At 35.2% G+C, this 113,260-nt stretch overlaps 7 protein-coding genes across 14 annotated transcripts in view; 5 read left to right on the plus strand and 2 right to left on the minus strand.

Annotated features, from left to right (window-relative positions):
- The window catches only part of LOC128173824 (trithorax group protein osa-like), an 11,707-nt gene extending 9,385 nt beyond the window's left edge, over positions 1–2,322 (minus strand). The window contains exons 1-2 of the mRNA XM_052839494.1: positions 2,291–2,322; positions 1,943–1,998 (exon numbers count right to left, since the gene is read on the minus strand). Coding sequence (XP_052695454.1) covers positions 1,943–1,998; positions 2,291–2,322 — 88 coding nt within the window. The remainder of the gene's footprint in view (positions 1–1,942; positions 1,999–2,290) is intronic.
- Positions 2,323–7,804: 5,482 nt separating this feature from the next.
- On the plus strand, positions 7,805–12,347 carry LOC128174900 (titin-like). Its single transcript, XM_052840325.1, has 4 exons — positions 7,805–8,995; positions 10,396–10,887; positions 11,314–11,368; positions 11,512–12,347. The coding sequence occupies exons 1-4, from the start codon at positions 7,805–7,807 to the stop codon at positions 12,345–12,347; spliced, it is 2,574 nt and encodes an 857-aa protein (XP_052696285.1).
- A 4,698-nt stretch (positions 12,348–17,045) lies between these two features.
- Positions 17,046–17,672, plus strand: LOC128174901 (uncharacterized protein F54H12.2-like). Its single transcript, XM_052840326.1, has one exon. It carries the CDS (start codon positions 17,046–17,048, stop codon positions 17,670–17,672), a length of 627 nt encoding a protein of 208 aa, XP_052696286.1.
- Positions 17,673–17,755: 83 nt separating this feature from the next.
- On the plus strand, positions 17,756–18,427 carry LOC128174902 (uncharacterized protein F54H12.2-like). Its single transcript, XM_052840327.1, has one exon. The coding sequence runs from the start codon at positions 17,756–17,758 to the stop codon at positions 18,425–18,427; it is 672 nt and encodes a 223-aa protein (XP_052696287.1).
- Positions 18,428–24,408: 5,981 nt separating this feature from the next.
- LOC128173738 (golgin subfamily A member 6-like protein 2) lies at positions 24,409–26,166 on the plus strand. Its single transcript, XM_052839395.1, has one exon. The coding sequence runs from the start codon at positions 24,448–24,450 to the stop codon at positions 26,164–26,166; it is 1,719 nt and encodes a 572-aa protein (XP_052695355.1). The 5' UTR covers positions 24,409–24,447.
- Positions 26,167–26,971: 805 nt separating this feature from the next.
- LOC128173232 (acanthoscurrin-2-like) lies at positions 26,972–29,364 on the minus strand. The gene is made up of 3 exons (XM_052838951.1): positions 29,218–29,364; positions 27,883–28,314; positions 26,972–27,073 (listed from the first exon to the last, which is right to left on the minus strand). Exon 2 carries the CDS (start codon positions 28,296–28,298, stop codon positions 27,894–27,896), a length of 405 nt encoding a protein of 134 aa, XP_052694911.1. The 5' UTR covers positions 28,299–28,314; positions 29,218–29,364; the 3' UTR covers positions 26,972–27,073; positions 27,883–27,893.
- Positions 29,365–39,410: 10,046 nt separating this feature from the next.
- Positions 39,411–112,702, plus strand: LOC128170591 (unconventional myosin-Va-like). Of its 8 annotated transcripts, XM_052836370.1 has the most exons (47): positions 39,411–39,732; positions 48,212–48,253; positions 50,474–50,584; positions 53,349–53,460; positions 53,999–54,200; positions 54,650–54,806; positions 55,124–55,254; positions 55,708–55,802; positions 56,547–56,654; positions 57,126–57,232; positions 57,658–57,789; positions 58,197–58,330; positions 59,315–59,396; positions 60,136–60,276; positions 61,199–61,408; positions 61,850–61,987; positions 62,683–62,712; positions 64,670–64,767; positions 65,091–65,177; positions 67,206–67,317; positions 67,842–67,874; positions 71,080–71,291; positions 72,205–72,319; positions 74,600–74,791; positions 74,955–75,044; positions 76,252–76,476; positions 76,960–77,053; positions 77,425–77,690; positions 78,003–78,086; positions 78,978–79,139; positions 85,132–85,308; positions 86,741–86,867; positions 88,687–88,722; positions 89,816–90,005; positions 100,297–100,417; positions 101,209–101,226; positions 103,886–103,963; positions 104,692–104,785; positions 105,285–105,437; positions 106,132–106,283; positions 106,862–106,951; positions 107,049–107,199; positions 107,615–107,748; positions 108,639–108,710; positions 108,831–108,916; positions 110,136–110,307; positions 110,680–112,702. In XM_052836370.1, the coding sequence occupies exons 1-47, from the start codon at positions 39,706–39,708 to the stop codon at positions 110,923–110,925; spliced, it is 5,826 nt and encodes a 1,941-aa protein (XP_052692330.1). In that variant the 5' UTR covers positions 39,411–39,705; the 3' UTR covers positions 110,926–112,702. The 8 variants fall into 8 exon arrangements, with proteins under 8 accessions (XP_052692330.1, XP_052692332.1, XP_052692337.1 ...); XM_052836372.1 differs by lacking the exon at positions 101,209–101,226; XM_052836377.1 differs by lacking the exon at positions 85,132–85,308.
- Positions 112,703–113,260: the final 558 nt, after the last annotated feature.

Raw genomic sequence — 113,260 nt, forward strand, 5'->3', positions numbered from 1 at the left:
AAGAAATATTTTTAGTTACTTGGTCCCTCTAATATGGTAAGCTCGATGTTTTCGATGGTTTTTATAATAAGGAAGCATTTTGTATGAATCTGAATATATTTCTCTATATGAAGATCGTTAAATTTTTGGGAAATAAACATATTACATCGTGTTAAACTGTTCAGACATACAAGGTTTGACAGCTGTTTAAAAAACGGTAAGTTTGGAGCGTGCGGGAGTTAAATACAACACAGAATTACATTTTGACTTCATGTTTAACAAGCTCATTAATATGTAAATGAGCGCGCACCTGTCAACGAATGTCTTTATATAACAGAGGTATTTCTGTGGTTTTTTGATTTTCACATAAATCTGTTTATAAAAAGGGCTACGATGTAAGATGCAGGATAATTTTGTGAGTCTCAAAGGTTTTCATATGTATTTATTTTGCAATTTTTATATCACTGGCAAGTAAAGGTGAAGCCCGACTTAATGTTACTGTATTGGGTAATTGACGACTCACCAATACTGAAATTTAGATTCTATTCTTCATTTCATGATTACTCTGTAATTATTTACTATATTATTTTTCTTTTCTACAGCCAAGCATCTTTATTTTCATTCAAAATATATTAAGTTCCAGACAAACTACAGCTAGTGGACTTCCTAACTTTTTTTTCAAATTTTCTTCTGCCTCTAATTTTGAAGAACATTATTATGATCCATATTTAATATATATCTTAAAATATCAACTGAGAGAGAGAGAGAGAGAGAGAGAGAGAGAGAGAGAGAGAGAGAGAGGTATAATTAGATGCAAAGGTTCTTGTTTTTAGTGCGAATTGCCTCTGCTGCTGTCATCGGGAGATGGATTAACATGAAGTAATGGAGAGAGTACACGCCCCGACGTGCTAGTTTTAATTAGTCTGCTCGTTTTAATTGGATTTTAATTTTAAATCTCCATTCCTGCTGGTAGGTTGGTAAAGGAGTTTTTGTTCTACTTGACCAATGCATGCAAAACAGACTCTGGATTTCAGTTCCTATAGTCTTAGGATGACGTCTGACCTTCAATAGAGTTATAGTCTTGCAAAAGAACATGCCGTTCGTTATACAGTACAAACTTAGATGTACTTGTAATATTTCATCTGCGTGTTAAGGAAACTTGCTCGATCTTAAACTTATATCGTTTTTAATAACCTAATATTTTCTTATAATTGGTATTTCGAAATTCCTTACAAATATGAACATTAATGGTATGTTAACTAGTGTTAGTGTTAACAAGTATCAAAAACAATAACACTTGTGAATTACCGATTGTTAAATAGTGTGTCATAAAAAAAAATACACTAGTCAATAACAAAATGTTAGCGTGTGTGCCATACAACATTTATCAATAACAAAGTTATTTTAAAAACCAGCAACTAGTTATTCTGAACGGTCATTCAACATAGTCCCTAATCATAGACTTTTCTCTCGGTATTTTTTTTTCACGTGAAAAAGCTATTAAGTATTCCAGATTATTTTAGGTGTCAAACATTCAAGGAAAACATGAATATAAACAAACACATTTTCTCTGAATTCAAAAGGAACTTGATAAATGTCCTGCTTACTAAAGTAAAAAATAAAGAAGTTCTTTAAAAAATTATATTTTTTACTTATACTTTAAATGTGTTAGAGTCATGGATCATTAAAAGTAGAGAGAGAGAGAGAGAGAGAGAGAGAGAGAGAGAGAGAGAGAGAGAGAGAGAGAGAGAGAGAGAGAGAGAGAGAGAGAGAGAGAGTTCATAGTAATTAGAGAGAAAGAGAGAGAAAACTAAAGAACATAGTTATAAGAGAGAGGAGAGTGTGTGTTCATAGAAATTAGAGAGAGAGAGAAAGAGAGAGAAAACAAAAGTTCATAGTAACATGTATGGTAGAGAGAAATAGAGAGAGCCACAGAGAGAGGAAGAGAACGAAAGAGACTTACCGTAGAAGAAGATTGTGATTATCGAACTTATCCTGTGATTGTCAGCCACATTCATCCTTTGTATAAATAAAATATCAATATAAAATATGTATAAATTTATCATTCATCTTTACAAACTGTTTTTTAACTTGATATAATGTAGATGCACTTTATATTTGTTAATTTGTTTAAACAGTATTTTCCGCAATTTAATTGTCCACAGCCTAATTTGGTTGAAATGATAGATGGTTCTATGGATGGATGGATAGATAGATAGATAGATAGATAGATAGATAGATAGATAGATAGATAGATAGATAGATAGATAGATAGATAGATAGATAGATAGATAGATAGATAGATAGATACCTTTTTCTTTGGACGCTGTACGATGAATGCATTACATTTAGTCACGCTGCAGTAAATTTATACCTCCTGCACGCTTCGCTGATTTTCATTAACAAAGACAATTTTAATTGCGGAGAAAAGAGTTCTGTATCACCGTAAAAGAAGCCTAATGAAAGAATGAAAGTTAACAAATGTCATCACTGATTTCACGGATTTTGAAGCAGGCCAATCCTGACAAGGGAATAACGTGTATTAATTAAGGAATAAGGAATCATTCTTTGAGTATTATGAGGTGATAATTTCGTCGGTCGGGGCATAATCAAATCTAGTAAATATGATCGATTTGATCACACCTCGACCCTTATTTCTTATCACTAATATTTATATAATTTTAAAGCATTGTACGAATAAAGATTTAAATAATTAAGCATATCCCGTTGGCGCCTCAATTTGGCGTCATTTGAAGTTATGGGTTATACAGTATAGTACAAAATCGTTATCACAGGCAAAGACACTGGGAAATGTAAATATTATACAATGTACACGCCAAAAATCGTGACGTTTTATTGTAAGTATGTGTTACAATAATTTAAATTGTTTGATATCCATGGTTATGTTTAAATTTTTCATATTTTGGATTATATTTCAAGAGTCATAATCTCAACTATTCTAAACGTAGTTTATACTCGTAAAAGAGAAATCAAAATTATGTACAAGGGATGTTTTACATTTATGCTATGATGTTCATCATTTTGTCCCATAGATTATGAAACATATTATAGATAACTTATTATATAAATGTTATAGAGATATCTTACATTTGTCATAATTATTTACTAGAGATGTTTTATTCCAATAATAGAGAATTGATAATCTTGAACTAGAGATGTTTTATACTAATAAAAGAGAATTAATAATCTTGTACTAGAGATGTTTTATACTAATAAAAGAGAATTAATAATCTTGTACTAGAGATGTTTTATACTAATAATAGAGAATTAATAATCTTGTACTAGAGATGTTTTATTCCAATAATAGAGAATTGATAATCTTGAACTAGAGATGTTTTATACTAATAAAAGAGAATTAATAATCTTGTACTAGAGATGTTTTATACTAATAATAGAGAATTCATAATCTTGAACTAGAGATGTTTTATACTAATAATAAAGAATTCATAATCTTGAACTAGAAATGTTTTATACTAATAAAAAAGAATTCATAATCTTGTACTAGAGATGTATTACACCAATAATAGAGAATTGATAATCTTGAACTAGAGATGTTTTATACTAATAAAAGAGAATTAATAATCTTGTACTAGAGATGTTTTATTCCAATAATAGAGAATTGATAATCTTGAACTAGAGATGTTTTATACTAATAAAAGAGAATTAATAATCTTGTACTAGAGATGTTTTATACTAATAATAGAGAATTCATAATCTTGAACTAGAGATGTTTTATACTAATAATAAAGAATTCATAATCTTGAACTAGAAATGTTTTATACTAATAAAAAAGAATTCATAATCTTGTACTAGAGATGTATTACACCAATAATAGAGAATTCATAATCTTGTACTAGAGATGTATGACACAAATAATAAAGAATTCATAATCTTGTACTAGAGAAGTTTTATACTTATAATAAAGAACTCATAATCTTGTACTAGAGATTTTTTACGTCAAAATTGTCCTTAAAGAGGTTCTCTCCGCTAGCTATTTAATGTAATATGTTTCGTAAAAATTTGCATCATTTATTAGTTCTATCTGTATATTCATGCCAAATAAACCATAATTAATAAAATTGTTGACAGAAAATTAGAGTTGTTTTAGAATATTGTTACTTAAGCCTCCTAATTTTCAGCCCAGAATAAACTTCCAGATAGTTTGGGTTTAACGATTTATTCATGTTGTTCTGAAAAAACATTTTGAAACAATATTTTGATATATCAGTCGATAATTTTTGGCATATTTAGCTTATATTTCATAGAAGTCAAGAAAAAAAACTCGATTTTTGCTTAAAATTAGCTTATTTCATGTCATATCTCAATTTATTAAGATGTGACCCCTACTTTTTTACTTTTATATGAAACATTAAATGTATATCTATTTGTATGCAAAGTCTAATATTACTTTTTTTTTTATTTGCGTTTTGATTTGATTGCTCTAAAATTTTGTAACAATCTTTACATTTGCTGTTGTATTCATTATGTACTGGCATCAGTTAAGAAGGTTTTTTAAACTCTGACTTGGATATTACTTTTATAGTCACTATATGTGTTCAACTTCATACTGTATTGAAATCATAACAAAGTAACAGTTTAAACTGTAAATATCTGTTTGATTTCTGCAGTTAAGCAATTTCTATGCCAAGCAATAATTTCAGGAAATTATCATTTTTGTTTGGGGCCTCATATTTTTTAAAAAATGGCATGTGACGTAGGTCACAAATAAGATAAATGAACATCTTAAATCCTCATCTTTATATTTAAGATGTTTTTGGAGTATTGACATTACTAGTATTTCATGTTCCAATCTCCTTACAATGTTTAACGTTTGCAATTGAGATGTAAAAATGTTGAATATGATATGCTTTACATTACAACTGAGTTAATGATACTCTTGTAACAAAAGTGTTTTCCATTTGTAAAAGAAATGTGAACTCTTGAACTAGAGATGTATTTCACCTACAACAGAGATCATAATAATGAACTTAAGATATTCACTGTTGTAACAAGAATGTGATAATCTTGAACTGGATATATATTTCACCTACAAAGTGATAATGATAACGAACTTAAGATAATTACTATTGTAATAAGAATGGGATAATCTTGAACTAGAAATATATTTCACCTGCAACAGAGATCATAATAATGAACTTCAGGTAATCACTATTGTAAAAAGAATGTGATAATCTTGAACTAGAGATATATTTCACCTACTACAGAGATCATGATAATGAACTTAAAATAATCACTGTTGTGACAAGAATGTGATGATCTTGAACTAGAGATATATTTCACCTGTAAGTGAAATGTTTTATCTTGAGCGCGAGTTAGGAGTACACATGTACTTAACATTAAAAGTAGTATAAGGCGAGCCTAGATAGCCTAGATAGGGGGGTCAACTGAGGTCAAATCCAAAATGGCGTCGAAAATTATTGAGGTCAAATCCAAAATGGCGTCGGAATAAAGGTAAACAAAGGCAGTATAGAGTGAAAACGAATTTATTGAATGAAAAACATGCAATTAGAACAAGACAATAATGATAAACGGTTAAAGTTAAAGTTATTAAACGTATTTACATTGAAGAAATAATCCTTTTCTTTCACGGATTTCGGTTTTTAATCGAGGTCGGGTTCCTCCACGAACATGTTTTGATTGTTGATTCTCTTCATTCGTCCCGGTATTTTTTGTTCGATTTTCATTTCCTCGTCCCAGTCTTCTTTTTTAGCTTTTTTGGTTGGTTTTTTTCTCTCTTTTTTGATTTTCTTGGGTGGTTCATTATCTTCAATATCGGAAGTTTGAATGACTTCTTCGATTTTTGGGCAGTCCTTGGTCCAATGGCCTGTTTCTCCGCAAGTATAGCAAGCGCTTCTTTTTTGTGCTGTTGTTTTCTTTTTCTGTTTTTCGTGTGGGCATTTATTAGCCCAGTGTCCTTCTTCCCCGCAATTGAAGCATTCGTTGGATTTAGTTGGTGCTGGTTTTACGTTTTCTTTTTCAGGACAGTTGGTAGAATAATGTCCTTGTTCTCCGCAAGTGAAGCAGGTAAATTTTGGTTTGATTTCTTCGGCGCTGTTAGTTTTTTTTTTTCTTTTGGTATTCTTCTTTGTGAGGGCATTTGGGTGAAAAGTGTCCTTCCTCTCCGCAGGTATAGCATTTATAAACGGTAGTCATTCCTGCTTTTTTTTGCTGTATTTCTTGAATTTTATGCGAGATGATATCGGTATGATTACTAATTTCACTGGTCATGACTTCGAGGATATCCAGAATTCCTTTTTGAAGTTTTTTCAAGATGACGTCGGTATGATTAGCAATTTCATTGCTCATGACTTGCATGGTATTCAGAATTCCTTCTTGAGTGGTAGTTATAATTCCGAAGTCTTCCTTGCTCATGTATGAGGGATCCTCTTGATCATATGCAGCCATTTCTAAGGCTACGGGATCCTGCGACTGGGTCAAGAGAGATGGATCATAGTTCATGATTTTTATAGAATGATTTTATTTAATAAAAAGGCCTGTCTTATATACCCTCGTTGTTTACGTGACTGAAGTTGTTATTGTTAAAATCTCTGTAGCTGTTTGACCTAAAAAACAAGTGAGTTTGACGTAAACACCTGCAGGTGTGTAGTGGCCTTGAGAAAAAGTTCGTAAACATGTTTGTCTGAGGGTATATAATAGAGGGTTTTTTATCATTTCAAAAGAGTATGATACTAGAGCAAATATGGATATTGCTTCATTTTCCTTTGAAGGGTATTTGTTGGTGACGAAATGGAACGCGTTGGCGACCGGGGAGAAACGACAGAGATTGAAACAGATCGTGGAGATGAGCAAACAAATCGACAACCTGAGATGGCTTCAGAAAGTACTGATAATGATTGCGGAAAACGCGAATCCCGGAAGATTGCCGACGATTTATTGGTTTGCGGAGGGAGCCAAACCAGGGTTGCTGCTGAAATTAACCGGGGTGACTCTAAAAGAATATCAGGAATGGAATTGTATGAAGAGAATGTTTACCCGAAAAGGACGAGAATGTTCTCACATAATTCGACAGATCGATCAAATGAAAATTGCGGCTTTAGAGTTTGCCTACATGAAACTAAAGAGAAATCTGGACATGCCTCAATGTTTGATTGTAGAGGACGACAGCGAGGACGCTCAGCCCATGGACGAAGAAGCCATTGTCCCGGACGTGGATGTGTTAAAACAAGAAACCCAAGAAACCCAATAAAAAAAGTAAGATTTGATCCTGAATTGAAAATTTACGAAGTTCCTAACGAGGATCGGACGAGCGAATGGATGACCGCTGCAGTAGACCGGATTCGATTTGAACGGCGTATTGAAGAGATGAGCCATCTCCTTGATCCGCTTTTAAGAAAACGCTATGAATTGTATACCTGGTTTTGGCGTACTCCTTACAACGGTTACGAACTTTTTAGTGTGCCTGGACATTTGATTAAAAAAATTGAAGTTGATTTAATATGTTTTGTGTTCTGAGTTAAAATGTGTTTTTTATTTGAGTTATTATGTTAATAAAAATTGATTTACCAAAAAAATTTTTTCTATGGTGTATCTTGAGTGCAAAAGAGTTAAAACCAATGATATGACGTCATAGCCACAGCGCGTGCTGAAACTGTCGATTTCAAGGTACTTGAACTATTGTGAACTCTGATTTCCTAGACAACTGTCATTTAGTTGGGTTGAAACTCCGCCCTTTTGTTAAGCTCCGCCTTCTTATCGTAAATAGTGGCGTTTTCTATCCCCGCACTTCACTAGTTACCTAGTATTTGCAGCTATCACTTAAAAGATGTCATCATTTGTTCCTGTTAGCGTCAGCTATCCCCCCTTGTTCAGTCGCCAAGTATTGGAACTTTGGGATTACGTATGGGATGCCCAGCAACAATCATATGAGAGAGTAAGTTTTCGCCCTCTCCATATGTTTGAGAGAGACGACAACCCCGTGGATAATGTTGAGGAGGGCGAGTTTTTACCCCCTAGACCAATCCTACTTCGAGAACTGCAACCCAGTGTTCAAAGAAGAATGGAGAGGCCCCCTACAAGACCGCCGCCGCCGCCGCCAGGAGTGCCCCCTACAAGACCGCCGCCGCCGCCGCCAGGAGTGCCCCCTACAAGACCGCCGCCGCCAGGAGTCAGCGTAACCAGTCCCAGACAAGTATCCAGCGGAACTAGTCCCAGACAAGTAGCCAGTCCCAGACAAGTATCCAGCGGAACTAGTCCCAGACAAGTAGCCAGTCCCAGACCAGGTCCCATTTTGAGTAGTCCTGTGAGTCCAACGGTAGCCGAGTCCCCGGCCAGTCCTGATAGTTCTGAACCTTACTCACCCACTGACACCCCCACCAAGAGGACTACACCATCTCCCCGTCCTCATTCACCTGATCGACTGGAGTGTGAGCGGTCATTTTTCGTGGCGAGACAAGACCACCAATTTGCCTTGCCCTCCAGCTGTCCGAATAATCAACCACCCAGACCACCGGTGCCAGCATTCTCAGCGAGCAATCCACCCCTTCAGCCAGCTCCGGAGCCCCACCGCGCTCGAGTCAGGAGCAGGAGGAGAGCGCCATCCCCACCCAGACCCGTGGGACGGGGAAGAGGAGCCCCCTATGCCAGACCCTCTATACCATCAGAGGACTCCGCTTTTGGGAGACCGTCTTTACCGTTTGGGCGAGCCAGAAGTCTCTTCTCAGACTTTATTCCCAATATCCAGTCTCCTCCCTCTCCGCCGCCCATGGTACAGACCTTTCCGGGACCTTCGAGGACCCCGTCACCGCCACTTCCTGGACCTTCAAGATCTCCATCCCCTGACCTTCTGATGGAACTTTACCAGCACAGCCGCCACCCAGAGGACCACAGAAGTCACTTAACGATAACGCCTAGCTGGAGCAGAAAAGCCCCCAAGGAAGATAGAGGAGAATGCATTATTTGTTACGGGGAGGACGAACATCTCCAGATACAGTGTCAGAATTGTCAGACAATGAAGGTGTGTTGTGTGTGTGTGGTTGGTGTATACCAATCTATCAACCCCTGCCCCGTTTGTCGATTCCGGGGGGAATATTAGAGGCAGTCCAGCAGCTCCATCACCAGTCCCAGGCAGCTTGAAGGCTATAACATCTAGCCTAAAAACCAAACGGCCCTTTTCAGGGCCACCCATATTTTTCGAAAAGATGCTATCTAGTACAATGCAGTAGAAATAAAATATGAAATAAAATATGAAACACCAGTCACATTTCCCTCATACCCAATCATGTATTCTTACGATTCACTCTCTCCTTTTCAATTGAAACACGAATTTACTATGGTGGTAGCGGGTCCTTCAAAATCGGGGAAAACAGAATTTGTAAAAAACTTAATATTAAATAAACATTGGATCTCCCCTCCCCCAGACAGAATAGTTTGGTGTTATCGAGAATGGCAACCGGCCTATGAAAGTTTAAAAGATCAAGTTAAGTTTATTCGCGATATACCAGAAAACGACGAGGAATTAGTGAGTGATTTTAGCCTACGCCACCTTTTAATTTTTGATGATATGATGGGAGGGAAAGCCATCGAATCTATTGTCGATTGGTTTACTCGCAAAGCTCATCACCGTAACACCAGTGTGATTTACATTACTCAAAATGTATTTGATCGAGCCGTTCAACACCGGACGATTAGTTTGAATACTCATTACATGGTGTTGTTTAAAAATCCCAGAGACAAATCTCAAATCACGGTTTTGAGTCGACAAATAGATATGCCTAATTTAATGTCAGCTTATTTAGATGCTACTCGCATCCCTCACGGATATCTGTTAGTAGATTTGAGTTCACAGACTCCCGATGAATTGAGATTGAGAAGTCAAATGTTTGAGAATTTAGTGGTGTACATGCCAAGAGAAATATAAATAAAAGGTGACGTACGATTTATATCATTTTGACTTGGAACACCATGGCAGGACAAAAGAAAATTTTGAGACTCCTGAAACTTTTGCAGGGAGAAAAAGATCCAGAAAAGAGACAAGAGATCATCGAGTTAAGTCGTAAGACTTTATTGAAATGGTTTTTGATTGGGGCTAAGAATTTGCTGAAAGGGACTATTCCTATCGATAAGCAAACTCAACGTTTTATCGATAAACATCGAGAAGATTTGAGCGTCATTGCTAATAAACATGTCAATGATGATAATAGATTAAAAGCGATTTTGAAACGAGGAGGTGCTGGATTTTTAGGTGGGGTGATCATTCGTCACTTGTTGAAATGGAATCTGGGTAAAGAGAGAATTGCTAAACCTAGAAAGAGTAAAGCAAAGAGTAAATCAAAGAAGAAAATAACTCAGAAATTAAATATAAAAGATTTTGTAAAAACTCCTCCTCTGAGAAAAGACTTACCTGATTGGATTCAGGAGCAAGTAGATTTACATCGACAAGGTCAAACAGATCAAGCCCCACCTCAACCCCCTAACATGGATAAGATAACTAGAACTCCTGGGGGTAAGATGCAATTGATGGTTAGATTGCCTTATCAGAACCCCACCCCTGGAAGCCCTGCAAGTCTTGTAACCCCTAGTGTATCTTATCAAGATGAAAATTTAGATGCTACTCTCCCCTACATGGACGATAAAGCCGTTCAGATAATGGATAGGGCTATGACAGGACCCATAGGAGCTGCTAGAACCAGTGACAATATATTGACGTCTACCCCCGTAAGATCTTCTCCGTCACCCTCAGTATTTGATCACATTCTTCCTTTCTCCCCTTTAACGGGACCTGTATCTCCTGAAGTGCCTGTTGCCTCTACCCCTAAGCGTAGACCCTCTCTGAAATTAAAGAAGAAAGCCAAAGATCCTTTTGCGGGGTTAAAAAAACCATGGGAGAAAGTTTATGATCCTGATCCGGTGAATAAAGGATTGAAAGGTTTAAAATATTTTTGCCCTCACGATGGTGTTGGATTCCGATTGAAAGAAAATTACGATCGTCATATGGCTACTGCTCATCTTCCTTCTATCAGTACCTTTTTGAATAGATAAAAAAAAAAATTCCCTATAAAAGACGTTTAAAAAAGAGATTTTTATCAGTTTTTCATCATGGCTTCAGATAATAAGAAGAAGACCAAGAAAGCAGTTAAAAAAGCAGTTAAAAATAATTCTTGTGAATGCCGGTTGAGACCTCACATGCCTATGTTTCAAGTCTTAGTGTCTCCTGAAACCTCAGAGAAATTAAGAAATGAAGTGTTAAAAAATTGCAGTGGTGATTGCATTCATAAAATTTGTGAGGTTGTTTATAACCTATTAAAAGGTAACATTCCTTTGTCCCCTTCTCAGAAGCAAGAACTCTCTACTAAGAAGCACATCTTGAGAAAACTAGTCAAACCTCAGAGTAATAAAAAAAGAAGACAATTGTTGGTGAAACAAAAAGGAGGGTCTCTTCTTAATTTAGTTTTAAGGAAAATTCTAGAATTTGTACCAAAATGAGTCGTAAAATGGTATTAATTCCCGAGAGTATGTTATTGGAATTAAAAGGTAAATTACCTAAATCTCCCGAATTTAATGCTGCTATTGGGTTAGGACAACAATTAGATCAGATTGAATCGAGAACAGATTTGACCCCTGAAGAAAAAGCAGCTCTGTATGGGCAACAATTATACCGGTATCGAAATTATTTAGCTCAAGCTCGTATTCAACAAAATCCTCTTGCTGCTGTCGCTGCTGCCGCTGCTGCTACCCCTTCCCCTACTGCTGCTGATGGTGCCCCTGCTGCTGATGGTGCTGCTGCCCCCGATGATGCTACTCCTGCTGTTGCTGTTCCTAAAACCAGGGAAATGGATTCGCAAGTAATCAGAAGTGTTTCTAGTAAAATGCAAAGAAAAGCAGGGCTTCTTTTAGATCACCTTAAAAAATCTAATGTCATACAATGGAACGACGATGGAGAAATTAGTTATCGAGGAGAACCCATCCCTGGTTCTAATATCGTAGATTTAGTTACCAATACAATGAAAACTAAATCTAGTGCTAGGTTACCTCCACTGCCAGGTTCTAATGAATTTGCTCAAGCTTTGAAAGAAACCAAAGTCCCTAGAGAATATGTGGTAAATCCTAACGTTATAAAAGCTATGGAAAGACCGGGAAAAATCAGTACCCCTATAACACCTAGAGCCCTTGCTCCCCTAAAAGAATATGATGATGAGGATGATGATACTGGATTTCACGATGCCTCTAGTATTACCCCTAGTAGTACTTTTATGACTCCTAAAAGAAAGAAAAAAGGTGACATCTTAGACTACGTTTTTTCTCCCTCTGAACCCTCTGGTATAGGAAGACAAAGAAAAGCTCTTAGATGGGACGTCTTAAGAAAATAAAAAAAGAAGAGAAAAAAGAAAAGAATATAGACTCTGTGTTAGAAAATATTTATTATGATCCTAAAACAGGGTATGGCGGAGTACAGTCATTATATCGCCAATTACGGAGCAAAGGCTATTCTATTTCTTTATCTGAAATTAGAAAATGGCTCAAAGAACAAGAAGCTTATACTCTGCATAAACCCATAAAAAGAAAATTTATTAGAGGACAAACGAGAGTGACCGGTATCGACGAACAATGGCAATTAGATTTAGCGGATGTCTCTCAATTAAAAAAAGACAATGACGGTTATACTTTTTTACTGTGTGCTATTGATGTGTTATCTAAATATGCCTGGGTAGTACCCATAAAACAGAAATCGGGAAAAGAAATGATTCGGGGATTAAAGGAAATTATTAAACAAGACGGCAGACAACCTCTTCGCATTCAATCAGATCAAGGACGGGAATTTACCAACAAGGAATTTATAAGTGCTTTTAAATCCATTCATTTTTTTACTACCCGAAATGCAGAAACTAAAGCCAGTATCGTAGAACGATTTCAACGTACTCTGAAAGGAAGAATGTGGCGGTATTTCACTCGTCAAAAAACTCGACGTTATGTGGATATTTTACCCGATTTAGTATATGCTTATAATCACAGTTACCATCGAAGTATCAAGAGAGCTCCTGCTGAGGTCAATTCCTCCAATGTGTTAGAAGTGTGGAAAACATTGTACGATAAGAAAATAAGTCTTAAAAAACCTAAGTTTAAAGACGGAGATCGAGTGAGAATCAGTAAAGCTAAACGTACCTTTGAAAAAGGTTATTTACCGAATTGGACTCGAGAGATATTTAAAGTATCTCGTTTAATCCAGGAATCTGTACCTTATAGATATAAGGTAAAAGATTTTAGCGGAGAAGAATTAGAAGGCACTTTTTACGAATCTGAATTACAGAAAGTGACTAAAAAAGACGAAGTCTATGAAGTGGATGAAATTTTAGGCTATAAAAAGGGACGGGTTGGAAAAAAATCCATTTCTCTTGTCAAAGTGAGTTGGAAGGGATATCCTTCCAGTTTTGATTCATGGATACCCCAATCGGATCTCATTCTTCCAAAATAGAACATTGGAAACTATGCTGTGGAAAAATACCTAGAGCTGAAATTATCTTTTTTGCTCAATTATTGATTTGTATTACTTTAATTATTGCCTCTATTGCAATGTTAGCCTTACACGATACGAATCGAGATTTCTGGATGGTTATTCTTAGCTCGGTCATGGGGTACATTATGCCCAGTCCCAGCCCTCCCAAGTCTAAACATGATCTACCATAACAATAACAACAAACAACACCTGACACCTGGGGGTCCCTTATTGACGTCATTTAACCTTGAAAAAACCTCCATATAAAGAACACTCTGAGCTGTTATCGGCATACTGACCAAAATGAGTCGAAGATATCAATATCGTTGGAAAATTGAATGTGCCTACCACGGAAGAACAGACAAGAAGCCTTCTCACAAGGGAGAATGGCTACCTTCCAAGACCGCCTGTTACAAAGATTTTTTAAAGGAGCGTGATTTAATGGGAGAGCATGATCAGGCTTATTTGTACAAGAGAGTCGTATTGCCTAAACACTTTCTGGTCTTTGGAAAAACCCAGTATAACCAGTACAAGTACAAAATAAAAGCAGCCTTTTACCGTCAGGACCCAATGTGGACCATGTACGAATCGAAATGGGGAAACCGACTGGGGAAAACTTTAATGGAATTGAAAAAATTTAGAAGAGCTGGATACTCTTATGTGGATTGTTGTGACCCTGTCGAGTACCTGTATATGAGAAAACCTTTTCCCCTTGAAAATCTTCCTCCCTTTGAACCCGCAGTCCAAAAAGAAGAAAAGAATTTTCCCGAGATTGATGAAAAAGCCGCCCAGAAAATGGAGAGGGTCATGGAAGAGAAAAATGAAGACATGGAGACGAAGTGAATGTTAAAAAAACTTTCTCATGTTTAAAAAAACTTTTTTTCTGAATTTGTGTTGTATGTTTGAATTAAAATTTGTTCATATATAAATAAACTTGTAATTTTATTTTTTTATTCATTTTGAATTGATCATGGATGCAGGAGAAGGTTTTTTCATGACTTTACCCAGTGATGGGTCCTATAAAACATTTCCAGAAAATACTCTGGCCCAATTTAAAACGTTATTACCTCAAACCGTAGATTTAACGGATGGTGAATGGGAAGTGGGTCTCACTGAAGTTCAATATCCCAGTAGTATTGAAAACATTTCAGAAAGCGAGGCCTATATAGATGTACTCTTTGAAAACAAATATGAAAACATGATAGATAATCCAGACCAAGGCAAAACTGAGCGATTTAGAGATGAACAATTAAAGGCTGTAAATCTGAAAAATATCTTACCTATGACCGCCTGGAAGGACTCTTTTTATAATAATAATTTTAAGAAAAGCGATGCTAATAAAAAAATCCCACCCGAGGATACGAAAATGACCATTCATAGAATTTTTTTTAAAAGTGGAGAGTATGCTAATGTTGACGAACTGATTAATGAAATCAATCTGGGTCTGCAACGAACGTTTAGAAGACTGTGGATACAGTGTGGTGGCGGTGTTCCACAACAAAGATTGACAAAAGATCAGCTATTAAATTTAAGTGCAGACGAGGCAAGAAAAGCATTAGCTAAACAAACAGAAAAAATAGAAGAGAGAATACTATCTAACAATAATCTGCAGTTGTTTCACGACAAGACTTTTGACCGATTAGAGTATCATATCAATGGAAGGAAATTACGTGAAGAATGCCTTTTTGCCATTCGTTTTCCTATCTCCTTAGCTTATAAATTTGGATTTGATGATGCTGCTCTTTTTCTTGAAAGTAACCATGACGTTGGCAAATTTATTGCTTTAGCTACAATGTACAATCATGCTGATGGAAAGAAAGATGCAGAGTTAGGGGCTGGTCATACCAAATGGATCAACGTGGCTTATCATCCTCGTTACAGCCTTGACTTATCAGTAAACCTGAAACAATTATTCATTTACTGCGACATCGTAGAACCCCAGATCGTAGGATCTAATCAATTAAAATTGCTGAGAGTGGTCCCCATCAACGCAAGTTACCCCCCAAGTTGGGATCAATACCAATTTACGTGGGAACCCAGAAGAGTAGAATATTTGAAATTGAGTAAGAAACATTTTGACATGATTGACATTCAGATCAGAACTCCTTTAGGAGCCGTATTTCCTTTTTTAAGTGGAAGAACGGTGATAAAACTTCATTTTAAAAAAGTCTTTTAAACATTGAGCTGTGGATTCTGATTGTTACTCTAACGATATCGACAATTTTGATATTTAGTTGGTGTATTGAATGTATCAGACGATATTGAGAGTATATAAATAGAGAGTTATTTATAATTTGACCTCATTATCAATCAACATGGCCTATAGACATAGACGAAGAAGAAGGGGTCAGAAAGGAGGATTTGTACAATTACTACCAGCTCTAATGAGTGCTCTTGCCCCCACGGTAGCAGGAATGGCACTTTCTAGAATTTCTTCTAGATTACTCCCTCAACGAGGGAGAGGAAGAAGAATAGTAGCAAGAAGATACAGATATAGAAACAGACCCTAATTCAAAAATGATATAAAAAGAGAAATCACTAAGTATATTTTTCAGTCTTGATGGATGTTTATAGCGGATTATTACACCAAAGAGGTCACGGAGGCTTAGGTACTCTCCTTAAATTAGGAGGGTCCGTAGCGGCCAGTGCCTTAGCACCTCTCGTCGGAGATTTTGTTGGGGGTTTGATAAGAAAGAAAAAAAACAAACAAACGGGACAAGGTTTTGTGACTGATGCCCTAAAACAAGGTTTTAACGTCAGTAAAAATGCTTTTTTACATGGGGCAGCCATTAGAGATGCCCTAACTCAAGGCCTGAACACCAGTAAAAATACCATTTTACATAATTTAAGAGTCAGGAGTAGTAATAGACTTAAAAATATTGCTGTTCCTTTAGCCGATAGTCTTCTAAGACAAAAGCTTCCCCTTATGGGATCTCCTATCATAGGTTCAGTGCTTAGTGGTAAAGTGATACCAATGATAAAAAATAAGCTAGCCTCAGCTATTGAACGAAAAGTTAATCTCTTAATGCCAAATCAATGGGGTAGTGGGACAAGAAGAAGAAGAAAAAGAAGAAAACAAAGAGGCGAAGGAGTAGTCAGTGACCTCGTCAAAGGAGGAATGAAACAACTCCCTAAATTAATTAAAAAGGGAACCCGATCGCTATTAAGAAGAGGAATTAAAAAAGGAATAAAAAAAGGAATTGAAAGAGGGGCTAAAAAAATCATTAAAGAAGGAACTAAACAAGCGATACAGACTGCTGCTAAAACAGGCATAGATGTCCTGAAAGGAAAAAATATAAAAGAAGCGGGTGTTGCCCGAGCCATAGAAGGCATTCAAAAAGCAGAAAAAATTTTAGAGAAAACAATTCTAGCGAAAGGAGGCCCTACTAAAAAAAGAAAAAGAACAATAAAAGTGGGAACAGGTAAAAAAGCAAGACTCATGGATATTTTTGACTGACCAATTCCCTATAAAAAGAGAGTCAGACCCCTCACCCTAGACAGTCGAGTACCTTAATTCAAAAGTCACACACACACACTTTTTTAAGCTTCAAAAATGATGCACAGAGAGTCATGCATGTGTGGGATGGACAATTTAGAATTGTTCCAGGTTCCCCCCACCAACATAGCCTTGGAAGAATCGAAATGGATGGAATATTATCCCATTTCCAGTACCCTCGATTCCGACACAGCTCCCACTGAATTCGATATTCAGGGGCAGGGAGACGAATACATAGATCTCTCACAGACTTATTTACAAATAGTTTGTAAATTCACGAAAGCCGATGGCACTAATTTAGAGGGATTAGCGGGAAAATCCACTCCCGTGAATAACATCATACATTCTTTGTTCTCAGAAATCGATCTCACTCTGAATGGTAAAATCGTTACCCCAGGAACAGATACCTATCCTTACAAAGCCTATTTAGAGAAATTACTTTCTTACAGACCCGAAACCTTAGACTCTCAAATGTTTGCTTGCAGTCTGTGGGAAAAAGACACGGCAGGACATATGGATGATTGTAATACAGCGACTGCAACTCTATGTAAATCAGAATATACTGTGGCTAGTGACAAAATCACCATAACTCCTGCAAATATGGCACTGTCCTACCCAGCAGGTTCTCAAAACGACGGGTTGAGAAAGCGCCACAATGTCGTCGACAACAGCAAAAAGATTACTTTAATCGATGTCTGTATCTAGATCTCTTTCAACAGGACAAATTCATTCCCAACGGAGTAGATATTCGTTTGAGATTTAACCGAACAAAGTCTGATTTTTACATGATGACTAATGCAGGGAGTACAGGAAAAATAAAACTTCTGAACGTGTTACTGTGGGTCAGAAAAGTCAGACCTACTGCAGCCGTGTTGAATACTGTCAACGAGAGGTTGAACGTAGAAACGGCCAAGTATCCCCTAAGACGGGTAGACGTTAAAACGTTCACCATTCCTACAGGAACCCAATCCAAAATCAGCGATCATCTGTTTCAAGGGCAAATGCCAAAACGAATCGTTTTGGGTCTGGTAGGTAATGACGCTTTCAATGGCACTACCAACAAAAACCCGTTCAATTTCAAAAACTGCAAAGTCAAAAGATTAGATGTCACCATCAACGGAGAAACCATCAGTACCCGACCCTTTGAGCCGGATTTCGAGAACGACTTGTATCTCAGATCTTACTTGAGCCTGTATCAAGGACTGGGAAAATTCGGTGCCGATTGGGCCCCAGGAATTAGTTTCGACGAGTATAAAGACGGCTACACCTTGTGGTGTATAGATTTCACCAAAGATCAGGAGGCACAGCTAGACAAGTTTCATCTGATTGAAACAGGAAATTTGAGAATCGAAATTCAATTTGCAGAAAACACGCAAGAAACTCTGAATTGTTTAGTCTACGCTGAATTTGATAACGTGCTAGAAATCAACAAACAAAGAGAAGTCAGCACTGATTATTAATGGATACCTATCAATTGAAAAAAGTCTTAAAGGCAGATTTAGGATCTTCTTTTGCAGGTGTCTATGCCCTAGATATCATTCCTAAACATTTAAATTTTAAAGAAAAAGCCATGGTCATAAACACAGATCCTCAAGATCAACCGGGAGCTCATTGGGTGTGTTTATATTTAGACGGAGATACGATCGAATATTTCGATTCTTATGGATTTCCCCCCTTGTATAAGGAAATTCAAGAATTTATTGAAAGAAACAGTCATCACATGATATATAATGGAAGGCGTTATCAAGATTTTACAAGTAAAGTGTGCGGGGAATATTGTGTCTATTTTTTACATCATCGTCATAGAAGAGGCCGTAAAGTATTAAAACAATTATTTCCTAAACACTGGACACCAAAACAAACAGATCGCTACGTGAGACAATGGTTCAATGAAAACTATAAAAAACCTAAAACGCACAAAGGTCAATGCTGTAAGAGTTACGATCAGACTTGGCAAGAGAGGGCACCTAGTTCAGCTCGTGAATGAAACACCTGGCTGTGACACGTCACGTAGTCCGGTACCGAGAAACAAACTACTTTCGTTATTGAGAGGATATAAAAAGACAGCTCAAATCATTATTCGTCACAATTTTCATGGGGAAGTGCCACAGTAAAGTAAAACGCAACAATAAAATGGAAGAGATAAGAGCTGTAATCGCGGTACCCTTAGCGGACGGCGGTGTTGGATACCTGATGCCAAAAGTCGAATGTTCTCCCTCAATATTTGAACCGATGGAAGTAGAGAAGATGGAACCAGAGAAACTTTATTTGATAAAAAAGGAGGAAGAAAAAGAGAAAGAAGGAGAGAAGGAAGAAGAAGAAGAAGAGAAGGAGGAAGAAAAGAAAGGAGAAGAAAGAGAGAAAGAAGAAGAGAGAGAGAAAGAAGAAGAAACAGATGAGGAGGAAATAGAAGAAGAAGGAAAAGAGGCGGAGACAGAAATTTTCCTGGTGGAGAAAATGGAGGAGGGAACTGATCAAACCCCCATAGAAGAGATCGCATCCGATTTCCAAGAAATATTAAATGATCTCAATACTGCTAATGCTACTGAAGAGGACGGTGACTGGGTCGAGATGCAAGCTATGGGAGAAGAAATCAACACGGACAAATTGGTAGAGAACATGAGTCAACAGGAGCTGGAGGAAATCGAGGGAGCCAAAGCAGACAAAATAAGCGGGGTTTACAAAATTTGTACGGATTACGGGAAAGCCAAAGAAGAATTGACGGGATTATGGCTGAATTGCGAAACATACAGCAAAATGGTCAACCGTTTGGGAGGAGAGAAAAGAAAAAGAGAAGAGGAAAAACAAGAAGAAGAAAGAAGTAGGAAAAAACTACGAAATGCTAAAAGACAATTACTCTACCAGTCTTACCTGAAAATGAAAATGCTTGGGAACAACGAGGAACTCCTGAAACTGCTCCAAGTCTGCAGAGTCATGGAAAGAATTAAAAATATGTGAAATCCGTGTGAAATCCGTGTGAAAAAAATCAATCTGTGTATATATGTGAAGTTTTTTTGGATTCTTTAATCATTAATGGTAAATATGTTTTTTTTCTCATTACTAAATGTCTTTCAAAAATCATGTAAATATGTTGTATGTTTGTTTGCTGAGTTTTCCAATTAAAAGTTTTTTTGCATTTGAAATCCATTGTTTATTATTTTATCATATATAAAGAGGACTCTGGTCCTAAGAAAAAAACAAGAGGTGATATTTTTTCATATATTTTATTCGAACAAACAAGTTTAATAACCAAAAGGAAGAGTCTTAAAATCATCAATGATCTGCCGTTTATCATATACAATTTGATATTTCTTAGTAAAATGTTTGGTCAATAATTCATGTCTCTTGGTTCTCTGGATTTTATGAGGATAAGTGACCGTCACTTCATCCAATTCTTTAAAAATCATTTTCTCTAAAGCCTTCATGGTTACGATTTGAGAAGCTCGATGATTCAAAGTAAGGCCTTTGACTTTTTGCACGCTTTTTCCAGTATCTGTTTCAAACGCATAATTCTTAGGGCCACCAGACATGAATTTGGTAATATGACCTCCCTCCAATTCGTCGGTCCATCCTCCTAAACTATTGACTATAGTAGGATTATACAAGCCTTCTACGTGTTGATAAATAATACTGTCGGTATCGAAATAAAGAACCCGATCTCCTAATTTTTCTAAGGTGTCGTATAAATGTAAACGAGCATGAGCAGTAGTAAAAGCAGCTAACACCACGTGTCCAAAGGGGCAGTCTTCGATGAAATCTTGTTTTTCCAGATAATTAATTAAAATCAAATCTCGTTCGGGTTGTTCTAAGTTGTTTAATAACTCAACTCCTTTGATTTCAAGAGTGCTGTCCTGTAACATTCTCGTCAATTGTTCTTCTTCTTTCAAATATTCAATTTTAGGTAATTGAAGGCGCTGAGCAAATTTTCCCCACAAGCAATTCAAAAATAACTTGGCAATAGTTCGTTTCACGGGATTTTTCTCGATTTCTATAGGGTTCAACATCAATTTCTCTCGATCAAATATGTCGCGGATGTAAGCTACCCGTTGTTCCTCGGTCTCGCAATCGGGGGGATATCCAGAGGCTTCCTGTTTGATTTTCAAAAACGTGTCAATGTAACTGCGAAAGAGATCCTGACTTTTTTCTGGAAAATGCCATACTTCGTAAATTTTCTTTAACTGGTATCCGCATTCTAAGGCTTTTTGAAGTTCGCTAGTCACCCAAGTTCCGGTGATACAGCGTTCAGAATCTGTATGCTGACAGCGATACTGAGGATCTTGACAAAGTTTTTGGGCACAAGTACGACATAAGGGAAACAATAATTTTCCTCCGGTACGATAGGGTAAAACGGGATGATAGAGACCCCGAGGGGGTAAAACCTGACATTGAATCAACCCGAAATAATTAGAAATCTCCTCAAAATTCTCCGTGATGATTTCTGGATGACCCATGGGAAAAGGTCTATGTTTCAAAACAAAAGGATATAAAGAACAAACGTCTACATATCTCATGTCTCCCTCGGTACAAAATAAACGCGTGGCATTGGTGCGCCCCCCATACAAAGCTTCCCTAGGATTCAAAGGATCTTGAAAATTTAAATTGCCCACAAACTCTTGCAATTCACAATTATTTTTCATTTCCAAATCAAAATCGTGTTCCCAAATAGAAACTACTTTATACCCCTGTTCTCTCAAATGATGTTCTCTAATTAAAGTCTGTTCGTACAACGTCCCGTAAGTACAATCGACTCGATGAGGATGATTTTCATTCTCTAAATCAGAATGACATTGAGGGCAACCGTGCCAGTAACATCCATGAAATTCGTACACAGTATTCGATTCTGGATCGTACCCGTCTACGGTATAGGGCCCTAAATTTATTTCTCCCCCATTTTTAGCATGATAAATCCTCCGCCCGTCTCGACTCATCCAAGCTAACCATCGACAAGCTTTCATTGAAAATTGTCGGGCTGGGTCGTATCCCAAATTCGGTATGATGGCAATACTGTCTTCCGGCATGAATCCTCTTCGATAGGCTAAATTAGCAGTACTGGCAAAAGTAATGGCTTCTTGAAAAGGATTGACTTGTACCAAACTCTGTATGGTCTTTCTAAATTGAGCGCAACATCGTTGTAAAATGTCTACGTCAGAGATACAGTAATCTACGAATTCTTTTTGAAAATCAAACAATTTGCCTTCTTGTTGCCGATACCAATCATAAAACGCTTTTCGTCCAGAACAAGTCATGTCGTCAGGATTGTAATAAGAAGCGGGGGGATAGGGACCCACATAATTCTGATTTTGCTCCGTATTAAAAAAATGGGGAAAATATCCTTTTTTCATTTCCTCAAATCCAAAAGCCGAAGGCATTTTTGATAAAGCAAAAGGCAAATAATTATAAGAATCTATAAATTTCAAACCAAGAACTTCCATCGATAAAATCTTAGTTCCGTTCATGATCACCGAGGGAGTTATGCATGCAGTATGCACCAAATAATTCAAAATAAATTGCCCATCGTATCCCTTGAAATTGTGAGCTATGACAATGGCCCCTTCGTGCAAAAGCTGAGATTGACTTTTTTGTGTAGCGTGAGGCTGGGCCTGAAAAAGCCATTCCATGAATTGTTTCAAAGTTTCAGAACCACGAAACAAATGGCGTCGAGGGCCTAAATGTTCACAGTGAGAACAGGGCTGATCTACCTTTAAATGATCACAATACTGACACACACGATGAGCTACACATAAATTAGGGACGTGAGTTCCATTTTCTTGAGTACATTCAAAATCAAAATAAATGTACATTTGAAGTTTTTTCCCTCTCTCTTTCAGAGTAGGTTTGACTTGAACAAAACATTGGTGATCTTTCTCGACCATTTCTCTACAAATCTTACACCATTTTCCGTCCCCACATTTGTGATAAGGGAGTAACTTTTTACTCATCCATTTTTGACAGTGAGAACATCGATCCATTAAACTGCATACACTAGTTTCAGAGTTTTTACTGTAAGACTCTAAATGTCTCTGATAACAAATCTTGCTTTTAAAATACCCCTTACAATCAGAACAAACAATGCTACTCCCATCGGAAATACATGGGGTGTCCCCCAAACAAAAAGAACAAAGGTAAGGACATTTAACTCTATGATCTTCAATGTGACTATAACCTACATCGCAATAATCGCAGTAATATTGCTTTTCGCTCAATCCAGGCATAGACAAAATAGTATCGTAGTGTTCATCATTCAACAAAACATTCAAACATTTTCCATTTCCTTTTCCTTTGTAAATAGCCTCTAATTTCAGTCGAGAAGAGACCGTTTTAAATTGAAATATTTTCAATCGATATTCAGGAAGCAATACTTCTTGTAACTTGTTCCATTCCAAGGGACCGCAGGGCAAATTAGCATCACAATGAGCTTTTTTCATCAACTCTAAAGCTTCTTTTTTCTGCTGGGGGGAAAGAATATCATTCCTTTTAATACGATCCCACTGTTTTTTCCAACGGGGCAATTCCAAGGGATCCGAGGGGCGCTGGCTGTGTAACCGAGCTACAACAATAGCTCGAGGGAGACAGAGATGATCACCTACATTTTTAATTTTCAATACAGATCTTTTTCCTTTTTTAAACTTCTCTTTATTAGCATGTAGATGTCTGACTTTTTGACCTCCGCTTCCCTGAGGATATTTGACGTGAAACAATTCAAATTCAGCAGATCCGTCCGTAATAGTAAAATCTTTTTTCGATTGCTGCACTGCCTGAACTTTATTCAAAATAGTAGCTTCGTTCAAATTCTTTGATTGAGTAAATTCATACCAAATCTCAGAATCTAAAGAGGGATGGCGCAAATTCAATCTCAAATAATCGTTAGGATTACATTGCATGCGCTCTTTCACTTCTTTCAACATGTCGCTCAATAAACGTTTCACAAAACCGCTATCTGATTTCTGAGGGAAAGGTCGAAAGCTGACCGTATATACATTTTGTTTCACTTTAAATTTGCGAGATTGTCGCCCCCTGTCTAATCTAACGTTGTAAAAGTCAGAAACCACTTTTTTCTTAACAGCTTTTCTGACCGCTTTTTTTTTTCTTTAAAAGTTTTAAATTTTCATCAATCAATCGCTTTCTCTTATATCTCAACAAACGAGATTTATTCAACAAAATGCTTTCGTCTACATTCATCTCTCTCGCTTTCAAGGGAAGGATCCAAAATGAAAAAAATATTTAATAATGCTATAGTTATATTCATCAAAACATGTTTACGAACTCATATCAAGGTCGCTAGACAGCTACGTCAGAGTATTATAATCTAGGTCACACAGCTGTCTAGGTCACACAGCTGTTGTTTATGTCGCAGCTACATTGACTCAAGTCACGTACACAGAGGGTATATAACACAGCGTTTCTCTTCAGTTCCTCACACCATTGAATGGACATCCTTCAGAACCTTATCGTGGAAAAAATCAGAGAGAAATTCAGCAACATGGCAGAGGAAAAGGAAATCAAAGAAGAGCCAAAAGAAGAAGAAATGACTGAGATTGAGCCAGCCAAGAAGTTTGGATTCTCATCCTCCGAGGAAACAGAAGAAAAACCAGCATTTCTTCTAAAGCCTCCCAGAAATGATGGCGGAGAAACTTACTTAGACATACTGAAAAGAGAAAAGCAGGAAGACAAGGAATTCTACAAAATGATCGTCATCCAGGAAAAAAGAAGACTGGCTAAGAACCCTCACTTAGTGACAGGAACCTTTGGACCCGGAACGGGCACAAAATCCCTCTACGACAAAATACAAGACCTGCTCAAGGATTACTATTACCCAGAAAACGAGTTCAACAGGCTGAAATTGGACGTCATTCTAGCAGAAAAAATGAAGGAAGAGGCTGAAGCAGAACTACAACAGAAAAGAGACGTGGAAACGGAACTGCAGATCACCAAAGAAGAACTACAAAAGGCCATCAAAGAAAATCAAAAAGCCACTAAGAAAATTCAGGATTTGAAAGAAGAAGTCGCAGAGCAAGAAAAAGAAATTGAAGAGCAAGAAAAAGAAAATGACGAACAGGATAAAGAAATAGACAAACTGGAAGAAGAAGTCGAAAACCTGCAAGAAAAAATCCACAAACTAGAAAAAGCTCCTCCCCTATTCTTCTCCGAGGAAGAGTACAAAAAACTAAAAACCTTCAATTGGATAATAGAAAACGAACTAGAGAGAGCAGAAATGAAAAATACTGCACTGGAAGAAAAACTGACCGAAAAAGAAAACGAACTGCAGGAATTGAAGGACAATCTCCAAGAAAACAGAGAAATAATGAAACGCATGGAATGCGAAATGAAAACTTGGATCGACTTCGATTACGTACAAAAATCCAAGGAATTGGAGAAAAAACTAGCTGAAAAAGAAAAAGAACTCCAACAAAAGGATGACATGATAACTCGCATGGAAGCCAATTTGTTCACTTATATGGACAGCAATGCTAAAAAATTCCAAGATAAAGAAACAGTCCTGGATAAAAAAATGACAGAAAAAGAAAAAGAGCTCCAAGAATACAAAGAACATGTCAAAGAAATGGAAAATATCAACCAGAAAATGAAAGATGAAGTACAAGCCACTCCCTTATACGATACCTCAGAAGCCGCAACTTTCATCCGAGAAATTCAACAGAAAGCTGATGAACAAATCCAAAAAGCTAAAGAAAAATTGGCCCTCATGGAAGCAGAAGTCGACGCACTCAAGATGGACAACAAAGAAAACGTCAAAATATTCGCAGAAATACTGGACCAAATCCTCCCCCACATCAAGGATATGACAGAAACTTTCAACGAAGCCGACGAATGGGTGAAAGCAGCAGCCACAGGAGAAGCAAGAGAAGCATGGAGCATCTATGTCGAACCCAAAATCGCCACGGAAGAAAAATTCAAAAGTCTCAAGGAACTCTTCACCGAACATTGCAAAAAATTCTGCTTCGTCAGAAACGGAAGAACCCACAATATCAGCGGGGAAATTCAGCTGAAAAAACCACTCAACATCAAAGAACTCAACAAACTCCTGGGACCAAACATCTATCTGAACGGAGGACCGAAGGAACAAGCCACTGAAAAATGGTCCATGGCCGCGAAGTTCAACGACAATGATTATTTCTCGATCTATTTCACGGATCAAACCCTCAAAGGCGTTGACAAAGTCGAGTGTGAAATCAGAAAATGAACGTTTCCGAGTGAAAAAATTTGTTCTTTATTAACATTTTTCTCCTTTAAACACTGTATATATGTTCATTTGTTCATTTATTTGCTTTGAATTCAATAAAATTTGACTTTGTTCTGTCTATACTGCCTTTGTTTACCTTTATTCAGACGCCAGTTTGGATTTGACCTCAATAATATTCGACGCCATTTTGGATTTGACCTCACTTGACCCCCTATCTAGGCGCCTTATACTACTATTAAATAACTCTTTGCTAAAGATGGAATGCACATGTATTAGATGTTAAAAGTCAGTGGTTTTGGGGGCTGATTTAGGGCCGAAATTCGGCCCCAGTCACAATTGGAAATTTCCTAATATTTCCCTAATTTCGGACCCAAAATTCCCAATGTGTTTGACAAAAAGTTTGTGCGAGTTGTCAAAATTACCAAAAAGACTGAACAGAAAAATGAATAATTTCAAGAACTTTAGAAAAAGGAGCATTGTGCTTTAATAAGTATTTAGATAAATGATAGAAACTATTAAATTTCATCAATAAAGACGAATTTTCCCAATTGTCCTGTTTTAATGCTATTTTTTCCAATTGAAAGGGTCTCAGCCCCCAGTCCTACATGTATTGGTGAAAACACCACAGAATGTTTTGTTCCTGAGCTCGTGCAAGATTGATAAAATACAATAGTAGTAGTGGTGCTAGGAGATAGGAAGTTATCTAATTAAATTTTTTAAGATATTAATTTATTTATCCATTAACACAGAAATATATTTAGCTACACACTAATACAGGAATTTATCGCATCATAAAAAAGACAAGTTCTTGTTTCTTAAAGAAATGCTTTATTTTCTAAGATATTCTACACATAACATAACACAAACAAATGTAAGTCGGTCGTCGTCAAGGGAGGTCACACAGTGTCTGAAAAATCAAAACGAGGCAAGATCATCAACACAATATATAAAGTAAGTAATAAGAGGGCAAGAATATCACCAGACCAAATTATCAATAAGTCTTAATTATCTATTATTATTATTAGTCTTAATTTCAAATTAAAACGATGAAAAATTGATATGTGCAAGTCATGAATTTAAAATTTTGTATTATATGGTGAGACATTGTAAAATTTGGCTTCATTTATTCACTCCCCACTGGTCACTACACTGCATGTGTGCACATACTACACGGGTGCACACACTGCATGTATGCAGGAACTATAAAGGTCACGTTCTGCACGTGTGCACATACTACACGAGTGCACACACTGCACATTTACAGGAACTACAAAGATCACGTTTTGCACGTGTGCACATACTTAACAAGTCCATAAACTACATGTATGCACGCACTTCAAATGTTATGTACCGCTTCAGGTTTCAAAACACATCCCAAAATAGAAAGTCTACGGGGATTTCGCATTGCATCAGCCATATATAAGCCCGGATGATAATAATGAAAAATTTGCGCGAGGTGTCACGAGTACTTCCGAATGGAGAAAATATGTAAACATTTCCCATTATAAATCTGCGTAAGAAAATTGTTTTCGTTCCTGTGAACTTTTATGAGTGAAAAAGGATAATTTGTCATTGAAGATATCTTGGATATTTTCCATTCGACTGATCTTTCACAGGTATGTGAATTTTTTTTATAACAAATCATTAAAAGCTGATGGAACCAAGCAATAACTTTGGACAGACCATAAGTGTTTAAAACGTGGACTGTTCGCTCACCTTAAAACGTCTTAGTAATAGTTCTTCTTGTATCTGTATCCACCGCCGCCCATTGAAGGGTAACCTCCATAACCTCCTCCCCCGTACATTCCGCCCCCGTACATTCCACCCCCGTACATTCCGCCGCCCCCGTACATTCCGCCGCCCCCATACATTCCGCCGCCGTACATTGAGGGGTACCCCCCGTACATTCCACCCCCGGACATTCCACCCCCGTACATTCCGCCCCCGTACATCCCTCCGCCGTAAGGCATGGGGTATCCTCCGCCTATTGCACCGTATCTGTATCCACCTATGGCACCCATAGGTCCTCGCATGTACCCAGCCTGGATTCCTCCGCCCATGTAACCTGGGTATGTGCAGGATACGCAAGCAAGCACCAAAGTGACGGCGAGTAGAGAAAGTAGGGTCCTCATTGCGTTTTCTTTTTGTCTGAAATGATATAACATGTTAATGGTTATTATTTATCCTGTCATTTTGAAACGTTTGCAATTAATGAACATCTAACGATGCGCAATTGCATAAAAGGTGTTTTCCCGACCTTCTGGAATGAATACAATCATTCAGAATTTTCACGAAAGAAAAGAAATCCATACATTTACAAATGTCAGTAGTATCTTAATCCTTAGAAGATTTTGATAATATCTAAATATTGTTAAAATTTTTGTAACACCCTTTCAATAAATTTAAAAAAAAACGTGGCTTTTGTGTCCGGCTCTTCTTTTACACAGCATGATAGATTTCCGTTTATAGTTTTGAACTCATTGATGATAATTTAAAATGACATGTAATTTGAATCAAATTATATGCAAGTATGGTATGACGGCTTCAGTACAAATATAATCTCATATTTAACAATTAAAATACTTGGTGAGAAATAACTTGCCTGAAATGGGGGGGGGGGGTTACTACCGCACTTGTTTAGTTGATTGTGCCAGCTAGGACCAGCATTGTAATATTCATAATACAGTTTGAATGAGTACACATACATTTTAGTGACTGCTAGATTATGTCGTTTTGGTACATTTCAATTTTTTCCAATGTTTTCTAAAAACAAAATCAAACAATATAGGGGTATACATGCATGCTCAAGAGAGAGAGAGAGAGAGAGAGAGAGAGAGAGAGAGAGAGAGAGAGAGAGAGAGAGGAGAGAGAGAGAGATTTACAAATAGTTTACTAAAATTAAACGCTGCTTTTACAAAGTTTGAGAAACGCATGTTTTTTTAAGATCGAAGAATTGTTGGCTTATGTTTTGGGGGAAAAAAGTCAGAACATTTTGATTATCGTACTAATTGATTGTTTTAATTAATTGACTGTTTAATTAATGAGACTTACCAGATCACCGCAGTCCAATCTTGCTGTGACGAAGACCGGACGCCGCTTACTTTATATATACTCTCCATGTTGCATGGGGGAATTTTTCCTAATTAATGCTGTGTTCTAATTAATCACCCGCGGCAATTAACACGAGAGTGTCCGCCGAATTGACCGGTAGAGCATGTAGTCCGCGAGGACCAGACTACACGAGGCCAGACTCAGGTAATTGTCTGTTTCCGGCTTCGTCCATCTCTCCATTGCTATCTCTAAATTATGTTTAGCACAAACTCCTTTCGTCTTTAAGGAATGAGTCTTTTCTGGTTTTCGAGCTGTCAAACGTAAAATTGATGAATTGTTCATTAAATCAAGATGAAAGGAAATTAAAATAGTATATTTTTCTTTCTTTTTTACTATAATGGAACTTGGCATAGAAATAGTAATCAATGTTAAGAATCTAACAAGGAGTATATTTTTGGCGAAATATTGGCGTAGGAGAGTATCCCATGTTTCGCTATCCAGAATTGCTGTAGATTAATGAGTCTGTTTTAGCATTTTTAAAACAATAACATTAATGCTGGATTTTTTTAAATTAATGTGAACTAATGTTATGATACTGATACTTGGGTTTCAGAAATTGGTTTTAAGATTTGCCTACCAAAGTACATTTTTATAAGCTTTTTAAAGCGTCCATTCTAAACATTGATTTGTGTGGAAAAAAATCACTAAAATCAGTTTTTCTCTCTTATTAAATTATCAAATGGTCAATATATTAGATTTTCTGTCAATTTATATCTTTGTATACAGTCTTTATAATACGTAAAAATAAGAAATATTTTAATATTTGAAGCATAAAAAATTATCTTAATATCTTCAAAATGTAAGAAAAATAGAGGAAATGCGGGCTGAGCAATATCAATTTTAGTTTCAATATTTATTCCTATTGAGTAGTATAAGCTAATAGATATTCTATCATTTCATCGAAGAATAGAAACCTCATATCTTAAACAGATGTCAACATAACTGAAAAGAACTACATTTAATTTTATCATCCCATAAGATGAGCAAAAAGATAGTGACCTTGATCTGACTTTTATTCGAAAACAATATGGTCGAATTTCTGGTAGAAACATTTGGTAATATCATCTGTTTAACTGTTTCACCCTTTTATTAATTTCTTATTATAAGAAGTGTGTTTAATTACACGTGACTTTATGCTTGAGGTTTGTCTATTTATCTTTAAATGCATGAATGCCATTTTTATAGCATACTTGATTTGACTTTCCTCTCTCTCTCTCTCTCTCTCTCTCTCTCTCTCTCTCTCTCTCTCTCTCTCTCTCTCTCTCTCATTTCAGCCGAGATAAGGTCTTGAATTCAAACTATCTTCCCTAAACTTTAAATATGCTACATTCATTCATCGCTTCACGTATAAACAGCGATCATGTGTGGATCACATTATATTGGTCTGGCCTTTCCTGTCTTTACGGAGATGAATTATCCGGAAAGTCTGTAAATAAAGCCAGGAACTCTCGGCTACATGTGTTGTTAACATGTAAAAAATAACCCTCGTGGTGGAATCTCCTAGACAACACGCCTTGAATAAATTGCTCATCAGAGTGCGGAAGTCTTTTAGAAATGGAGGTAGATTTGGTCTATATTTGTATGGTGACATAGAGTCACCTGGGGCATTTATGTTTCTTGGAAGTTTAAAGTATCTCTATGCAATGCACGAATAACGTATAAAACTGCAAAGTAGTCATTATTATCAAGTTATGTGAAAAAATGAAAATACAGGAAATGTCATACATTAATGAATAGAGGAAGGAAATTATTCTGCTGAAATCAATGTTCAATATTTGATCACATCTAATTTCGTAATAATCGACGAAACAGGACAGAAATAGTTTATTTATCGGGAAAGAAAGGAACTTTCAGGGACTGTAAATGTTCTTTTACAACTTTTATAAAATGTAGACCAAATGTATAAAATAGCTACATTTTCAACCCCCTTAGTTAAAGGCAATCCAAATCAGGCGTGAAGACATTTTACCGCAGGCAAATAATATGGCCTGTGTAACGGATAGAAAACCAGTGGTTCCGACGATGAAGTCTTCTGATCAGTATATTCATTTAATTAAGTGATAAAGCTCTAAGAAAAATTATTTAAAGCTAAAACATTATTTCGAGGTTTATTTCAGTGAAATTTTACAATAAACAGTGATATTTATATCCGAAATGACGTACTAAATTGTATTGCGCAAGGTCACAATACCCGCATAACACAACGTTGCATTATCGCTTAAATCAATCCGGGTCACATAAGGGATTGTCTTAAAAGCTTCATAATATAAATAAATTGTATGAGATAAAAAGAACATTTATAATTGTGTATTGTATGTTGCAATATGAAGGATATCTATATATAGTGTGTGATATCCGACTCGTTGAAATGGTTAGCCTCGCGTATACACACCATTTCAACTCGTTGGATAAAGCAAATATAAAATCACACAATATAGATATCCTCTATTATCTCATACGTGTGGTGTATATTACCCGTGTGATAAACCTTTGCTATATCACACGGGTGATGCTATATCAAATACTTCCGGTCGGAACTACTTTTGACACAGCCCCTCGCTTCAACGCTTCAGTGACCTATTTTCGAAGATTTGCTAGTACTTTCATCATAACTATATCTACTACAAAAATTGATTTAAAAAATTGATTTAGTCAAAGATTTACAAATTACAAATATGAAGGAAAGCACATAACTGCGTAGCATAGGCATCGGAACCGGGGGGCTATTGTGAGATGGGGGGGGGGGGGGTCAGCCCCCCCCCCCCCCCCCCCCACGTTTTTTGCAAAGTTATACGTAACCGTAACGACAAGGCCCTTTTTTCTTGTTTGTCAAGATTTTTGATAAGTTTAGGCCCCTTCCGACTTTCAATTTGCTTTGTGAATTTTATAAAACTGCAAATTACGTTAACTATCAAGGAGTTCATCCTGACGACGCGATGAAAACAGAACGCTCTGGTTGTGTTTATATACAAGAACTTACCGAAATAATGTTTCATAAGACTTTTATTCCACCACCAGTAAGCATCCTTATTCACTATTTTCATTTTCGAAACATAAGGTTAGTGTTTTTCATAAAACATCAACAACTGTTCTTCGTTCGAGTCAATTCAAACTAACGAGCATTCGCAACTTCGTGAATGTCAACAAACTTGATTATTCAAGTCTTCTGATCAGTATTTCCATTTAATCAAGTGAATAAGCTCTAAAAAAAATTATTCAATGCTAAAAAAATACTTTAAAGTTTATTTCAGTGAAACCTTACATTAAAACAGTTAGATTAATCTCAGAAATAACGTACTAAATTATATGGCGCAAGGTCACAATAACCGCATAACGCAACGTTGCATCATCGTTTTTTATCTTTGAAAAAAATCAATTCGGGTCTATAAGGGACTGTCTCAAAAGTTTCATAATATAAATCAAATTGTATGAGATAAATAGAACATCTATAATTGTGTGGTTTTATATTTGCTTTATCCAACTCGTTGAAATGGTTATATTCGCTCGGCAAGCCTCGCGAATATATACACCATTTCAACTCGTTGGATAAAGCAAATATAAAACCACAGAATATAGATATCCTCTATATATTAATTAAATGGTTGTATTCGCTTGGTAAGCCTCGCGTATATACATAATTTCAACTCGTTGGATAAAGCAAATATAAAATCACACAATATAGATATCCTCTATTATAATTTATTTTTTTCAATATTACACATTCTGCACAAACATGGTGTCTATCTATATCTCACAAAAGCCACAGAAGTGCTAGAGAGAAAGAACCATGTTTTATGGTAACAAGTAATGCTATACAGCATGAATATTTTCATCATCACTTAGTCCCAAATAAATAAAACATTAATATTTTAATTTTTTTTATGTACTATGTATGTATGAATATTGAAAATATATACATGTATCAGCATTATTAATCAAATCTCCCGGGATAATTTAAAATGATCCATACATTATGACACATTCAGAACAAAAAAAAAAACATTGTTGTCACTAGTATTTGGGAGTTGATTTTAATCAACTCTCTTATGCAGTTACTCTGGCAAACCGAAAGTGAAATAGTGTTTGGACCTGGGTTGATTTTATTCATTATCATTTATTTTTAAATCAACTTTTCTTGCGTGGCAATTAGTTTCTAGTCTGTATTTAAATTACGCACTTCACTTGTAATATGAAATTTTATTAGACTTTTCCGACAAGAATTTAGAGAAATCCCATATGAATCATGTTGTGTAATATTTCAAAATATATTTCAAACTATGTATTAGTAATCAAAACAATTCTAAAAATGGTATGGATCTAAGCACTATTGATATCGAACTCTAGTCTCGTTCAACCAGACGCTCAGCTGTCTCCGTTAATCTCCGACAAGCAACAGAGCCTCACTGTTTGTCGGAAATTTAAGGAGACAGCCGAGCGTTTGGTTGAACGAGACTATATTAAACTTTGGCGTAGAAATACATGAGACTACAAAAATATCTAAATTGTTCGTAGTATATAAAATCTGACTATTTTCTAAGTGTTTGTAGATACGTTTCCTTGAAAAACAATGCTTCAGCATACATTACATCGAATTTTTGTATTATTTTCAAGAACTAATAAGACTTGTCAGCGGTGATGATTTGTGCTTAGGTCCAAACACTGTTTCACTTTCGGTTTGCCAGAGTAACTGCATAGGAGAGTTGATTAAAATCAACTCCCAAAAATTCGATGTAATGTATGCTGAAGCATGGTTTTGCAAGGAAACGTATCTACAAACACTTAGAAAATAGTCAGATTTTATATACTACGAACAATTTAGATATTTTTGTAGTCTCATGTATTCCTACGCCAGAGCTAATATAGTCTCGTTCAACCAGACGCTCGGCTGCATGTTTCCTTAAATCTGCGACAAGCAGAGAGGGGGCTCTCTTGCTTGTCGGGTATTAACGGAGACAGTCGAGCGTCTGGTCTAACGAACGTAGAGTGCTTGGATTCATACAATTTTTAGAATTGTTTCGATTACTAATACATACTAGTATTTGAAATCTATCTTTAAATATTACACAACATGATTCATATGGGGTTTCTCGAAATTCTTGCCGGAAAAGTCTAAAAATTAATATTTTTTAAAAATGCGTAATTCAAATACAAACTAGAAACTAATTGCCATGCAAGATAAATTGATTTTAAAATAAATGATAATCGATAAAATCAACTCCCATCAGTACTTCAGTACTTTGATTATACTTAGTGTGGATAGGGAGTGAGCGCCTCAATGCACCGGATGTTGACGTCAGAGAGGTATTACAAGCCAGCAGAAAAAAGGTACGGATTGGCTAATTGCTGAAATAATGTACATTTTAAAGTAAAATTATGAATTTTTAAATTCAATGATGAAATGAAGAAAAATGCAGATACTATAAAGAGATGAGAGGGGATAATATAGGACAGGGGTGTCATTATAGAGACTTGGATTCATTTGCTGCGAATCGCTGTGAGTTGCAGTGGGACCCTGTACATTTTCTAGTAATTTTTTGTTAGTACTAGGGATGAACTTCAAATGTGACCAAGGATATGTCTGTTAGTAAAATAGCAACCCAGCCAAAGGTGTTTAGGGTAACATTGAGTTCTATGAATTGGTACTTTTAACAGTTATCATGATGGCCATTTTTAGACTATATATATTTATCTTCTCAAGAAGGAGAGCTTTATGTAAAGTGATGGTAAATTATTGTAGATTCCTTATTTTACGGGAGTACTTTATTCCGGGATTCAACGGTTTTCCATCAAATCGCGAGAACATAAAATTGCGAATGTTGAAATTTATCATAGTTCCATGTAGTTTACATGTGTTTGAAAATTAAAAGCGATATTTTAAAATTCACGAGACGGGCTTCTCGCGATTTTACGCGGATATTAATTCCTCGCGTTAAATTGGGAATTTACAGTATTCAAATTCATATCTAAATATCTGGATTTTTTCTTTAATAGTCCATGGATCTAAATATCTAATGCAGATCTGAAGGGCTGTTTGTTTACATTCCACACGAGTTATCTTTCTTGTGCTCGTGAAAAAAAGATCTATTGAATTCCCATTTTGATATATACATAGCTATTTTTAGACATCGAGTCATAACATTGTGGTGTAATTATTTGTTAGATAATGTTTATCTGTAGGAGATATCTGTATAGTAGATTTCTGTAGGAGATATCTGTAGATGACTAAGCGATATTTTTAAGAGATACCTGTACGAAATATCTGTAGAAGATGTCTGCAGGAGACTATGCGACATCTGTAGGAGATATCTGTATCTTGGAGATATCTGTAGGAGACATCTGAAGGAGATATCGATCTGTATGAGACTAAGCAATATTTAGAGGAGAATATGCGAAATATAGGACTCATGGGGATATTTCTTGTTTGTTGTTCATTGTCTTGCATTACTTTAGAACATAAATATAATTGTACATGCAACATACTTTAAAACGTCGTTAAAACAATAACAACAACGGTCCTTGCTAATTGAAGATGATACATGATTTTGTAGATACGTGAAAAACGCGTAAGTATAACGATTATTTCAAAAACCATCACGCTATATTTACGTTTGTTCATAAATATAAATGGCACAATACCGTAAATATATCTGTTAGGTTTATTTTTGTGCCTTTTTTTTTAAAATCCACTCAGTGTGGTGTGGTCTGAATAATGATTTCCTATCTTTAAAATAAGATTTTTTAACTATGCTGTAAATAAGTTAATGTCGATGTGTTGTTAAAAAAAAAGGGGGGGGGGTGGCAGAGACTTAAAATTAATAGCAAAATATTTCTATAAAACTTTACCAAATCATATAGCCTGTTTGAAGCATTGAGCTAATACGTATCGAGGGGAAAAACAGAAATAGTTAAACAAAGAACTCTATATGATATTAGTCAAATTTGGCCCCTATAATTCGCCATTTTTTAAGTGTTTCAGGAAAATTAATTTGTTGCATTAAAAAGTTGACATAAAATATATGTTTTTTCTCCTATTTGTTTATTTGATTTATAAGCAGTCACAGGCAGTATATGACGTCAGAATTGACGCTATTTTTCCAATTTAATCAAAATCTGTAAAAAAAAAAAAAAAAAAAAAAAAAAAATACATTTTTCTTTCCTTTTTTAGAATGGGAAATATAGAGCGACTCTTTGAACAAGAACGAATTTTTTGTCTCTTATAAGTACTGGAGAGATACATCTTTGGTGAAAATACTTTGTTCGTTCAAGCAGTCGCTCAATGTTTTATTAAAGAAAAACTGCTTGAAAACAAGTCATTTTTTGCTAAAAATGCAAAAATGACGGGAAAATGTAAATTTATGTCATATTTTTAAATTGTGGGCATTTAAATCAAAATGAAAAAAATTCGAATGTATATCTATACAGATAAAAACAAAGAATTACAGGGGGGGGGGGGCATTTTAGGCTCAAACCATATACATGTATAGTCTTATATTTGTGTGCATAAGTATAATAAGAGTTTATTTTAAAATAATGTAAAATATTAAAAAAAAAAAAAGTTATAAAAATTATACACGATGAAAATGACGCGTTATAATTTTTTACCCTTTTCAGACGATGTTATAACGTTACGTCATATATTTGTGACGTTATTTCTCTGTTTTGTCAAAAATGTCATAAGCACCCTTTTCTCATGGGCGCCTGTGTACATGCAGTGTGTTTTTGTTCGTTTGTTTGTTTGTTTTTGGGGGTGGGGGTTGGGGGGGGGGGGGGGGTGCTTGAATGATTTCATTCATGAAATTATAAATGATATATACTTTAACTGTTGTTTTTATATTCACAAAAGTTGTATAAATGTACATGTATTACTAAAAGTTTTAAAAAGCTTCTAAAAGACTTATAAAATATTTCACTATGATTTGATTAGTATCCCGAATTACTCCTCTCCGCAACCACCTGTGACAGGGATATATCGGTCATGTTATGGGAAACGCCATTTGGGGGCAATTGGGGCGGAGACTTATAGTATGAACATGATCCAACTTCATATTTGGATTAAAATTGACAATGTTTACGGATTGTTTTTAAACTGATGTTAAATTAGTAGCTTTATTAAATGAGTTAAATATAGGCAAATTACGAACATTTTGGCTATTTTAGACTGTGTTTTTCCAAGAGAGATAAACATAAAACCACTGCTCACCATTTGGAAATAAAAAAAACACTGCTTGATTAGGGAAAAAGGGGCCACATATTGTCCCTGAAAAGGTACTGCTAAATCCCTACATGAGATAACGAGAATTTTATATTTGAACTATATATGATATAAGTTAAATTTTGCCCCCATAATTCGCCATTTTTTAAAGTGGAACAATAAAATGTTATGTTAATTTTTTGAAGAGTGGATAAAAAATATATTTTTCACCTATTTATTTGATTTTTTTTGCACTCAGTTGCAGTATATGACGTCAGGAGTGACGCTATTTCTATAACTCATTAAAAATCAGTCAAAAATTGACATTTTTCTTATCTTTTAACGAATGTGAAATATAGAGCGCATGCTTGAACAAGGACAATTTTTTTGTCAGTTATCAGTCTTAGCTAGTTACTTCTCTGATTAAAATATTTTGTTTGTTCTGAAAGCATGCGCTCTATGTTTTCTGAAAGAAAAACAGCTTGAAAACAAGCTGTTTTATGCTAAAAATGCAAAAATGGCGGGAAAAGGTAGTTTTTTATGATATCATATTTCTAAACTGTGGGCACTTGAATCATAATAAACATGATGTAAAAACATCACATATATATCTGTACAAAGAAAACAAAGAATTACAGTAAAATGATGATGTTCATTTTAGGGGGCCATTTTAGGCCCATATCATATATATTCCTTAAATGTAAATAATTTTAACTGTAAACAACTTTTGAGATTCCGCAAATTTATTCCAATATATAAATGTGCGTGTCGTTTCTAGAAATACTTGATAGAAAATCAGAATTACTCAACTGCAATTACACATGTCGTAGTATAGCATTTCATTTGCACTTAAATTTAGGTAAGTATAAGATTATCAGATAACTAAAATATATCCGTATTAAACAAGAATTAGATAGATGCAAACATTTAAATATAACTCTTTCTCTCTTCTTAATTCATGCAAGTATTATGTACCATACTATTGAAGTTATCAATTGATATGGACATAGTTTACAGTATTTATAAAATATAAAAGGCTAGTACAAATGATAATATATAACATATCCTAAGTAAGGGTGGGACAAAGCGTACAGTAACTCCTTATACGTAGCTATATATATAGGTAGGCTACATACACCTGTTAATAAATAATATCATATTGTACTTACACAATAAATATTTTAAAAATCCAAAATGAAATGCATGCAATATCCACGTGCATGTTCTCATACAGTGTATACCATCTAAATAATCAGCTATATAAAGTGTACGTAAGGTTTGTATTATATAACCCTTTTTATGTTATTCTAGAGATCTGACAAACTGATCCACCAAACAGGTTTATATGTTCTTTGATACAATTTGAAATAACTATTTCTTCTAAATTCGTTCATGAATATTTCGTATATAAAGGTATAATCTAATTAATCTAACAATTAATCATGTTATATATACATGTACATATATAGACATAAAATTAAACTTTTATTCTAACTTACATTCAGATGATGTGTCCCGGTGGAGGGCAATTTTCAAATGGTTGTATTAAATAAAACAAATATCGAAATAATATTCATTTGAAAGCATCGATTGACTAATGGAATATTGTTTTTAAAAAATACTATAAAGAGAGCGACACATACATACATAGTCTAGTGGGTAGGTCACCCGATTCACACCCGACAGGTCCGCGGTTCGACACACCGTCACGGCACTGACTTTTATTTAAATATTTAATTGATACAAAAATATTTTTAAAACACATATGTAACATAATCACGATTAGATAATTTTGTTTCAATTTCAGGCCACATGCGATTGTGTCTGCAATAAAACTTACTCCAGAGTGTAATTTAATTGTTATGCTACGGGTGAGGATAAAATTTATTTCAGAAACAACAGACACCGGTCTTTAATTTGATCGGGCTCGGAGTTGAGGTCATGCGTCACACGACAACACGACGAAAATACCTGAGATCATTCCGATAGGTGACAGTCCGTCAGCGGAATGTTTGAAGTGCACCTGGAAAACCGTTAAGCGTGTAAGTGACAAGATCAGAGATAAAACTCGGAGTTCTAGGGTGGGCGGACAGAGAATACTAGCGGAGAGAAAACTTGAGGTCAGAGAAAAGAATTCAACGATGCAGAGGTCCGTCTTGTAGCCATGAGACTCGATCCCGGCATAAATTGTTGACAACACGAGTGGATGAAAAAAGTGAGGGGCGCCATTTAGCAGGATGACGTCTGCGGAACTTTATGTTCAGGTAAAGTTGACTCTTTCTTACAATCCCTGGACACATCATATGATAGGGGCCCCCTTATATGATGGTCAGAAATCGCTGGACTCCGAGGCCTCTGAGGGAATTTTTCTGGTCGTTTTTACGGTAATTGATTCTGTGTTGTGTCACCTGTGTCATGCATTACACACCTGAGGCAGGTGTTAACGGTTTAACGAGAGGCGGATCCGGAATTCTATGGCAGGCCAGGTGGACTCTAGCAGAGTAATTTAGAAACTCTGGGGCACTCTTTCCATGTTGTGGCCTGTATTTGGCCATGTTTGATGTTGGTGCATTCGTGTATATATACAAACACATTGTTTGTATGACTTGTTTGTGGACTTCTGTTGTGAACACTTAGAAGTTTGTGTGTAAGAATTTTCTGCTACATGTGTGACTGAGTGCCCTGTGTCCTGTGTTATAAGTACTGTAGCGGTATAAGAATCGTACACACTTAATTTTGGCTCTGTATGTATTAGCATTTATTGAGTGAATTTGAGTCCAAATGAGCGAGTCCTGAGTGCCCCTCTCCCACCAGGCCCGATCCCCCATTACCCTCAAAGCCTCATACCTCGGGCATAACTCGAGTAACGAGTTACTTGGAGTAACGAGTTACTTGTCTTTTCTTTATCAACATTCTCACCAAGGTTACAAATTACTGGCATCAGTAATTTCATTTTATGAATAAACAAATGTAACCCCTACCCCCTTTATGAAGCTTGTCTTTTCCACAAATTGATTGTACAAGCATTGTTGGACATCGCAAAGTAGACCTGAAGAAAAATTGACCGCGCTGTCTTTACAAGAAGTATTAAAAATTTTACACTGATGTCTCACTTCCTATACAATTTCAAATTCAATTTCTTTATTAACCAATTAAGGGCCCTCAAGGGGCAACATGAAGACTGTACATACAACATCCAATGTACATAAAACATTCAATAAACATATACAAGAGGGAAAGAGCTGGATGATTGAACAAAAGTCATTCATATGATTCTTAGCAAGATCAGCAATACCCCCCCCCCCCCCCCCCCCATAAATAAAGGTCACTGGTCCGATTGGATCTGATGAATTGATTTGCATTGAGTGAAGCTTACAGCTTTTACAAGGAGTTCAGTGTTTTTGATAAGCATTATGAATTAAACTGATCTGTTAACTCCATGAAATTTAAGACTGCTTGTTGTATGAATGCGTGTTATAATGATATGTTAAGGAAGGAAATTACTTTCACTATGGGATAAATTTATCCAGGGACTATTTTAGGCAACCAAAAGATGCGAAAAAGAAATAAGACATCTCCTCTAAAACATTTCCTTGTTTTATGGTATAAATATATTCATTGCTTTTTAATACCTTTTCACAAAAAAACCCCTGAATGAATCTCATTTGTGAAACTAGACCTTGTTTACTTATAAAAGGCAATGTCAGCAGAGTTATGCATCATTGTTTTGCTTAATAAACATGTAACTGGATAGATAAGTGGTATTTATTTGAATTATTTCACTTCCAGATAAAGCGAACAACAGAATCATTATCTTTTCTACGTGTATAAAAAACTGTGGAAGGGAGACAATGAGATTTTTATTTCACTTCCTGTAGATTACATTATGATATTTTCCATCACCCATCAGTACTACTTAATTCTGTGATCCCACTGTTCTGTATCAAATTGCGAGAATATAAAATCGCGAATGAGGAACTTTTATCATTACTTCTTATAGTTCTCAACTGCAAGAAAAATAACGGCGAGATTTTTAAATCCACAAAGGATGCTTCTCACGATTTTACATGGATATTAATTCCTTGCGTTGAATTAGGAATCTACAGTAAATTTAGGATGGTTGGGGAGGGGGAAGGGGAAGGGGGCGTGTTACTGAAAATGAAAACATCAGGAGGAGAGGGGAGGAGGGGGGGGTTCGTTGATGATTTCTTCTTGTCCTTTTGTCAGATTATACTTAATTTACATGTCCAGTAGCAATGAGAAGAGGGGGGGGGGGGGGTGGCTGGTAGGTTGGGGTGGTGGGGGTTAAATAAAGACGAGCCATAATAATATTCTCCTTAAGGTTGTATTTCTATTCTTTATAAAAATTTCTGGGTATGAACTGTCAGTTGTCAAAGATTTTTAAAATACCCCCCCCCCCAAAAAAAAAAGAAGGAAGAAAAAATTAGCAAGCTGTAAAAGTCTTGATTTCTTTGTTTTTATATGGACTGGGTTTTTTTTATATACATTTTTAAAAATCTTTTAAATGGAATCTACATGATTATCATGTATCTCAAAAACGTTTCAAGTCTCTGTTGTTTTATTATACTATTAAGATCAATGCAGCATTTGTATAACTACTTAGATATAGCGGACATTTTAATTTTGTGGAGTTTTAATGTACTGGGTTTTATAGAATTTGATAAATCTGAGGTTACAAGGATGTTACACCAGGACCTCGGTGTGGGCAGGGAATCAGCTGATAGCCGAAGCATTGCGCAATCACAGTGTCAAAAGTCTCGGGGTTATGTCACCAGGATTTTAACTTCAGTTAAATGTCTAGCGGACGGTCACACCTCGTTGGAGATAGATTCAGAGATGTTCACACCTGATTGGAGTCAGTGTTGTCGGTTTCTCTTTTTTTTTTTTTTACAATGTTAGATTTAAAACACAGAGTAAGACTTGTTGTTGATCAGACTCTAGGAGAACATTCTGTTTTCTTGCTCTGTGCATGTTTTTTTGTTGAAAACATTTCTGAGTTGAACAGGACAGCAATTTCCTTTTTACAGCAAATTTTTTATCTTCTTCTCGCCGTTACAAATAAACTTTAAAATATTTCCTGTGTATGAAAGTTAACAAACATTTGAGGATAAGTCGAATAGATAATTTACATTTGTCATGCTGTTAATGAATCAATATAAAAACTAGACATTTTGAATCAAATGATTATGAAATAGAACAATTTTAGCAAGAGCTTGGACTTTGGGTACTTGGGTCAAACAGCAATGTGACATAGGCCAGTCTATTTCATTGTAGGCCACTCAGCCATGGCTCTTTGAAATCAACAAGATTTGTCTGGTTTTTGAGCTAAGACTAACCAATCAGTGTTCATTACGCTTGAAATCAGCATCAATTTAAACTTGTTTGGACGCAAGAAATAGATAATTACGCCGTACCAAAAGTCCAAGGCCTTGTTAAAATGGTTCTCTCTGAAAATTTTCCCATTGCAACCCCTACACAAGATTATAAGCAAGGTTCAAATTAAAGAAAGTCGGAGTCTCACTTTATACATGAATATTTTACTCAGGCCTGTTGGTAACTGTTTGAAGAAATTTACCTTCTATTACCTGTCATGTAGAAACAAAGGTGAATGCTCTCTATTAATTACTCTCAGTCTTTTGATTTTACATGAGACAATGCAACATAAACCTATCATTGTGCAACAAAAAAACATATCACCCCTAATAAGTGACCCTGCCTATATGAGCGTCACCTCCAGCTTTTTTCAGTTATTCGAAAAAAAGGACCCCCCTTTAGTTGCCTTATAATAAAGTTTTTAGTCTTTCATTAAAGCAATATGAGCTGTATTTTCTAGAATTTTATTTTGCTGCAAAAACCTGCTAGTATGCTAAGTCAATATGTAACTTAAACATTTATGAAAAAATAAGATTTGAAAAATTCATTTTTTTAAAATGAAATTTATTAATATAAAAATTAATTTTTGTCAGAGGAAAGATTTAGCTTCTTAGGAATATATAGCAGTTCATTTTTTGTACAGGACGACAATAATTCAATTTTGCTTCAATTAAGGCTTCTTAATGGCTTTTCCCACAAAAATAAGGCTAACACAAATTAAAAATCCATGGTATTTTTTGTCATATTAGTAGAAAATAACATTTTCGTAAAAAAAAAATTCAGCTCATATTTTTTTAAGGATTGCTGGTCTTTTAAAAAGTCCCATCTCAAGTCCTGGTATATCTAACCATCGGATATCTTTATTATCCATAATGCAATTACAAATGATAGCGAAAATGAAATAATGAAAGTTGCAATTGGGTATTTTGTTTGAAGCGGTAGTGTCAAAAGATAATTTAAAACAGATATACTATGAATGACATTCTAAATAATGAATATTACCTGAAGGTGAAAGTTGTATACCAGTTCTCAAAAGAGTTATGAATCTTACACCAACTCACAAACAACTCATGACAACTCATAATATCTCACAATATCTCACAGAATCAAAATTTCACATCATCTTACAGCTTCTTAAAAGAATCTCACAACATTTCAAAACAATTCACAACAACCCACAATGTCTCAAAATAATTCACAACTCAAATTATCTCACTATGACACATAACATCTCAAAACATTTCAAAACAACTCACAACATCTCAAATGGTATGCAACATCTCACAAACATCTCTAAAATACTCAAAACATTTCACAGCATCTCGCATCATTACAACACTACAGCACTCCTGACCTGTTTGTTGATCCTTCCAATCCCCCTAGATTGGTACTGACTGTGTACTGAATGTATGGCCCGCTGTGACATCAGTCAGTAAGCTGGAGATGGGAGACTGTGTAGCTGACATTTGAGTCATTACTTAATTTGTCCATTTACCAGTGATGATTTAGCACAGTGTGTTGTGATGCTGCGTGGGGTTAGGCCAATACAACTGTTGTATATGTTGTTGATGACTGTAATTCCTTAGAGATGACTGTAACTCCTTAGAGATGACTGTAACTCCTTATAGATGACTGTAACTCCATAGAGATGACTGTAACTCCATAGAGATGACTGTAACTCCATAGAGATGACAGTAACTCCTTAGAGATGACTGTAACTCCTTAGAGATGACTGTAACTCCATAGAGATGACTGTAACTCCTCAGAGATGACTGTAACTCCTTATAGATGACTGTAACTCCATAGAGATGACTGTAACTCCAAAGAGATGACTGTAATTCCTTAGAGATGACTGTAACTCATTAGAAATGACTGTAACTATCTAAGTCTGGTTGCAGATATTTTTGTAGATATGACAAGTTGTTAATTTTGTCTCTGAAATTCTTAAAAAGAAATAAAGAAAAAGAATAACTTCTTGCACATGTAAATAAATCATCCCTGAGATAAGTTCTTAACTTAACATGTATCCCATCATCAGTGTGAAATAAATTCTTTATTGTGAGATAGAGTCTTATTGTGAGATAGAGTTCTCATAGTGAGATAGAGTCTTATTGTGAGATAGAGTCCTTATTGTGAGATAGAGTCTTATTGTGAGATGGAGTCCTTGTTGTGAGATAGAGTCCTTATTGTAAGATAGAGTCCTTATTTTGAAATAGAGTTCTTATTGTGAGAAAAATTCTTTATTTATTGTGAGAAAATCTGATTGTGAGATAGAGTCCTCATAGTGAGATAGAGTCTTATTGTGAGATAGAGTCTTTTTTGTGAGATAGAATCTTATTGTGAGATAGAGTCTTACTGTGAGATAGAACCTTTTGTGAGATAGAGTCTTATTGTCAGATAGAATCTTATTGTGAGATAGAGTCCTTATTGTGAGATAGAGTATTATTGTGAGACAGAGACTTATTGTGAGATAGAGTCCTCATTGTGAGATAGAGTCTTACTGTGAATAGAGTCTTATTGTGAGATAGAGTCCTTATTGTGAGATAAAGTCCTAATTGTGAGATAGAGTCCTTGTTGTGAGATAGAGTATTATTGTGAGATAGAGTCTTACTGTGAGGAGTCTTACTGTGAGATAGAGTCTTTCTTGTGAGATAGAGTCCTAATTGTGAGATAGAGTCTTACTGTGAGATAGAGTCTTTGTTGTGAGATAGAGTCCTTATTGTGAGATAGAGTCTTATTTTGAGATAGAGTCTTATTTTGAGATAGAGTCCTTATTGTGAGATAGGGTCTTTGTTGTGAAATAGAGTCCTTATTGTGAGATAGAGTCCTTGTTGTGAGATAGATTCTTATTGTGAGATAGTCCTCATTGTGAGATAGAGTCCTTGTTGTGAGATAGAGTATTACTGTGAGATACAGTCCTTATTGTGAGATAGAGCCTTATTTAAGAAATGAACTCAATGTCTACCCAAGTTATACTCGTATAACCTGGGTTGGGGCAATTTACGCTTTATAATCCGCATGTATCCAAGGGAGGCTACTATGACGTTCAAGTGATTCTTCTTTCGCGGATTATAAAAAAGCGTAAATTGCTCCAACCCAGGTTATACGAGTATAACTTGGGTAGATATTGAGTTCATTCCTTATAATTTAATTTTCTGGAATTTGCTGTACAAATTGAGTCCATTTTACTTTTAAAAATGATATAAATCTGTTCAAAATTCAAACGTAACGTCAAGTGAATTAGTACGTTGGTGCATTGTGACGTGTCTTGTGACGTGCAAACCAGGTTATACAAATTTAACTAAATTTTTCTATCCAATCAAATGCCGCGTTACAACCAGAATTAAATTATTGTGAGATAGAGTCCTTGGTGTGAGAAAGAGTCTTTTTGTGAGATAGAGTCCTTATTGTGAGATAGAGTCTTATTGTGAGAAAGAGTCCTTATTGTGAGATAGAGTCTTATTGTGAGATAGAGTCTTATTGTGAGATGGAGTCCTTGTTGTTGGATAGAGTCCTTGTTGTGAGATCAAGTCCTTATTTTGAGATAGAGTCTTATTGTTAGATAGAGTCTTATTGTGAGATAGAGTCTTATTGTGAGATAGAGTCTTGGTGTGAGATAGAGTCCTTATTGTGAGATAGAGTCTTATTGTGAGATAGAGTCTTATTGTGAGATAGAGTCTTATTGTGAGATGGAGTCCTTGTTGTTGGATAGAGTCCTTGTTGTGAGATCAAGTCCTTATTTTGAGATAGAGTCTTATTGTGAGATAGAGTCTTATTGTGAGATAGAGTCCTTGTTGTTGGATAGAGTCCTTGTTGTGAGATCAAGTCCTTATTGTGAGATAGAGTCTTATTGTGAGATCAAGTCCTTATTGTGAGATAAAGTCCTTATTGTGAGATCAAGTCCTTATTGTGAGATAGAGTCCTTGTTGTGAGATAGAGTCCTTGTTGTGAGATCAAGTCCTTATTGTGAGATAGAGCCCTAAAACTTTATGGGAAGTAAATGTTTGGGCAAGTTTAACCCCCCTCCCCTAATTCTCTATTCCCAATATGTTGAATGTAAAAGGCAAGATAAAGATTGTGGCGTGACCTGGAGTTGAATTCAGTACCCCTATTTGTCTTGTTAGGTCATTAACCGCTTGGTCAGGTGGTATACCGCTTGGTCAATTTGTACCAGATGCCCAAATGTGAGCCCTGACTGAACTACACTGTAATATTTTGTATCTCCAGTATCTCAGTAATGATTTAGTTTCTTTAGAAAAACAACCCACTCTCATCATCTTGATAACAACAATTTTAAGAGGAGTTGAATGGGTCACTGATGTTCCATAGAGTATACTGCTGTTATTTACAGAGAGAGCTACTGTTAGTAGATTCATTAGATTTGGTGGGGGTTCAATTTTCGTGGAATTCGTGGGTACCTCTCAGCCACGAATTAACATCCTCCACGAATTAATAAATTAGAATTAAAAGTCATATTTCCTTTTGTAGGTATTAGAAAATACACGAAATTAAGTCCCCATGAACCTATAAAATTTCAGCAATCCACGAATATTGGCCCCCACGAATTCTAATGATTCCACAGTATTTAGTACTTAATTATGGGACACCATTTTAAAACTAGGTTGATGAAGAACAAAAATTGAACCTACTCTGGCCTTTTTCTCTGTTGGTGTATGTATGAATCAATTGTTACACATTGCCAAGGGATAATTACATCAAACCATTTATTTGTGTAATCATCAAATCTGTACAACTTGAACCAGCATTCTGTCATTATGAATAAATATTCTGATAGTTAGCCTCAATACTACTGTAGGTCCCCAGTCACATGGAACAGGGATCTAGAGCCTTACTATGAAAAATCTCAGGATTAATCCAATGAGATGATAATCCAATCAAAGGATAATCCAGCGAGATAATCCACTTGGATGTTTATCCGTTCTGAAGTTAAAAAGTGTAGTTTTTTTTTAATGGAAAAGTAACTGCTTGCTGTGACTAACATATTTACAGGCGATTTCATTGTCCGACTTTTCTATATGTATTAGATACAATTTGTGTGTATAAGTTTTTCTGTGAATGGAAAAGTTACGATGCACAGTGTCTGACATTTACAGGCGATTTCATTTTGATACTTTTTTGTAGGTATTACCGGTAGATACGATTTGTGTGTATAAGTTTTTCTGTGAATGGAAAAGTTACGATTCGCAGTGTCTGACATTTACAGGCGATTTTATTTTGAGACTTTTCTGTAGGTATTAGATTATGATTTGCTGGTATTAATCAGTTTTTCTGTGAATGGAAAAGTTACGATTCGCGGTGTCTGACATTTACAGGCGATTTCATTTTCAGACTTTTCTAAAGGATTCGGAGATCAGCCAAGTTTACGTCAAGGTCTGTATGTGTAATGGTGTGGGTGTTTGGTGATGGTTATTGCCTAATTAACAGCTAATTAATGTCTAATTAGCATCAGTTCTACTGATTAACCCAATGCAGTGGACTCATCAGCATCACCAAATATATGTAGAAACCAAGTTTCTTAGATTTCAGATTCTGTTTAATATGCTGTGTGTAGTGATTGAGACTTAGTTAATGCTTAATTAACAGCTAATTTATAACTAATTAACATCTATTTTGAACTCTTCTTAACACAATACTGTGGAATCATGAATGAGGCGACCATGTTTTTAAGATTAAGAATTTCTTCATGTATTTTTGCGGACTTTCATTTGTGACAGCAATTGTATGAATGTTAAAGTCATTATTCTCAAGTTTTTGAGAATGTATTTATTTTGAGTGAATTGACAAGGGTATCCTAGATATCTACCACCACAGGCCACCGCAATTCCCATGATTCCACAGTGTGTTGTAGTTTAGAGCTGTGAACTCGCAGGATAATATAACTAGTGTTAAAACAATATTACTTAGCTTGGCTTCTTAGATTTTTTTAAGGTGGTTTGGGACACTTCCATGTTGTGATGTATTGTTTATCGAAATAAACAATGAAATGAAGTGTAATTATATAAGCATTTTCTTTCCCAGGGTTTTACAATTTCTACCTCTGCAAATATTTTTACAAGCTATTTTTTGGCTAAATATTGTTTGTAAAATTTGAAATTTTTTAAAAGTCTGTTAATTATAATGTACTTTAATCCACATTAATATCAGCAGATGTCCCATACCACCATAAAAAGTTATTATTAGTCTTTAATGGTTTGGTGCTTGATGTGTTATCTATAATTCAAAACAAAGAACTAGGTACAGTTTCAGTCATATTTTGCCCTGTTTTAGAGTGATTTTTTAAAATATCACAAAAAATGAAAATGCAACATTTATTTACACAGAAATACCCATAAACTAAGAATCTATAAATAGTTACCTGATTATATTTTTACAAGGGTAATTGGGACGTCAAAAGCAGTGCATTTTCCAGTAATTTTCATAAAACTGAGCAGAAGATACCAATTGTTGAGTGGTTATTTTTTTTAGGAAACTATGTCCGCAGCTGTCCATGTTTGAAGTCATAGTTATTTTTTAAAACAAGATAAAAGTGTATAACTTGGTACCTTATATACACATGTATTCAAAATGATATATTTGCATTTTCATGAGATTTAAACAGGTTTTGAATATTAGGGCAAATATTGGAATAAACTGTCCCTTCTTCTTTCACTAGTTACCAACTTTTACAGTGTTTTTGGAAAATGTCATCATAATTTTTAATGCATATATATAGATTGAGGCACTTTATTACATGTATTGAGACACTTTCGTACATGTATTGCGACACTTTCGTACATGTATTGAGGCACTTTATCATTTAATATTTATTCGTTTGATGAGATATTGGCGTTTCTGATTGGTCTAAAAATTTCTTTGATACCTGCATCAATAAAATTTTGCCGGATCTACTTTTCTTAACTGTTCTGATCTAACACTATTTATAGGATGGGAATTTCCTAAATAAACACTGTCAACAAAATGTAAAATTGTGTCTGCTTTATTGTCAGCAAACAAAATACAACTTTATAAACATAAAACACTTGAAAGTTTAACCTTAACAAATAAACAAAACACAGTATTTGATTCACGAAATAGAAAATTAAGCGTCTTCTCACGATTTCGTCTGTTTGAGATCAATCAACATTACTGCGATGCTGGCTGTTCCTTTTCCAGAATAATTATAACGAACATATAGGCCTATACACTTTCAAGGTAACACTGCTGTTCAAATTTTGTAACGATGATTTTTAAATTTACATACGTACATGATCGGTCATCAGAATAATCATCGTAAAGCAAAGTTGTGAGTATTGCATCGCGCATCAACTCCTTTGGCGCATTCCAAATCGCAGATATACCATTTAAGTACATCACTGACTATCTAGTTACCACAACGTTTACTACGCGCATTGATGAAGTTTTCCGGTCAATTTTTTCTTTGATACGTCGATCAATAGAAAAATTATTATCTTCATTTCTTAAATTACATGTATTGAGGCACTTTATTACATGTATTGAGGCACTTTATTACATGTATTGAGGCACTTTATTACATGTATTGAGGTTGTTAATTTACTCACTTAATTAAAGTTATTTATATTTTTTTGGCAGGGTGCCAGAATATGGGTACCTGATGAAGAGAAAGTATGGGTCGGAGCAGAGTTACTGGAGAACTACACAGGGCAGAAAACTATCAGGATACAGATAGAGGATAGTGCAGAGGTAAGAATGAGAGAGAGAGAGAGAGAGAGAGAGAGAGAGAGAGAGAGAGAGAGAGAGAGAGAGAGAAAAAAGAGAGAGAGAAAGAGAGAGGGTTCAGAGCAGAGCTACTGGAGAACTACACAGGGCAGAAAACCATCCGGATACACATAGAGGATAGTTCAGAGGTGAGAGAGAGAGAGAGAGAGAGAGAGAGAGAGAGAGAGAGAGAGAGAGAGAGACAGAGGAGCAGAGCTACTGGAGAACTACACAGGGCAGAAAACTATCCAGATACAGATAGAGGATTGTTCAGAGAGAGAGAGAGACAGAGACAGAGAGACAGAGAGAGAGAGACAGAGAGAGAGACAGAGAAAGGGTCGGAGCAGAGCTACTGGAGAACTACACAGGGCAGAAACTATCAGGATACAGATAGAGGATAGTGCAGAGGTAAGAATGAGAGAGAGAGAGAGAGAGAGAGAGAGAGAGAGAGAGAGAGAGAGAGAGAGAGAGAGAGAGAGAGAAAAAGAGAGAGAGAAAGAGAGAGGGTTCAGAGCAGAGCTACTGGAGAACTACACAGGGCAGAAAACCATCCGGATACACATAGAGGATAGTTCAGAGGTGAGAGAGAGAGAGAGAGAGAGAGAGAGAGAGAGAGAGAGAGAGAGAGAGAGAGAGAGGAGCAGAGCTACTGGAGAACTACACAGGGCAGAAAACTATCCAGATACAGATAGAGGATTGTTCAGAGAGAGAGAGAGAGACAGAGACAGAGAGACAGAGAGAGAGAGACAGAGAGAGAGACAGAGAGAGGGTCGGAGCAGAGCTAATGGAGAACTACACAGGGCAGAAAACCATCGGGATACAGATAGAGGATAGTTGAGAGAGAGAGAGAGAGAGAGAGAGAGAGAGAGAGAGAGAGAGAGAGAGCGCTACTGGAGAACTACACAGGGCAGAAAACTATCCGGATACAGATAAAGGATAGTTCAGAGGTGAGAGAGAGAGAGAGAGAGAGAGAGAGAGAGAGAGAGAGAGAGAGAGAGAGAGAGAGAGAGAGACCACACACAGACAAAGGAAACAGTGTAGATAGAGCAAGGGATAATGGAATAAAGACAATAATAAGCAAAGAGATATAAGAAAAAAAGATATAGGGACACCAAGGATAGAGAGACAATTGTTTCCCCTTGAATTCTTCTGCTGCTGTGTCCATGTTGTTAGTTCTGTTAAGTTATCATACACACACATTACAGAGGGATACACGGTGCCTGTATCAGCTGTAGATTTATCTGACCCCTGACATTGACAGGTAAACTGTTACCTGTAAGTACATCTATAGCTACCTGTACACCTGATATACCTGTCACACAGAACAAAGCATGACCGGCTGTTTGTCATGATTTGCAAACATCTTATTAGACTGTCTTGACAAGGGGAGATATGAATGGTTTAAACCACCAAATAATGAATGTCTTATTTTTGTATGAAAGGTATTGGATTTTGTGCATACTTGTTAAAATGTTATTGGAGTTCATATTTTCATTATCTAATTATTGGTTAACAAGAGGTTCTCTCTCTCTCTCTCTCTCTCTCTCTCTCTCTCTCTCTCTCTCTCTCTCTCTCTCTGTACTGCTGTCAGATGTGGTTATGGAGTGGTCATTATTGTGTGACATTAACGACTCGTTAACAATCATTGTTAATTACCTCCTTGTTGTAAGGGCTTCCTGAGCAGTGGTCAGCGACCACAATAAGATAATGATAGAAAGATATTTTGTTTGACAGATGTACATAGAATAATAATTGCAGGATAAAAACCCCCCAGCAAATTTCCTTACCTGTTCATGATAGAGAGATTACCTTACCTGTTAAGATAGAGAGATTTCTTTACCTGTTAATGATAGAGATTTCCTTACCTGTTCATGAAAGAGAGATTTCCTTATCTGTTCACACAATATTCATAAACTAAGATAAAAATGAATTTTCTACATTTATTGAAAAGTAGGATGAGAAAAAAATGAACAATGGTACCGACTGTAAATATCATAGAATGCTATAACAATCGATTGATTTTCGATTATAATCGATGATTGGAACATCACTATCATCAGCCAACCCTTCTTAACAAGTGCCTTAAATTGTATACAATCACTGCATTACATAAATAGAGTTTTAAAATAAGAAAAAGTCTCAGAAGGCCACATAAAATTGATATTTAGATTCTCATCCTGATTTGCAAAAAATATAGGGTGGGTGGGCAGATTTTATTTATTATTTTTAATTTTAAAGCCACTATTTTCACTGTTCATATTCTAGAAATAAAAACAGCTGTATTCTTTTAAACTGTTAATGCTAATATGAGTAAACAAACACACTAGTAGTATTTTAATTTCATTTTACTTGGACTTAACAGTTAATGCATGAAGACATTTGTATCGTTATGATAACAAACATGACTGGAATAAAACGGTAATCCACATTTTTGCAGGCAGCCATTAAAATGTTTTGATTTTTTTGTAAACCAAGCCCGATTTCTTTTTTTCCCAAAAAAAAATTTCCACACAATTTTTTTTTTCAAAATAAGATAAAATGCATTGGGATGGGCCTTTTTCAGAGGGGTGGGCGGGGATGAAAACTAAAAATTAATATGTGTCCTAATGTTATCCAAAAAGGGAAATGAGAATAAAAATTGATTTCAAAATTGGAGGCTAAATACTTTTCTGTACCAAAAACATATATTGAGCTAAGGTGGATAAATACCTAGTAGATCTATTAATGTGTTACTTTTCAATTTTAACAGGAGAGAGATTATGCAATTAAAGATAAAAAACGTCTTCCACACTTAAGGAATCCTGAGATTTTGATTGGAGAAAATGATTTGACATCGCTAAGCTACCTAAATGAACCAGAAGGTATGTAACAAAAAGATTTATAAACTGTTTTTAATTGACTATTGGATATTTTTTTGCCTTGATTAAATTGGCTTTAACAGAACATTGTTTAATAAATGTACCCAGTATATGTTCTGATCAATTTTGACAATTTTGGTTTCTCAAAAGCTTTGAAGTGAACCAGTATTTCAAATTTTGTGTAAGAAATTTTATGGTATTGCTAAAAACCTCTGAATAGCAGTAGAAACTGATTTAATTGAAACAAGCTGGGTTGGAATTTTGGTGTGTGATGCCATGATGTATCGTGGCAGCCTTAAAGAGGCATGAAGACACTTTGGTGATACACCTACAATGATGAATGTTACTGCTGTATGATCTACCAGGATTTTCAATACTTTGATTCTCTCTTTTATTTTCCATTGCTTTAAATCCTATCAGTACTTTGATTTTTGATATCTTTTAGTCCTGTATGATCTACCAGGATTTTCAATACTTTGATTCTCTTTTATTTTCCATTGCTTTGAATCCTATCAGTACTTTGATTTTTGATATCTTTTAGTGCTGTATAACCTACAAGTCCGGTTTCTGGAGAGGAACTGTATCTACACGTACTGTGGGATTGTTCTGGTGGCCATTAATCCGTACCAACAGCTGCCCATCTACGGCAATGAACTCATACAGATGTACAGCGGACAGGACATGGGGACCATGGACCCACATATCTTCGCCGTGGCAGAGGAGGCGTTCAAACTCATGTCCAGGTGTGTATTCCATACCGCTAGGCATACAAACTCCTCTCTAATGGTGTAATCATACAAGCTCCGGTATAAAAGTGCGGCACAAGATGCGACACTATTTTCAATCCACTTGCATAGGTAAGTCGATTGGAGTCAAATGTTGAGGTGGTCATACAATACAATTTTACAATCAATTTTCAATTTATAAAACCTATTCATTATTTTTGTTTTACGGGAAAAGTCATTGTGGTGTTACAATTCCTGCCAGAGAGTTGATTAAAAATCAGACAAACTTCAGATTTTTAATCAACTTCAGACTTTGCTTTGGACTTTTGACTTAAGTGGTCACACGGTACAATTTTAGTTGAAAGCGAATCGGATGAGAAAATCTGAGTAAGCACAGAAATCTACACTAGAACTCAGGGACAGTTTTACAAATGGCTTAAACATTTTTTTCTGGTTATCTTCTTCAGGTTTGACAAGAACCAGTCCATCATTGTGTCTGGTGAGTCAGGGGCGGGGAAGACTGTCTCAGCCAAGTACGCCATGAGATATTTTGCAATGGTGGGCGGATCTCAGGCCGAGACGCAGGTGGAGCAGAAAGTTCTGGCATCGAACCCGATTATGGAGGTGAGTGCGAGCCTTTATCTCAACTCTGTTTCAACTCAACCCCATCATTTAGGTGAGTGCGAGCCCAGTATCTCAACTCTATCTGAACTTAACCCAACATTGAGGTGAGTACGAGCCCTTTATCCCAATTCTATCTCAACTCAACCCCATCATGGAGGTGAGTAGCACCCATTCTGTTTATTTTAACATGATGACATTATCAATGTTGGCTGTATGTCATGATGAACTTCAACCTTCGTAGCCATTGGTAATGTAATGATGAACTTTGACCTTTGTAGACCATTGGTAATGTAATGATGAACTTTGACCTTTTGTAGGCCATTGGTAATGCCAAAACTACCAGAAATGACAACAGCAGTCGCTTTGGGAAGTACATTGAAATTTCCTTCAGTAAAAACAATGCGATTATCGGGGCTCATATGAGGACCTACCTGCTGGAAAAATCCAGGTAAAAAGTCATCAATCTTTAGGAAAAGCAGGTAGAAAAAGAAGATTTCAGGATTAGAGTTTGACTAGAGTTACAGACCTCAACTTGATGAAAATAATCCAGATAAATGTTTGGGATCTTAAGCACATGGAAGGGTAGCTAAAGTGAAAAAAAATAATTCCAGTATTCATGGGTCAAGATCAATTATGAAATTTCAAAAGATTCTAGGCAAAGGAATAAAACTTAAATCACACAAGATCAATCATGAACACAGGGGTGATGTGTAAGGGACTAGAGTTCTTAAAATTTATAAACAAGGGAGGTGTCATTGAAGAACATGACAAGGAATTTCACTACTTACTGTACTTGCGATACTTTGATTTTACAGAGTATTCTTCACAGTGGACATGTTCAGTACTTTGATTTTACAGGATGGTGTTCACAGTAAACATGTTCAGTACTTTGATTTTACAGGGTGGTGTTCCAAGCTGCAGAGGAGAGGAACTACCACATTTTCTATCAGCTGTGTGCCTCTAGGGACCGCCCTGAGTTCAAGAAGTTCTGTCTCAGTAAGTATAATGCAGTAAAACTACCTCCTGTCATTGAAGAGCTCTTGTTTCTGTACAGTTCCTGAAACATTCTACTTTCCCATTTTTCCATGCATTCAACGCGCACTCACAGTGCGGACACCGTGCGTTTACATGTGCTCTCCATTCAGACTCACCATTCACAAAGCGCTCAATGTGCGCTCATGGTGTGTTCACAAAGCATTCGCCTTCCACTCACCCTTCGTTCAGTGTTCATTTGTCGTTCAGTCGCATAATATAATATTTAGGCTGATAACAATACATACATGTAGTTTACTGTTATTTTTTCCTGATTACCGACGAAACATAATGTAAGGATAACTCTTGAGGCACTCGGAATAAATCGTTCATCTTGCATTCACATATTGTTCATTATGTGTTCACTGTTCACTTCCGTTTGCGCTTCGTTTGCGCTCTGTGCTCAGTCACATTCACTGGTCATAAGTACTCACCAAATTCCATTGAGTGTGCGCTCACTGTTCGCTCAGAGTGTGCTCTGAGTGCACTCACCGTTCAAGTGGGAACGTAAAAAGTTTTAAGTACAAGACACTAAATCAAACTCCCTTAAGAGCTCCTTCTTCAATAAGTAAAGAACTCTTCACCTCACTCCTTAAATTGATGAGTTCTTGTTTTGATGAGGACATGAAACTTAGTCTAATCTTAAAACAGCCATTCCGCCCTGCTAACAGGAGTCAGTACTCTCATTACTTTGATGATTATTTCCAGTGTCACCAGACGATTTCTACTACACGAGTCACGGCATGGCACCGGAGATCGACGGTGTGGACGATGCGGAGGACATGTTGTCAGCAAGAGATGCACTCACCATGCTAGGTAAGGGTACCAGTCCTGAAAAAGTTCAGGGTACCAGTCCAGAAAAAGGACAGGGTACCAGTCTAGAAAAATGACCAGGGTACCAGTTCAGAAAAAGGACAGGGTACCAGTCCAGAAAAGGACTAGGGTACCAGTCCAGAAAAGGACCAGCGTCCAGACTGCCTCTGCTACAATTGAAGTCTACTCTCACTTTTTGATTTATATTTATTGTATTTACTGTAAATATATTATATATTATATTTAGCATGGATGATAATAGATGGAAACTGATATTTCAATAAGTTTTCTTAACATTTCTCAATTGGCCTAGTATATATATAAATGTATAGATGACATTTAGTAATTTACTTGATTTAGGGAAAATCAGAAAGTTAAATATGATAGATAGAATACATTATACATAGCCAAATGTTACATGGTTACAGTATGCTGCATACTTATCAATCATTATTTTTTCTCTATGGAATTCAGGGATCACAGAAAAAGACCAGATGATGATCTTCCAGATTCAGTCGGCCGTCCTCCATTTTGGGAACGTGAAGATCCGGGAGGCGGATGGCGAATCGTCCGAAATTAAGGTCAGTCAATCTTAATATTGTCCGAAATTAAGGTCAATAAATGTTAATATTGTCTGAAATTAAGGTGAGTCAATCTTAGTATTGTCCAAAAACAGGGCAGTCAATATAAAAAGTAAACAAAATCAAGGTCATTCAATGTTAATGGAAATTCTTGAAAATTTTCTTACACTCTACCAATCATGAGCAGACATTTTGTACTTTCATCATCATAATTTGTTGATAATCCAAATACTTGCTGACTAAGTTCTTGCATCTATCTGTAATAGCAAAACTTTGAACAAAATTTGATTGTGACAAAGTTTTCATAAGTAAGACCATTCACAAAGATATCTCAATACTTTTAAACAGTACTGTATTTTGCCAATTCTGTGATATAATACATTTTCTCTATTGGATTATATATTTATTCTGTTTTTTGTCTACAGAAGGATGATAAACACTTAAGCATTATGTGTAAGCTGCTGGGAATAGAAGAATCTCAAATGAGGATGTGGTTATGTCACAAAAAGATTGTCACTGTAGGAGAAGTGCTTACAAAACCTCTCACCTTAACTCAGGTAAATCTCATTCTATCTCAGGTACATCTCACTGTATCTGAGGTAAATCAGAATATATCACAGGTAAATCTCACTGTATCTCAGGCAAAAAATCTTGATCTCAGGTAAATATCATTGTTACTCAGGTAAATCTGAATGTATCTCAGGTAAATCTCAGTCAATCTGAGGTAAACCTCGATGTATCTCAGGTAAATCTCAATATATATGAGGTAAATTTCAGTGCATTTCAGATAAATCTTATTGTTTCTGAGGTACATTTTTGTGGGTATATAGCCTAACATATCTAGTTAAATGAAGCTTTTATTTTTTTTAAAATTAAATTTCTGCATTGAAGTTTGTATCAAAGCTTTGTTTGCTATCGGCAGAATTTTCTTGTTATCAAATACTGATTTTTTTTTCTTGTTTAGGCTTCGTTTGCTCAGGACGCTTTAGCCAAACACATCTACGCACAGACCTTTAACTGGATCGTGGAGAAAATCAACCGAGCTCTACACAGCAATACCAAGTCCACAAAGTTTATAGGTGTCCTTGATATCTACGGGTGAGTGCTAAAGTTACCCCTGTACAAGTCCTGGATATCTACGGGTGAGTGCTAAAGTTACATTCATACAAGTTCTGGATATCTACGGGTGAGTGCTAAAGTTACCCCTGTACAAGTCCACCAAGTTTATTGGTGTCCTTGATATCTACGGGTGAGTGCTAAAGTTACCCCTGAACAAATCCTGGATATCTATGGATGAGTGCTAAAGTTACCTTTATAAAAGATATCTACAGTTGAGTGCTAAAGTTACCCCTGTACAAGTCCACAAAGTTTATCGGTGTTTTGGATATCTACAGGTGAGTGCTAAAGTTACCCCTATACAAGTCCACCAAGTTTATCGGTGTTTTGGATATCTACGGGTGAGTGCTAAAGTTACCCCTGTACAAGTCCACCAAGTTTATCGGTGTTTTGGATATCTACGGGTGAATGCTAAAGTTACCTTTATACAAGATATCTAAGGGTGAGTTCTTCCGTAACCTTACAAGATATCTATGGGTAAGTGCTAATGTTACCTTTGTACACATCAGGATATCTTCAGGTGAGTGCTGAAGTTACCTTTGTACAGGATATCTACGGGTGATTGCTAAAGTTAGCTCTATATTGGAGTGTACCCAATCATTGGAAACCTCCATTTTATTAGTGTGGGTCAACTTAGTCAAAACCTCACCCAGTGTGGGTCAACTTAGTCAAAACCTCACCCAGTGTGGGTCAACTTAGTCAAAACCTCACCCAGTGTGGGTCAACTCAGTCAAAATCTCGATCAGTCCTGGATTGAAGCCACAGAACTCTGCAATGTTTGTGATTTAGACTTATCCTTGTTCAAACCTACAACTAGTTTTAATGAACTTTAGTTTCACCAGTACTGTATCATATGTCAGTCTTAAATATCATAGTGTGCACTTACTGTAGTTTTATCATTGTTTTATATAATGGTCTATACTAACTATACATTTGTAAATATAATTTTTATATATTTTTTTCCAGGTTTGAAACTTTTGAAGTGAACAGCTTTGAACAGTTCTGTATTAACTATGCAAACGAGAAGCTGCAGCAGATTTTCAATATGGTAGGTATATATAAGTCTGTTAATGTAGATAAAGCACAAACAATATGGTAAGTATATATAAGTCTATTGATGTAGAGAAAACACAAACAAGTGTGTATTAAGGTGGTACACACAGGAAGAGATGGGTTTCACATCTTTTAAGGAGGCTGGATGGTCCTCAAATTATAGATCTACCTTAATTTTAGAATAATTTGTTGTTTATTTCTTCAAAGCAAATACGACATATACAGATATTCAATGTAAACTTATTTTTTGATATAGGCAAGCGTCTTATTGCTACTCATCTCAATCAATTTGAAGCTTGTTTTATCTTGTGTAATGTTCCAGTGTAATGTGTGAACTATTTAAGGAATAAGGAATCATTCTTTGAGTATTATGAGGTGATAATTTCGGTCATGGCGTGATCGAATCCAATAAAGCCCAAAGGCCTTTATAATAAATTTGATCACGCCCCGACCGAAATAATCACCTCATAATATTTAAAGAATGATTCCTTATTACTTATATAACTTTAAGCCATCGTATGATTAAATATTGAAATATAAATAAGCAAACCCAACTTGTGCCTCAGTCATTTGAAGTTATGGGTTACATAGTAGAAATTTGATACTTAGACGTGTTATCACAGGCAACGACACTTCAAAATATAAATATTAATACTTCCAATGAGAGTTTGTATTTTATGTGACTATTATATTTTGTGTTCTATTTAGGCACCATTTCTGTTGTCTATTTTTAGCACGTATTTAAGTTGGAGCAAGAAGAATACGTCCGTGAGGCCATTGAGTGGTCGTTTATTGATTTCTATGACAACCAGCCGTGTATCGACTTGATCGAGAGTAAGCTTGGAATTCTGGATCTGCTAGACGAAGAATGCAAGGTAATTAAATAACTGTTGCAATTAATTATAATTAATAACAGCTGGTTAATTATTGTGGAATCATTAAAGTTCATGGTGGCTCAGTAGCCCTCCCCCACGAATTTACATCTTTGATGAAAACAAATTTTGAAAGAGTTAGTTATTTTACTGAAACTGAAAACTGATACATCCATGAAATTACATCCCCACAAATTAGCAGAAAACCCACAATCCACAAATTTGAAAAATTGGCCCCCATGAATATACATTACATCCCCTCAGTAGCTACCAGCAAATGGTTAATATTGAATGATACAGTATTAATACAGTATTGATACAGTGATATAATGATGATACATTAATGATATAATGATGATACATGGAAGATACAATGATGATATAATGATGATACATTGATGGTACATTGATGATATTATTGATGATACATGGATGATACAATGTTGATACATTGATAATACATGTACAATGGTTGGATCATGTTACAATGGTAGGAGTACAAGTAGATTAATTACAGTTCATTAATTCACCTACAGCAAGAATTAACTTTTTTTAACCATTTATTTGATATGGTCTTCTTGATACATCCAGGGACTTAATCTAAAAATCAGACTTGAAACATTGTTTTGATTGGTCCACTATTTGACTATTATGACGGAAGTTGAAACTTGACATAAAAGGGAAAAAAACATGGACCTGTCTCAGACTTTAGTTTTGTTAAGAAATCAACTCAATGTCTACCCAAGTTATATGAGTATAACCTGGGTTGGTGAATTTATGCTTTATAATCCGCAAAGCATTGTGACGTGTCTTGTGACGTGCCAACCAAGTTATACAAATTTAACAAAGTTTTTTCTATCCAATCAAATGCTGCGTTACAACCAGAATAAGATAAGTCTAAGATATTTGTTTAAATCTGTGACAGATGCCGAAGGGCTCGGACGAGAACTGGTGCCAGAAGCTGTACGACAAACACCTGGGTAAGGCCAAGCACTTTGAGAAGCCGCGAATGTCAAGGTCAGCCTTCATCATCAACCACTTCGCTGACCGCGTGGAGTACCAGGCCGACGGCTTCCTAGAGAAGAACCGCGACACTGTGCTGGAGGACCACATCAACATCCTCCGGGCCAGTGAGGTGAGTTGTCTGAATGTTAATAGATATCAGATATCAGAAACTAATAGCAGTGGTGGAGGATGACATTAGCATCCTCCGGGCCAGTTAGGTGAGTTGTCTGACTGATTAAAAATGTCAGATATCAGAAAATAATAACAGTGCTGAAGGACCATATCAACATATATTGAGTCAGGAAGAATAAGATAGAAGCCCCTGCAGAAAATGTGATGTCACAGAAAATGTGATGTCATTGAAAATAGGATTTGACAGAAAATGTGATGTCACGGAAAATGGGATATCACAAAAAATACTTCTGAATGGTAACACTCATTTATGTTGTTTTACAAATATCCAGATGTCAGAGGTGGGCTTAAATAATGATTAATTATCCATACTACTGAAAAATGATTCATTAATTTAAAAGTTGCTATAGTAACAGTAAACTGGTTCCTGTGTTTGTAGTTTGAACTGGTGGCAGAACTGTTCGAGGAGAAGGTTGATCCTAACGAGAAGAAATCTCGAGCCGGATCGGCCACGACTCATCCAATGAGACAGGCTCCGAAAGGAGGGCGCTCAAACAAGAAGACGGTCGGATCACAGGTTAGTACGCTCACACACAACATTAAATTATGCGAGGTTATAAACTGATGCGCAGATGTGGTATAAACAGCATGAATTTTTGTATGGAGTACATACAGACTTGTATGATAATACCAAGCATAGAGATCACCAATATTTTTCTGACTTTACACTGCTTAAAGACCCTCTCACACTGCACACACAAAATTCTCTTTTCTTGATTATTTCGTGCAATAAGAGAGTTCTGTCCTTTGATGAATAAACTGGAATCTACATACTAAAATGACATTATTATAATTATTTTTAGCATTCAAAACATTGTATCAAGTTGTTGAAATTTTGTTGTTTTTAGTTTACATTTTTTTCAAATATTATTCCTTAATTCTTTTGACAACTAACTTGCATGTTGTCATATTGTCTGAACCAATTAAAAGTCAAGTGGATATACGGGCACATTTGCTGCAATTCTTAATGCATTTCAAAACTAAAGCAGAAAATTTCTGAATAAACTAAAAAATTAAAAACATAAACCTTTTTTCTTTTTTTTTAATCCATTCAATGCTTTGTCTTCATTAGTTAAACCATTGTTGAGTGATAAAAAGCTAGCATTTATTAGCTAGTAAATTGAATTGAGCCAATAAATCAACTGCTATTGATTAAGCCATTTTTTAATTGCTGTTAATTAAGCCATTCTATTAATTGCTGTTAATTTTTAGCAAGTACAAAAGGCTACAGTTGGAGATCAGGTATTGTAGTAGTGTGGACACCAAAACTAAACTGGTTCTGGGGCTAACTTTTTGTTAAATGGGTCACAGTCAATGTCTTAAGATATCCTATGAATTTAGGTCAAGGTTACAAAACATGGCTGATTTTTTAATCACGGTTTGTTCTGAAAGCTATGTTTTAGTTACTAAGAATGAACATTTACATGACTGCCTAGTGGTTACAATGGTTGTGGTTGCTGGTTTGATTACAGGTAATGTTCAGCCCTTTCCCACTTATATAATGGTCAAGTACACATATTACTACTAAAGCCTCCGCCATGTTTTGTTGCCGGACCCAAATACGAGATGTTTCAAGACAGTGACTTGTGTCTACATTCATCCTGCAACATCCCCTTGTTTTGTTTTATTGTTAGTAAGGTTCCGACTCCTCAAACAATTTGTACGGTACCAACCAATGTTAAAGAAAAGGAAGGTTAAACGTACACAGGTCCTGTGTTACAGTTAGATTTTACTTTAAAAGAACTGTATGGAACAATTTCATGATAATTACTGATTAGAATACTGTTACTGTAAATGTATGTAAGTCTTTGGTGTTCATTCTGCAATTATTCTACTATCTAAATGTTAATACATGTATTAAAGATATGGGTTTTGTAACAATTTTCTTCTTCTAAAACTCTCTCTTGGCAATTAAATATTAAGAAAATTTAAAGGTGTTGAATTAATCATTTGGCAAACACTTCCATATTTTCAAAGACAGATCAAGTTTAAAACATGGGGGAGAACGTTGCTGGATGACTGTTGTTATTTATATAGTGTTGATACTAACTGATGCCTAAGTTTACTCAGCAAATGTTTTAGCCGACCTTCATCCTATCTTTTTGACTTTGACATTCTATTGAAGGTCGTTTTATATCAACTGTGTGACCCATTGCTATTTGATGATAAAGGTCAGACAAGTTCTCTTTGATCAAAGTTTTTATTTTCATCTTTGCTTTATGTAAAATTTAGGTTCTGATGATTGGCTTCTTTTGTCAATGACCAGAGTTGAACGAATGAATATTAAAAATAAACACTGTGAATAAATTACTTTTGATTAATTCTAGTGACAAGGAATATGAACTTTGAACAATCAAGTCATTTTTTTCTGAAAAACTAACTTATGATTATTTTGGATTGTCAATCTTATCATTTTCTGTTTCTTTACTAACTTGCTTTTGCTACTGAAATACATTAACCAATCATGTTTGTTGTACTAACTGTTGCTAGGTTACAGGAATTTATTAACCAATCATATTTATTATATGGGTAGTGGCTAGGTTTCAATACTCTTATAATAACCACATATATATGGCAAAGTTACAAGGATATAAATCATTAATTTACATTTAATTTAGTTCAGATCAAAATCTTTGTAATAAATTAGGAGTGGTGATAATAATTGGCACAAAATGTAGCCAAAAGAGCTTTCAACAGATGTATGGTAAAATTCTGATTTTAAACTAATGCATGCCATAGAAGTATTGGTTTATTGTTCAACATTCATAATATAATTGTCCTCCCTAGTTTTTAGTTTCTTTTTTGAAAAAAGGGCAATTTTCTTTTATTTCTAATCTTAGCATATTGACATGGGTTGAAGGTTGTATATATGTTAACACACAAAAAATATTCTACAGAAAAATGACAGGACCATTTGATATCAACTCTCTCTCTCTCTCTCTCTTTCTGTCTGTTTCTCTCCCCTGTGTGTGTCTCTGTGTGCTTCTCTCTCTTTTTCTCTCTCTCTTTCTGTCTGTCTCTCTCTCTTTCTGTGTGTGTGTGTGTCTCTCTCTCTCTGTGTGTGTGTGTCTCTCTCTCTCTCTCTCTCTCTCTCTCTCTCTCTCTCTCTCTCTCTCTCTCTCTCTCTCTCTCTCTCTCTATTAGATGGTACACTTGTTACACGTGTTAATGTTTTACTGACTAAACATGTTGATTTCAGTTCCGTGAGTCCCTAAAAAAGCTGATGGAGACCCTCAATGCAACTACGCCTCACTACATCCGCTGTATCAAACCCAACGACATAAAGGAGGCGTTTATGTAAGTAATGTTATAACATCTCACTACATCTGTTGTAACAGACAGGTGTTTATGTTAGTAATATTATAACACCTGTAAAACCTTACAGTAGGCCTTCTTACTATAAACATGAACACAAATGTACTTGACAACAAACGCCATTGTTGTGTTATTGTGAATGATGTGAAATTCAAATTGGGTGTGTGTTATATACAGCAATGTTTTGATATACTGATGTTTACAGATTGGTGTGTGTTATATACAGCAATGTTTAGATATACTGATGTTTACAGATTGGTGTGTGTTATATACAGCAATGTTTAGATATACACTGATGTTTACAGATTTGATCCAAAGCGAGCTGTTGAACAACTTCGGGCCTGTGGTGTCCTGGAGACAATACGAATCAGCGCCGCAGGATATCCCTCTAGGTAACGTACAGATATCTGTCTAGGTAATGTACAGGTATCCCTTTATGTAATGTACAGATATCCCTCTAGGTAACATACAGATATCCCTCTAGGTAACATACAGATATCCCTCTAGGTAACATACAGATATCCCTCTTAGTAATGTACAGTATCCCTCTACATGATATACAGATATCTCTAAATGGTAATGAACAAATATCCCTCTAGGTACTGTACAGATATCCCTCTAGGTAACATACAGATATCCCTCTAGGTAACATACAGATATCCCTCTAGGTAACATACAGATATTCCTCTTAGTAATGTACAGTATCCCTCTACATGATATACAGATATCTCTAAATGGTAATGAAAAGATATCCCTCTAGGTACTGTACAGATATTCCTCTTGGTAATGTGCAGATATCTCTCTAGGTAACATACCAATATCCCTCTTAGTACTGTACAGATATCCCTCTAGGTAACATACAGATATCCCTTTATGTAATGTACATATATCCCTCTAGGTAACATACAGATATCCCTCTAGGTAACATACAGATATCCCTCTAGGTAACATACAGATATCCCTCTTAGTAATGTACAGTATCCCTCTACATGATATACAGATATCTCTAAATGGTAATGAACAGATATCTCTCTAGGTACTGTACAGATATTCCTCTTGGTAATGTGCAGATATCTCTCTAGGTAACATACCAATATCCCTCTTAGTACTGTACAGATATCCCTCTAGGTAACATACAGATATCCCTTTATGTAATGTACATATATCCCTCTAGGTAACATACATTTATCCCTCTAGGTAACATACATTTATCCCTCTAGGTAACGTACAGATATCCCTCTAAGTAATGTACAGTATCCCTTTACATGATATACAGATATCTCTAAATGTAATGAACAGATATCCCTCTAGGTAATGTGCAGACATCCTTCTAAGTACTGTACAAATATTCCTCTAGGTAATGTGCAGATATCTCTCTAGGTAACATGCAGATATCCCTCTTAGTAATGTACAGTATCCCTCTACATGATATACAGATATCTCTAAATGGTAATGAAAAGATATCCCTCTAGGTACTGTACAGATATTCCTCTTGGTTCTGTACATATATCCCTCTATGTAATGTACAGATATCTCTCTAGGTAATGTACAGATATTCCTCTTGATAATGTGCAGATATCCATGTATGTATTGTACAGATATCTCTCTATGTAATGTACAGATATCCCTCTAGGCACTGTACAGATATCCCTCTATGTAATGTACAGATATCTCTCTAGGTAATGTACAGATATTCCTCTAGGTAACATACAAATATCCCTGTAGATAAAATACAAATGTCCCTCTAAGTAATGTACAGTATCCCTCTACATGATATACAGATATCTCTAAATGGTAATGAACAAATATCCGTCTATGTAATGTACAGATATTCCTCTTGGTAATGAACAGATATCCCTCTAGGTAATGTGCAGATATCCCTCTAGGTAATGTACAGATATCCCTCTAGGTAATGTGCAGATATCCCTCTAGGTAACGTACAGATATCCCTCTAGGTAACATACAGATATCCATGTATGTAATGTACAGATATCCCTCTTGGTAATGAACAGATATATCTCTAGGTAATGTACAGATATCCCTCTAGGTAACGTGCAGATATCCCTCTTGGTATTGAACAGATATATCTCTAGGTAATGTACAGATATCCGTCTAGGTAACATTATAGTCCTTGTATATTCATACGATATGTTTCATTAAATTTAAGTTTATTCTTTTTAGCTGTAATGGGAATTAAAAACAGTGTATCTGATATTTTGGATCACTCTGTAATTTTAAAACTGAATGAAGATCGCTTCCTGTAATGACTTGATATCTGAACGAATACGTAATGACTTGATATCTGAACGAATACGTAATGACTTGATATCTGAACGAATACGTAATGACTTGATATCTGAACGAATACGTAATGACTCGATATCTGAACGAATACGTAATGACTTGATATATGTTTGTAGGTGGACCTATCCCGAGTTCTTCCAGAGATATCGGGTTCTAGCCCGCTCCAAAGATATCAACAGAAGTGACCACAAAAAGACATGTGAAAATGTTCTCACTAAAGTCATACAGGTAAGGAATCTCAGTTCATATTATTGGTGGATCCAATGTTTTCTTGGATTGATATATATGGGCGTAGAGGGGGATCTAAGAATTCTTGATGGATCAATAAACTTTAGTGTGACTTTATAAATGAAAAAAATAATGCTGATTAGGTTAATAAGAAATTTATTGCTCATTATTTATGGCCATCTACGTGTTTAATTCTGGATCTTCATTAATTTGATAGAATTAATTTGATAGAATTTCCTTGATAGTTACATATTTTGTAATAATTATTAAGAGACAAAAAGACAGTTTACAATTTATTTCAACAAGGTCAAAAAATTTATTTTGAAATCTTTTGAGTGGATTTTAAGAGAGTATTTGACATATTTCAAAACTTATATTATTTGTTTTTTTAGTTAACTTTTATATAACGTACAACATTGTGAAGGCTAGGATTTACTTAGACCTGTGAATTTGATAGATTTAGTTAATGATTGGAGTACATTAAATGAGAGTATGTTTACCTTGATTTGTGTTATCATGTTCAGGGCTCAGTGAAGAAAACTCCTCGGGGGCTGGAGGTATTGACAAGTTGTCATGACAACAGGTCCAAACAGTCATGGCTTTCAGGCTTCTCATTGCAAGATCACATGACCTTTACTTTTTTTAATTTTCAAAAAATAAGATCTCATTTGCAGGGTTCAACACTAACTTTTTAATGCATTAGTCCAGCCGGACTAGTGCCTGTTTATTTTAACTAGTCCACAGGATCTTTACTTTAATTTTTTAATTTTCAAAAAATAAGATCTCATTTGTTAGTTGTTTTATCTAATTATAAAAAATATAAAATACAAGATTGAATTTTCATTGTAAAGAAAGAAGTCTTTCTGTTGAATTGGGTTAGTCAATTAGAAATGAAAAATAAAGTATAAAGTTGACTGCGTTTCCACTTCTTTAGATTTTTAGATGGAATAACAGACAAAGATTAATGTGAAATCTTTCTCATTATTTCTTTTAAGGGGGTGGGGGTGTTGTTAAATTTTCAAAAAAAATAAGATTAATGGGCATGCTATTTTGTGGAATAATTTTTATGTGAATAAAGAATATTTTTAAAAAAAAGGATCGAGCTCCATGATTGGGTGAAGAATAAAATTAGATTCATAGATAAGGGATATCTGCAAAAATGTGGCCACCATAAATATTTTTAATGAATCCCTATTTGTAATCCAGGCTAATCTGAGCTTATTTTGTTGGACAGAGAGCCCGGACCCTGACTGTTTGGATCTAACCTTGTTTAAATGTATCCCTAGTCTTGTTACAATACAATAACATGGTTCTTAATTTATATTAACTTTGTATGAATATTCATTAGCCAGTATTATGCATATTTATTAGTGTGAATTATAATATAATATAATTATAATAAATATATGAATATTTATTATTAATCTTATCGAATATTTATAATTTATCTTATTAGATATTTATTATTTAGCTCATTGAATATTGGTTTGGGCTGTGAATTTTAATCAGTTGATTACAGTTTTTCTTTATATTTATGATTCAAATTATTTATGGTAATTCAATTATTATAAACTAAAGCAAGATAGAAAAATATATTGAATTTTTAATAGAAAGAAAGAAAAAAAATAAATAATGCTCTTTCCCCCTGCAGGAAAAAACCCTGAATTAGATTGGATAGGTGTGTTTGAATTAGCATCTGATTAGAATAATGAACTTTACCTCCATTAATGAAGTCCAGACATCATATTTGTTAATTAATATCAATTTATAGCTGATATACAATTGACAGTTGATTTACTAAATAACTGACAGCTCAGTTTATTCAATTTGACAGTTGATTTCCCAAATTAAATGACAGTTGAATAACAGTTGAATAACTGTTGAATAACAGTTGAATAGCTTTGAGTTACTGTCATCCTATAACACACATTAGATCTATGTCTCTTTTCTGGATGAAATTCTCTATAATTAAAAGCATTTCATTATATCACACCATTATAATGAGGGTTAAGATCAAAAGTTCTATGTCTGACAAAATTAACTCATTATTTACTCAGCTATAGTAAAACATTTACTTTGTTTATTCATAGAAGTTGGATACAAAACAGGCACCATTGTACATGCTTTGGGGGGGGGGGGGGGGGGGGGGGGGGAGGTTACATAACTTGTACGGTAGGAATCCATCTTACTTTTAAAACCCTATTCCCAACTTTAAGAATTTGTTTTAATTATCTTTTTTGTTACTGACATTAATTAATCTTTTGATCTCATCCCTGATATCTCCTATACTCAAACAATATATCTCTCTCTTTCTCCATGTTCTACAATTTTACACTAACTTGTTTATATTCCCTTGTTACTATTAATAGATTGAATTTTTTCTGTTGCTATGAATACAGTGAAGGGGTTCTCCTTTGTTATTCTATGGACCCTTGATCCTTTGTTTATAACTTAACTTTACTTTTCTCTTTGTTTATGATTTTATAGCTGATATAAATTCAGCAATTATTTTTTTTTTAATTATAGCTTAATGTAATTAAGGAGGCTCGGTGGTCACTAATGATTTATAGTATCTAACTAAGATGTGAAAGAATGCATTTTTTTTTTACTTATAAACTTATATTAACTGAAGAAAAAATTCATAAATTTTGAGTTTTAAATTTTAATATTTTCTTATATTTTTATAAAGAGCTCTTCTTCAAAAGGAGATCAATACAGTCTAAAATGGCCACAACCATTGAGCCCTCCTAAGATTGAATGATAATGTGTATTTCAGTTTTTTTCTCACAGTGGAGAAAACATGTTTAAGGAATGCAACACCTGATTTTTGACGTCTATGTTTTTGATGCATTGTGGTTTTTCTATAGAATCTGAATGTTTATGAAATGATGTTAATCTCATTTAATATATGAGTTTATCTCAGTCTCTGAGTCTATCTCAGAATCTGAGTCTATCTGAGTCTCTGAGTCTATCTCAGTCTCTGAGTCTATCTCAGTCTCTGAGTCTCTCAGTCTCTGAGTCTATCTCAGTCTCTAAGTCTATCTCAGTCTCTGATCCTATCTCAGTCTCTGAGTCTATCTCAGTCTTTGAGTCTATCTCTGAATCTGAGTCTATCTCAGAATCTGAGTCTATCTCAGAATCTGAGTTAACATTAAGTTCTCTGAGGCGAGCCTTTTGAGTCTCTGCATGGTTCTGTTGTGTTTTGAGAGCATGAGAATGCTGAACGACCAAATGTACATGTCTGTATCACTGCCTGCTCTGTTTGACTGAAGGTTAAAACATGTATGAAGTACTATTCACTTTTATTTTATAAATTACTATTATTCAGTAATTTATTCTAAAATTAACAGGTTTTCAATATTATATTATCTGTAATTATTAACAATTTAATATCTAAAGCATTCACATAGGAAACATACTGCTTAATTATTCTTTGCCAAATTTTGTTTGATATTTTTAGATGGTAAGGAAATAAGGTTGGGGGGGGGGGGAGGGTGATCAAAGATGGCTGCCGGCTTGGGTCTTTGATTTTAGAGACAAATGTGAAATTGTTGCATTTTTTTAAAAATTCTTATGCATTCAGAAATAATTGGTGTTTAGTAATTAATTACAAAAAAGCCTGTACCAAATGGTGAATCTCAAGAAATTGTTAAATTGGTAAATTGTGAAACAATGCATCATAAAATGTTTTGTTTTTCCTTCACTTTCCTTTTCATAATAATATTTTTCATTTTACTTTCATTTTCTACTTTCACTTCTCAGGATCCAGACAAGTATAGGTTTGGTAAAACAAAGATTTTTTTCCGCGCCGGACAAGTGGCGTATCTGGAGAAGTTACGCTCCGATAAACTGAAGGCCTGCGGAATCATGATCCAGAAACATGTCAAAGGCTGGCTGGCGCGGCGACGATATCAACGAATCACAAAGTCTGTTACATTGCTTCAGAAATATGGGCGTGGCCTGCTGGCTAGAAGGTAGGCCAATCAAAATTATCCTTTTTTTCCTGTCAATTTTTAAGAAATTGCTTTGAAAATCATGTATTTTAAGGTATATTGACACTCTGATAAGGGAAGTAACTGTTAATAGATATATAAAAATACTTTTAAGTTTTGTACTATAAGAATTCTTTTTTATGAGAGTATTTAATTCTGCTATTCTTCTGTTTTGTATCAAATTGTGAATATAAAATTGCTAATGCCAAACTTTTCTTGTTTTAAGTTTACAACAGTCAGAAAAATGATAGTGAGATTTTAATATCAATGAGAAGTGCTTCTCCCAACTTAAAGTGGTTACTAGTTTCTCCCGCTTAATTAGAAATGTACAGTATATCCTTAAGATGAATTGTTGTATAGTCATTCAAGTTATTTCTGACAAATAGATTCCGTAACTGTATGCATTTCAATCATGTTTCCTTTAGGGAGGTGTAAAACTAAGCTTATTTTTATTTAGGACAATAATCCCAAAGCAAGATAATGTTAACAATGATTATAAACAAATCAATTTAAATGTTTAATGCATGTGAACATCTCTCTTACAAAGTTACTGTAAGAGCTTTATAGCCAAAGTAAAAATTAAAAACTGCATGATTTCATTATTTAGAGGGCAATTTTTGACCGCTCACGATTCATGGCTGGTTTAATAGAAATCAGCAGCAGTGTCAACTCCTATGATCTTAAAAACTTGCCCACAATGTCTTCGCCGTTTCTTGTCCGCTTTTTAAGATGATAAGACAGGAAAATGAAAACAGCAATACCATGTGCTTGCCATCCTTGTTTTGAGCATGTGACATACTATTTCTCTAGTGTTGACAGAAGTGTAAGCTGTACAAGGTATAGCTTTCCAAAAATGTAAGGCTCTGTATTCACAGAATTCTGATTCCATTCACAGACATGCCAAGTTTCTGCGTGAGACTTTTGCTGCAACTCGTATACAGAAACAATGGAAGGGCTACAGAGCCCGGAGGGAGTACGTCAAAGTCCGAAAAGCAACCGTTGTCATACAGGTAAATAGTCCGTAGTCATACAGGTAAATAGTCAGGAGTCATATAGGTAAATAGTCAGGAGTCATACAGGTAAATAGTCAGTAGTCATACAGGTAAATAGTCAGTAGTCAGAAAGGTAAATGGTCAGGAGTCATATTATACAATTTTTTGGGAGTTGATTTTAATCAACTCTCCTATGCAGTTACTCTGACAAACCGATAGTGAAACAGTGTTTGGACCAAAGCACAAATCATCGCCGCTGACAAGAATTAGTTCATGAGAATAATTGATAAATTCGAAATAATGTATGCTAAGGCATTGTTTTTCAAGGAAACATATTTATAAATACCTTGAAAATAGTCAGATTTTAAATGGTACCAACAATTTAGATATTTTTTGTAGTTGTATGTATTCTTACGCCAGAGTTCAATATAGTCTTGTTCAACTCGACGCTCGGCTGTCTCCGTAAATCTCCGACAAGCAGAGAGTCTCTCTCGCTTGTCGGGGATGAACGGCGACAGCCGAGCGTTTTGTTGAACGAGACGAGAGTTCAATATTGCTTGGATCCATAAATTTTCCAGGAATATTTCTATCACTGATACATAGTTTGAATGAATTTATTCTATCTGTAGATATTACTTGAATCATATGGGTTTTTAATCAACATTCTTGTGTCAGGCACGTAGTATCAAGGGGGGGGGGGGGGCTTACCCCGCCCCCCCCCCCCCACTTTTTCTCGCAGCAACTAACCTTTTAAAATTGACATATAAAAAACTGAATTACCTTTGAGTTGCCCCCCCCCCCCCCCCCCCCCCCCCCCCCCGCCCCCCATGGATTAGGATTTAGAAGATTTTGGGAAATTCCAAATTATTTTTTTTGGCTTGTCAAGATCTTTTGGATGAGTCTGCCCCCCCCCCCCCCCCCCCCACACTTTCAAAAACGATGCTACGTGCCTGTGTGTCGAAAAAAGTCCGAAAATTCATATTATAAAAATGTGCGTAATTCAAATACAGATTAAAAACATGCAAAATAACATATCATTGATTTTGCAATCAATAAACATCGATAAAATCAACTCCCGTCAGTTCTTCGGTACTTTGATTAATGCTTTAGCAGTCAATAGACCAGAATATTTTTCCCGAGGTGCAGGGAACAGCTCAGTATGATCTATTGCCCGAGGCCAACAGCTGAGGGCAACAGATCATACTGAGCTGTTCCCTGCACCAAGGGAAAAAATTCTGGTCTATTGACTGTTCAAGCGTTAAATAATTGTTTTATTACCTAATTCCTTTTTTAGTTTTCGGGGTTTACAATTTGCATATTGCATAGGTTTTCTTGCCATTATGCAATATACTAAGATTTTTTTCATCTTTTACATGCACAAAAACTTGTTGCATGCATAACAACATCTCAATTTAATATTAGTTTACACAAAGAAGGGGGAGTCTTCAACCTATTAGATTTTAAATACATGTAGTCTTTTACCTTATATGAGGCTTTAAAACTGTTGATTATTTGATACTCCATTTTGATAACATTGAATTTGGTTTCACCAAGTTCTAAAAACAGCGTGTATGTAAAGGAATATACATTCCCTGAGAACTATCGAAAGGATGTAACATTAACATACCCGGGTTGCCGGTCCAATGGATTGCAGTCTATTGACAGGCGGTCTAATAGATCGCAGTCTATTGACTGGCAGTTCAAAATAGACGCAAATATTTAATTTGTAATAAAACAACAAAATCCCTTTGATTGGGTAGTAAAGGTAAATAGTCTGTAGTCAGACAGGTAAATAGTAAGGAGTCATATAGGTAAATAGTCAAGAGTCATACAGGTAAATAGTCTGTAGTCATATAGGTAAATGGTCAGTAGTCATACAGGTAAATAGTCTGTAGTCATATAGGTAAATGGTCAGTAGTCATACAGGTAAATAGTCTGTAGTCATACAGGTAAATGGTCAGTAGTCATACAGGTAAATAGTCTGTAGTCATAAAGGTTAATAGTCAGAAGTCAGACAAGAAAATAGTTGGTAGTCAGACAGGACAATAGTCGACAGGACCAGGAGGGAGTATGTCAAAGTCAGAAGGGCAATCATTGTCATACAGGTAATATTTTACCTGTATAATGTGGAATTGTCTGTCTTGGAGTCGGCAATAAGAGTGTTTAGCTGTACCTATTGGTTACTGTCTGGCATGTTTTATCTATTAAGGCGTTCCCTCTTCTTACAGTCTGCCTACTTTGGACGTGTTTTATTTTTATGATATTCAATCTGAATGATTTGTTCTCTCCGTCTTACAGTCGGCCATCAGAGGATACTTTGGACGGATGCTGTTTAAGCAGGAGCTCCACGAGCACCGTGCAATTACTATACAGAAGATGGTGCGCTCTTACCTGGCCAGGCGGCGCTACAAGAGGGTGATGCGGGGCATTGTGTTACTGCAGAGTCACTACCGGCGACGGAGGGCCAAGAAACAACTCAAAGTTCTCAAGGTCTGCCATATGTTTGTCTGTATCTACATTGCTGGGCTGTCATATATATTAGATATTTTCTGTATCCTGATAAAGCTTGCAAGCTTATTAATCCTTGATTAAACTGATTGGAATTTTTTCATTCCTTGTCAGACATTCAGTACTTTCATTCCTTTGATTTCAGATTGAAGCCAAATCAGTGGAGCATATCAAAAATGTCAACAAAGGCCTGGAGAACAAGATCATCCAGCTACAGCAAAGACTCGACGCCAAGGTCAGGGTCGTCTAGTCTTAAGATCTCCTTGTAATAGATCTGCTCAAAGAGGTGGATCCAATTATTCAATTAATTGGGTTTTTCCAATCGATCTTCATGTTAGGGTAGATCCAATAAATCTGCTATTAAATGGGTGGATCCAAAGCATCAGGTATAGGGGTGTTTCCAATCAATCTCATTGTAGGAGTGGATCTTATTTAGGGGTACAGGGGTACATCAATTCCTATTCTTATTCTTTATATGGGTTTTTTTTTATTCTGTCTTTCATTAGTCCCATAATCTAAACAGAAATTGCATAGATAATAGGGAACGAAAGTCAGATTGACAACAGCCAATCAAAAAACAGGAACAAAATACCAATCTGTAAAACCTTTTCTTCTTGGTTTTAGAGATGAATTCAGTAGCTACTAATTTATACCAGATTATAAACTATGTTAGGTCATTTTATGGTTTATACCAAGCGAAGCAGTTTATTAAAAAGTGTAAACTGTCCTAACCCAGTTGATATGAGTATCGGTATATACATGTATTGGGTATATTTTGATGTTATTTTTACTGTGACAGACAGCATTTTTTATGTGATATAAAATAAAATTTTCAGCCAATTAAATGGCATGTTACAACATAAATTAAACTATCCCTCTTCTCAATTTTTGATATATCAACACTGTTTAATTTTTATAGTGTGCACAGAAGTTTAAACCTATTGTTTCCTCAATAAAGTTACAAAAAAGTTTTCACCAGTTGATATTAGCTGTTTTAATTAAGGAATGAATTCAATATTTATTTGTTTTATACGAAATAAAATGGTTTGGGGCAGTTTACTCTTTATAAACCGCAAAGCGGTTTATAAAAAAGTGTAAACTGTTTCAAACCATTTCATATCGTATAAAACTAATAAATATTGATTTCATTGCTTATAATTCAATTTTTTTACTCTTCGTTGTAGAACAAAAAAGGTCATTTGACCTTTAAAATGACGTAAAATTGTACAAAATTCAAACGTAACATCAGGTGTATTGATACGTTTTTGTCATTAGTCTTTCTTTGACGTAGGCAACATTCTTTATAAGATATAAAATAATTTTTTAGCCAATCAGAAAGCACGTTACAACCAGAATTAAATTATTTTATTTTGACAATGTTTAATATTCTATATATGGTCAGGACTTATTTTGACATTGTTTTTTATTCTTTGTGTGCTCAGAACAAGGAGGGCATGAGTATAAAGGAACAAGAGGTGTACATCAAACAGCTGAAGGGAGAGCTGGAGAAACTTAGGTCCTCAAATGAGGAGGGCAAACGGTCCTCAAACAAGGTCAGCGAACTAATGCAGCAAATCAAGGACCTCCAGGAGGAGCTTAGCAGAGAGAGGGAGGAGAAACAGGTCCTCATCACCAAGAGCGAAGAGATGGTGAAGGAACATACTCAGGTTAGAGAGAGAGAGAGAGAGAGAGAGAGAGAGAGAGAGAGAGAGAGAGAGAGAGAGAGAGAGAGGTCCTCATCACCAAGAGTGAGGAGATGGTGAAGGAACATACTCACATGAGAGAGAGAGAGAGAGAGAGAGAGAGAGAGAGAGGAGAGAGAGAGAGAGATGCAGATCCTCATCATTGAGAGCAAGGAGATAGGGAAGCAGCATACTCAGGTGAGTGGGATATATATATATATATATATAGAGAGAGAGAGAGAGAGAGAGAGAGAGAGAGAGAGAGAGAGAGAAGAGAGAATGAAAGAGAAAGTCTGAAAATGAAAAAAAAAGAAAGGGAGATGGAAAGACATGAAGAAGAAAATGAGATGTGAAAGAACATTCTATAGCAAGTCACAGAGATTGACACAGAAAAATTTAAACACTGAAGATTTTGAAAAGGGGAGAACACACCCTATCTATAATAACCTAATTTTTTATATTATATAGATGTTGAGTAAGCTGGCTGAAGAAAAATGTCAATTAAAGGAGCAGTTAGAAGAAGCAAGCTTAAAGCTGCAACAGCAAGAGACAAAGACCGATGGTGAGATAGGTGTATCTTTGATTCATATTGTAAATAAAACTGAGCAAATCAGTGTGGGTCGATGTTTTAGTTTTACCTGTAGATGATACAGGTAATACATGTTGATCAAACATTTTCACCTGTAGATTTGACAGGTTATACAGGTAGATCAGAAGTTTTACCTGTAGGTATACTTTTTTGGTTGTATAGGTCGATCAAAGAATTTAACATGGAAATACTTTTTACTGTTTCAACTTTCATTTAACATCAACAGATTTTTAAAAAAAAAGGGTTTTGTGTGGGAAAAAATGCCTATTCTTCTTTCTGCTCTGGTTATTTTTTCTACTTTCTGTTTTTACTTTCATATTTTATCTTTTTTTTTATATCATCAGATGAGATGAAGAAGAAGTTGGAGGAAACGAACGCGCTGCTCGCGGCCGAGTTTGACTCAGAGCGAAGTCATCATCAGCGCTTGGTCAAGGAGCATGCTCGCCTTCAGCAGCGTCTCGAGAATCTCCAGTCTGAGATGGCCGTGATGAACTCTCCCGGGGGTCACAAGAGAACGCCCTCGGACATAAGTGCAATCAGTCTCGAGTCATATACGAGCTCAGTGTCTCCCGACGAAGTCAAGTACGACGATGAGGGACCCGAGGAAAAGGTCGGTACTTAGGGTGTACATCTTGAGCTCTGTAAATTACTGTGAAATCTTTATAAATCATGGTGGCTCAATTGTTGTAGTATTCACGGGTAAAACCAATGCATCCACAAAATTACATGTCAGTGAATAAGCAAAAAACTACGAAAATTGGCCCCCTTCAATTTAATTGATTCCACAGTGACTGGAAGACTTACAACAGAACATTCTAAGTGAATAAAATGAAGAAAACTTATATGAAGAACCCGAGGAATACTATGACAGTCAGATTTAACTTTAAAATGTTTTTAATTTTAGTATTTGTTGTTTTATCAGGACCAGGGATACGGGACAAAGAAGAAAAAGAAAGCTCCCGCGCCCCCCGCTCCCACGGCAAACGCCATGGAGAAAGAAATGAAGGTCAGGAAAGTGAAAAGTCTAAAAAGTTGATCAAAAATTTAACCCTTAGTCTCTCAAGGCATTGATTACAAAGAACATAGCTTGCTTTATTTTGTGTAACTATATTAAATGGCTAGCATACCTATTTTTTTTTACTGTTGCACTGATATAGTAAAATGAATTAAATGTAAATGGTATATGTGATGAAAAATTGAAAATATATAGTTTTAGGTTGTTTTGAAATGTTTTTATCTGCAAAAATGAGAATTTTGACTTTATTGAAATGGTGTCACTGATGGTCGTCAGTATGCATTGGGTGAATTTGAAATGTGACCAAAATGTAACCATTCTGCATACAAATAAAAAAAAGATTTGAAAGTAATGAGCGTAATTGTAAATTTTGTAATGACAAGTTGACTACGGTAACTAGCCGTGAACCTGCAAGCTACCTTAAATCTTTGACATTTGTTTATTCTTACTTGCTCATATTTTCCCTGTTGTAATAAACTCCCAACAGAAACTTATTGAAATAAACACCTACCAGTATTATTATATATTCTTATATGAAAGTATATAAGGAAGCTAATTTCAGTATATATACAGGTAATTATATGATCTGGGTTTTTTTTAATAAAAAAATGTTAGCATTCATTTTCTGTTAATTCAGAACATTTTTTTTCTTCACAAGCATTTTGCTAATCTGAAAAAAGAAAATATGTACACTCTTAAGCTTCTGTATAATTTGTGAAGGATTTTTAAAATGATGAGGAAAGTTTCAAAAGTTTGTGTACATCAAGAAGTAAGTGAAATCTATTACCTGAAAGTTAGCAGAAAAATACTAAGGTGGAGGATCTAAGATGTGTCAGTGAAATTTTGCAATGTTTGAGTGGCGGATCCTTCTTCTGTCTGTAGAATGTTGACATAGGACTGGTGCTAAAACTACAGAACAAGGTGAAGGAGCTAGAACGACAGCGCACGGAACTCGAGGAGAAGCTGGAACGGTATGAGGAGGAGACACCGCAGGGCACCACGGACACCGCGGTGATATCAGACTCCGCATTCAATGCTCTGAAGGTAAGGGTAGCAATTCGGTGGAGGAATTCCAGCATTTTGTTACAGGTGTATGTGTAAAAAGTGTGGGGTGGATCCAGCATTTTGTTACAGGTGTATGTGTAAAAGGTGTGGGGTGGATCCAGCATTTTGTTACAGGTGTATGTGTAAAAGGTGTGGGGGGGGGGGGGGGGAGGGGGATCAAGCATTTTGTTACAGTTGTATGAGTAAAAAATAAGGGTCCAAAAAGAGTAGTAGTCTTCTTCAATATGGATCCAAGATTTATTATAGGTTTATATTCATGAGTGAAGGATGTCTCCAGAAGAGAGGCAATCCTGGGGAGGGGATTCAACATTTTGTACCAGGTGTATGTATTATAGTGAGGGGTGGATCCAGCATTTTGTTACAGGTTTATGTGAAAAGTGAGGGATGGATCCCACATATTATCTCTTTTCCACCTGCCTTTTAATATAAATCTTGCTGGTAAAGAGATTTATAAACTGGATGAAATAGCATCACTGAGTAATGGAAAAGTAGCTGTCGGTTGTATCTTCTGAGATAAATGGCCGCTCCCCCCCCCTTCCCCTCCTCCTCTCCACCCTTGAGAGCTGTTCCTCCCCCTGTGTTCCTTTGTTGATGTAGCATGTGTGTCACTACTACCCCTATCTGTGTGTCTACAGGCATGTACTGCAAGACATCCAAGTGTACAACCAGTTTGTCAAAATCAGTTTACGAGAACCAGTTTATCTCAACCAGTTTACAAGAACCAGTTTATCTGAATCAATTTATCTGAATCAATCCAAGTTGTTTTTGGTTTGATCTAAAAACAGTGTTTCATTTTTTGTTTTTGTTTAGTAGACAAATTTCATTTCAATTTTTTTCTAATTATTTTGTGTTTTTTAATCTGTAAAATGCTGTGTATAGATTGAACGCCTTCCAAACTACTTTATATTGATTGGTTGAAATGATGTAGTTGTGCTTTACTGTGATTGGTTGATATTGTGTAGTTGTGCTTTATTGTGATAGGTTGGGAGTAGCTGCAGGTCTGTAGCTCCCGGTCTGAAAAAATTCGGATGGACGACCTGGGAGCTACAGTGCCTCCCATAATAAAAATCTGCAATTTACGGCGCACAAAAAAGTGCGCTAGCTTTGGACTGATTAACCTTATATCCAAACACATTCTGTACAAATATTTGATTCCAAAAAATTCCTCGGACATTTTACTACAGATATCGTCACTTCACTTGCATCTGATATTCTTTTAAACACTATCACCAGTCCCGTAAAGTGAAGTGGAGCAGTTTGTTTACACGTGAAAATGGCGACTCTCGATCTCGACGTAAATTAATATTATACTTCGTTTTCCGAGGTCGGTTAGTATGTTTAATAGAAAGTCTGAGGCAAGTAAAGTAATGATGTCAGTAGTAAATTTCCTGAAAAAATGAATGGTACTAACTGTTTTCACAGAATTTGTGTGCAAATAAGGTTAATTAGTCCAAATATAGCGCACTTTTTTGTGCGCCGTAAATTGCAGATTTTTACTATGGGAGGCACTGTAGCTCCCAGGTCGTCCATCCGAATTTTTTCAGACCGGGAGCTACAGACCTGCAGCTAGGTTGGGAGGTAACTAGCTCGAGGGAAATCATTTAGTTAGATAACAGAAAAAATATGTAGATGCTGCTCAAATTTGAGCAAAAAAAATTATGATTTATTGCTTTGCTTTTCAAAGTTGAAATTGATGTTAGATAGAATTAACAAAACATATATGTTTGATAGGTGAGACTTATGAAAGATGGTCAAAATTAAGGGAGTGACCTCTTTATTAAAGATAACTCTGTTTTGTAGTCCCTGGTCTATTTTTGTGTTACCATCTGTGCGTAACTTGTACTTGATAATACTCCAAATAATATATTGCTTTCAAACAAAAAAACCCCACAAAGCTAACAAACTGAATAAAAGGAACAATAACCAACATATAAGGGAGATAACTTCTGTATCCAAGAAAGACAACTCTGTTCTGATCTTTATTGACCCTGTTGTATATTTTTCCTTCTTTGTACAGTGGGGAGCTGATGTTAAGGCAGTACACAGGCTGAGTTATTTCTGTTCTCTACATAGACTTGTACATCTCTGTGTTCAGTATATCAATGAATGGAGTCTATAGCCATGTTAAATATTACACTGCATTGTGGTTCATTACTCTATAACAAACATTGTGATACCAGCTGATACTTTTATTGGTATATCAGAAGGCTGTGTAAGAATGCTGGGTGGTTAACATATCACAAAATCATCAGATCAACTGGGCAGTTTCAAAAATTATTGTAAAGAATAGATCAAAAATTATTGTGAAGAATAAGTCAAAAATTATTGTGAAGAGTAGATCAAAAATTATTGTGAAGACTAAGTCAAAAATTATTGTAAAGAATAGATCAAAAATTATTGTGAAGAATAAGTCAAAAATTATTGTAAAGAATAGATCAAAAATTATTGTGAAGAATAAGTCAAAAATTATTGTGAAGAATAAGTCAAAAATTATTGTGAAGAATAGATCAAAAATTATTGTGAAGAATAGATCAAAAATTATTGTGAAGAATAGATCAAAAATTATTGTGAAGAATAGATCAAAAATTATTGTGAAAAATAAGTCAAAAATTATTGTGAAGAATAAGTCAAAAATTATTGTGAAGAATAAGTCAAAAATTATTGTGAAGAATAGATCAAAAATTATTGTGAAGAGTAGATCAAAAATTATTGTGAAGAATAAGTCAAAAATTATTGTAAAGAATAGATCAAAAATTATTGTGAAGAATAAGTCAAAAATTATTGTAAAGAATAGATCAAAAATTATTGTGAAGAATAAGTCAAAAATTATTGTGAAGAATAAGTCAAAAATTATTGTGAAGAATAGATCAAAAATTATTGTGAAGAATAAGTCAAAAATTATTGTGAAGAAAAGTCAAAAATTATTGTGAAGAATAGATCAAAAATTATTGTGAAGAATAGATCAAAAATTATTGTGAAGAATAGATCAAAAATTATTGTGAAGAATATATCAAAAATTATTGTGAAGAATATATCAAAAATTATTGTGAAAAATAGATCAAAAATTATTGTGAAAAATAAGTCAAAAATTATTGTGAAGAATATATCAAAAATTATTGTGAAGAATAGATCAAAAATTATTGTGAAGAATAGATCAAAAATTATTGTGAAGAATAAGTCAAAAATTATTGTGAAGAGTAGATCAAAAATTATTGTGAAGAATAAGTCAAAAATTATTGTAAAGAATAGATCAAAAATTATTGTGAAGAATAAGTCAAAAATTATTGTAAAGAATAGATCAAAAATTATTGTGAAGAATAAGTCAAAAATTATTGTGAAGAATAGATCAAAAATTATTGTGAAGAATAGATCAAAAATTATTGTGAAGAATAGATCAAAAATTATTGTGAAGAATATATCAAAAATTATTGTGAAAAATAGATCAAAAATTATTGTGAAAAATAAGTCAAAAATTATTGTGAAGAATAAGTCAAAAATTATTGTGAAGAATAGATCAAAAATTATTGTGAAGAATAGATCAAAAATTATTGTGAAAAATAAGTCAAAAATTATTGTGAAGAATAGATCAAAAATTATTGTGAAGAATAAGTCAAAAATTATTGTGAAGAATAGATCAAAAATTATTGTGAAGAAAAGTCAAAAATTATTGTGAAGAATAGATCAAAAATTATTGTGAAGAAAAGTCAAAAATTATTGTGAAGAATAGATCAAAAATTATTGTGAAGAAAAGTCAAAAATTATTGTGAAGAATAGATCAAAAATTATTGTGAAGAAAACTGTCAGCCAACTTTTATTTTAAAAAATAAACAGCTAGGAAAACAGTTTACTAGGATATGAACTTGGTTGGTCACATGATAAAATCATGTGAAGCCCAAAGGGCTTCTCAGAAGAATTGATCACGTACCAACCAAGTTATTATCCCTGTAAACTTTTTAACATTGCTTATATATTCATGTTTGAGAAAGGCAAATAGTTCAGAATCATCAATACAATGGAGTTTTTATGATAACAGTAATGCATCTGTCAAGCGTTATGCAAGTGCAGTAATCATTGTTATGTCATAAAAAAGTTCATTCAAAATTGACCGTTTTTGTTATTCTATAAGTTCATATAAGGAAGCATAATTATTTACAAATTTAAATATTCACAAACTACTAGAGATATACAGATATACTGGTTGGTCACAACTAATTTTCTCATCTTTATCTATGTTTATTAAACCTATAGTACAAGGACTCATTCGCGACGAGAATTATTTGCGATGACAAGGCGCTCGAGAGCTTTGCAAAGATTTCTCCGATACAAATAAAGTTGGTTTACAGTAAGTGAAGTTATGTATTCCCATATGTTTGCCTGACTGGAGAATATTTCTGTGTTTTTGTACAGAGCTCTTCAATGAAAGGAGGTTGAAATAGCCTAAAATTGCTCATGACCATCCAGCTGTCTTAACAGACCAAAGTTTTATTTTTTCATTATCTTGACAAACACAAGATTCAAAAGATATATTAGATTTACTTTTTATTGCCGATTTATATTTCTAAATGGAAATGATTGTTTTGTTTTATCAGTACTATTTTTTTAAAACTTTTAAAAGGTGAATAAAATTTACCAACAGTTTTTTAAAACTTTTTATTTTGATATATTAAGCATTTCTGTCTCAATCTTTCTTTCTCTCTTTCGTGTTTTTAAGAGTTTTAATCTTAATTAAAACTGTACATTGCATTAATCTGCATGCTGATGTTCAGCATTGGTTACAGAGTTGTTGGGTGTATGACAGAGAGTTGTGGAGTAGTGGGGCAGAGTTATTCAAGAGAATTTATAGCAATATGATAAAGATGGTGGCGGTCTGTAGAGCTTAACAGAGACCAATGATACACAGGGAATGATGGATGATTAATAGGGAATGATGGGAATTAACAGGGAATGATGGGTGATTAATGAGGAATGATGGGAATTACCAGGGAATGATGGGTGATTAATGGGGAATGATGGGAATTAACAGGGAATGATGGGAGACTAAATGGTTATGATGAAAATTTAACAGTTAATTAAGGAAAGAGGTAGGGAGTCTTGGGTATTACAGTGTTTCTAGCTTTTACAGTATTACTAACTTTTATGATGCAACTTCCTGTGAAGATACTGGAGCTTTTCAGGGTCACATAAAAAACAATTTTGCCCTTGATGTTTTGTGCATAGAATCAAAATTATTAGGATAAAAGTTACGTTAGGTGATTTTTCACAGTTGTGTAGTTCATCAAATTAGTTATCGAGTATGTTAAACACAAAAGCAAGACTGGTTCATGAAGTTTCAAGAGCAATTTTGAAAAAAAATACTAATTGCTAGCAGAAGGAAAAGGATTACATTAATGTTTAAAGTTCAATTTGGAGCATTATGTCGTTGTGCTAGCCGAGTGATTTCCCTTTGATAGAGTTGCCTCCCTTTTAGACAGGTTATATAGAAAGTGAGTAGACACCGTTCACGTGTTTCGTTGTATGTTGTATAATTCTGTGTTGTATAATTCTGTGTTGTATTTTGCTTTCATTGTTTCACTTTTATTTTTCCTGAGGGGGATCTAGAAACTACATTAATTCTATTTATCAATCATTGCATTGAGTTGGCCAACCATTTCGATAATTTTTTCCTTCATTAGTTTTTCAACAAAAAGTTTTAAGTTTTACAAAATTCCATAACAGTAGACCATACAAATACCATTCATTTCAACCCTTTTTGGAGAAGTGAGCTGATTTATTTATTGTTGATTTATCAACATGGATGCAAACAATCAACGACCAAAAAAAGTAAGATCCACCAAAATTTTGATAAGCATTTGACTGCATGAGAACCTAGATCCTCCTCTCATATTATCATTTGACCTTCACATTTGATTTGACTTCCTCTCAGTTATTTTAAGCACCTTGTCTCCTTCTTTTTCCCTCCTGTCCTCCCCAGCAACAACTTGTAAATGCCGACGATGTCCAGCTTGTGATCAAACTCCAGAAACGAGTCGCGGAACTCGAGATGACCAAGTCCAAACTCGCCGATGAACTCGACGAGAGAGAAGATGAGGATGAGGATAAGTCGGGATTTAAAATCACGACTCCTGAGTTTGCATACAATAACTTAAAGGTAATGCTCAGGGTTCACTGAATACCGTATTTTCCCGACGACTCGTCGATGCGGAAGACTCGTCGAATTGCTCATTTTTAGCCAAAATTTTAACAAAATCCTACGATACGTCGATCTCAGACCATACGTCGATCTTATCACTTCAAAATGGCCTATAAAACTGCAGTAACATTATCAGTGTATGATGCCACGATGTCACCGATATTGCTACCAATTATTATTAATGATTAACATTTAAACAATTAAGCTTTATACTTATGCATCAAATTTTCAAATACCGGCAACTTTTACAAAGTCGCTTGCATTTTAAACAATTCCCGATATCGCGTGTTATGCAAAACTAAACTTACTTTGTCAGAAATATTTTATTCCCAAGCATTAAAATAAGTATCCACTCTGACTATCGCCAGTGTATTCGCCATTATGTAACCAGCCACCTGTTGACTCGGCGCGTGGTCAATGTTTGTTTAACAATTTCCGGTGTCATAGGCATGCACCTGTCTCGTGTCGGACTTCAAAGGGGGATCTCAAGTGCAGAAAGCTTAGCAATTACTATGATTTGATGAAACTTGTTTACTTTGTATCCAGTAATGCAGTTACACGCTATTGTTTTACATAGACACTGTTAGAAATAGATCGATCATTTGTACGACTTGATAATGACGATACCGGACCTACTGCAATATTTTCTTCCATTCAAACTTGGTTTCAATTTTACTGCGCAATGTTATCTTCCTACTAGTGATACATAGAACCATGTGACGATGTGTTTTAAAAACGGAACGGTAAAACTTTTAATTGATTAAAGACAATGTAACATTTTTTAATAACTGTTGTTATTATTATGTATTTAAGTGTTGACAGATGAGTGAAAATGATAATTATTAAAGATGAACAGTGAATTCAACAACGTAATTTTCAATCACACAGCCAACTCAAGATGATTAAAACCAAGATTTTTAATGCTATTTTTAAAAAATTTCTGACGTCGAGCCTACGACAAGTCGAACAAGACGATAAGTCGGGTGCTCTGCTTCAGAGGAAAAAAATACCGACTAATCGTCGGAATAATACGGTACTCGAGTTTGTGTACAATAACTCAAAGGTAATACAAAGGCTCTATGTATACTGGAGATTGAGTACAATTACTTAGAGGTAATTTTAAGGGAATATTTTACACTCGAGTTTGCAAACGATGACTTATAAAGGTGATTCATAAGATTTGTAGTACATCTGAGTTTGCATACAAGAATTCAATAACAAGACAATCAGAATGGGCCAGGGGGTGGGACTCTTTAGGAGACAGAATTGACCATGGGGTGGGATTCTTTAGGGTACAGAATGGGCATGGAATAACAATTGCTCAATGGCATAATCTTTATTTTAGATGCAGGGTCTATTAATATCAGTACTTTGATTTTTTGTTCATTAGATGCAGGAACTACAAAATGAAAATGACAAGCTGAAGAGAGAAGTCAACAAGTTGATGAAGTCAATCTCCGAAAACGTCAGCTTCGAGAGAGGCGGCACTAATTCCCCGGCCGGCAAAGAGTTCATGGGTAAGACGATTTCTAGGGTTACAGGGGTCAAGGCCAGGTGAAGGTCATTGGTTTTGTGGGAGAAGGGGTTATAAGTGTAGTGATTGGTGTTGTGCTTCTCTTATACTAACTTAAGCCACGTACTTTATAAACTTGTTTGTTTGCTTTGTTTGCCCTTTTCCGACTTGAAGTTTTAATTGTTAATTTTAAGGTGGTATGGGACATCTGTCGATATTAATATGGATTAAAGTACTATATAATTGAAAAATTTTCACTGGTTTAGAATTTTCAAATTTTACAATATTTAACCAAAAAATAGCTTTTATAAATATTTGAAAAATTGTAAAACCTCCAGCGGGATTCGAACTCATGACTTACAGGTTCGTTGTAAACCCTCTAACCCACTGCGCTACGGAGTTAGGTGACCATTTTTGGAAAGAAACTACTTATATAATTACACTTTGTTTTATTGTTTATTTCGATAAACAATACGTCACAACATGGAAGTGTCCCATACCACCCTAATGGATTTATTCGTGCTTTCCGAAGTCAGTGTTATAGTTGTGGTCTGTGGGTTGGGCATTTTTTTTAATTCTAATTCAAAGTCTCTTAAATATCAAACATCCATTTTAATGTGGTAGAAAGCAGATTTACTAACAACTGGATTCTTCATTTCAAACAGGGTTAGGGTTAGGGGCAGATTTGCAGAGAGCATTATGGTAGTCCATCCATAACTATCATATTTCATATCTAATAAATTGCAAGTTTGATCACTAAAATCTTAGTGTGATTTTAAGAAGTTTATTGAATAATAAAGTTTCACCTTTAAGATCTTTAAAAAAAAATAATTTTAATAAATTTATCATAGGTTGAAGTTTACATTGAAGTCTATGAGAAAAATGCATTTTTAAATATATTTCTTTAGTACAAGTAATTTTCTCATTCACATTCACATTCCTCTTGGTAAAAAGTTGCAAAAGCTTTCTCCGTATTTGAATATGCTAAAATGATTCATAATTTAACATACATATTTTGAGAAAATGATTTTTTCAATTTTCTTAAAGGGCAGGCAACTCTTTTAAAAAGTTTTAAGTGCACAATGTTCATTTAATTGACTACATATATACACCAAAGTTTGGTCTATGTCAGCCTCCTAATAGATTTATAGCATGTATTTGATATAGTATAGATCAATCAAACTTGTTAAATTCACCTTAGTTATGGATGGACTACCTTAATATGAAATTCTTCTGGTGTATTTTTTCTTCAGTCATTTGGAATAAAGCACACAAACATTTTTCTTAAAGATGGCTTAAGTGTGTTACTTCTTAGAATTAACTGTGCATTAATGTGCTTTTTTCTCTCAGATAATTTCTTCTTTTGCTTTGCAAAACTCATTGTATTCAATTTTACACCACACAATAGCTGTAAAAAATGTTTAGTATTAGTATTAACCATTTTACTACCAAAAAAGTTGAAATAACAAATGAATGTAAAGAATTATAAGATTTGTGTCAAAAACTTAAAAAATTAAAATTTTATATTAAGAATTTCTTCCTTTTGGGAAAGTAGAATATTTTGAATTTTTTATGCATCAAATCTTTGAAAGAAAAGTCTCATAGAAATTCTTTGTAGTGTTAAATAGTTTTCTGTTTTCTTTTTCTATATATTCCTTCTGTCTGCATGCTTCTCTTCACTGTGATTGGCTGAAATGTTGTCATGTGACTTCTGCTTGCGGTGTGATTCGTCCTTTGAAAAAAAAAATCACATGAATAACTTTGATTGGCTGCTACTAACATCTGCTGTGTTTTCTCTGTTTTGATTGGCTGATTTTGAAAAGATGCAAAAGTAGAGGACCAAATGAAAGCTTTCAGAGGTATAAGTATCAGGAAATATTGACATTTATTGTGTTATTTACTTATCTATTGCCTGAATATATGTTAACAGATATGTGAATCACAAGATATCATATTATTCCACTAGCTTTATGTGCAATTATAAGCTCCTATGATGAGCCTGCTTCTAAAAGTACTCATCAGATTCCAGAAATAGTTAAATGAGACAGACACTAGAAGCATGTTTAAACTTAATTTCCGTAGCATACTATAGGTATAAACACTGCTGTCTATGATTTTCAGGGGAGAAAATATACAAGCATCACTTTACTGTCATTATTCATACATATGATTTAATTAACAAAATGTAATATGCAATGCCATTTTTGATGTATCATGTAGTTTTACCTAACATTATATGTAACAAATCTGTGAACTAATCTGTGTACTTATATCTACTGAAAAAAGCAATTCTAATGGTGCCTGTATTTAACTCCTTGGTTGGAACTGAGAGGGGGCATGTATAATGTATACCTTTGTTTAGCCAATTGCTAAGTATAGTTAACACAAAGAAGTATATATGGGGTGTAATAAAACCTTATAAACTGATATAAACCCTATGTAATCAAAATTACTGTGTACAATTGGTTTTTCGATATATACCTAGAGAAAATAACATTATTTATCGGAAGCAAAAAGATTTTAATGTTCACAAGATGTCATTAATGTTCACAAGATGTCATTAATGTTTACCAGATGTCATTAATGTTCACCAGATGTCATTAATGTTCACAAGATGTCATTAATGTTCACAAGATGTCATTAATGTTTACCAGATGTCATTAATGTTCACAAGATGTCATTAATGTTTACCAGATGTCATTAATGTTTACCAGATGTCATTAATGTTCACAAGATGTCATTAAAAATGACATGATTGTTATGTAACAAAAGTAACAATTATAATGTAATGTAATACACATGAATAATATGTAATAATTATATAAAATTGCATTCACATTCAATTATGACAAAAAGTAGCAAATAAGGAATGCAATGAATTTAAGCTTTTTTTAATGTGATGCCTATAAAAGAAACAAAATTGTAGTGACAATTTAAATTTTGTTTTTTCAGAACAATTCACAGCGATGTCGGATGAATTAGAGCGACGCCGCGAGGAATGCTTACAGCTGAGAGCAATGCTTGCTGAGAAGAGCATCACAACGCACGCCATAGCGAAGGAGTCGTACGGCGGAATGGATGACATAGTGAACGAAGACAACGAACTCGCACTAGCCTACAGGACTCAGAAAGAACTCAACAGGTAAATAATGAAGAACTCAACAGGTATCTCAAAGAACTCACCAGGTATCTCAGAAAGATGTTTACAGATAACATAGAATAACTGAACAGGTAACACAGAAAGAACTTAACATTTAGACATGGAGTATACTTACTTAAAAGTTTTTAGAAAGAATAGGTTTGTAGTCAAACTGAATACAATGGACAATGAGCTCGCACAGAGAGAGAGAGAGAGAGAGAGAGAGAGAGAGAGAGAGAGAGGAAGAGAGGAAGAGAGAGAAAAGAGAAAGAAAGGATGAACAAAAAAGAGAAATTAAAGTGATTATAAAGAAGAGACCACTGAAAAAAAGAAAAGATGACCATAACATACATGTAGGGAGTAAATAATATAATGATGAGAGAGAGAGAGAGAGAGTTGAATCACACTCGTGGATTCAATGTGATTCCTTGAACCAGAACAATTCAGTGAAGAAGAGAGATCCAAATGGAATTCAAATATTGGGACTGTCTTTCTATATAGACAGTGTCTGGGACTAACTTTCTATAGGCACAGTGGCCGGGACCCCTGGTTTTCTTTGACTATTCAAGATATCAGTGTTCAACATGCTGAAGTTATACTGAAATAACTGCTTTGGATAAAAGAATACTCGGATATCCTGTGATGGTTGTGTGTCTGATCCAATTTGAAACATATATGAAGCAGATTGATCTCACTGTGACCTAACCTTGACCTCACACTGATGTTGTGGAGAAGGAGGTTCCTGACCAGCAGTGTTTAAGGTCAGTACCCGCTATATAGTAGTGTTTTACTCACAATTTTATTGCTTATCATATATATTACCTCCACATTGTAACCCCCCCCCCATTTTGTGTGTATACAATGTACATGTAATTAGAACTGTGGGTGTGTGCACTATCATATACACATTATTGATACAGAGATTGTCATAATATTATCACCACCCTGTAGCTATAAGATGTAACAATAATGAGAGTTAACCCCCAACCAACCCCTCTGTATAAATAGATCTATGTGTGATCACACAGTATGGACAGATATCATGTACCCACCTCTAATACAGAAATCTTCATTAATTTTCACCTGTAAAAGTAATAATTAGAGGTTTTGAGACCACCCCTGTCTGTAGATAAACCTTAGTTGGTGGAGAGACTTTATAAAACTGGGTACACAGGTAAAAATCTCACCTGTATCAAATCATCAGGTGTAACACTGGACAAACATTCAGCTCCTTTGTGTACCTGTGCTGTGTACCTTTAATGTTACATACCTGTATTATATAGCTCTGTTAATTACCTGTGTATAAGCGCCATAGCTTTAGGTATTTGCTGTAGGTAAAAACTTCAAAGGTTTTTTGCAATCTTCCAGTCATTTTCCACATGATGTTGATATAACTGTTAGTGGTTGATATCTGTAGCTATTCATAGATTACATGATCTTAATTTTAGCTTCAATATTTATTAGGGAGATTCCCCTCTTGATGTTGATATAACTGTTAGTGGTTGATATCTGTGGCTTGTTATTCAGGAGACTGTTCTTAGCTTTATGATCATGTGGTCATCAATCATCAAGTCATTAACATCCCGGCCTCCCCCTCTCCATCACCCCCTTCCCGCTCCCTCTCCCCCACCCCTTCTCCCCCATAAAAATAAGGTAATATTTTAAAATTCTGTAAGTATGACTGATTAATAAAGAAATAGGACAAAAATGGTCATGATAATTAATACCTTCTCAAATTGGTGTACAAACTATTATACCAAAACAGACTGTGTGAGAGATAAAGATGAGGATTGTACATGATTGACTCAGAGTTAAACAGGAAACACCCAGTACATGTTCAGTCCACTAAAGCTTATATATAAGGCTAAACATTGGACAGAGTCATGGTGGCTGACTCTTAAGCCATGGGCATTTAAAGCAATTAGTGAATTAATGAACAGTGAATTACAACTAATTATAATGACATTAACAAATAGCGATAATGAGGTTTAATTGCTATAGTGTAATGTATCTACAGGTGGAATTTCACACCTGATGACAGGTGTTATTGAGCAAAGTTACCTTGTTTTGTGTAAACAATAAAACACAAGATCCTTCCACAATGTTTACATAATGTTTACATGAGCCAGCGTTTCCTATTGTTTAACTGATCTGTGTAGACTATTCTGCTACATTTCTATTATCGATGTTAACAAAACATCGCTCACAGCTTTCAAGCAGGTTCGTGTGCCAAACGATGTGGATGGATACCTGTAAACTGTGCACACCTGTAATTAGTACCACTCAGTGACCTACATTGGATTATAACACCCATCAGGATACCTGGATTTTTACCTGTGTGCAGATTTTTATTTGGATGCCTCCATTTTTTTGGTGGTACCTTAGTTAACACTAATATTTTACCACTCGGTGACCTATATTGGATTGTTGTCTGGATTTTTATTGTGATGCCACCAATTTATTTGTGGTACCTTCAGAGACTTATATTTTGCCATAAAACAGTGAGTTGTCTCCCTTCTTGTCATTGTCGACCTGAAGTGTAGTTTAGTCAGCTGATGGTCAACATGTTATCGAATGTTATTAAAATTTAATGAGATTTTTGGGCATAAAATATCATTTATTAGTACAGAAAATCCTGAAATGTAGTTTAGGCAGATAATGGTCCAGCCATGCACTGGTACCCATGTGATCTGGCTCTAAGTTTTATGAGATTTTTGGCCATAAAATATCAATTAGTAAAAAAAAAAATCCTTATATTTTAATATGCAAAAAAAAATAAGGTCTACTAATCTATTTTTTTACCAAGCTCTTCTATATGAGGGAGATTGGTTTAGTTTAAAAATGGCCCCTGACCATCCAGCCACCTTAATTGTCTACCTGTGATGTTCACCTGTGATTCACCTGTCTCCCCTTGGAGCTGTAGGATTTCGTTTTGTGTGTGTTGACATGATGTTAACTCTTTTTAAGACTTCCTGAGTCACTCTCCTCTCATTCGTTCATTAACAATGAATTAAATCTGCTTAATTAAGACAAAGTAGATTTGTTTATTGCTATAAGACCCTCCGTGTGTCGCCTGGTATACACATGTAGAGGGCCTTGTTTTGTCTGGGTCAGTCTTTTCAATCAATATTTTCAAGGAATCCAACTTGTTTATTGGAAACACAGTCATTTGTTACATGAGCGCTATGAATAAACAATTTATTCAATTCAGAGTCAAATTATTACCAACAGATGTTGTATCGGTTTATCAAGGGGAGGATACATATAGAGGCTTTGTCTGTTTTCCATTCCATATTGAATAAAAATATAGTTATATTAAATGTATTACATGTATATATAGGATTTTAGCAAGAGTTGTTTTGTACAGTACAAATATTATGATATTAAAACTTGCCCAGGATATATAAAATAAAATTGAATATATTGTAATGCATAGATGTGTATTATATTATAAATTTCAATAACATTTAATTTTGATGAAATTTATAGATGACCCCATGCTCAGATTATGAAGTAATGGAAATGCTATTTGGATATGTATGCATATTATGTAGTAATATATTATTAATAGTAAATACAAATGCATACAATAAATAAATGTACTTTATGACAATTTGAGAGCTACATGAGTTCTGTAAGTCCATCAAGTTCCATACAATGCTTTGTTTCTATTATAATTGTTCTATCTGACCAAATACAAGATAAAAGAGAGGGTGGGAAGGGGGGGGGGTCAGGTGATTGGAGTGAATTGAACAGGTTATGGATTGGATTATTACAATCTGTATATTATTGTAAACAGTGAAGTCGTCAGAGAGTTAAGGGGGGGGGGCTACGTATTCTCCATATTTATATATTATTGTAAACAGTGAAGTCAACAGAGAGTTAAGGGGGAGGCTATTCTCCATAATTATAATTGGATTATTACGATCCGTATATTATTGTAAACAGCTAATCTCAGGCAGAAGCTGACAGAGAATTAAGCCATTGGGGAAGCTATTCTCCGCTATACAACAACAAAAATGAACAGATTTCAAAGACTCCATTGTCAACGTATGAAAAAAAGTATTTAAATGTGTCAAAAGTTTTGCAGTAGTGATTTAAAGATCTACAGTGATAAACTATGAGGCCAGAAAACTATCTCCATTTAAAGCTCAATTTGCGGGTGATATTATATAATCGGACATAGAGAGTTTCATTCCCTGATGTACAGATATCTCTAGATGTGTATTAGAACAGACAAAAGCCCCCAAGTCACCGAGGATGTGACAAAAGAAAGCCAGTTTTGAATCGGTCCCCATGGAATTCAATCAGGCATATTACCTGTGCACAGGTACAAAAGAATTGAGGAGAAAACGAGGAATTTTAAGTTTAAGAAATGAACATCGAGTGACTTTGTAAAACTGGACTTTGGGGTTAATGTGGTATAGACCGGAAACAGGGTTTTTAAATTGTGACTGTGTCAGTGTGAAGTACACAGTGCAGTGTCTCAATTTGCAATTGAGATGTAAATAATACAGTGTCTGTGATATTGTGATCTCTAACATAGTACATTCAGTGACTATGTGAATATGTGGAACTATGAATAGTGTGTACAATAAATGTAATGTACAATACAGGGTTTAAGAGGAAGTGACATGGAGACATGGGATATACAGAGGTATAGATATATATTATATTCTGTACAATGGGGACTGCTCGAGATCTGGTGTGAGATTGTGTCTGGTCGGTACTATATGGCCGCCCCGGGACTGTTAGGTACTGTGTATACCCGGTCGGTACTATATGTGTAAGGTTTAGGGAAATGTAGGGGTTAAGGGTCAAGAGAAATACAGGCAATGTCATCATTACTAGAAACTGTCCATAGGTATGTGGTGGACAGTTGGGTGGGTGGGGGGTGGGGGGGGGTGATGCCAAGGGGTTATGGAGGGGGGGAAGGGGGAGAGGCAAAGATAAGAGAAAACTCACGTGAGAAAGTTTGCGCCTGTTTTCTGCTTGTATACTGATGTTAAGTCAATGTGACATCATCGTAAGTCACATTGGAATTAAGGAGGAAGGAAGCTTTAGGCGTTTAAATGACTTTTAAAAATATTGGAAAATAATATGATCTTAGAACTTTGCTTATACATCATGCAGCTAATTTTGCTTCTTTTGGAAGAAGGATATCTATTTATGGTTACTTTACTATATGGATTTGATAACTGTGAAATTTTATGTTGAGGGATCCTACTCCCCCCTCCCCCACCCCACCCACAGGGATCCTACTCGCCCACCCCACCCCCAGCCCACTCCCCCACCCCCCCCCCCCCACCCCCCAGCCCACCCACAATTTCCACCAGACCTTCTAGATGTAAGCATGAATATATGCTATTATTTCAGTAGATAATTACCAAACTTTACTTTACAATTTTTTTTTTTCATCCAATGCAAGTTTGATATCCATTGCTTAAATTCTTATAATCTTTGATGACATGACATGAGGTGTCATGGGAAATCACTCTGCTGTCCACTGCATTCCTTAAATTTTGGCAGTTACTGTTGTAGAATTGTCAATGTCAAGATGTGTCTGTACCTCCAATCTACCAATCAATGATGTTTGTCTGTTCATCCATCTGTCTATCATTTCCATCTCTATTTATCTACCTGTGATCTATACAGTAAAACATGCTTATAACGAAGTCCCAGGGACAGGCAATTTTACTTTGTTATAAGCATAGTTTGTTATATCCCTCAAGTTTACAACATGAAATTGAGTCTTGGGGATTGAAATTCACTTCGCTGTAAGCGTCAATTCATTATAAGTGTGTTCGCTATAACCGTGTTTTACTGTATTTGTCTGTCCATCCATTGTTCTATTTATGGGGGACAAAATGATCATAACTATGAATAATGACATTTTTAATTGATAATTGAAATCTAAATTGATTCACTTTTATATATTATAATTACGTTCAGTGTACATTTCATCTTATGTTTGCGTTGGAAATCTGTAACGTTCAATTTCCTATGAATACACTTTGCTAGTTTATGCGCCATGAGCACAAATATGTACGTCACCACGTGTTTTGAGTATATTTATTTTTGTAAGATTAAATGTAACATAGTACCTTAGATAACCAATTTGATAATTATGTACTTTTGAAAATAATCGTTAAATTATATCTACTATTTAATAAAAAAGATTTTTCTCTACAAAATTTCTGGCACTATATTTTTAGTTGTGGAAGCGAATTAAATATTAAGACGTTAATATGGCTGTTCCATGTTTGTTTCATTTCCCTGACTGAGAGCGTATATAATGGTTTTGTACCAACGATATACATATATTTCATACAAAAATAGACATCAATATGAATTTATTAGATATAAGCATTGATTTCATCTTCATGACTTCAGGGTATGTTTAATGATGTATTTTAAAATACTAAACTTACGTTGAAAACTAAAAAACTGGATTGTTCATCGGAGGATTTAAGTTGAAATTAGCATGATTAGATAGAACTTAACAAAATAAAGTCAATTAAAAATCAAACCTTGGAACTTTGATTTAATGCATTTTTTTTTTTTAGATATATCTTTACTTCACCTGTAGTTAAAAACATATTCACTATAGCTGTAAATTCAGAAATTCATTTTGTCAGAATTTGTAACTGATATACAATAATAATAAAAAACCATATACTTAAACCACAGTCACAAAACAATTTACCTATTAAATGGTTGAACAAATACAAAATACCTGTTGCATGAGAACAAAAAAATTCTTTGGAATCCTCATTCTGATTAATATTTCAATTAATATAAGTTAAACATTTCTACAACAATATTATTGATTTTTATATTGATGTCTGTGTTCATACTAAACCAGATTAAGTAAATCAGCTGCATTTCTTATTTATAATACTGACTTTTTGTTGTATTTTATAGATCATTTCTGGTGTTAAAAACATATTCATTATAGCCGTAAATTCATAAATTCATTATCATGTCAGAATTTGTGACTGATCTGCAATAAAAAAAAACATATACTTAAACCACAGTCACAAAACAATTTACCTATTAAATGGTTGAACAAATAGTATTACCTGTTGCATGAGAAAAAAAATAATTTTGGAATATTTACAAAACTGACTTTGTGTCGTTGTATTTTACAGATTATTTGCGCTGGATCAATCTTTGGTGATTCATGAATATGGAGAGGAGTTATTCCCCTTGCTGTTCAGAGAGTACCATTATTGAAGCATATCCAGAATTTTCTCTCTTTCCAAAACATTTTGAACTTATGTCTAAAATTGATAAAGAAATGGGAGCCAAAGGGACCAAAGAGGGAAGCGGTGGTAGATTGCCAGAGGGAGAGACCCGGGGTCAATCTGTGGTAGGCGGTGGGGAAGCAGTGGAGTCCAATAGAGAAGGTGGGGGACAGGCAGGCGGAGATGTGGATATTTTTGTCCTGAATATCGGGGAAGAAAAAGGAAGCAGTTTCACAGAGAGAGAAAGGACAGAAGGAGGGGAATATTTAGTTCAGTTTCCGTCGGACAATGATCAGAGATTTCAGTCGGACAATGATCAGAGAGTTCACTCGGACAGTGATCAGAGATTTCAGTCGGACAGCGATCAGAGATTTCAGTCAGACAATGATCAGAGATTTCAGTTGGACAATGATCAGAGAGTTCAGTCGGGCAATGATCAGAGAGTTCAGTCGGGCAATGATCAGAGAGTTCAGTCGGACAATGATCAGAGAGTTCAGTCGGACAATGATCAGAGAGTTCAGTCGGACAATGATCAGAGAGTTCAGTCGGACAGCGATCAAAGCTTCCATTTTGGGAACAAGTTAAAAGCTGACAATAAAAGAGATAGACTCAAGATCAGTGTCCAGAGGGAAATGGTTGATCAAGAATCTCGGGGGACAGATGTCCATAGAAGTATATGTCAGGAGGAATGTAGCGAGTCTCTCACCTCCAGTGATGTTGGTTGTTTGGAAAAAGACTCCAGTGATTTAAGGGAATGCCAAATGTCTGCCGTAAATAGTAGAAATGAGTCTTATTCAAGCTCAATACCAGATTGTTCAGGTTCAAAATCATTCGGTTCATGTTCAAAACCAAACGATGTGTTCAAAAATAATAATAATCACACAGACAGTCTTTGTTCTTGTAAAATTTGTACAGAAAAAGTAGATAGAGATGTAATTTCAAATATAGACACTGGTTCAGAACCAAATGTTATAGTAGATGTCGGAGGTTCAGACCACAAATGTTCAGCATGTGAACAACAAAACTCTACAGAAAAGGAGAAAAACGGTGAACCAATGAAGTGTTCACATGATGAACCTCTAACTAGTTCAGACATTTGTTCACAGTGTGGGAACAGAGCAACAGTTTTGATGTTTGATGAAGTTTTCTGTGAGAAATGTCACAAAGAATTAGAACTGAACATGTCTGAGGCCTGTTCACTGGACTCGAGTTGTTCAAACCCACATACTGGTTCATGTTCAAATGAAACAGGTTCTGGTATGATACAAGGCTCTGGAATGGGTCACCTAACAGTGAATAACTCTTATGTAACACACAGTAATGGCTCTGTAGACTATATCCAACATCCTGGTTCTTGTGATTACCAAGGTTTGAAAAATAGTGATGAACTTTGCATTGGTCATGGATCAGAATCCCATGGATTTATTTACAATGACAAAGAGACCCCTACAGCTATGGGATCTATTCCAAATGATATCGACCACCAAATGGAATTCATGGATGTTGACCCTTTTGTGGATGAGAATGTTCCCGGATGTGAAGATTTTGTGGATGTGTTTGCGGATGAAACGGAGAAGTTGGATAAAACTGTGGAGGCCAACACAATTATCCAAGCATCGGACGATGTGCAGTGGGAGGGAAACTTTATGTGTACCTGTGAGGAGTGTCTGAAGGGTCTGCGGATCGAGCGGATTGTCACCGCGGATAAATCCACCATGTGTCCAGATGATCCACCTTATGTGTTGATGTGTGAGATTTGTGAGGAGTAAGTGAAGACTCTTTACCAGGTGGATGAATCCACAAGGCTTTTCTATAGATAACTAAAAGAGAGAGAGAGAGAGAGAGAGAGAGAGAGAGAGAGAGAGAGAGAGAGAGAGAGGAGAGAGAGAGAGAGAGGGAGAGAGAGAGAGAGAGAGAGAGAGAGAGAGATGTATGTACCTAGTACAGGACAGAAAGAAATTATGAGAAAGAATTAAAAGTAGGTCGTTAGGATGATGAGAAAGTAGGTGTGATTAAATGTAAGAATAAGTGAATGGTTGAAAGGAGAAAGAATTAAAAGAGGTCGTTAGGATGATGAGAAAGTAGGTGTGATTAAATGTAAGAATAAGTGAATGGTTGAAAGGAGAAAGAATTAAAAGAGGTCGTTAGGATGATGAGAAAGTAGGTGTGATTAAATGTAAGAATAAGTGAATGGTTGAAAGGAGAAAGAATTAAAAGAGGTCGTTAGGATGATGAGAAAGTAGGTGTGATCAAATGTAAGAATAAGTGAATGGTTGAAAGGAGAAAGAATTAAAAGAGGTCGTTAGGATGATGAGAAAGTAGGTGTGATTAAATGTAAGAATAAGTGAATGGTTGAAAGGAGAAAGAATTAAAAGAGGTCGTTAGGATGATGAGAAAGTAGGTGTGATTAAATGTAAGAATAAGTGAATGGTTGAAAGGAGAAAGAATTAAAATAGGTCGTTAGGATGATGAGAAAGTAGGTGTGATTAAATGTAAGAATAAGTGAATGGTTGAAAGGTAAGAAAGAACAAAAGCAATAAATATCTAGAAAAAAACCCTAAAGAATGATGTATCAGGTAGCCAGAAGATTACAGAGTAAGTACATCAGGCAGAACAAAACTGATATACTGTAAATACCTAACATTTCGTGAGTACTTAATTCCGCGATCCCGCTGGTTTGTATAAATTCGTGAGAATATAAAATCGTGAGTGTGGATTTTTTCTCCTTTTTTCTTATATTTTTCAACTCTCAGAAAATAATGACGAGATTTTAAAATCCGCAATAGATGCTTCTTGCGATTTAACGCGGATATTAATTCCTCATGTTTAATTAGGAATTCACAGTACATGTCGACCAACAAATTGGTCAAAGAATGACGCTTTCTTTTAGAACAGTATTGACAGTCATGGTTTGTTTTAAGGGCAATATTAAAAGACTAATAATTATATTTCAAATGTAAAATTGTTGTTTTAATGGACGATGTTGGCAGGTACTTTTGGTTTGCTATTAGGGTAATATTTACAGACTTCTGAATTGTTTTTTGTAGATTACTTGAAAACCAGCTCCAAAAGACGGAGAAGGATGCCAAAAAGAAAGAGGACAAACTGAAGAGGGAGATCCGAGACCTGAAACATGAGAACGAGGCCGCCCAAAAAGTTATCAACCAGGTAAGATGATACGCGATACACTGAATGGTAAATGATATGCGATACATGGTACATTGAATGGTAAGATGATATGCGATACATGGTACATTGAATGGTAAGATGATACACGATACACTGAATGGTAAGATGATATGCGATACATGGTACATTGAATGGTAAGATGATATGCGATACATGGTACATTGAATGGTAAGATGATATGCGATACATGGTACATTGAATGGTAAGATGATATGCGATACATGGTACATTGAATGGTAAGATGATATGCAATACACAGTAAAGTAAATGTTAAGTTTAAACATGATACACAATACACTGAATTTCTATCAGAACTATGCACAGAGATAGGAGGTCTTTGTTTTATGTTATTCGCCAGTGAAGAAAGCAATCAACCATGTTAGATGAAACATGATACACACTTTACTGAATAGCCCAAACTTCACTCCAACCACTTACGATATAAATGTTTGTATATTATATGGTAGACTCACAGGCTTTTAGTGTTGTCTCTTAATTCATCTGTTAAAATATGAACAAATAAGATATTACTATGATGAGGGGGAAAAAAACCCACAGGATGGAGACACATAACTCTGATAATATTACCACTGGGTTTGGATGATGAGAATCCTATGTTTCTCTTTACAGAATAATTTTAAGTTAATTTGATTTCTCCAAGGGAGTCCTATGTTTCTGTTTGTAGAATAGTTTTAAGTTATTTTGATTAATTAGACTCTCTCTGTCACCGGTTTGTTTGGTTCACTTTCTTCTTTTTTTTCATTTGACAGTACAACAGCATCACCAGAGTATGTACAGCAGTAGTGTTACTATTTATAGCACAGAGTTTCTCTTTATAGCGCAGTGTTACTATTTATAGCACAGAGTTACTATTTATAGCTCAGTGTTACTATTTATAACACTAGTTACTATTTATAGCTCAGTGTTACTATATATAGCACTGTTTTTTACTGACTGCATTGTGTTTTGTATGCCTACTGACTTTGAGGGAAGGGTAGCCATTAATGAGTCTCTAATCATAGAAACAGTCCTCTTTATATTGAAGAACATTTTGAAGAATATTTTTTAAATTTAAAGTTTCAATTATTTTCTTTGAATTAAAGAAAAGTCTATTTTTGTTTTATTGAAAGTTTCAAATATTATCTCAGACAGAGATAAAATATTCATTTAAACATTCTTAAGAGCAAGATTTAGTAACAGACATTGAATAATCATAAATAGCTTTATTTGATATTTTTGATATAATTTTAAGTGACAAAAAAACCCAGCTGACTTTCTTTCAATGGAATTCTGAACATTTTAAAGTCTGTAAATGTGAATGGTTCAAATGATTAGGTTTGCCACATTTTTTTTATCTCCTTTTGTTTTCATTTTATAAGCTGAATGGTTAAAAGCTAACCAGAAGTAAATTAATCAAATCGTTAAAAAGTATGAACTTAAAAAAATGATTCATTCTGTCAGTATGGTATGAAATGGGTATACATGCTCAAACCAGGGCTGCCATGTTGTTTAAAGACTATGATCTTAAACTTCAAACTCTAAAATATCAGGGTTAAGGTTAGGGTTATATCTTGACCTTTACTGTGCAAATATCTCAACATTGACCCATTGAAATGTGCCCTTTGATTTGATATATATGTTTTTGTTCAGCATGTATCATATACAAATGCATATATATTTTTGCTGCATACTTACATAATCATAACTTACAATATGTCACTAAATGTATATAATCAAGACTACAAAATGTTATTAGCTGAAGGAAATTCACAGTAATTGCAGGCTCACTGTGTAGAATTGGAAGGGGTCTCCGCTAGTTGCATATGTCGTAAACATGAGAGAGAGAGAGAAAGAGAGAGACAGACAGACAGACAGACAGACATATTGAAAGAAATGAGAAACAGAAAAGGGACGTATAAAGTCATGGATTAAGAGAGTAAAAAGATAAAATCAGAGGCAGAAAAGGAGGATGCAGGAGAGACAAACACAGAAAAGTGGATAAAAAAGAGAGAGAGACAAATAATGACAAGTGAATCAATGAAATACAAGTTTAAGGCAAAGAAAAATACCATACAAAAGTGGTAATACAAAAAAATTGATATACAGAAAGTTTGATAAAGGGAAGGGGTAACAGATAACAAAAGGACAGACAGATGAACATGGACAAGGATTGAGAGAGGGGATTGGGGAATTGGAGACTATATAACACATTTTGGATAGAGAAAAAGAGAGAGAGAGAGAGAGAGAGAGAGAGAGAGAGAGAGAGAGAGAGAGAGAGAGAGGAGGGGAGAGGGTTATGGAAGATTACGACAGATTAACTAACTTTAAGAGTGTTACCAGAGATATTAACTTCTGCTTGTCTTGTAGAGTACTTTGTTAAGCTTCTCAGAGACCCGGATCTTCAATATTCAGTTTATTTAATCTGTTAATCGGAGACTCCCCTGACGTTTACGCCTTCACAATTAATAATATGGTACTCTTTTAGATGACAGCTTCACATTGCTATTGTTGAGAAAAAAGATAGGAAATTTATTGTTATGATCTGACACCACACTGTACTGTGGTGTCATCAATATTCGTTGAATACCAATTTTCGTGGATTTCGTTGTTAAGTTGATCCACGAAATTAAATGTTCATTGAAGTTCAATTTCAACCAACATTTTGTATTGATGGAATCATTGGCCATGAAATTACGTATCCTTGAAACTGTGGTTTTACGAAAATCCACGAAAATTGATACCCATGAAAATTAATGAATCCACAGTATATGTATTAACAAATTGAAAATGGATGTAAGAGTTGGAGAAGTCTCTTTACTAGTGTTTGTCATATTAACCACTCTGCACTATCTGGTTTGGAGATGACCCCTTATATTCTGTTTGATGTTTAGTTTGGACATGTTCCCTACATCCTGATTGATTTTGGTTTAAATAATTATGCTCCCTTTTTTATGTTTGATTTTTTGTTTGGGGTGTACCCGACTTCCAGTTTTGAATTTGATTATTATAGTATAAGTTGATTGGATTTTTGATGCATATTACGAAAAAAAAGTCTGTAAGTTGTTAAAAATTTGATGTTCATAGATTGGAATTGAACAATTACTGTTAAAGTTAAGCTGCCTTTGAATTATACGAATTGTGCAAAAAGTCAAAATTCCCAGCTTTTGAATTTATACGGTTATAGCCATGTGCATTGATTTATTATTTATATGCATGATTACTACTCTAAAAATAACAGTCAGCAAAATTTACTGGATTATAGTTTGAAGACAAAAATGAAATTGTTCATACATTACTACATAAAACAAATATTTGACAATTTCAATGGAATTTACATTCTACAAGAGCACTGATTACCAGTATATTCATTTTGACATAAGACAATATAAGACTTAGTAGTGCTCCCCTCAGTTTGATAATAATGACGCCTCCCTTTACCACTTGTAGAATCTACAGCTTGGACCTGAGGCGAAGATCGAGGCCACAATGCAGCACGAGATAACTCGATTGACGTCCGAGAATCTGGTGAGTACAATAGATAATGGTCATGATGCATCACGAGATAACTCGCCTGACGTCCCAGAATCTGGTGAGTTCAATAGATAAAGGTCACGATGCAACACGAGATCACTCGCCTGACGTCCGAGAATCTGGTGAGTACAATAGATAAAGGTCACGATGCAACACGAGATAACTCGCCTGACGTCCGAGAATCTGGTGAGTACAATAGATAAAGGTCCCAATTCAACACGAGATCACTCGCCTGACGTCCCAGAATCTGGTGAGTTCAATAGATAAAGGTCACGATGCAACACATGATAACTCGCCTGACGTCCGAGAATCTGGTGAGTACAATAGATAAAGGTCCCAATTCAACACGAGATAACCCGCCTGACGTCCGAGAATTTGGTGAGCACAATAGAACTTAGAGTGCCTTAATGTTAATATTGATGCAAATGGGCTATGATAATTTTTTATTATGAAATTAAACCTTCATTTCCAAAACTGAATATTGACTGCTTTTATTAAATTTTTTTTTCAATTTTTTTTTAATTCATTATATACCAATCATTTAATTGTAATTAGTGAAGTTTATTTAGAAAGCCTACAGACAATTGTAACATGTTACACCAGTCCTGCTTAATACATGTACATTATTCTCCATAACAAGGGTCTGTCACAGAAACACTCTACAAGCTCAGTGGTCAAAATATTGTAAAATTAGTTTTTCTTTAATGATTTTATTTTTTCAGGACTTGAGGGAAAAGGCCGATAAACAATCGGACCAAATCCGCAAGCTGAAGAAAATGTTGAAGGTGTATGCCAAGAAACTGAAGGATGGAGACGGTGAGTGCTGCTGCTGTTCTTGACCTTTAGTTTTGAGGTCATCGCTGACAATCAATGACTTAGTTATGACCTTTGAACTAGAGCCCTCTTTGACCTTGAACTGTTATTGTCAGCTAGAGACGGATGGAAGAGTCGTATTGAATCAAGATGCTTTGAAGATACAGTTGTTTGTAGATAAAGTTCCTTGCTGGTCTATTTTTATTTCAGTTAAAATTGGCCTTTGAAATAGGTTTTCTGTGCAAGTCAATATCAAATAAATAATGCCCCTTTCTTCAGGCCAAAAGGTTTCTTTTTAACTTTTACTCAGCAATGAAAATGAATAAATTATTTTTCAATTTATAGAAAATTCATGACATTTTATCCTACTATGTTCATGAATTGCTAACACTGACCAAAAATACAACATTTTATTTAAAATTTATCTCAACAAAAGGAAAAAAGTCAAATTTATGAAATTAAGACTGGATTTCTGACTGACTGTTTGTTACCATGGTTACAGTAGCTGAGATTGAGGCTGAGTTAGAGAGAGACGACAAACAGAAGAAGTCGGACGATGGAGTCGCCACCGTGAAACACCTCGACCGGACGTACATGGGAATGCTAGAATACAAGAAGGAGGATGAGGCTCAACTCATAAAGTGTCTGATCTTGGGTGAGTGGACTCATCATGTATTTGATCATGGGTGAGTGGAAAACTCATCAAGTGTTTGATCATGGGTGAGTGTAAGACTCATCAAGTTTTTAATCATCGGTGAGTGGAAAATTCATCAAGTGTTTGATCATGGGTGAGTGGAAAATTCATCAAGTGTTTGATCATGGGTGAGTGGAAAATTCATCAAGTGTTTGATCATGGGTGAGTGGAAAACTCGTCAAATGTTTGATCATGAGTGAGTGGAAAACTCATCAAGTTTCTGATCATGGGTGAGTGGAAAATAAAAAAATAAAAAATAAAATCAAAAATATTCTTTTCAATGCCAGAATGCAGAGAGATGGAGAGAGAGAGAGAGAAAGAAAGAAATAGTTTTCATGTTACAATAACAAATGATATATTAAACACTACATATAAATGACAGTGAGTTTGTGAGTACCAAATGAATATTGTCAACAAGGATTTGAATTCATATAACATTTAAAACAAAATAAGTTATGTGTCAATAAAGGATCTCCCATGATAGCAGTTGTGTATGATATTCATACAAATCATCCCTTCTTTAAGAATCATGAATAGAAAACGTACATCTTATTGGATAAAATTCATACACCATCACAAATCATGAAAGATTTCTTACTAATGTATTATCACATAATTATACGATCAATGTTCTTCTCAACATTTTTATTTGTAGACCTAAAGCCAAAATTAGCACAGGGTTTGTTGCCGGGACTTCCGTCATATCTCCTGTTCATGTGTGTACGACACACGGACTACATCAACGACGACGAAAAAGTCCGAACACTGCTGACCAATACAATCAATGGCATCAAAAAGTGTGTCAAGGTAATCAGAGAGTAGGTCAAGGTAATCAGAAAGAAGATCAAGTTAATCAGAAAGTAGGTCAAGGTAATAAGAAAGTAGATCAAGGTTATCAGAAAGTGGGTCAAGGTTATCAGAAAGTGGGTCAAGGTTATCAGAAAGTATGTGAAGGTTATGTTATAATCACAGATTTGTGTCAAGGTAATTAGATAGTGTTACATTGCATAGCTGAATTGTTACTGTAAATTCTCTTTAAAAACATGGTATCTTCACTGGCCTTTAATTTTTTTGTGATCCACAAGACTTTAGTCAACAATATCATCATTTTTGATAACCTTGATAAACTCCGTTATCAAAAATATAATTATATGATTAGTAATTTTTTTGAAAAGAAGATGTGCTAAAAGACATTCATTATTCATCATGTAATAATGTGAAACAGAGTAGATTATGTGAGTCAATCACAGATTTGGGTGAAGGTAATCAAACTGTCATTGCAAAGCTGAACAAGGAGTGTGTTGTGTTTGGATAGTTGTATTTTATAGTGCACTTAAAAACATCATCATTGTCATTGAAATGTTTTGTTCAATCTCTCTTAACAGAAGCACAGTAAAGAATTGGATCGAGTCATTATGTGGCTGGCCAACACCTGTCGTCTTCTTCATACTCTGAAACAGTACAGTGGCGAAAAGGTGAGACTTACTGCCAATGAATGAATGAATGAATGAAGGAGAGAGAGAGAGAGAGAGAGAGAGAGATTGAGTACAATATAACCAATGTGTTTTGTAGGCGTTTCAATCTGAGAACACGCCCCGACAGAACGAGCACTGTCTGAGGAACTTTGACCTGTCTGAGTACAGACAGGTGTTCAGTGACCTGGCCGTGTGGATCTACCAGACCATGATCAAATACATGGAGGAAGTCATACAGCCCATGGTCGGTAAGTCTGTCTGTCTGTCTGTCTATCTATCTGTCTGTCTGTCTATGTGTCTGTCTGTGTGGATCTATCAGACCATGATCAAATACATGGAGGAGGTCATACAGCCCATGGTCGGTAAGTCTGTCTGTCTGGCTGTGTCTGTCTGTCTGTCTGTATGTCTGTCTATGTGTCTGTCTGTCTATGTGTCTGTCTGTCTGTCTATGTGTCTGTCCATATCTGTTTGCTGTCTATGTGTCTGTCTGTTTTATCTGTGTCTGTCTGTCTGTCTCTGTCTGAGGAACTAATTGTCCGAGGATTGAGGCTAATTCTATCAATATTCACATTTCTATTGCGGTGTCACCTTTCTTTAAAACCTGAAGGATTAACTTATATAAATTCTATAACTGTTTCTGATCCATTGACCTCTGTATTGTAGTGTCGGCTCTACTGGAACACGAGGCGATTGCTGGTCTGACAGCGAGTAAACCGGCGGGGATGAGAGGGCGGAGCAGTAGCTCGGCTCATGAGGAGGAGGGACGTGAGTTCTCACTGGACTCACTCGTCAAAGCCGTGAGTTTGTTGAGTTTTTTGAGTCAACTAGAAATGTTTCTTATGATTTTTGACTCGTTAAAGCTGCAGGTTGTTAAAATTTGCTGAGTCTACTTAATAATTTCTCTAATTATTCATAAAATATACACATTCATTGAATTCATTAATTATGTCCACTCTATAGCACTACTTTATTTCTGGACTCATAAAATCTGATAGGGGATTACCAAGTTCATTTTTTAAGTCCTCTGAAATTTTTTGGTTTAATTCTGGACGTGCATGTGAAAACTAAAGTTTTCTTGAATTTATTGACTATGTCACGGTAAATGTTTTTATATCTTTATGAAATCAATGTCATAGTTACATTAATTATTCATTAATGGTAACATGAATTTATAATTTTAATCAAAATTTTCAATGACATTATTGAAAATCAGTACATTTATATACAGTAAAACAAGGTTAAAGCGAATACGCTTATAATGAATTGACACTTACAGTAAAGTGATTTTCATTTCGTTTGACTATAGTTAACTCCCTTATGATGAGTTGACACTTAAAGTGAAGTGATTTTCATTCCCCGTGACTTTATTTCATGTTGTTAACTTGACGGATATAATGAATTATGCTTGTAACGAAGCAAAATAGTCCGTCCCTGGCTCTTCGTTATAAGCCTGTTTTACTGTAGAGTGAATTCACAGACTGGTAGAAGCTTTACTTTATTTAACTTCTTACATCTATTATACATTGGCGTGAATTCATTAATGCTTCGTGTACGATACTGTGTTGTCTTTGCTTTAGGTATAACATCAGTATATTGGAGTGAATATAGTGTATACTAAAGTGAATTCAATAATTTCCAGAAGTTTTACCTACAGTTCACAATACTGCATGTGTTGTCTTTTCTTCAGCTGAACAAGTACGTCCAGATTCTATCCCAGCATGCAGTGGACCCGGAACTGGTGAAGCAGGTCTTTAGACAGGTAACCATGGTTACACACATCAAACTCTGAAATCTATTCGACATTACTTACACGAAACTGAGACTGAACTCTTCTGTGTGTGGAGGTACATTTAGTTATAGTCGTCATCATGTTTTTCAGTTATACTACTATATTGGGTCCAATGCCCTGAACAATCTTCTTCTGAGAAAAGATATGTGTAACTGGTCCAAAGGCATGCAGATCAGGTGAGTGCAGGTGTAAAATACAGGTATTCTACAGGTGTGTAGACGAGGTGAATCAACAAGATTTGTATAGGTTAACACTACAGGTGAAGCAACAGTGCCTGTTGTAGATTCCTTAAACATGTACTTCACAAGCATTTATAGCTGTTTCACATTAAAGAACTATATATGATAAGAGTTAAATTTGGCCCCCATAATTCGCCATTTTTTAAAGTGTTTCGGTACAATAAAATGTTAACTAATTTTTTTAGAAGAGTTGATATAAAATATATTTTTCATCTATTTATTTGATTTATTTGCACTCACTGGCAGTATATGACGTCAGAAGTGACGCCATTTCTATAATTCAATCAAAATCAGCCAAAAATTGACATTTTTCTTATCTATTTACGAATGGGAAAAATAGAGCGCATGCTTGAACAAGGAAATTTTTTTTGTCACTTATTAGTCTTGGCTAGATACATCTCTGATTAAAATATTTTATTTGTTCAAGAATGCGCTCTATGTTTTCGGAAGGAAAAACTGCTTGAAAACAAGCTGTTTTACGCTAAAAATGCAAAAATGGCGGGAAAAGGTTGTCTTTACAATGTCATATTTCTAAATTGTGGGCACTTGAACCAAAATGAATATTATGTAAGCACATCACATACATATCTGTACTAAGAAAACAAAGAATGAAAGTAAAATGATGATGTTCATTTTAGGGGGCCATTTTAGGCTCTTATCATATATAGTCCTTTAATAAAGATTGTAAGACCTTAACTTTCTAGTGACTTCATATAGTCAACAACAGTCAGAAAAAAGGGAGAATTTTTCTTGGTTTGATAAGAATAGTATAATTGGTTAGGGTGGTGCATTTAGATCTTTTGTAGTTCAAACACAGTAGGTTGTATCATACATTTTCTCATCTACGTAATCATATATACTACTGTGCACTTGATTTCATAAATATTTTTGGGTATCAATTTTCATGGATTTAAAGAAAATCACAGTTTCAAGGAAATGTAAATTCGTGGCCAAATGATCCTTTCAAGACAAAATGTTAGTAGAAACTGCACTTCTGAATCAATGAACATTAAATAATGTGGATCAACTTGACAACGAAATCCATGAATATTGATGAAACCACAGTATTGTTTTGTGATCACCTTTCAGCCTATCAAAAAGCGTGTTACAAACAATTGAAATATTTATTCATAACAAAATCTTCCTAATTGACCAGGTACAACTTGAGTCACCTGGAGCAGTGGTTGAGAGACAACAAGCTGAACGAGTCTGGGGCTCAGTCCACACTTGAGCCGATCACCCAGGCGTCGCAGCTCCTACAGGCTCGCAAGTCAGATGCCGACGTAGACAGCATCTGTGAGATGTGTTCAAAACTCACAACCCCACAGGTATAGTACAAAACTTACAACCCCACAAGTACAAAACTCACAACCCCACAGGTATAGTACAAAACTTACAACCCCACAAGTACAAAACTCACAACCCCACAGGTATAGTACAAAACTTACAACCCCACAAGTACAAAACTCACAACCACACTAGAACAAATCTCACAACCCCATAGGTATAGTACAAACTCACAACCCCACAGGTATAGTTTAAACTTAATGATTTCCAGTACCAGTCCCCGTTATTTTCACTTTTCATTTTCTGTTTTATAAAGTGCCAGTAACAGCTCAATTCAGACCTTTATGTATATATATATATATATACATATGTGAAGTAGACCGTTCTGATGACTTTGTCTTTTGTCGTTACAGATTGTGAAGATCCTGAACCTTTACACCCCAGTGGACGAGTTCGAGGAGCGCGTTCCAATCAGCTTTATTCGTAAAATCCAGGAGCGGTTAAAATCAGTGAAGCGCGAGGAGGGGGAGGACAATACACTTCTGATGGACACCAAGTTCACCTTCCCCGTGACCTTCCCCTTTAACCCGTCCAGTGTCACGCTGGACTCGATAGATATACCCGAGTCTCTACACCTCGACTTTCTGACTCGAGTCTAATGTTAACATATATTAGGTTTATATTATAAGAATTACTGGACTCTATAGATTTACCCGAGTCTCTACACCTCGACTTCCTGACTCGGGTCTAATGTTACCATGTATTAGGTTTATATTATGAGAATTACTGGACTCGATAGATTTACCCGAGTCTCTACAGTTAGACTTATGACTCTGGTCTCATGAAAGCTGTGTTAGGTTTATATTATTGTCTACAGTATAGTTCTAATATCTCTACACCTTGACTTCCTGACATGAGTCTTATGTTAACATATGGTAGGTTTATATAATTGTAAGTACTGGACTCGATAGGTATACATGAGTCTCTACACCTTGAGTTCCTGACTCGAGTCTAATGTTAACATGTGTTAAGTTTATACCATTGCCTACTGTATCATAACCAAGTCCATACGCTTGATTTCCTGACACGGATGTAAATACCACCCTGACAAAGATGTAAATACCAACCTGACAAGGATGTAAATACCACCCTGACAAAGATGTAAATACCAACCTGACAAGGATGTAAATACCACCCTGACAAAGATGTAAATACCACCCTGACAAGGATGTAAATACCACCCTTGTTATGGTATATTTCAATATTTACTGTAAAGTTTCAAAACCTGATCATTGTCTGGGAGTCTTTAACATCTGGAGAATGTAATGTCTCTGTATTATATATAATTCCTGGACTGTATCAACATTCCCGATCCTTTACATCGTGACGTAGGTGTAATGTCCGCCGTACTAATGTTTATAAGATTGTCTTCTGTGTGGTAGGGATTAATGTACCATTGTCTCCTGTATATTTCTGTGTGGTAGGGATTAGAATTTGTGCTTGTATGATCATCACACGATTCCGGACTAGGGTCATGTTCCTATGTAGTCAGTTTTGATACTGTGATCTAATTCTGTTCTAATATTGCTTCATTGCTGAGCCCACTGAACCGACTTAATAGTTATGTACATGATTCACACTTTATTTGTAAGAGTTATTTACATTGTTATATTTAACAGTTATTTACATTGTTATATTTAACAGTTATTTACATTGTTATGAATAACATTTATAGTTGATTTAGTAAGGTTTTTGACCTTGGTCTATTTGACATCCCACCTAAATGTATCATCTAATGAACCAGGTTCTATGAATACACAGGTCTGTGCAATGACCTTGATGTGTTTGACATTCCACTATTTTTCACGTGACTGGGATTGCTGTTTCAGACATTCCATGCTAAAAGTTTATCATTTAGTTTTATGAATTGATTACGTTTAAGAATCAAGAATCAGGAAAAAAATTGAAGCCTGTTAGGGTTATAAAGTCACAAGGGTCAATAGTTCATGACCTTTGTGTCTTATTTCATACAACAGGAGCATGATGCACTTAGAAATGTGTTTGTCTGTTACAGACATTTTTATTACTTCTCGTAGACACCAAATGACCTACAAACCAATAGCTAGCTTATCTGTTAAGTATCGTCAAGTTGTGTAGTGGAGGCATGTTGACACATTCATGTTGACACACACACTATATATGGTAATGTTAACATTTATACATTGTTTATTACTGTTTCTGCACAAAGCATTACATTAGAATAACACATGCTCTTATTCCGTGTGACGTCATTCACTTCAAGGCATTTATAAGTTATTTATAAGCTATGTATAAGTTATTGTTTTTTTATCAGGCACTGGTTTAGGAGGAGGACTGTTTTTTTGTGTATATTGGACTGTGATAGCATGTAATGTGAAATACATAGAACTGAATTTATCTCGTGTTGTTTTGTTTTATAACTTGTATCATCAACTTTAAATGTTCTTTTTCAATTGAACCTATGTGAACTCTTGCTACGATTATTGATGTAGCTGTAAATAAAATGCACTGACAAACTTAACCTATCGATTATTGCTCGATTATTAATTTAGTTGTAAATAGACTGTTCTGACAAACTAAGCGCTACGATTATTGATGTAGCTGTAAATAAACTGCTATGACAAACTTAACCTATGGATTATTGCTACGATTATTGATGAAGCTCTAAAGAAACTGCTATGACAAACTAAACCTATCGATTATTGCTACGATTATTGATGTAGCTGTAAATAAACTGCTATGACAAATTTAACCTATCTATTAATGCTACGATTTTTGATGTAGCAGTGCTGACAAAGTAAACCTATCGATTAATGCTACGATTATTGATGTAGCTGTAAATAAACTGCTATGGAAAACTAAACCTTACGATTATTGCTACGATTATTGATGTAGCTGTAAATTAACTGCTATGAAAAACTAAACCTAAGGATTATTGCTACGATTATTGATGTA

The sequence above is a fragment of the Crassostrea angulata genome, chromosome 2 (assembly GCF_025612915.1).
Source record: "Crassostrea angulata isolate pt1a10 chromosome 2, ASM2561291v2, whole genome shotgun sequence".
NCBI classification, from domain to species: Eukaryota; Metazoa; Mollusca; class Bivalvia; order Ostreida; family Ostreidae; genus Magallana; species Magallana angulata.

What these genes read in the sequence shown, in the direction of transcription:
- LOC128174900 (XM_052840325.1), top strand. Translation starts at nt 7,805, where the DNA reads ATGTCATCATTTGTTCCTGTTAGCGTCAGCTATCCCCCCTTGTTCAGT. An exon ending in AGAATTGTCAGACAATGAAG is followed by an intron (nt 8,996 to 10,395) that starts GTGTGTTGTGTG and finishes GATTGGATTCAG; the next exon opens with GAGCAAGTAGATTTACATCG. An exon ending in AAGTTTATGATCCTGATCCG is followed by an intron (nt 10,888 to 11,313) that starts GTGAATAAAGGA and finishes TCCCCTTCTCAG; the next exon opens with AAGCAAGAACTCTCTACTAA.
- LOC128174901 (XM_052840326.1), top strand. Translation starts at nt 17,046, where the DNA reads ATGTGTGGGATGGACAATTTAGAATTGTTCCAGGTTCCCCCCACCAAC.
- LOC128174902 (XM_052840327.1), top strand. Translation starts at nt 17,756, where the DNA reads ATGACTAATGCAGGGAGTACAGGAAAAATAAAACTTCTGAACGTGTTA.
- LOC128173738 (XM_052839395.1), top strand. Translation starts at nt 24,448, where the DNA reads ATGGCAGAGGAAAAGGAAATCAAAGAAGAGCCAAAAGAAGAAGAAATG.
- LOC128173232 (XM_052838951.1), bottom strand. Translation starts at nt 28,298, where the DNA reads ATGAGGACCCTACTTTCTCTACTCGCCGTCACTTTGGTGCTTGCTTGC.
- LOC128170591 (XM_052836370.1), top strand. Translation starts at nt 39,706, where the DNA reads ATGACGTCTGCGGAACTTTATGTTCAG. An exon ending in GCGAATCGTCCGAAATTAAG is followed by an intron (nt 57,233 to 57,657) that starts GTCAGTCAATCT and finishes TTTTGTCTACAG; the next exon opens with AAGGATGATAAACACTTAAG. An exon ending in AGCAAAGACTCGACGCCAAG is followed by an intron (nt 75,045 to 76,251) that starts GTCAGGGTCGTC and finishes TTGTGTGCTCAG; the next exon opens with AACAAGGAGGGCATGAGTAT.